The 127476-nt window shown below is 38.2% G+C and overlaps 6 protein-coding genes and 1 long non-coding RNA gene across 7 annotated transcripts; 4 read left to right on the forward strand and 3 right to left on the reverse strand.

Annotated features, from left to right (window-relative positions):
- Positions 1–357: 357 nt before the first annotated feature.
- LOC122645785 (RNA-binding KH domain-containing protein RCF3-like) lies at positions 358–31446 on the forward strand. Its single transcript, XM_043839150.1, has 8 exons — positions 358–453; positions 11987–12669; positions 17590–18039; positions 18188–18433; positions 18579–18812; positions 30309–30364; positions 30453–30552; positions 31126–31446. The coding sequence occupies exons 2-8, from the start codon at positions 12031–12033 to the stop codon at positions 31294–31296; spliced, it is 1896 nt and encodes a 631-aa protein (XP_043695085.1). The 5' UTR covers positions 358–453; positions 11987–12030; the 3' UTR covers positions 31297–31446.
- Positions 31447–32046: 600 nt separating this feature from the next.
- Positions 32047–32269, reverse strand: LOC122645787. The gene is made up of 2 exons (XR_006330520.1): positions 32234–32269; positions 32047–32089 (listed from the first exon to the last, which is right to left on the reverse strand). It is a non-coding gene; the product is annotated as an uncharacterized LOC122645787 (long non-coding RNA).
- Positions 32270–38502: 6233 nt separating this feature from the next.
- LOC122645786 (zinc finger protein CONSTANS-LIKE 16-like) lies at positions 38503–40251 on the forward strand. The gene is made up of 2 exons (XM_043839151.1): positions 38503–39617; positions 39860–40251. Exons 1-2 carry the CDS (start codon positions 38562–38564, stop codon positions 40085–40087), a joined length of 1284 nt encoding a protein of 427 aa, XP_043695086.1. The 5' UTR covers positions 38503–38561; the 3' UTR covers positions 40088–40251.
- Positions 40252–53465: 13214 nt separating this feature from the next.
- Positions 53466–69193, reverse strand: LOC122646865 (LOB domain-containing protein 41-like). Its single transcript, XM_043840487.1, has 3 exons — positions 69189–69193; positions 54199–54405; positions 53466–54110 (listed from the first exon to the last, which is right to left on the reverse strand). Exons 2-3 carry the CDS (start codon positions 54386–54388, stop codon positions 53467–53469), a joined length of 834 nt encoding a protein of 277 aa, XP_043696422.1. The 5' UTR covers positions 54389–54405; positions 69189–69193; the 3' UTR covers position 53466.
- A 3996-nt stretch (positions 69194–73189) lies between these two features.
- Positions 73190–86856, forward strand: LOC122646864 (probable jasmonic acid carboxyl methyltransferase 2). Its single transcript, XM_043840486.1, has 5 exons — positions 73190–73194; positions 85088–85169; positions 85271–85675; positions 86146–86397; positions 86476–86856. The coding sequence occupies exons 2-5, from the start codon at positions 85095–85097 to the stop codon at positions 86833–86835; spliced, it is 1092 nt and encodes a 363-aa protein (XP_043696421.1). The 5' UTR covers positions 73190–73194; positions 85088–85094; the 3' UTR covers positions 86836–86856.
- LOC122645090 (S-adenosyl-L-methionine:benzoic acid/salicylic acid carboxyl methyltransferase 3-like) lies at positions 75881–79307 on the forward strand. The gene is made up of 4 exons (XM_043838436.1): positions 75881–75964; positions 78021–78380; positions 78864–79115; positions 79191–79307. Exons 1-4 carry the CDS (start codon positions 75881–75883, stop codon positions 79305–79307), a joined length of 813 nt encoding a protein of 270 aa, XP_043694371.1.
- A 6942-nt stretch (positions 86857–93798) lies between the features above and the next one.
- LOC122646590 lies at positions 93799–106182 on the reverse strand. Its single transcript, XM_043840171.1, has 3 exons — positions 106007–106182; positions 94557–94771; positions 93799–94219 (listed from the first exon to the last, which is right to left on the reverse strand). Exons 1-3 carry the CDS (start codon positions 106106–106108, stop codon positions 93955–93957), a joined length of 582 nt encoding a protein of 193 aa, XP_043696106.1. The 5' UTR covers positions 106109–106182; the 3' UTR covers positions 93799–93954.
- Between the last annotated feature and the right edge of the window lie 21294 nt (positions 106183–127476).

A 127476-nucleotide genomic window follows, 5' to 3' on the forward strand; every position in this document is an offset into this window, starting at 1 on the left:
GTCCACTCCTATTAGATGAATTGGAGGAATTAGAGGGAGCAACGAATTGGAGGTGATAATTATTCCTACTTTTTTTTTTTAAATATATTTAAAAAAGTATAGATGTTGAATTGTTTCCTTCTTTGAGATTTATTTATCTATTTTTCTTCAACCCAAAAAAAAAAAATCTATTTTTTCTTTAATTCAATTTTTTTTCCCGTTTTTTCTCTTTCATTTCATTTGAGATCCAAACATAGCCTTAGGGCCTCTACCTACGCGGCAGGCGGCATTCACATTAGTCGTGCGTGAGATGCACACGAGTTGAACACACGTATAAACGAAGCGTGTAGGAAGAAATCAATATTGGAAGCCCTAAATGTCTTCTTCACAGAGACGGAGAAGAGCGGAGCGACTGTGAGTGTTCGTTTTGTGCCCATTTTCACCGGCGACGAAATCTTCTCCGAAATCATTCTGGTATGCTTCTTCACTTCTTTTGTTTTCTTTCTTTTTCGTGAGCTTCTCATGTGTGGAAACAGTTCATCGCATTTCTCATTCTCCATTCTCAGATGCTAAAATCTACATTTTTAGAACTTCTTCGATTGCTTATGATGGAAAATTAGATAACAGATGAGATTTTCCATGCAAGTTTCAGAAACAGATGATATTTTAAGTGTTCTAGAATGTACCAGATGTAGTAAGAGCTGGGTCTTTTTGGGTTTCTTTGAAAACGCATATACGCCCAGAAGGAAATGACTCTGTTAGTGATTTTGACGGTATTATGACACTGTAATATTGTTGTCTATGCTGCTTTACTAACAGTGAACCGTGGAAAATTGTGATTGGTTAACTTGAATAATTTCATCTATTCTGAAAGTTTGAGTTCTTTACCACTGGTAGTTATCATTAGAATTCTAGGGCGTGTTCCTGAACTTAACCCTGGGGTGGAATTTTAGCAGAAACTTGCTTTGCTTCTAATGTTGTTTAGGTTGATGGCTTTATCTGCATTCTTATAGGTTAAATGCTCTAGCATTGAGTTTGCTAGGTTTTGGCTTTATGCTTCTAGGATCGAAAGGGAATTTCTTTATCTTTCCCTTGTTTGAGGCTTGTATTGCATATTTGCATTAGAAGTGTCAACTTGGTCTCTTGTTGGTGAGCCGGTGAATCCCATGGTGGGAATTGACTAGTGTATGAGTTGTGTGGGAACTTGCTACTCCTGGGGTGCAAATTGGACAGGGAAACCCATAATTACTGTACAACTTTAAGATTGCTTTCAGGTTTGTGATAGTTTCAGAATATCATGTGAGCCAACAGTTTGGTAAAGTAATCTCAAATGGGTTAAAATCATCCCTTAGTCGACATGAGCATGTAGAAATATCTCAAAATCCCAAAATTAATTTTAAAAGATTGTTTGAAAGGTGAGATCTTAGTCCTATGAGTATAATGTTCTAGGGACACTGTTAGGAGCTCATGTCCATTAATGTCAGAACCCATTCTAGCCAGTGAAGAGATTGTTCAAGATGAAACCTTTTCTGATAATATGATCGGAACTGTTGTTTTTTGGGTCAATGTGATCAGAACTTTTTTTTTTTAGTCTGATAATGTGATCAGAACTGTTGTTTTTTTAGGGTCTATTGAACAATATTTATTAATTAGTAATCCGGCTTTAGTAGAAATTCAAAAAGGGTGTATGGATGAGATGGTAGAGAATAGTTTAATCTTATTGATGACTCAATCAGATTTATCAATCTCCTGATTATGACCCAATTGGAAAATTGTTGATTCCCTGCTTCTTTACCCGAAAGATAAGGCCTATGAGATTTTTGGGGAGGGGTGGTTTATGAATTTGGAGATGCTTCTACAGGTAATCATTACCTAACCGTGGATACTTATTTGAGATTGTTGCGGAACTATTAAATTACTTGAGACTTTAAATTTACCACAGACGAATGTGTATAAGTGATAAACATATAACATTAAATTCTACCACAAGATGTGTTTCAAAGTAGTGAAGTCAAGAGCCCCCAGTTTTTAAACCCTCAGAAGTCATCAACTAGTTGCACCTTGTGGCTCAACTCAAGCTGTTGAGTTGTCATTCCTAGGTGATTGACTGGCTGGTAGCACTAGTGTTATGCACTTATGCATGAGTCAGTCAGTTCAACCATCAAAATGCCTGTGTTGTCACGTAGAGGATGCTTTGATGATATTTACCTTAACCGTATGATGATTTTAATCTTAAAAATAATGCATTAATAGTAGCCACCCCCCAAGGTGAACAATGAATTTATTAGAATCAAGCAAACAGAAGAAGATTACAACAGCAAAACCAAAGGCCAATCCAAAACATGAATGGCAAAACAATGAAATGCTGCAAGGAATGTAGATTTATCAGAATGTGACAAGGGGCAGAGTACAATCCCTTAACACAACTCTTGCTCATCTCATCAACAAGCACATTGTGAAGCAGGACCTCCATGAAAATGAGGTGTTCATAGTATCTATCAAGGCCTCCAAATTCCTTAGTACGATACACAGTATACGTTGGTTGGAATTTTATCTGGCCATCGTCATGATCAATCTGGCTCTTATTGTATTGAACTATGTGTTTGTGATAATGTCCTCTCTTATTGAAGACAATTACAGATGTCAAACACTGTAAATAGGTTTTATTTCTTGAAAAAGAAGGGGGATAATGAAAAGAATTTGGAGAAAGATATCACTCAGAAAATCAGTGATGCACAATTGAGCAATATGCTCCATGCTAGTCCTCAAATACATGTGTCTGAAGTCTTGCTGCTTCCTCACTATCGTGTAACACTTTGGATCCTCATACACAAATGTTTATGGAATTATAAATACTGTGCAAGAAACTAAACAAGTTGAAAATGAGAAGGAAGTACTTGAGGGATTTAATGTAGATGTGATTTATGTAAAACCAGATAGGGAATCATAAGGATGAGGGGAAGGGAGAAGTCTTGGGGAAGAGAGAGAGAGAGAGAGGATAGAGAAGGGATAGAGAGAGGGAGGCAACAATCTCAATATTAACTAAATCAATCTAATTTTCTATTTCAAAATGCTATAAATTCGTGTAGGATTACAACCCTATTTATGAAGACCAAATAAACCGACTTTAGGACTCCTAAATCAAATAAACAACTATCCCTTCAAGTTTCCCAAACAAAAACTAACTTAAACTGATCAAATACTTGCTATAGAAGACTCCAAACGACATAAACTATTGACTAGCAATAAGACATAGAATACTTATCTTAAAAGGACTCTTTATGGACTAAACTAACTTAACAACATATTGTACCTACACAATTTTATGTATATACTTATTCCCGTATACATATTTAAGACTCTCAAACATGGGCTATAGAAGATTAATGTAGTCCTAGGTTTGAATAGTCAAACTAGGAACTAAACCAGGTCTTTTATCAAAAGGTGAATCAGCTTTAGGGTAAAACCAAGAGAATTATGGGAAATAAATCACATATGAGGAAACCAAGAGAACAATGGGAACCCAAATATATTAGGTTAGAGATGGAAATAATAAATCATAGATTTTGTTAGCAGAAGAATTACCATCAACCTCAACCATAGAGTCAATTTCATCATCAGTCCACTCATCCGATGTCACAGACAAAACCTTTGAAATATGTGTTCTGATAGTTGATGAAGAGAACCTTGAGATCAGATTGCTTGACTGTAGAACCGTAATGGAGATGCAAAGAGAACCAAAACAAACCAAACCTTAGCTTCCCACCGCAAGGTACTAATCGGATCGAACACCAATTCCTTCAAATGAACCACCCGGGCTTCCCACCGCAAGGTGTCGATCGGATCAAACACCGATTCCACCAGCCTTGATCAAACACAAGAAAAAAAATCTTCAATGGAGAAGAAGAGCAGCAAAAAGCTTTTCATTAATATCAAAATTCGAGTCCAATACTCCCCCGCCTTACAACCTTATATAAAAGACAAAAATAGACTCCTACACTAAAAAGGGAAGTCCTAACCCAATCCTTAACCTATTAGATAACCTAAACTGACTAGGAAACTGAAATAGACTCAAAACAAAGTCCTTATCCAGCCCAACTAAACACTTAAAAGAAAAACTACTAAAGTCACTTAAATTGAACCATTGGTTGAACCGGTTCAATTTAAGAACAAAAACAGCAAAATAAAATTAAGTATGAAACTAAAACATCTAATCCCGTATGCAACCCTATTACCCATACTGTAGGTCCATAACAGTGACCCATTACATTGAAAACCCATGGGATCGAAGGCCCAACATGTATATAACCGAACCCTAGACTTATTCCTAATAAAACAAGCTTATTTCAGTGATGAATCTGCATCAACTCTCTCCAACTTGAAAAAATTCATCCTCGAATTTTGCAGTGATGAGAGGGAAACAACATTTGAATAACAAATTTGACCATTCCCAAACAAAACTCTGGTGATGGTGCAGTCGAGAAAGGTTGCTGCCAGTGTCGAGATCTGGTTTAATGGAAAGTAAAGAAAAGGCCACTGTTAGAGGGTTTATGAAGAGGAAGGCTGCAAATAAAAGGGTAATGAAAGGAAAAGATTGTGATGAAGTTGTGATTGATGGTGGGTATGGTAGGGATGATGGTTGAAGTTGAAGAGAAGATTAACAAAAATTAAAAGATAGTTTTGGCTACTAGAGATCCACTAGAGCCCACCTTAGGAGTCCACCTAGGTCCACCAAAAGAGATCCATAGCCCACTTGAGTTCCACAGGATGTAATCTTCAAGAGAAGTTTTTTTTTTTTTTCTAAAAAAAAATAAAAATCTGGAATGGCTTTACAGCCTATATGATTTTGATATTTATAGGGGAGGAAGAAGTGAAACTACCTCTTGGATACATGCACTAAATATTAAATGGACTGTTGGAATTCCAAAGCTGAGTGGGATTCCAACACCTAGAAACTAACCCCAATACATAGAAAATAACTCCAAGAAAAATAAAAACTTGTTCCAAGACTTTGGAACTACAAACAAGGAAAATAATAAATCTACCTAGTAATACGAAAAAACACTTAACTAGAAACTAGGAAAATTAAAAGACGTTTTGTTGGAACTGAGGAGTCACTGCTGGGATTGAAAAGTCACTAGACTGTTGTTTACTTGTGGGGCCAGACTTGTTAGTCCCAAGGGTCCACGAATTTGTTGTGAGGGGCAGAACTGAAATCAGTCCAGGTTAGACAGATTTGGGCTGGTCATTAACTCGGGCTGGGCCTTAGACTTGGACTTGGCCTTCTTTGATGGGCCAGCTGCTGGTTTCATGAACTTGGGCTGAGTCTGGTAGGCTAGGTCTAGCGGGCTGGCTGAATGCCCTGCATCAGGTGATGCAAGAACATTAGGAATAAAGTCTTCAAGGCGTGGAGCTTTCTGTTCAGTGAACCATGATGGCATAACAAACTCTATGTGCTCGATCTCTGAATCAATATCAACTGTGAATGTCATATTCATAGAGTCCTCAACATTGGTACATATTTGTCAAGGCGGCAAGGTGACCTAAGGCGGTGGAGGGGTGCCTAAGCGCTTAGACGACAAGGCGGCCGCCTAGGCGTTGCCTAGATGCCCAAGTGTTATTTTTTATTTCACTTCTTTTCTAAAACTATTAAGTATGCTACAATATGTACCTTATATCATAAAAAATCAACATTAAGCCACATCAAGCCATAAAAAATCAATATTAAACAACATCAAGTCATAAAAAATCAACATTAAGTCACATTAAATAATCAAAAATCAATATTAAGCCACATAATGTCATAAAAAATTAACATAGAATTAGAAGACTGCAGAACTGAAGAAGCTAGCTATTGGAAGTTTGAAACAGTCAAAACATACATTTGGTTTATACTATTCTTAGAAAATATGTTCTTATCAATAAGTAATTATACTGCTCTCGATTTAGAGAAATGTTCTTGTTCTCTTAAAAGTTTGATTGATCAAATGATTTTATTTTTACATGAGACTTTTTGTATTAGGTAGGATACAAAACCAACTTTCCAACAATTCCAAGATTGCTTAAATCTGATTTATATTGAAGGAGTTATGTTCCGATCAAATCTTATTTGGTGTGTGCAGATGCTGTCAAAATCGCTCTAAATGAAAATATATTTTAAATAGCAAAACAAATGAATATTTTACCGCACTTTGGCTTTTTAGCAATGTTTTACCATATTAAGATTTATGGAATTTTTAGATTTGAGAAAAAACTTAGCATTTGAAAGTTGAGAATTTCGTCTACCGCCAAAAATCCACTTTTTGTTCTTGAATTAAGGGGTTGACTTTTTATCATTTTGGAATTTTTTTAAACTATTTTTATTGGATTCAAATAGAGGGTATTTGCTTATTTATGAATAATATCTCAAGTAAATGAAATACAAATATAAACCAGTACAAGGCGCCCTACACTATGGCGGCAGTCACCTAGGCTCCTATAGATCCGCATGGACGCCTAGGCGACGCCTTGACAATTATGCATTGGCAAGCTTCTCATTGAAGACTTGAGGCACAACCTCCATCTCTTCAAGAACAACATCTTGAATGTCAATGATTTCTTGTGGAGTGTTCTCGACCAACATTTTACCTTCCACTGTTTCGGCTTGGTCTACAGTCTACTTTGATCTCTTCAACGTAGACCTCTTTAGTAGAATCTTCCACATGTTGACCTTCCGTCTTTGAAGCTTCAAGCACCGTCTCTTCTTTATTATCAAAGTTCATTGTGATAACTTCAACTTCAAGCTCTTTTTCCTTGAATGCTTTATTCGTTTCTTCCTTTGATGGTGCAAAATTGAGTTGAGTCTATGCTCTAACATTAGTGATGCTTGACTTCCAACAATCCTCAATTTGCGAACTGAATTTCATTGATGGTTGCTTCAAGTTGTCTTCAATTTTGAAAGCCTTTTGGTAGTTACCTAGTCGAAGGGCGAGTCTCCTTGGGATATGTTTTGGTAGGTACTTGTTCTTCAACTCGTGCTTCATCTCTTCCTAAGTCCTAGGTTCATGCCTTCTAACTTTAAGCCTCTCTGATACTACTTAATGTAGTCGTAGGTTTGAATGGTCAAACTAGGAACCAAACTAAGATCTTTTATCAAAAGGTGAATCAGTTGTAGGGTAAAAGTAAAACCAAGAGAACAATGGGAAATAAATCGTATGAGGAAACCAAGAGAATAATGGGAAATAAATCATATGAGGAAACCAAGAGAACAATGGGAAATAAATCATATGAGGAAACCAAAAGAAAAAAGGGCGTACCCAGTGCACGAGGCTTTTGCCATTGCGGGGTCTTGGGAGGGTCATAATGTACACAGCCTTACCCTTGCTTTCACAGAGAGGCTGTTTCTAGGCTCAAACCTGTGACCACTTGGTCACAATGGAGCAACCTTTACCGTTGCACCAAGGAAACCAAGAGAACAATGGGAACCCAAAAATTAGGTTAGGGATGGGAGTAATAAATCATAGATTTTGTTAGCAGAAAAATTACCGCCAACCTCAACCATAGAGTCAATTTCATCTTCAGTCCACTCCTCCAATGTCACAGACAAAACCTTTGAAATATGTGTTCCGATAGTTGATGAAGAGAACCTTGAGATCAGATTGTTGACTGTAGAACAGTTTTGGAGATGCAAAGAGAACCAAAACACCCGGGCTTCCCACCGCAAGGTGTCAATTGGATCGAACACTGATTCTTTCAAACAAACCACTTAGGCTTCCCACCACAAGGTGTCGATCGGATCAAACACCGATCCCACCAACCTTGATCAAACACAAGAAAAAAATCTTCAATGGAGAAGGAGAGTAGCAAAAAGCTTTTCATTAGTATCAAAATTCGTGTCCAATACGTACCCCCCTTGCAACCTTGTAGAAAAGACTAAAAAATAGACTCCTACACTAAAAAGGAAAGGCCTAACCTAATCCTTAACCTATTAGGTAACCGAAACTGACTAGGAAACTGAAAGAGACTCAAAACAGAGTCCTAATTCAGCCCAACTAAACACTTAAAAGAAAATCCTATTATCCATACTTTAGGTCTATCCGTCCATTAAAGTGACCTATTACATTGAAAACCCATGGGATCAAAGGCCCAACATGTACAGAACTCAACCCTAGATTTATTCCTAATAAAATAAGCTTATTACGGTGATGAATCTGCATCAAAGAGGCTCATTTCATCCATAAATCCAAAAATAAGAAGTCCAAGGTTCATAAATCCAAAAATAAGAAGTCTTTCGTGGCCTGTTTGGCCCAATTGAACAATCCTACTTGCATCACTTGCCCTTCCAAACTCCCTTGTCTCAACGGATGTCAGATTTAACTATTTAAGGAACTTGGGATGACTTACACTTGTCCCAAACAAATTGGAGTACTAAGATAAGAACTCTATATGTGCTGATGAAACCCAACAGAACCTAAATATTTGTTGATGAATAGTTCCAAACATCATGAATTGGAGTACAATACTTAAGTGGCGCATAGTTCTAAACATTACAGAGGACAGTGCTTAAGTGGTCCACGTTCTCTTCTTGCTGCTTGCACATAATGCATTTGTTAGCGATCCTTTGACCTCTAGAATTCTGCTCAACAACAGTAAGGATTTTGCGGAGTATAGTTGTCAAAGCGTTGCCTAGGTGCCACTTAGGCATCTGGGTGGAAAATCTGGGCCAAGGGAAGTATCGCCTTATTGCTCAAGGCGCTTTGGTGTTGGCAGCACATGCTCACCCTTGCGACTCGACTCCCTATAGCTATCAAGGCGGCAGAGCGACCATGGTGTTGGAGAGGGGCTAAAAGCAAGGCGACATCACTTAGGCGGCAAGGGGCCCACCTAGGTGACCAAGGCGGCCAAGGAGCCTGGACGCCTTGATAACTATCCGACTCCCGCACCCCCGATAAAAAGGAAACAACAACAGAAACACTGCCGCTGCCACCGCCACTGCCAGCGCCATAGCAGCAGCATAATAAGTAGAAGAAGATGAAGATGGAATGAGGGGGAGGAGGATGAATAAGAAGATTGAAAAAGCAGTAGTAGTGGCAGCCACACAATTGCCGCCAATGAAGAGAAGTTGCAGCGGCCACCCCCATGCCATTATTGCTATCATAAAAGGAAACAAAAGAACAAAGTGGAGGGAGGGAGCGTAACCGTTTGAGTTCCAGCGCCGCTGCCACTCCCTTCAACTCTGTCGCAGCTTTGTTGAGAACAAGTAGCCACAGAGTCGCGATTCTTTGGACGTTGTGCATAGAACATGTTTCCGGGAGGATGAGTGTTTTTTTTTCTTCTTTTTTCCGCTATTCCCTCTTGCCCTCCAGTCTTGACTTCTAGAATCCATCGACATCTAGAATCCCCTCAACTCTCTCCTTCTTTAATATGATATTTGTTTATCTTATTTTTTAAGACGAGGATGTTAAGATGGATGTGCTGCAAAATTAGGAAGGGTAAATTAAGGAATGAACGTATTAAGGCACAAGCTCCGGGAATGTCGTTTGAGGTAGTATGACTGTGTTCAATGGAGGCCTAGGGATGCCCAAGTAAGGAGCTAAAAGGGCTAGGAGCAGGCCTAAAAATGACCATAGGAGAGATTGTGAGGAATGATATGCATAGTTTGGGTCTTGTGCCAAGTATGACCTCAGATAGAGCCTATTGAAGGGCAAGGATCCATTTTGTCGACACCATTTAGCTGAGATTTTCCTGACCTTTTGGGTTTTCATCTTTCCTCTTACTTCCATTTCCCATTTCTCACTTCTCTTCTCTCAGTTCTTCCTTTTTATTCTGCATTCCTCTTACTTTCATTTCCCTTTTGAGTGGACCTCAATTTTCCCTACTTTTTTTTTCTACGATCCGTGCAGCGGACCCCATTTAGTTGGGGGATGAGGCTGAGTTGTCATTGTTGTTGTTGTGTTGTTTGTCTTATTTTATATATTTAGTCCCTCAACCCCCCCTTCTTTAATTAGTATTTGTCGCAGAATCCATCGAGAATGCCCTCAATCCGCCCTTTCTTTAATAAGATATTTGTTTATCTTATTTTAGTATATTACTATTCTATTTTATTATAACCAAAAGGATCAGTAGTAAAAAATTAATGTACAAGTAAGGCTTCCAAAATCTTTTTGGACATTTTCAGATTGAGATGATGACAAATCCTACGAGAATACATTAAATAATGCTAAAGCGCCTAGGGCACCTAGGTGACGCCTAGGTGGGCGCCATTTTACCTAAGTGCTTAGCTGGCCCTCGAATGCCTTGGATTGCCTATCGCTTTGACAACTTTTGCTAACTACCACAGTGCACTTGAAAGGCCCTATGCATGGTTGCACCATGTTGTTTACATGCTCAAGAATTTGGTCCTCTTCTCATTTGTTAAGATGCATCTGTTAAATCATTTACATTGAATATCCCTTGGAATTCACATTCCAGATTCTTGAATTATATGATATTCTCAATAGATATGCATTACCTTATTTACCAATCTTATGAAAAAAAAAGGCTGTACCCAGTGCACAAGGCTCCCGCGTTTAGCAGGGTCTGGGGAAGGTCAAATGTACACAGCCTTACCCCTGTTTCCAGAGAGGCTGTTTCCAGGACTTGAACCAATCTTATGGTTCTTCTATTTTTTTTTTTCAATTTATATAAATAACATGTAAACTCCATATAATGGCTTGTTCTCAGGTTGCAAAATTTTTCGAGCTCCATGCCAATTGCCCTTGCAAATCCTTAAAAACTTTTTTCTGTATCCACGCCAACTTAAAGCTACAAAACTGCTGTAAATTCTCATGAATCTCACCAGTTTCAGTTGGATTTATCTAAGAGGGCATTAGCCTGGATCTGTGTAAGCATTTGGGCCATTTGGGCCTGGCATACTTGCCTTGGGCACTTGTTTCATTTAGTTGTTACCATTGATTTAGTTGATTGTGCTATTATTTAGTCAAGTCCTCACCATACTGTGGATAAACTCACCAAGGCATCAAACTACCATGCATTGAAGTTGAGAACAATGCTTGGTGGGCCTGTGAGGATGATGTGATGCATACTTGTGTTAATCAGATACTGGTTGCATGCATGGTTGTCAAGGCGTCCAGGCTCCTTGGGCGTCATGGTGGGCGCCTTGCCGCCATGACTGTGTCACCTTGCAGCCATGGCTGTGTCGCCTTGCCGCCATGGCGGTGTCGCCTTGAATTTTGACCCTCTGAAATGCCTTGGTTGCCTTCCTGCCTTGATAACTATGGTTGCATCCTTGCTTCCCATTTTGTGAATGGCTTAAACTTTCAACTATATGATATACAACAGAAGATTCCTTTGACTCCTTTTTTCTGGATAGAGAACAGTTTACTGCTGGTAATTAATGTTTTCTAGAACCCCCCAAAAAGGAGGAAAATCTCATTTTGTATATACATGTACTATATATCTATGCTAATCTAATTATACTTTTCCTAATTAAAAACAATTACAAAGGAACCCGATCCTAGTCTAATTAGTTAATAAAGAATCCTAGCAAATGTAACTACTAATAACCTATAAGAAGAAACTAATTTCTTGTTAATAAACCTCCCACCCAAGATATAAAAAAACTTTCTAAAATTTAGGACTAATAAGACTGTCAATCCTCCTCCTGCATGGTCAATTAATCTTCAATCTTTATCTCCAAGCTAGCTGGCCATGGGGCCTTGGTGCAACGGTATGGTTGCTCCATTGTGACCAAGTGGTCATGGGTTCGAGTCTGGAAACAGCCTCTCTGCGTAAGCAGGGGTAAGGCTGCGTACATTATGACCCTCCCCAGACCCCACTGGCCCACAGTGGCGGGAGCCTCGTGCACTGGGGTATGGTTTTATTTTTTAATGTACTGTAATAATCTATGTGATAGATACACAGAATATGGTTGAATTCTTTGTTTCAAGATTTTCAGTTATCAAAATCATTTTTGTTTTATGGATTTTTTTTGTACACTGATGACCATCTCTCCCGAAAAAATTCTCAGGCTTTGATCGTGCTCCAATTTTGCAAGATCTCTATTTTGTCATTATGGATAAGAACAAGCCAGGTTCTTTCAAGAAACGATTCCAATTTAAGAAAAAAAAGAGTAACAAAAAAGGTCCAAGGCCAAATTTTAGTCATGAACTGAATGCTGGACCTCCTAGTGCTTCTGACACAGTCTATCGTATTCTCTGTCCAAGTAGCAAGATTGGTAGTGTTATTGGAAAAGGTGGTAGCATAATCAATGCCTTGAGAGATGAGACCCGTGCCAAGATCAGAGTCGCTGAATCTGTTCCTGGCTCAGATGAAAGAGTAATCATTATCTCTAGTTCTGCTACAAGAAAGCCTAGGAGATACAATCCCAATGAAGATGATGAGGATGATGATTTCACTGAGAATGAACATGAGCCCATGCAGCCACATTGTCCTGCCCAGGATGCTCTGTTAAAAGTTCATGAACGAATTGCTGAGGAAGATGATCTCTTTGGTGGCATAACATGTGAAGATAATAATGAAACCAATGTAGTCACTGCACGCCTTCTTGTTCCAAACAATCAAGTGGGGTGTCTTCTAGGCAAAGGTGGAAACATCATCCAGAAATTGCGGACTGAAACTAATGCAAACATTCGTATCCTGCCCACAGAGCACCTGCCTGCTTGCGCAATGAGCACTGATGAGTTAGTGCAGGTAATGTACTGTTGTGCCTGTTCGCTGGTTTTCTTGAGTATTCTCGTTGAATTTTGAAAGGTACAATCTGGTGTAGTAAATTTTATGTTTTGTTGTACTTTTTAATTATTTTGTTACATTTTCTTATTAAATGAATGCATCAAGTTGCAAATTTGCGTAAAATATCTATAATTTTTCTGTCATCATGTGATCTTTCTTCTCTAGGATAAGTGATTATTCTGCCAGTTGAAACGTCATCATGATGGTAGAGTTTTTTCTTTCTGGTTAGAGTGCTTCTGCTCCATGTATTCAAGGAATTATTGACAGTCTTTAGACAATCATAATTGACACGGCTAGAGTTGAGTGCATTTATAATTTTCTGGTTTTTATGTTCTGGATCATTTTTTTAGTTTACTTCTGCATTTGGAATTCTGCTTCATACCTTGAAAAGCTGGCAGAATTGTTTTGCAAATTTTCAAATAAAATTGGCATTTCATGCTTTTTATTACCTGGTATTTCCAATCATTGCTATATTTTCCCCTCCATTCTCTTTTTTTTTTTGGGTTGGGGGAGGTACGCTTTATGCCCTTTGCATGTGTGTCCACATTGCCTTCCTACTTGTTATTTGTTTCTCATCTGATTTAAGTTCAGAACTTCTCTTTCTAGTTTGAATTATAATGTGGTGTTAGCTTTATGTTGTCAGTTGATAGCAGTCTGATAGAATTCTTGAGAAATCCAGAAGCCATGACTACTTGTCAAAATAAAAAGAAAGAAAACTAAAAGCAGCGGCTCAGCTATCTATTATTGCAGATCTCTTGGTACTTGTTTTTAGTAACATATGGTTTAAGGTTTTATACCACTTGCTAGGACCTATTTGTAGGTTGAGGACAATTTAAAACTTTGATACTGGTCTTTTAACTTAATACAATAATAAGTACATTACACGGACCTCCCCTGTAACTTTTATAACCTCAGAGAGCACCCCTGTATTTTAAAAAATTACAATCGACACCAGTATGTTAGACGCTGTTAAGTAGAAACATGAAATGACCCAACTACCCTTGCACCTAAAACGACTAATATCTTCATCTTCGTTACGATTTACGAATTCCAAGATCACAGGCCTGCTTGTCTGCAATGAACAACATTCCAACGTCATATCGTCAGTGACGTTGAAGAGCAACCTTCTTCTTGAGGAGATTCATCAGTGAGAAGATGGTATAAATTTCTGGATGTTCTGACGAGTATGTGGTATAAATTTCTGTCTAGGATCCTTATACCGGTTGGGACTATCACAAAAACCTTTTCTGCAGAATATTTTTTTTTTTTTTTTTTTTCTGTTAGTGTGGTATTACAACTAAGATAATATGATTAGGCAGCTAGAAAGGATTCTAGACTCTTGATTGTGGGTCTGCTGCAGAATCAGTTTCCATAGCTACCATTGAGATTCAAGTCAAAATGGAATTAAGGATGGTGCAGAGTTAGAATCCTCAGTTTGTTAACTGTTGGCAGTGCATCTTAACATTATCTCCATAATGTAACCCAGCCCCCCATACACCCAAAAAAAAGAAGTAAATCTCTGATAAGGGAGCATAACCTTATTAGGCAAAAGGTTCTTTGCATGGCCCATTGAGGTAAGGCCCACTAGTGGTACCACATGGAAGGGTGATGTGGCAATTAACGAAGCAGGAGCCAATTTCAACCAACCATATACCCCCCCCCATGCATTGGTAGTTCCCTTGTGTTTTCAGCCACCCATTTTTTAGCCAAGTTTCAAAACTTTGACCTTATTGTCAATATTTTATTGCAGCATATAGCCAATTCTGTTTGTGCTGAACCTTGGCATGTGAGTAGGGGATCCTGGGTCCTACTTGTGCATGAAACTTGGGCTCCTCCTTATCTGCCACATGGTATTTTTTAGGGCTGGGCTCCACAGAAAACCATTTCTCTTTTATTCATAGGGGACTTCTGTTTCTAAATAATTCTTTTAATTTACTACAATTGGTAATTTGAATGTTCATGAATTTTTCAATTTACTCTATTGGGTAATTATTTCCAGCAATTTTTTTGATGCGGGCATGTTTGGGAAATATTTGTCCCTGTATGTTATAGGTCCAAGGAAATAAACCCTGTGAAACCAAGGAATGCTGAAATAATTAGGAGGTGAAGATTTTTGAGGCATAGGTTTTAGAGAAATTTTGTTAAATTTATGAGACACGAGGTTGGTGATGGTGGGGGGGGGGGACCTCAAAGAAACCACAAATCAAAAACATTGTGAGTAAAATTTGGAAGGAGCAGTAATAGGTCAAGAAACATGTGACAAAGAGGGCTTTGATTGTCTCAGCCTTAAAGTGGTGATGCAAGACTCATTGGGTGGTTCTTGAATTCAAGGTTTCTTCAATAAAGAAATGAATTGGCTTAGGATATATGGTAATGAAGGAAAATCACGAATCTGATTTAGAAATGAAAGATTATTGAATAACAGAATATGGCATGAACAATTATGAAGAAAGTAATTATTCATTTTGTCAACTCTTTCACCTGTTGGCTAAGAGGCAATTATGTTTGTATACACTGAGCAAGAATGGATAGAAAATTTTTTGAATTCCATTGAAACCAACCAGAATTCCTAAACTGACTTAAAGCTCTAAATATGGAGAAAAGTAACCCATATTTTGAAAGGAAGAGTAAATAATAGCAGCAGAATGTGAACCAGAATAGCTTGGCCATGGAGGAAAACATGTGTTTTAGGTATGTCTTAGGGTGATATTGAAGGGTTTTTGGACTCTCGTTGGAATTGGAATTGGACTTGGTCTTTTTTTTTTGATAGATTAAAAATTTATTGCGCCAACTGGTCGATAAAAGTATTGGATATACAAATGTACATCTATAACCTGTATTCTAATATAAGGGCCCATATAAGGGGCCATGTACAAAAGATGAGAAATAAATATCGAGTGTCACTACATACAATTTGATGAGTCTATTTACCCCACCCATGGCTAGAGAATCTGCTAAGGAGTTTGCTGATCTAGGCCTCCTTGAGCATGAGATATTTCCTTGGAAATGTTTACTGAGATTTGTAGACAAAGGATTAATGTATGGGAATGGGAAATTAGATTGGAAATTATGTGAATAGGGTTTGAACAAGCGAGAGAGGAGAAATTATCTGTACCTTAATAATTCCTCACCAGATCGCTCTATTTTGTCCATGATTATGAAGAGAACTCTTAGACAACCCTAGGAAATCCTTGCTTACCCAATAACAACCTAAGACATCCCAACTAATAGTACCATTTTATTCCTAAAGAAAGAAAAGAATCTAGGAAATACGAATCCCATCACAAGCATATAGGCTTCTCAATCGTATAGAATCGGCAGGATCTTGGGTTCCTTAGATTGGTTATTGAAAAATCTTTCTAATAAGGAAACAGTAATGCCAAAGTTTTGCTTTCAAGGGATTTTCAGAGATAACAGTTGCTTTTAAAAATTATTGCATCATAGTTCTTGTAATAAGAATTACAACACTCTAGATAGAAATTGAATCTGCTATTAAGGACTCAGACACATAATCGACATTTGACAAACCCCATTAACTATTGGTTGACCCTGCATTAATATTATTGTGTTACGCTGACTCCTTTACGATCCTTTCTTCTTTGGTTTGGACTCCTGAAGCCTAGTTTAAGAATTGGTGCTAACTCTTAAGTCTTGTTCTAGCATGAAGGTGTGATGTCTCTGTACCCGTTCCTAGTTTCCTACCCATTGCTCTTGTTGTTTAGTTGTTTATTTTTATCTTCTTGAATTCCTACACTAGTTCTATTGAATTTTTATATTCAAGTTATAGTTTAGATTCTTTAATTTCCTTCTCTTGCTTTTTCTCTCTTAAACTTGACCCATACTAACCAAATCCTAACTCACATTTCGGGATGCTCTAAAACATATCTCTTGGTAATCTGGACTCGACTAAAGGATTTTATTATTTATTTCTTGCGACCCCACTTTCTTCAAAAGTATATTACACCCTACTGCTTGACCAAAAAATATAAAATATTACACCCTACTGAAATGTTGGCATAGATCTCTTTGTATTTCAATCCTGATTTAAATATACCTCCTAGTTTTCCTACATTGTTTATGCTGTGAATGTGAAGAATGATGAAAAGGGAAATCCAGTAATGTTGTATGACATTGGTACTTAATCCATTTTGAAGGGTCGTGTGACCTAAGTTTTTATTTTGAATGATTATTTACTCTTTTCTGAGACTAAATTTTACTCAAGCAAGAGGCTGCGCGTGTTTGGGTATTTGTTCACAAGGAATCAGGGTTCCTGAAACTCTCCCGATGTATGATTGAAATGCACATATGTATCTAATTATTGGATATGGTATTATTGTTTCTTTGACTGTTTTAAATTAGTGATTTTGAACAGACTTGTTTACAAGGTTCGTGACCTTGGATCCTACGCTCCTTGGATAAAAGGACTTCAAAACCTAGACGGTGTAAAGGTTGCTGCACTACATCTGCAACTTAGTTATTTGTTGGATCAGTGGGTGCTTGTTCTCATATTCGTGATGCTGTCAAAAGTTGTTTTGTGTTATTTCTAGTGATTTATTTATACTTTTGAGCTTTTTGACAAAGCATGCTTTACACCTATTCCTGGAACTTCTAATCCAATTGGCTTCTATGTTGTGTTGGTTGATACTACGTTGCAGCTCTTCAGATCTATCTATCGAGGGTTGTGTTTCTTCTATGTGTCTGTACTCGCTTTGCTGGGTTTCATGTATTTGAGAAACTTCTCATATAGAATTCCTTTAGTCATTGCTGATGTTTGATTCTGCACACACACAACATGCACAGTCTACAGGAGATTGGTTCTGGAGAGTCTTGCATGGTCTTTGTCATCCAAGATAAACTCTAATTTTGGAGGGCACTTTTCAGATATCCGGACCATCAGCTGTGGGAAAGAGGGCTCTCTATGAAGTTTCTACTCTATTGCACCAGAATCCACGTAAAGATAATCAACCACTGAATTATCCTATGCCGTCTGGGGGCCCTGGTTTTTATCCTCCTGGCCCTCCTATTGGGAATATGTTGCCACAAAGAAATCCAATGTGGTCGCACCAGAACCCTGGTACCCACGGTACATCTCGAATGCCATGGATGGGGGGATATGGAAGTGGTTTCGATGGTGTTCCACCTGTAAATGCTGGGGACGCATCGGATGAGTTCTCTATGAAAATTTTGTGTCCAGCTGGAAAAATTGGTGGGGTAATTGGAAAGGGAGGTTCTACTGTTAGACAGTTCCAACAAGAAACGGGAGCTAGCATTCAAGTTGATGATACGATACCTGAAGCGGAGGAACGTTCAATTGTTGTCTCTTGTTTTGAAGTAAGTTTTTCTCCCCTTTAAATGACATCTTGACGACATTCTTCATTTCAGTTAATTAATAAGCATTTTTTGTAATTCCTTCTTCGGATTTAATTGTTATAATCCATGTGAAATTGAGATATGAACATGTGACTTTAACTGTTTTCAGGCTCTCTGGAACCCAATATCACCAACTATCGAGGCCATCCTTCAGCTTCAAAGCAAAGCAAGTGAACTGTCTGAGAAAGGCATGATCACAACAAGGCTTCTTGTTCCATCAAATAAGGTTGGTTGTCTCCTAGGACAGGGAGGTCATGTAATTACTGAAATGAGAAGACGAACGCAAGCAGACATACGTGTTATATCCAAGGATGGGAAGCCTAAGTGTGCTTCTGCAGATGAAGAGCTTGTGCAGGTGATGTGGTTAGCATCATACCTCATATAACAAAATATTTCGTGCACTGATATTTTAATTTTTCTGTTAATTAATTATGCTTTCCATATATCGATTGTTTGTAAGTTTATGATTCTGTCTACTGATCTTACTTTTCATGATATAGATATCCGGAAATTTTGCTGTTGCTAGAGAAGCCCTGTCAGAGATTGCATCAAGACTTAGAGTGAGAACTCTCCGAGGTTCAAATGCTTCACTCGAACCTCCTCCTGTGCCACCACCTTTTCAAGGATTTGGTCCTCCACGTCCTCTTGGTCCTCCAGGAAACTTCCCTGGAAGAGCACTACCACCAGCTGGCATTACTGGAGTTGGTGGCTCTGGTGGATATGAACACGTACAGGTATCTTTCTTGTTTGGGTTCTGTTCATAAGCCTAGTATTTGTACGAAGGGGATGCAGATGCGGTTGACAGTGTATTCACTGTTTGGTTGATTTTGAAGAATCTGATGCTAAAGAAAATTTCTGGCTATTGATGGGTGTTTATGTAACTTGGATTACTGGATTGTGTGTTGACCTCATTCAGTTTTATTTTCCCTTGGATTTACCAATTTTTGTTAAATATATGGAAGCTGATTTCTTGAATTTGGCGAGTGAAAGATGTATAATTTGTGTTGTAATGGAAACAAAAGAGTGAAGGAGGGAGGAGGGAGGGGGCAGAGAGGTAGAAATAGGTGAGGAAGGGAGGGAGGGAGGGAAAGATAGATGTACTAGGAACCATTTCTTCAATTTATCTGGTGGATGATTGAAAATCTTGAACTTCTATTGGAGTGTGGGGTGGGGGGAGGGAGATGTGAAGCCCATTCCTAAAATTTGAATGGAAGATATAAAAGCTGGGACTTCTGTTGTAAAGAGGAAAACAGGGCCCCTGGGGTAAGGAGTGAGGGAGAGGGAGAGACTCAATGATTGTTGTTGAACTAGGGTTCTACAATGTAGTCCTCAAAGAGTAGAATCAAGTCCTAATTGATCCAAGGTTTTGTGAAGTAGGAGGAGAGAACGCTTGCTGTTTTGGTTATTGCTAATGTAAATAGAAAAGGAAAAGAAAGTGTTTGGGATGAAATTAGGGTTATGGTTTAGAAGGGAGGGTGGTTTATGAGTGGAATAGGCTTAGGGTTTAAAGGAGTTGGAGTTTTATGAAGTTGGATGTGGGGATAAATCAATGGAATGGTTCTCATATGGTGGGACCATGGTTTAAAGTATCACACCGTATCATATCTGCCCATACATAACAGTATCGCAGGGTATCGATACAATACACTGAGATACATATCTTTATTTTTGAAAAAAATGGTGTCGATCAGTATCGCATTGTATCGGCCGATACGACACGATACGATTCAATGCGATATGTTATGATACTCTCGATACGTACCCATACTCTCGATACATTGCGATACACACATTAAAAGGCACATGTGACTTCAGAATCGTGATTGATGTTGAACTAGCTTTCTATTTTCTTAAAAGTACCCCACCAATACGGTACACGATATTGGTACTTTAAACTTTGGGTGGGACTCAGAATAGAAAGGATGGGATAAAGTTGCAACGCTTAGGGTTGAAGGGGGAAGGCTGGGACAGTGTTTTCCTGGTGGTTTGATGGAGATTGATGATGGGAAAAAAGCATTTTAGAGTTTGAAGCTGCTATAACATTAACAGAAAATAGAAAGTAGAAGAGAAAGGAGGAGAAAAAGAGAATTCACCTAAATATCTGCCTGCTGCCTAGTGTTGAAGGAATCCACCTCTGAAGGGGACTGTGAATCCATGAATAGCTCAAAACTTGAGAGGAAACTTCTGTCATTGATTCAGTTTCATGCAAGGGGTACAAGCCAGCTTATATGTAGCTGAATACTAAACTTCAAAATAGAAACTAGTTACTAAAACAACCAATGCACTAATTAGTAAAGCACTACTAGACACTTGAGAAACTACAAAATAACGCTGTAACCCACAGAAAGCCATAACATAAAAAGCATATAAAGAACAGAAAGTCATTCAGCTCAAGTCCTAATGATCCAATAACATCTAAATGTCTAATTACGATTAATGTAGTCCTAGATGGACAAAGGGGTCTACTAGGAGCCAAGTAACCAGGACCTTTCAAACTGCTGGCCGATTGGGCAGGTTTGAGGGGTTAGGTCAAATTTAGGGTTAGGTTTAGGGTAATGGAGTTGGATCTTATATGGTAAAGCTAGGCAAGTTTCTAGGAGTCTAATGAACTAGGTTTAGTGAAGTTTGAGTGAGAATTTAAAAACCAGAAAATTAGGGTTTCAGGTTTTGGGAAATAGGAAAATAGGTGAAACTAGGGTGTAGGATAGGAATTCTGGGATGGGCTTTCGATCGAGTGCTAGGGGCAGTGGGGGGGATGGTTCGATTGTAATATTGAATGGTTTTCATGGTTGGATTAGTCTAGGTGGAATTTTAGGGTTTTGGGGGTTTTGTGGAGATGAGGGGGATTAGGGTTTCAATGATGGAAGGGGTCTGAAACTTAGGTCGAGTGGAGGGATGATCTAGGAAGGTTGTGGTGTGAATTTGAAGTGATTCTAATGGTGGAATTAGGCTGGACAGGTTGAAGATGAGCTAGGGTTTGAAGGGTCGATTGGGTATTTGGGTTTAATGGGGGGGGGGATGATAATAGGGTTAGATGGAGCTTAGGTTAGAGGATTAGAAGAAGAAAGCTGATTGCTAAACAATAAACTACTTGTATAGCAGATCTTCAATTGCAGCAGCTTTGAAGATACAAGATAGGTTCTCCCAATCTACAAGATGCAAGGAGATGAGTAGCAGATCCTCCCGGTCTACCAGACGCAAGGAGTCAACTGGAGATTCACCAGTCCCTTCACCTTGATATTACTCACAAGGCATACTCAAGAGTAAGGCAGCAGCAACAATGGCATGCAAGTAGAAAGCTAAGTTTATTTTTGAAATCCGAATTGTGGAGGAGCCTCCCACGTTAAACTTTATTTGTAATATGAAGGCCAAAGGCCTAAAACCTATTCAGCTTAGGAATATGAATCCTAAAGCTGAAATCCTATTACAAAATAACTCACACCCCCTTTAGAAATTGTGGAGGGGTGGACAACTTAATTAAAAGCTAAAAATCTTAAAAGATTCCCTAACTACCAATAGGAAATAATCACCTAACAACCAATAGGAATTAATCACTTAAATTGGATCATGGTCTGAACCGATTCAATTTAAGTTTACAATCAACTGAAAAATAAAGTATGGAAAATTAAAATTAAACTAAGGCTCCTAACACTTGGCCCAAATCTTAGGGCTGCTTCTTCTTCTTGCGGATGCTTGGACCTGCATCAATGATAATGCTGTTGCTAATCAAATAACTTCGACTGAACATAACTTCTAACCTATTAAAATCCTTTTAACCACTTATGCTACTTATTAAACCCTACTTAATGACAATCATATACTCTTAAAAGGTGTGCCACAAGTGACCACAAGTAGAAAAGCCCAAATCTGGATTCAAGGTTCCAGGCTTTGGTCGAAATCTGTACACTTTTTTCTGCAAGTTTTGATGATGGATTTTAAGGGCCAAATGACCAAATTAGGTTCTGAAACTTCTAGGAAACACTATTTTAGGTCCTTCTAAACATAGTGGAACCCTTAGATTTTAAAAACAAATCACACCAGAAATGTTAGTTTGACTTCGGACCCTACGTTGGTAGTGCATGCTGTATACATTCTCTAATATGGCCTATTCTATACAATGTTTAGCATTTGAACACCTGTAATTCAAATAAAACAACTTAAATATGCATGAGGAATAAATAGACATAAAATTATTGTTAGAAGTATCCTGTAAAGGGTAAAATGGGAAGTATCCCATTCTCGAGAAACAGCATCAGCCTTATGGCGCTGGACTTGTCTTCTCTCTTTTTGTTTTCCTATTTTACCCCTGTAAAGGTTCCCCTATATTAATGATAATATCTGGCCTCTAAAATCATAATTGAGAGTCCAGCCTTTCTCTCACTCTTTTCTCTTCTCCTCTCCTCTCCTCTCCTCCTATTTCTTTTTCTATTTACATGGTATCAGAGCTGGTCTGATCAAGAAGGCAGGCTTCCACTTCCGCTTTCACCCCCTTTCTTATTTCCATAGCCTAAAGAAGCAGGTGGGATAACCTCCATCAGATTTTGAAGATCCTATAAGGATCCTCTCTGCCGTAGGGGGTAGTTTACCCCATTTTTGATGCCTTGAAAGTGTTCGACAGATTGCAGCAATGGTTTAGGGACATCATATCAGGTTCGATGTCCTTTATAGTGCTTTGTGGTTGATTGGGTTATATTTCTGGGATATTTTGGTACTTTTTCATTGCTGTAAATCTACTCTTTTGGGATGAATGTGCTGCTGGATACAGCTTGACATAGATATCGATTTCTTAATCGATTTTATGGTCTGTTTTTGGTCATTTTGCTTGTGTTGAGCTGCTGTTATGATGTTTGAGCTATTGTTATGATATCAGTTGTTTGTGTTGGTTGCTGTTATGCTATTGAACTGTTCTTTGAACTACTGCTGTACTATCGGATTACTCCTATTGGACTGGTCTACTGTTTGAAGGCCTTTATGTGTTGATAAGCTACTGTTTGTTGGTTGCTCTGTTATGCACTTTCGGGTGCTTCTTTGAAGATTGAGTGTTGTTTGTATTGGCTTGAGAGCTATTATTGTTGGATTCCTCTTTGGTGGTAATTATGGGAGAGACATCGAAGGACACCAAGGCTGTGCCTGAGGTTGTATCCTCATCCCCAAATTTTATGACATCAAAAAAGCTAGAAGGGAGTCAGAATTTTCAGCAATTGCACAAGATTGTGACCTTGGTTCTCGTAGGAAGGGGTGAGAAACATCACTTGACTGGAAAGAAACCTGCTACCGTGGATAATGATGCTTGGGAGGTTGCCGATGCTCATATCTTGGGTCAGATGTTAAACTCCATGGATAGTAATATTGTAGACCTTGTGACCCATATTGACACTGTTAAGGATCTATTGGATTATCTGGCTGTTTTATACTCTGGACACAATAACCTCTCCAGGATTTATGAACTCTCCCAAGAGTTTTATCGGGTTGATAGGAAGGGTCGACTCTTGACCCAACACTTTGTTGATTTCAAGAGGATGTATGAGGAGTTGAATGCTCTGTTGCCCATTAGCTCTGATGTTACCTAGATGCAGCAACAACGTGAGCAACTAGTAGTTATGAGGTTCTTGGGCAGTTTAGGCCCTAATTTGACCCCGTACGGTCTCAGATTCTTGGAGGTGTTACAGTTCCTTCTCTTGCAAACACTTTTTCTCGAGTTCTTCGTGTGTCTCGTGACACTACTCGAGTCTCTTTTGGTGATAGCATTGCTCTTGTGAGTGGTGCCCGCAGTGGGGGTCGTCAGCCTACCAAGTTCCCCCCAGCTGCACCTTCTGCTAGTACTCCTGACATATCTGAGAGATTTGGTCCTCCAAGGACTTGGCACCATTGTGGTAAATCTGGTCATATTTAGCGTTATTGTTGGAAGCTATATGGCAAACCTCCATAGTCCAAGGTAGCTAACACTGCCAGTATTGATCCTGCACCCCCCACTTGTACTTGTTGAGGATCGTCATGTGACTGTGACTATGACAGAGGAGGAATATGCTCGCTACAGCCAGAGCAAGGCTGCTAAGGACCTTTCTTCCATTGCTAACTTTGTCCAGAAAGGTAATGCCACTACGCGTCTCTCCATTTCTAGGCCCTGGATTATTGATTCAAGGGCCTCGGACCATATGTCTGGCACCTCACGTATCTTTTCCTCTTTACAACATTCTCGTTCCAGTGTTACTTTAGCTGATGGTTCTTGTGCTACAGTCAGAGGCACTGGTACTGTTCGGCCCACTTCTTCCTTGTCCCTATCATTTGTATTGTTTTTGCCTAAGTTCCCTTTTAACCTTTTGTCTGTTAGCCAACTTACCACTGCTTACAACTGCTCAATAACCTTTTACCCTGATTCTTGTGTCTTTCAGGATTTGCAGACGAAGAGGATGATTGGTTGAGGTCAGGTATCTGGGGGACTGTATCTTCTTGAGGATTCCTCTTCCGTTGCTTGTTCGAGCCCAACTTCCCCTCATCAGGGTCACTGTCGACTTGGTCATCCGTCCTTACAGAGTTTGCAGAAATTGTTTCCTAGTTTGCGTTCTCTTTTAGTTTTAAATTCTGAGTCGTGTCAGTTTGGGAAACTCCATCGTGTGAGTTATCCCCCTCGTGTCAACAAACTGGCCTTACATCCCTTTTCTTTGGTTCACTCTGATGTATGGGGTCGTTGTCGTGTGTCTATAAAGTTGGGTTTTGTTTATTTTGTTACTTTTGTTGATGACTACTCTCGTGTTACTTGGTTGTACTTAATGAAATTTCGATCTGAATTGTTCTCTATCTTTTCTTCCTTTGTTGCTGAAATTAAAAATCAATTTGGATCTTACATTAAAGTTTTGCGTAGTGACAACGCACAAGAGTACTTTTCTATACCTTTTTCTGATTTTATGACCACTTGTGGAATCATTCATCAGTATTCTTGTTCTAACACACCCCAACAAAATGGTGTGGCAGAATGGAAGAATCGTCACTTGATGGAAGTGACTCGGTCCCTTCTCTTTGAAATGAAGGTGGCCAAGTCTTTCTGGGCTGGTGCGGTGTTGACCACCTGTTACCTTATCAATCGTATACCCTCCTCTGTCATTAGTGGTGGCATTCCTCATGCTTTACTCTTTCCTTCTGAGCCCTTTTTCCCTTTGCCACCACGTGTCTTTGGGTATGTCTGTTTCATTCGAGACCATACTCCAGGGTTATCGAAGTTAGACCCCAAAGCCATCAAATGCATTTTTGTGGGATACTCTCGTGTTCAGAAGGGGTATCGATGTTATTCTCCTATTCTTCGCAAGTATTTTGTTACTGCTGATGTTTCTTTCTTTGAGTCTCAACCTTATGTGCATGAGTCTGTTATAGATCCTTCTTTGGATGAGGACCTTTCTCTTTGTGTTATTCAACCTTCTTTGTAGATGCCTGTTGCACCAGCTCCTGCGAAGCCTCCAATTATTCATGTTTATCACCATGAACCACTGAGAGAGGCTGCTGTCCCCAATGTTGCCTCGCCTGTGTCATCTGCGGATCCTATTCTTGGTCCTATAGTTTCTGACTTGGATATATCCATTGCTCATCAGAAAGGTACTAGTTAGTGTGTTAAACACTCAATCTCTTCTCATGTTTCTTATTCTGGTTCATCCTCTACTTTTCACACTTGCCTTTCCACTGTTGCATCTCATCCTATTCCTAAGACCACTGTAGAGGCATTATCTATTTCTGGTTGGAGGACAACTATGGAAGAAGAATTACAGGCTTTGGAGCATAACCGCACTTGGGATCTTGTTCCTCTGCCACCTGGAAAGTCTGCTATTGGTTGTCGTTGGGTTTATGTGGTTAAAGTTAATGCTGATGGCTCTCTTGCTCGTTTGAAAGCTCGATTGGTGGCCAAGGGCCATGCCCAGGTGTATGGTGTCGATTAATTGGATACGTTTTCTCCGGTTGCCAAACTCTCTTCTGTTCGTGTCTTGATCTCCCTTGCTGCTTTGCATCACTGGCCTTTGCATCAGCTCGATGTCAAGAATGCTTTCCTCCATGGCGACCTTCATGAGGAGGTGTATATGGAGCAACCTCCAGGGTTTGTTGCTTAGGGAGAGTCTGGGCTAGTTTTTTAAATTGAAGAAATCTTTGTATGGATTGAAACAGTCTCCAAGGGCTTGGTTTGGCCGATTTACAGAGGTGGTCCTTGAGTTTGGTTTGTCACGATGCAATAGTGACTATTCTCTTTTCTATCGCCAAACAAATGTTGGAAGAATCTTTCTGATTGTATATGTTGATGACATTGTGATTACTGGTGATGACTCTACAGGCATTATTAGTTTGAAATTTCATCTACAACAGAGATTTCAAACTAAAGATTTGAAAAAGTTGAACTATTTCCTAGGAGTTGAAGTGGCTCAATCTCGGAAGGGAATATCTCTTTCATAGCGAAAGTATACTCTTGACTTACTTACAGAGACTGGGATGCTAGGTTGCAAACCCCTTGACAGTCCAATGGATCCAAATATCAAGCTTATTGCAGATGAGGGAGATGTCTTTGATGATCCAGAAAGATACAGAAGGCTGGTTGGAAAGCTGTGCATTACTTGAAATTTACTCAACCTGATATTTCGTTTCCGGTGAGTATTGTAAGTCAATTCATGTCATCTCCTAGGACACCTCATTGGGATGCTGTCATTCGGATTTTGAGGTATCTCAAGAAGGCTCGTGGACGAGGATTAGTATACATTGATCATGACCATACACGAGTTGAGAGATTTTCTGATGCAGATTGGGCTGGATCACCGATGGATCGAAGGTTAACTATAGGCTATTGTATATTTGTTGGAGGTAACCTTGTCTCATGGAAGAGTAAGAAACAAAGTGTAGTGGCTAGATCAAGTGCAGAATCCGAGTACCGAGCCATGACTCATGCTACTTGTGAGCTGGTTTGGTTGAAGATGTTGTTGACTGAGCTTGGGTTTGAGAGTTCTACACCAATGCAATTGTGGTGTGACAACCAGGTAGCAATACATAGTGTCTCAAATCCTGTATTCCATGATAGAACTAAACATATTGAGATGGGTTGTCACTTTGTAAGAGAAAAACTCTAACAGGGCGTCCTACAAAGTATGTCAAGACTGGAGAACAACTTGCTGATTTGCTTATCAAGTCTTTAGTAAGTGGGAGGGTTGACTATACATGCTGGGCATGATTGATATATATGCTCCAGCTTGAGGGGGAGTGTTAGAAGTATCCTGTAAAGGGTAAAATGGGAAGTATCCCATTCTTGAGAAACAGCGTCAGCCTTATGGCGTTGGACTTGTCTTCTCTCTTTTTGTTTTCCTATTTTACCCCTGTAAAGGTTACTCTATATTAATGATAATATCTGACCTCTCAAATCATAATTGAGAGTCCAGCCTTTCTCTTATTCTTTTCTCTTCTCCTCTCCTCTCCTTCTATTTCGTTTTCTATTTACAATTATAAACCATTTCATAAATTGTATATCATTCATGGTTCATTACATCGAGTCAAATATATCGGAATCAACAATACAAGCAAGTCGTGCCACATCGAGTTCCAGGTAAGTTCAAAACCACTAGAATATTGCTGCTGCTGTCGAATTAAGTTATCCTCTGATTGTATCAGAAAAGCTGGCCATGTCATAGTATACCTCCAACTTTGAATTTTGCGCAAATCTTCCAACAACGCAGCAAATCATCGCTTCCACTGCGTTTCTCTACTGCCTAAGAACTTGTTCCAACCTTGTATAGTAGTGATTCGGCCAAGAAGGCACAAAAATTGAGTTTTCCAAGCTTCACAGCAAAACCAGATGAAATGAGTGAAATGGGTTGGAATTTCAGCCCATTTAGTTCGAATTTATGTATTTATAGTATAGTCAAAGTAACGTTTTGGCCAAAATTTTGGTGAAATGAAGCTTTGCACTGAAATATGATTGAAACCTCAAAATTTTTGTCGAAATGTGTAAAATTTTGAGTATCGCATTGGGTTTCGTTTTGAGCTTTTGTGAAACCGAAATATTTCGCTAGGTTTTGAGAGAGAAAAAACATTTCTCTAAATCGAGAGCAGCTAAATTACTTATGGATAAGATCATATTTTCTAAGAACAGTATAAACCAAATGTGAGACTAGGTATACCAGGACAATGACCAATTCAAAAGACAGTATAAACCAAATGTATGTTTTGATTGTTTCAAATGTCCAATTGCTTGCTTCTTCAGTTTTGCTGTCTTATAGTTCTATGTTGATTTTTGATGACTTTTAATGTGGCTTAATATTGATTTTTGATGCCTTGATGTGACTTATAGTGAGAGAGAGAGAGAGAGAGAAAACATTTCTCTAAATCGAGAGCAGTTAAATTACTTATGGATAACATCATATTTTAAAGAACAGTATAAACCAAATGTGAGACTAGGTATACTACGACAATGACCAAATTCAAAAGACAGTATAAACCAAATGTATGTTTTGATTGTTTCAAACGTCCAATAGCTTGCTTCTTCAGTTCTGCTGTTTATAGTTCTATGTTGATTTTTGATGACTTTTAATGTGGCTTAATATTGATTTTTGATGACTTGATGTGACTGAATGTTGATTTTTGATGACTTGATGTGACTTAATGTTGATTTTTTATGACTTATGTGGCTTAATGTTGAATTTTGATGACTTAATGTGGCTTACTATTGATTTTTTATGATCTAAGGTATATATTGTAGCATACTAAATAATATTAGAAAAAAGGGAAAATAAAAAACAACACTTGGGCGCCTAAGCTCTTAGGCACCCCTCCACCGCCTTGACAACTATGATCAGTGAACAAAATTCATGGTGCATATTGGAGGCCTTAGAATGGCAAAGCAAAGGCTAGAAATTGCTCATATTTCAAGTGATGAATAAAGGTAAATGATTGGGGCTTCAACTGTGGATGGTGATCTAGATAGAGTGGAGTGGATGGGCATGAGTTGTACAACTAACCCCATGAAGTTAGGATAAGGCTCGTTGAAATGAGTTACAAGTACTTGTGGTAACAAGGTGTATTGGAGCTTTAAAACCTTGGTTTGGAGTTCGATGCAAGAAAATACAAATTTTTAACCCATCTATGAAGGGACAAGTTTAATGAATAGGGTTGTTTGAACTTTGTGTTGAAGGTCACAAGCATCAATGTTATTGTACAGTTGTACTTGAATTGTGTGCTTCAATGCATTAAACAACCTCTTTTGTTGCATTGTCAGTCTTTCGATCAGAAGCGAAATACTACATTGTTAGAAGATGAAGTTCGATGCAAGAAAATACAATTTTTTTAACCCATCTATGAAGAGACAAGTTTAATGAATAGGGTTGTTTGAACTTTGTGTTGAAGGTCACAAGCATCAATGTTATTGTACGGTTGTACTTGAATTGTGTGCTTCAATGCATTAAACAATCTCTTTTGTTGCATTGTTTAATAGTCTTTCGATCAGAAGAGAAATACTACATTGTTTGAAGATGAAGCTGTTGCTACCAATGGAAATGAATCTGAAAAAAGGATTCTAGGAAAAAACTCATATTCCTAGGTTACTAACCGTGCAAGGAGCTCAAGAGTATCCACTTCATATTCCGACTCCATTGGCTTCTATAATTGTAGCTTGTAGGTGATAGATTTGATTTACAGTTTAAATTCTAGGATCATTACACGTTTATTGTGAAATCATAGAAAAAAATAATAAAAATAAATTCAAAAAAATATCAAGTATATTGTCTGCTTTATTTCATTCATACCCATTTATAAGCAACCTAATAATGATAATTTGTTTGCCAAAAAAAAAAAAGAATATATATTATTATAATGATGATAATGATGCATTTGCTGTGGATCTGTTTAATCTCAGTAAATTACCTATACTTTTCAATGCTGCTTTTGAAGTGAGGCTCCAAATAATTTTGAAATTTTGGGTCTATGTATTCCAATTAGATACAGTGCCATCCTGTCTACTTGTCATGCACCTTCCATTTTAGCTTTGGATCAATCTCTGTTTTCAAAATATCAGTGGTAAAGCTAGAGATCCTAATATTCACTGCCTTGATCAAAGTCCCACTGTCTATGGTTTTTTACATGTTAATGCTGAACTAGTTTTCATGTTGATGAATTCTTGTGGTTCTGTTATGGCTTCCTCTTAAAATAATGATTGAAATGGTTTTGGTAATCTATCCTATCTGATTTCTAAAATTTTGTTTTTGTGTTATTTCAAGGCTCCGGGACATGAATATGAAGGTCAGAGTTATCATGTTCAGCCATCTGCTACTGGGTACAGTAACTACACCGCCTCTACTGCATTTGATTTTTTTTTATTTTTTGAGATTTAAAATTGTGATGTTCTCTTTCTTGTTCTGCAGATACCCAAATGTTAGCAGTTCTATGGAGGTTAAGGTTCCGAACAGTGCAGTAGGATCTTTTCATGGAATAAGTGGAAGTGGTGTCTCCAATTTCCGTGAAGTAAGCCTTTAACCTTGTTCAAAGTGTTAAAATAGGGGACACGTTCCTACAACTGCTGTCAGATATCTAGATGTGTGATGGACCCTGCTAGGATGTAGTTCCATACTAAATATAGGCCAAATGTTCTCTGTGCCGGGGGCGCAGGCTGCGCCCAGACACATGGAGGTTGGTGAAATGACCACCCTGCCCCCTTGAATGACAGGCCCATGTGTTTGAGCGCAGGCTGCGCTGCGGCAGAGAACATCAGCCCCTAAATATATTATGGGCTTATTCTATGAATAATTTTGATGAATGAAAATTTCAAGGACTATATTTGTGATTTTATCAAAGGAAAAAATAGCTTGTCTGGGAGTGGCTCTTGCATCCAGACACAGGCCCTGTAAAATGATCACCCTGCCCCCATGAAAGGTAGAAATCCCACCCCTATTGATGCTTCTGCATGCGCACCCATTGGTTCCCGCGCTGGTACAAGGGACTCTCCCTGTTTTTAATTAGAATGAAAACCCTTTTCTGGAGAAAAATGTTGCTTAAATCTCTTCATGCCTCTCACATTCCCCTCTTTTGAAAATGCAGGTTTCTGGAGCAAGAGTGAAACTGCAAGATCCTCAGTCTGGGGGTTCAGAATGTGTTGTTGAGATCCATGGGTCTAATGAGCAAATGAATGCAACTCAGAATTTTCTTCAGGCCTACATGGGTTCGGCAGTACATAACTACAACTCGCAGCAGCATGCTTCTTATCAATAGTAACTGTTCGTTTTTCATTTTTTTTTTTTTAGGTTTTGGATATTTTTGTACCATAATTAACCTTTATTTATGGACAAGAGTGAGTGATATATTAGGCTATTTGTGAACATATCAACATCAGTTAAAATTAATTGTTTCTTGGCTGGTGAATTCAGGACACTACAAAATCTCTCCCAAATTGGCAATTACCTCGTGGTTGTTTGTTTTTTTTTTTTTTTAAATAATTATTTAGAATGGCCCAATTGTTTATATGAGTTGGATTCAAATCATGTCTAATTGATTAGGTGTATACATCTCAATAAACTTTTAAATTCTTCAAATTGACTCATAAAAAGATAGTTCTTAATTGGTATCTATAAGCCTCTACTTCGGTTTGATAGCTTGACAAGGCTATATAATTGTTTTACCGGGGGGAAGGAGAAAGCAATATAAATTGTGGGAACAGAGTACAATGAGGTGAAAGTAAGAAACGAAATTACTGACATGATGGTGGATGGTAATGTTCAAAGCGTTGGCCCTCATTAAATCGGCTCTGAACGAAATATTTGTTCGACAGATGGAGAAGGGATTATAGGTGAGGGCCACAGTCAAGAAAAAAGGAAAAAAAATTGGGGTTTATAGGAAAAAAAAACCTTCTCCATCTGATATACCAAATGAGTAGGATTCTTCCATCCGACTGTGGTCTTTTTCAGTTCATTTTGTATTCTTCATACTTTTTCATCATTGTTAATAGGAATCGCTTTTGCTTTCTTTTCCTCTGGCTACTAAGATGTTTCAGTTCGTAAGGTTGTCTCTTTCCTGCCCATGGATTTAGCAACTTGGAAAGACTTACGGTGGGTACCTAGACACCCAGAGATGAGGAAGGGCGTAGTAAGCGACGAAATGTTTCGGGGAATTGAAAATAAGCATAGATGCGGAGATTCCCGAATAGGTCAACCTTTCGAACTGCTGCTGAATCCATGGGCAGGCAAAATTGTTTGGAAAATGTTTTTAAATTATAAGTGTTTAAGTTAGACTCGGATACTACTCACCAAAAAAAAAAAAAGTTTGATTAGAATACTTATTAGCATAGTATAGAGTTCTCAATTGAATCTACTTAGTCTAAAGGGTGAATTATAGATCACGCCTTGGTTTTCAATCGAAACTCAGATCACCCCCTGGTTTTTGAAAAAAACTCAAATCACCCCCTGGTTTAGACCCCAAAATGACAAATTAGTCCCTAACGTTAGTTTTATGTTGTTAAGTGATGATGTCAGCCAGTTAAATAAATTTAAATCCCTAAACTACCCTTGACCAATTTTGAAGATGAAGGAAGGGTAGCATTGTAAATTTAATTCTAATGTTTTAGTACAAGGGTAAAATAGTCCTTTCACACCAATAACTAAGAACAGACTAATTGTTACTGTAGAGGAGGACATTTGAGTTTTTTCAAAAACCAAGGGGTGATATAAGTTTTGATTGAAAACCAGGGGGTGATCCGTAATTTATCCAACTATTTTTGTCTTTACCTTATCCTACCTTATCAGTTTATAATTTATGCCCGTTATAAATTAGAACTGTCCCTACTTAAACCCAAACCTCCATATTGCTTGGGGTAGCAGATTGTGTTCCAAGAGATTAAATATATTTTCTTTGAACTTTCTTTATAACCTTTTCAAAAACGTAAACAAACAAAATCCATACTACGACAAATTTTAGTTGGAAAAGCAAAATAGAATGGCCGCAAGTATAGATTGGGTAAATTTGTTATTTTTTGGTTAAAGATTGGGTAAGAATCTTATGATCTTAATAAGAGAGCATGTTAGCCTTCCAAATAGAAAGCTGATTCTTCATTCGATTCACAATTTGTTGCAAACTTGAAACTTTGGATCTGGGATGAAAGAGATTAGTTCCTAAAAACACAGCATCGCAGGACATTTCTTTGATATCCAGAATTGTCAAGAGATGCCGTCTGACATTCGTCGGGACATTACGACTAAAGAAAGCTCCACTCTTGTAAGAATTAATATGTTGATCAGAAAGATCCAAGAAATGATCCAAGATGGGGATTTGATGGTTAGAATATAATCAACATTAGTTTGACAAAAAATAAAGGTATCATCAGCGAATAACAAATGAGAAATCTTAGGAGCATGTCAAGCTACCTTTATACCTTTGAGCATATTCAAATCCCTATATGCTAACATCAAACGGGATAACAACTCCATGGTTGTAATAAAAATGTATGGGCTTAAGGGACAACTCTGTCTGATCCCCCTACAAGGTTCAATATTGTTAAAAGAACTCCCTTCCAAGTTAGTGGAAAATGAGACAAAGGAGATGAGATGGCTAATTAGATCACACCAGGCATCCCAAACCCCAAAAATTCGAAAATGGCTCTAATGAATTCCCTTTCAAGTTATCATAGGCTTTTGACATATCCAGTTTTAAGACCACAATCCCCTTTTCCCTTTTTTGTGTTGCAAGAAATAGAATATTTCCTGAGCCAATATAATATCGTCAGTTATTTGCCTACTTGGGATGAAGGCCTCTTGGAAAGGAGATATAAAAGATGGTAAAAGGCCTTTTGTTTGCAAGAATTCTTGCAACTATTTTATAGGAAATATTGCAAAGACTTATGGATCTGTAGTCTCCTACCTTAGTAGCATCATCTTTTTTAGGTATAAGGCAATTGAGAGAGCTTATTGAAAAAACTGGGAAACAAGATGACATACATCCGGAGCAACAAGGTCTCAAAATATTTTATTTAAGCAGACTTGGAAATCATCACTTCTTGGAGCTTTATAAGGGCCAAAAATAAAAACACCACCTTTTTAATTTCATCTTCCACTGGTGGTCAACATAGAGCTTATAACTCAAAATGTGACACAATAGGATCAAATAGACATTCTACAAAGAGGGATCAAGAGGGTTTGAAGTAATATACAAATCATTGATGAATATAGCAAAAGATCTGCCAATATTTCTAGTTCTCATAATATGATTGCCATCATCATCAATTAAAAAATTAAATTTTCTTTTCCTAAGGTGATGTTTGGAAATGGCATGATAGTATTTGGTGTTGCTTCACCATCCAAAATATGGAAATGCCTTGATTTTTGAAACCATAAGATTTCCCCTGCTTCAAAAGTCCAATTAGTTAGATTAAGATGAAGAAATATTGGTTTGGGTCATGGGATGATTAGAATTTTGATTAGGGATAGTGGCTGCCAACAGTTATCCTTCTACTTTTTATTTTTTATTTTTTTATAATTTAGACTAATAAATCCATAACTATCAGAATTAAAATGTCAACAAATATTTATACTTCCTTATTTGAGTTGAAAGAATTGGATTGGGACAGCGTTCCAAGCTGATACATGATATAATGTTTTCATTAAAAAAAAAAAAAAAAAAAAAAAAAGAAAAAAAAAGAAAAGAAAGCAATAGGGCAGCATGGATTTATGTTGTTGGATATTGTGTCAATCAAATCTAAATAAATTATTTAATTTTAATTAATTTATATTTATATTTTTACGGGTGATTATGTTTCCAGAGGTATAACCTCAACGGCTTGAAGTGTTCGCAACTAGGTATGGAATTAGATTCTCTATTGGCATGGTTGCCATACGGTGTGTTTTTGAGAATAGAGATTCTAGACAAATGTAGGTACATATTTGTGTGTATATCAAACTCGATCATACGAGAGAACCTTGCATGGTCTACTGTTGGATATTTTATGTAACGTGGTTCATGTGATAGTTGTGTAACCCCCAAACCTGAGATGTCTTTATTGTTCTAGACCAACACTGTATTCTTTTGTGTATATATGGATGATGCATACATCTGACTAACTATACATAATACATCACTACATTCGCTGCGCTATGTTTGCCTGTCAACAAAGCTTAATAAGGATTCCACTTCTCATACATAGAGAATTTCCTGTGAGAGAATCCTAAAGTTGATTGAACAAAATTCCGAACCTCATGGTTTAATTATAAATTGTTTGCAAAGTTATAAAATTATTTGTGATAATTATATTTAGTAAAAGTTTTACCCCTTTCTCTTGTTGTCCAGTCAATGGTCAGTCAATGGTCAGTCAATGGTCAGGATGCTCTGATGTATCTGTCAGTTGACTAAGGTGATAATATTAATTTAATTAAGATATTTTAAAGTGGATGGATTTACGCGTAATGTTTTATATCATTATTGGTTAATTTTATGGTTATAACGTTTTAAGATGTCCTTATGGGCAATTATGTTAATTAGCTTATTGACTACAATTCTAATTAAGCTGCATTGTTGTACGTTCCAATAGGAACACATCGCTTGGCATATAGAATCCAAAGAAATAAGGAATTTTATTCGTTATTTTATAGCCTAAAGAGGAGAGAAAGGGATACACAATTCAAATCATACTCTCAAAATCGCAAGTTCTCTCTCTCTCTCTCTCTCTCCAAATGTTGGGTTTTGCCATTGTCGAGGGAGGATTCCATGTTGTTCTTGCTCCATCAAGCAATGAGGAGTATGATTCCTATTTCTAAGGGTTTGGTGTTCAAGTGTTGTGAAGTATTTGAGGTCCTTCACTGGTTGCACTAAGAGGTAAGTCTAAACCTTATTGAGATGTTAGATTTGAATACCCCCAAAACAGTCAAATTTGAAATGTCAACAAATTTTTATATATAATTTTTTGAAATGAAAGAATTGGATTGGGTCAAAGTATTCCAAACTGATAATGATACAATATTTTCCCTAAGAAACAAAAAAAGAAGAGAGAGAAAAACATGATTTTAGTGTATGGTATCAGATCGGGTATCGATTATCTACAAAATTGATACGGTATCGACACAAATCAGCTCTCTCAAACAAGTTTATTCTTGATTTTTCTTAAGAAATGGATTTTATTTTTTTACTTTTTTACTCCTTGTTCGTACCATTTCACTGATACAATATCGGGATTGGTGACTAACAATACTGATACGTATCGATTGTTAGCGTGTCCCTCTCTCAACAGGAGCTGAGTGAAAAAGCTTAATTTTCTTCTACCAAAAAAAATAAAAATTAAAGGTCTGCCTGGTTAATATAATGGACCAGAACAGTGTGAATTGAACCGACCCATCCAACAAGTAGACACTGACCGGTCTACCAAGATCCAAAACATCACTAGTTACATGACAAGGAAATATGGCTTGACAGGGAACAGATTAAACCTAGAGATTTCCACAAGTGTCAAGCAACTACTAGACTCTAACCAACCGAAAGAGAGATGAATGAGTAGACTTAGATAAAACCCACAATCCTTATCAATGGGAGGGAAAACTCCGTACCAAGAATCCAAGATTCCAAGATTGTTGTTGTTGTTAATCATATCCATATACAGAAATTAGAGATGAGTAGATAAAACCACAATCCTTATCTCCTTAATATGACCATTTGAATTGATGCCGGCCGTCTCCATTTTAATCCACCACATCCAAGTCAGATCATTGGCTGTCTTTTTCAATGTCAAGGTAGGCTTTGTACGGTAACGTTTCTGAGGAGAGGGGGGCACGACTACATGAGGGGTGTGAATGTTCACGTATGTGAACGACTCACAGCCGTTCAGATGGAACATTCTCACAAATTGGATTCCATTTGAACGACTATGAAAAATAAACTGTTTCTATTGTTATAGAAAAACAGAAACATGTATGAAATGCATATTCACAGAAGTATAAGGTGGTGGTGATGATGGTAGTGGAGGTGGTTGTGGCAGTGGCAGTGGAGGTGGTGGCGGCATTGTGGTAGAGGTTGAAATTGCATAATGATAAGAGGTGATGGCGGTGATGGTGGTGGTCATGGTGGTTGTTTCATGCAAACTTTTGTCACAACTTCTTGTTTTTGTTTTCTTGGTACAATTTTTTTTTTATGTTTTTCAAATTGCATCAAAAATGTTTTTTTTCTATCAATTTAATCAAAAAGAACAAAAAAATGAACCAGATGACACATACACGTTTTGTTCCATTTCTTTTACACACCCACACACAAAAAAAAACCATAAGCAAATTTTTTTTAAACATATTACTGTACAGAGACTTATGAGCGTTAAAACATCTATAGAAAAATAAGTAAAAGAATTGATTTGGTTTGATTAACCATTTCAATTTCAAGTGGCGATTTCTATTTCGGAAATTATTTGGTTTGATTTTTACATCTTATTTAGTGAAATGGAAATCAAATGGAATAGAAATTCTGAAATAGTGGAGGAATTGTTTCAATTTAAAAATTGAAATTGATTTCACTTTTGCTCTTTAATGAGCACATGGTTAATTTGACGGGTAAAACAATAATTTCATGTTAAAAACTAAAACACCACCATTCTTCTTCTCTTGATGGTCTCACCACCACCACCACTACTACTACCGCCACCTTTGTCACCACCCCCACTACCATTGTCGCCACCAACACCTTCCCGAACCTACCCTGCCCCGCTAGTACACCCTCTCATAAAGAAATATAAAGAAACTATTCCTAAAAATTAAACTATCAAATGGATTTATTATTCTTGAAATATTTCAGATTGATGCAAACAAAATAATTTCAAATTCTTAACCAAAACTCTATTTATTTTACATTTTTATAAAATCAATTCTAAATTAAAATAGAAACCATACCAAATCTTGCCACAAGACATAGAAGAAGAAAGCCTGTTTGTGTATGAGAGAGAGAGAAAGAGAGAGGGACCGCAGCACAACTGAAGGTTTAAACAAGAATAATTGAACTCTATAGACAAACTCATTCAATTGTGGGGGTGTGAGAGACAAACCAAGAAAAAGAGAGAGAGAGAGAGAGAGAGAGGTGGGTGTCATGGACCCACTAGAGAGGGGAGGGTTGTGTCATGGACCCACTTACTTCAGTGTGGTTGGGTCCAGAAGAAATCCCTTTACTAAACAGGTAGCCAATAAGAAGAGAAGAGCAGGATGGGCATTAGAAGCTCAGCCAATGGACGACGAGATAAGGCATTCCATTGGGCCCCAAAAGCGCATCCTTCTCTGTAAATATTTGAAAAAGTCCCAAAAAGCGCATACCCCAGAGAGAGAGAGAGAGAATTTATTTGAGAGACTTGTATCGGCCCTATATAGATTCAGTGTAGAAGCTCCTCTTGTGGGTCACTTCTCACTCCCTCCTTCCTCTCAACCCAAATAGTTGCAATCTTTCCTTCCACCCTCTAAATAAGACCTTCCCCTAATTTCAATCTCTCTGTTTCATCAAACCCTTCAATAATCCTCTCAAACCATCAAACCATGACCTCCGACTGTAAAATAGCCAGCGCCGTCGGTGGCAAAACAGCTAGAGCCTGCGACAGTTGTCTACTCAAACGCGCCCGTTGGTACTGCGCCGCCGACGACGCTTTCCTTTGTCAAATTTGTGACGGTTCAGTCCACTCTGCAAACCCATTAGCTCGTCGCCATGAAAGGGTTCGACTTAAAACCTCATCATCACTTAAACCCACTATTGAGAATTCTCTCCCATCTTGGCATCAGGGTTTTACCCGAAAAGCTCGAACCACTCGACATGGCAAATCAACCAGGAAGCTACCAAAAATTGAAGAACCCATACTCTTAAACCCACTTCCATTAGTCCCTGAAATGGGTAGTGATGAAGCTTCACCGAATGAGAATGAAGAACAGCTTCTCTATCGTGTTCCCATCTTCGATCCATTGGTTGCAGAGCTTTGTACTTCTTCAATATCCAATGAAGGAACAGAGACTACTACTACTACTAGTGCGATGACTGCAGCTCTAGAAAGGGAATCTAAGATTTTGTTGCCATTAGATGTGGAAAACTTACCTGGGTTTCTACCGTCTGATATGGATCTTGAGGAATTTGCAGCTGATGTGGAGAGCTTACTTGGAAGAGGGCTTGATGAGGACACGTTTGGTATGGAAGGGTTGGGATTGTTAGGTGCTAAAGAGGAAGACACAACCATGGAAACCATGGAGTGTGGGTTTGGGGATGGTAAGGTGAAGGTGGAGGAAGAAGAGGGAGATGATGTGGATGGTGTTATTGGATGCCACGTGGATCTAGAAGTTGAGATGGGGAGAGAAACACTAGACTTGAATTTTGATTGTGATTCTCCGACCACCGCTGAGGAGGAAGAGGAGGAGAAAGTTGGTGGTGGTGGAGGTGGTGTAGCAACTCATGATGCAGGGTCAGCCATGATGGTGAAAATCAACGGTGGATATAAATTGAAGCTCGATTACGAGGCGGTCATCACCGCCTGGGCGGGCCAAGGTCCGGCTTGGACCACCGGTGACCGGTTCCAACTCAACCCAGACGACTGGTGGCCCGATTACTCGGTAAGCTTCTTTTTATGGATTTGGCTCTCCTCCAGCCGTGGCGGAAGCTGGTTGAGGGTTTGGTCATTTCATAGGACCCCGCTTGTGAAATGATCTAAACACCCCTGTTTTTACTGGGTTGGAAGAGACCCGAATACTCTTTATATATAAATCCAACTGTGACAATATAGTCCAATGAACTAAATTTAATTGTTCATTATCTCTGCACTCTTTTAAAATTTTTTGCTTTTAAGTTTTTGCAGACTACATGTTCGATGGGAGTACCATATGGAGATATGAGAGGAGGAGGGGCGATAGGAGATGGAGGGAGAGAGGCAAGAGTGTCGAGATACAGAGAGAAGAGAAGGACGAGGTTGTTTTCTAAGAAGATTAGGTATGAGGTGAGGAAACTCAATGCAGAGAAGAGACCTAGAATGAAAGGTCGATTTGTTAAGAGGGCTTCATTTGGTGGATCTGGTTTTCCCTTCTGAGTCACTGTAATTATTCATGGACTATTCAAAGTGTTTTCTCTGTTCCAGGGAATGTAGAAACTCAAAATCCCTGGTTGAGTGAGTTAGGGCAATTGGAAATTTCTTACTTGAGTTGCCTTTACTTACACTAATGTTCAGCTAAATAAATGCATAAGCTTTTAGCTTTAACTCTCTCTCTCTCTCTCTCTCTCTCCCACACCGACTTTCTGGATTTCTAACTGAAACATGACTTCATGAGTAAGGTTTGGATAAGATTTTCAAATCCTCTAAAGATATCCTAATCTAAAATATCCATCTATCTAGACAATTCAAATGACAGTAAAAAAAGTTTGATGGGGTGTGATGTCTTGTATTCCGTGGTTTGCGATTGTCGACTAATTTGGAAGGGTCAATAAAAGGCCGTAGGCCCGGATGAATTGGCCTACTTTGTTTGTTATCTTCGTTACTGTGACTTTGATGAATTGGTAGTTTATGATGGAGGTTCAAGGGCGATAAGTTAGATTTCTATTTTTATAGGATTATATGGGTATTCTCGGTAAAATTTGTTGGGATTGGATATGTCTTGTATTCTATAATAGTCCACATAATTATTATTGGGTTTATATTTGTAATTGAATCGGGTTTTGAGTCCATTAAATGTACAGGTTAGAATTGTAATTATGTGGGGATTAGGGTTTTTGTGTTCCTTGTGTATTGTCTTTGTAATGAAAAACCTAAACACAAGCAAAAGAAAGATCGATCACTTTGTGAGATAGAGAATGGTGTAGAAAATTTTCAGATTTAATGAAAAGTCTTTGGTTCTCGAAGATGGATGTAGGCATTGATGCCAAACCATATTAAATTTCTCATGTTCTATAATTATTTGTTTAATTTCTTCGTCATGGATGTGCATATGTATGTATGTTTTGTACTTTCAAAATTGATTTTCTTGGAAACTAACTGAAGCAAAGGAAAAGTTTGGATTAGATTTTGAAGTCTACATTATATCCTTATCTTGAAGGACTATGAGTCTATGTTAGGATAACAAAGACAATTCAAATGATAGTGAACTCAATCCACATGCCACATCAATTCTCCTCTTGCCAAGATAATCTTCAACAAGAGAAAAGTATTGGGAACAGCCCTCTTTTGTTGACTTTCTCACATTAGTATCTTTCAGGGGATTGAATCCAAGAAGTTTGGAATCCTTCCCAAAAAGGGTTTTGTGAATCTCTGTCTCCTATGTAAAAGGAGGGTATATTCTACCTTATATAAATTAAGTTTGTTCTCTTCACTAGCCTCCCATAAGCAAGGAAGAAGAAGAAGAACCTATTAATGTGAATTGGCATGGTAAAGTGGATTAATCACAATTTGGGGAATTGCATGTCAAGTCATATTCTCATGAAAATGAGTTAAACAAGGATGGAAGGAATACATCATATAGTGATCATAATTTTCCAAAATTTTCTAACAAGGACAAAAATTGAGAAAGAAAATAAGGTGATGAAGATGGTGACAAAAGGATGAAACTCAGCCTTTTACTTAGTTAGACATGACAATTAATTGAGTTACAAAAGTAATAATCCACACAACCACTACCCCCTCCCTTGACAAAAGAAGAGATTAGTAATCTAGCTAATCCTCATCTACATGGAACATATATTGACAAGCTCTTACATTCTAACCATGCAAATAGGTTTTCTCTCAAATTTAATTAAAAACAAGGATGTGTATGGAATTATGATCCATCTTTTTGTCACAACCATTCACTCTAGCCATCTATTAAGCATGTAATAAGTTGGGATTTTTCAAGTCTCAAAACCAATTCTTTTTCTACGATGGAATCGTCGGAGAATATTTTTATCAGAAATTACCATGAAGCTTTGAACCATGAACATTGAACATGAAAATATGATTCCCTGTTTTATTTGTTTTTTTTTATTTTTTGGCAAAAATGTTTCTAGTATCTTAATTTATCTAAAAGTAGTAATCTTACAAGTTCAGGTGTTTTCAAATAGAAAGATATAATAGAGGATAGATGAAACCGATTATTGATGTTCACTTACAAGTGGAAAATGCGAAGAAATGCGACGAATTGTTAAATCTTCGAGTTTGCATATTTTAATGTGGTTGATTTTGCAATCAATTTTCTCATCTTCCTATTCTTAGAGAGTACAAAACTTTGGTAGGGTTATTCAATATCTTTAAGTTACTATTTGATGAACATGTGATATTTGTAAGAACAGGTTTTACTAAACGCCATAGTTGTGAGAACAGTTCTGGAACGGATTTGCCAAATGGTCAATTACTTACAAAGAAAACTGTTCCAGACCAAAAACAGCAAAAAAACGTTTATGGGAAAAACCACACGCTCTTCACGAAGAACGTTACCAAACGCAGTCCAAAAGACTTAAGAGAAGCCACTGCATTAGTGGGTTTCTCAACAGGCCCAACCCATCAAATATATATAAATAATCTCACTAATAATTACTTAAATAAGATCCATGACTTAAGCCCAAATCATAATAGGATCAAGGCCCAAAACAGTAATTAAACAATACCCATGTCAAAAACAGTAATGAATAAGCTTATTTTCAATTGGGTCTTCCTCCCATTAAGGTAGGCACCATATAAGATAGGATCAAAATTCTCATATTTACAACCTCTATTATGAAATGGGCTAATATTGAATCCAAACCATATTGTGAAATCAAATCAAATCATATGAGATGATAGGAAGATCTTCTTAGTCATGTGGGGACACCCAAATAGGTAGGAAATCCCTACGTTATGGCTGTGTTTGCTATGTATTCTAAGTCGATTTCACATTTTTAGATGATAAAAAACAACTATTTTCATCAAACACAACCTATATATTATCACTAAAAAAAGATTATGGTGAGCAAATAACACTATGTTCCTTACTCGGGAAACTTCAAGAAATCAAAGACCAAAAATATATAAGTATTGTATGGGTTTCAGAGTTGATTGATAATACCAAGAATTGGAATGTTGATTAGGGAAAAGGAATTGCACGATGCCAGTGTGTGGAGTCTTTTATATCCTCACCATAACCCTCTCCTGTTTGTTTATATGGAAAATTGAACATCCAAAACCCCGGCGTAAGCTAGTGAAAAATAAGCACTTTTCGCAAGGGGGTTGGGTCTTAAGATAATAGGGGAAAAGAAGGCTGCTTGGTCCTGCCCGTTATGCCTAGGCACATGGGTGGCAAAATGATCACCCCGCCCCTCATATTGGATGCTTGGGTGTGTGCTTCCATTGGTCCTCGTGTTGGCACAGAGGCAACCGGACCAAGTAGCGTTCTCTCTCCCAAGATAATATTATTAGAAAGTTGTGTTCATTGTGACTGAAAAAGAAAACCAAAGAGGTAGTCATCAATTAGGTTGCCAATTCCAGGCCCGCACTGGCAAGCCTGACCGAGCACGACTAGGAAAACCCGAAACGGCCTGGCCCATTTGTTATGGATGTCGGGCTCAAGCCCAGACTGAATACCATTCAGTTGTTTCGTGTGCGCAGGTCTAGTTGGACCATCGCTCAAACGATCAAGAACCTGACTCTGCCCAACACATTTAAATGCTTTTTAGAGATGAGAGGCTCAATAGCTCGTTTAAAGCCCATCCAAGACTTGTTTAGCTCGATTAAAGACTGGTATCCGATTGACCGTTAATAAATGAGACCATACTAGCCACCCATACTAGCCATATGCAAGCCCAACTACCTATTCGAGTGGTCACAGTCAAGGAGATCTAGAATCAGTATCGTATTGCCTATACCGGGCGATACGTATCGGTTTTGCATGTAGCCGATCCCGATACTGTGTCGATACCATATCGATGACACGGTATGGACATGGGGTAAAATGGTTAGAGAACTCATTTTTAAGGAGATCCAGGGGTAATTTTGTCTGATATAGACGATCCGTTCAAAATATCGTATCGATTTTGCAAGTGACTGATACCCGATCTGACACCGTGCACTAGAACTATGGTCAAAGAGAAAAAATGGTGAGGCCCAACCAAGCCCGACCAATTGACACCCGCTGAATTGACCATTGGAAATAGAAGCTATAACCATGATTTCAAAACCTCAATCCAAGATTTTGGCAACCTTATTTGGAGTTTATACTAAAACCCTATTGGGGTTTGTGATCCTAGGATGGTAGGTGAACCGACTTACTTCAAAACCTCAATTCAAGACTTTGCCAACCCTATTTGGAGTTTATTCTAAAACCCTATTGAGACCTAAGATGGTGGGTGCTATGGGTGGGGGAAAACTTTGTCTCTTCTAATTTCCCATATTCATGGGACACCTAGAATTTTTTTATGGTCCTCTTGTTTTGGGACACCTTTCCCCTGCACAAAAAGGTAGGTTGGTGGAAACACTTTACACTACAATGTAATCCCAAAAAATCTTTTCTTGACCTGTCAAATTTTCAAAACTTTAGAACATTATATTGGTAAATCTAGGGAGAAGAGAAATCACCTAATAAACAAGGAACCCAAAGCCTGAATCATCACAGGCAAGAAGAATCCAAGCAGGTTAATGGCGACATATACTAGTCTACATAACCGTACCTATAATCTATGACCCTTAATGATGAAAGGTAGAGTCCTTTCTCTCCCTCTCCTACAACCCTGATGATCTCACCAAAATTGTTACCTTCCCCAAGTAAAGAAAAAGGCTATATCTTTCATTACATAAGAAAGGAAGATTTTCATTGTGAGGTGTCAAATTCTGAATGAATGATATTTGTAGGCAGGTAGAGACAATCTTGATGATATGAGCAGTGTTTTTATTATGAATCTCATGTTTTGTAAGCCATGATGGTAAAGAGAAAAAGTAAAGGGCTGGATAGGGCTTCCTACTATGGTGGTACCTTCAATCTCCTTCCAAGATTTCATCAGCAATATTGATCCTTATGGATGTACTACCAATTTTAGGATTGGTTTTGTGTTCTTTATTATAAAATAATAGAGCAAAAAGTTTTGTGCATGGCCGTGCATGGTACATGATTACACACAACATCTTCGATGGGAACAAATTGTTATGTCGAAATACCATAATCCCTCGTTGACGGAGTGTCTGATCGTGTTTAAAGTTCGATCCCTAATAATAGAGCTAGGTAATGCAAGATAGGTCGTCTAATAAGCTTGTTATGATAGATTAAGTTTCTACTATGTAATTAATTAGATGTAGTTAAATTTTGTGGACAAGTAGACCTTAAGCGGTCACCAATTGGCAAACTAAAGTTTTGAAAATGTAAGGACTACAAAAGGTGCATTGGAATACGAGAATGACTAAAAATACAAAGATACATACTAATACATGGGAATGACTAAATATACAAGGATACATGCTTATACACGGGAATGTATTTTTTGAATTAGTACCTGAATTTTGACTTATAGTTAGATTTATCTATGCAATGATTCCACATCATTCCACCACATGACTAAAATTTGATGAACCTCTCTGATATGTTTATTAGAACCTGCCATTAAAATAAGGGAGCGGAGGCTCAACATCATGGTTCGTAATCTAGGTATCAGACTCGGGATCAGTCATGGCTGATATCAATCCAGATCGGTCAAAATGGGTTTGGATTGGTCTAAAATATTAATAAAATACAAAATCGGTACATATTGATTAATTTTTTTTTAAAGAAGGTCAAAATCCCCAAAATATGGATCAAAAAGCAGGCAAGAGAACGCTACCAGAGTTATGGCTAACAATTAGGGCTTGTATTGCCGGATTGGTCTAATATTAGATTCATTGCACCAACAAAGTAGCCAATGAAAGTGTACACAAAGGCATTGGTTTGGATGCAACTTTTTATTTCACTGGGAGTTTAACGGTCATTTCGTGCACAAAGACATTGATTTATATATGGGCGTAGGAGCCACACTAACCATGCGACCGATCCGTTTGAGTTTTTTTTTCCTAAAAAAAAATAATTGTAATATGGGTTTGAAAATTAAATTAAATTCAACAAATTTAGATAGATATCATTGGGTGAATAAATATTGGATCCCACAAGCTTTATTTCATCGGCTAGCTGGAATAGTGCAATGCTATCCAGCAGAGTACACTACTTACCTTTGGATAATTTAACAACTCAATGGGAAAAGGAGAAGGAAAAGAAGAAGGGAAATTTGTGGTCCACCAGAAATGAATGAGAGCTAGACCAGTTTAGGTCTCATTTGATAGAGAAGAGAAGGTGACACTACCAGCCAAAATCAGAATAAGAACAAGACTCATTATTTCCAAGATTAAAAATCTAAAAAGAGAGTCAAGGAGAGATTTTTATAGCTAGCTAGGTACCATTTTCTGTAGGTTCAACTGTTCAAGTACCTGAGGCAACACTATCCACTCCATCATTTCAGCAAGAGAAAATCAGTATTTAAGGAAGGAGAAGGGAGAGAGGGAGGGACCATGACTCCATTTAAATTTCTCCAAGAGGGAAAACACATTTAGTCATCTCTATTTCTTTCCTTTGCTTTTTGTGTTATGTTTAAAGGGTTTAGTTGTTTTGCCTCTTTATAGGGGGGGTTTTTGGGGGTAGTGGGGCTTGAGGAGCTCCATTCAGTCCAATAGAGAGGACAGAAGAGTGGTTAGAGCTGCTGCTTCATGCATTTGGTCATGCTTATCATTTAACAACTCAAGGCCAATGATGATGAAGAAGAAGAAGAAGAAGCAGAGACATGTAAATATAAGTTTAGCCTGATGCATGGGGTGGGAGCAACTCCTCCCACTTTGCTTTGGCCACTCATTGGACTGAAGGGAGCTCCCAGTGAATCACTCTTCCAACATATCCCTCCATTACTATCTTTTCTTCTTATTCTTCTTCTTGGTTTTTTTTTTTTTTTTTTTTTTTTTTTCCTTGTTGGGTTGAAAGCTAACAAAGATTTTTTGATTTTTTCTTACCTCATGTAGGGATATCTGAAGAAGATAGAAGAAGATGGTTGCAGTGTGGATGCTTGATCAACTAGAAGCTTTTTAGGGTTTTTTTTCGACCTTTTCAAGTTTAGGGTCAAAGAAGTCCCTGAAGGCTGAGGTCCTAACTTCATAGATTGATATATTTACAGGAAATTTGAATACTAAAGCCCAGTAAATCTATTATTTTTTGTCCATCACTCTTTGTATCTATTATTTAAATGTGCATCTTCTTGTTACGGAAGGAAACAGTGAAATAAGAAATTGTAACGTTCTTTTAATTGTCTCTTGTCTTACTATTTACTAGCGAAAAGTTCATTGTGTGGGAATATACTCCCACACTACCACACCAAGAGTGGGTAGGAGGTGGGGGGGGGGGGGGAGAGGGGTGGATGACCCCATGAAAGGCCAAAATCTCACCCACCCCACTCGATCCTATCAATCCGAGCAGCAGTGCTGTATGTGCAGCACCAGAGATGAGGTGGTGCGCATTGACCACCTTACCCCTATTTGGACAAAGTGTTTGGGCAGGGGTAAGAAGATAAATACGCACCACCTCATCTCTACTGCTGCCCGGATTGACAGGAGCCGAGTTCCCCCCATGATGCTCATAAGATAGGAATAGGGTTTTAATGACTTTTCTATAAATTACAGCATCAACAAAAATTGTTTCTTAGTCCAAAAAAAATTAACACTTATTGGCCCACTAGTCAAAACCCTAGGAAATGACCCTAACATTAAACACTTTATTGTTAGAATAATTAAAAATTAATGTTGTCAACTTGGTTCAATATGGGCAGGGTTAATTCTTAAAACAGTTTTCTTATATAAGAAAACAAATTCTGGATTCAAATCAAGCCTGAAACTGTCTTAAAAACCAAACCCAAAAATTGTTTTAAATGTGGGCCTGATAATAAAAATCAAACATGGCCTGGTTCGCCTTGGCTAGGCTACCTAGCTCGGGTTGGATACATAAACCCAAACATAAAGCCCAAGAAAAATATCTGTAAAAGAACAATGGGTTGAAGCCCACAAATTAAATAACAACCCATAAAATATAGGACCAAAAACTAACCTACTATGCCGGTATGCCCCTTTAGGGTTCAAAACCTTAATTAGTTCTTTTCTTCTTCCCAATACCACCGCTGGCTATCATGATGTTTTTTTTTTTTTGGGTCATCATGACACAATGATTGATTGTGTCTATCTCTCTCCTCAAATTGAAAAGAATTTGAATTTTTTTCTTTTCTTTTCTATCTATTTCTTTTCATCCAAACATAGCCTAAAGAAAATCTTACAAGGAAAACCCTGGCTGCCCAGTAAACCCCATTAACATCTCAAAACTTAAAGGATTTAGAGGTGTGTCATCTCCACCAATACAAAGGGGAAACCCTAAAACTTACGAGAGTGGCTCTAATACCAATTGTTATTAGAATTTAGCTCGTCTTCAGGGTGCTGCCAGTTGTTGGGCTGTATCGCACACAACCCTAGGCATGCGCCAAGATGTGTCCGGCACAACTCAACTGCTGGATGCCCCTGGCAGCACCCTGGGTGTTGGGCTCCCTGGAGACTATCCTGATCCAAATTGTTATGGGATGGAAGTATGCCAAATCAAAATGTAGCCGTGGGGAATGTATCCTTGCATGCATTAGGGTAATTGCTAAAAACAAAAGACAAGTTTCGAATTACCTCTTAAATGTGACAAGCACAACACCTCTTAACGGACTCAGCACTTGTGCAGGTCTCTCCTCCCCTTAGCCTCATTATAAAGAGGAAGGAAACCCTAATCTTAGTAGGACCCACTAGACAAGTGATGAGACCTTATAAGTTGATCTAGCTATTGTTGTTGTAGTCTACCTTTGATTTACTAAAATGTACTACAACTTGAGTGATAGGTAAACTATTTACCAATCACTCTATCCTAAGTTGATAGTAATTTAAAACCCACAGATTGTCTAAAATATTTATTTCTCACTCTCTCGGTCTCTCCACTTAAAAATATCACCTGACATGCAAATGAGCTTGGAAAACTAACACCGTTAACCCTAATCTGTCAGATGCATTTAATCAAGGAATTCGACCATTGTTTGGTTGTAAAATTTTCACAAAATATGTTTAAATATAATTATTTAAGTAAGGCATTTTCTTAAATAAATATTTAAGTACGTGAAAAAAACCCATAAGAAAATGCCTTATTAAGTATCTCTCTTATTCCCAGATGAGTGCTATGAATCCAATAAATTGTTAAATAGCTAGTGTTGACATTAATTAACATTCAGTACACCAAAACGCATAACCTCCAACTGCAATGTTGAGTAGCTCTTAGGTCTGGAGATCAAAATACCAATGATGAGTCTGGTGGAATTTTTATTGTATGCGGTTTTCTAACCGGTGTGGTTGCCTAGTGCCTCTTATAAGAGGAGGGTGGACCCCACCCGGGTAGAGTGTTTGGTCAGGTGCCCCAAGTGGATTCCACCCCCCTCCTGTGAGAGGCACTAGGAAACCACACCGATCAGGGAATCGTAGACGATAACGATTCGAGTCTGGTGGTCAAGATGCAATAGAAGACATTTCATGTAAGATCCTTGTAATGATTTGGCTCAATAGACATATGAGTATTTACACTTATATTTTGAGAATTTCATTACAAAAAAAAAATTTCTACCAAAAAAAGGTACAAAAAAATTTGCAGTACGAAAGGCCTAGTTTAGTCCCCATTTGTGAATAGTTTTGACAATCTAATTTGAAGGCACAATCAATCACGCATAAGATAATGAAAACTAAATGAATTTAAACTATTCAAATTGGGTTTGATGGACACACATATCCAACGTAGGTGTTTTAAATCCATGATTTCAAAAGTTGAAATAAAATCAAATGAATCGGTTGATTTGAATTGAAATTGACCAACCCCAATTCCTATTAATATTGATTAATCCAACCAATTTTGGAATTGGGCAATGATTGTACTTTGATCTCCATTTTTTTTAAAACTTTTTTGGTTCTTTTAATCACTAAAATAGTAGAAAAATCAATGATACCTTCCTCTTGTAGCAAGATCTACAAATAATTTGAATAAAAAAAACTAAAAAACAAAAATGTTTTGGTGTAGGTATTTTCTTAACATTATGTGGTGGGTCCGGTTCCTTCTTGCAAAGATATCCATATATCTCAATGATGGAGCTGAAATCTGAACCTACAAACAAGAATAGTTTGTCATATCAACAATTAACAGTTTACAATATGGTTATCGATGGGATCCATTCAACCGATGGTATATGGGTGGCAATGGATCGGGTTGTATCATGTTGAATCTATGTTCTGTTATTGGTGAAGGCTGATCTCGGTCCAAAAAGTGATGTGGTGATTCTTTGGCGGGCCATTTCGCCTTCGAAACGCGTCAGAATGGCCAAAAAGTGCATTCGTCAGTTGTACTCCTGTAGAACTCGTTGAGAGTTTCGATTTGATATGTATTGTGACTTATTTCGGTTTAGGTCCGAACCAGGAGGATTACAAGCGAAGGGGGCGATTTTGTACTTTCTGGGGTTAGGGTTTTTTTATATATTGTTGCTATCTCTTTGAGAGAGATGTGAGAGGGTTTTGTATCTTTGCTTCACAAATTAGTGGATTTGTACTATCACTCGGCCGTGGACATAGCCTTCTTTCTTGGGAGTGAATCACGTAAATCTTGCCTTGTGCGTGTGTGTTTCTCTTTCTCTTTCTCTTTGCATTCTCTTCTGCAAATCATCATTTTGGATGTTGTTTTCTTAACATGTTCAAGAGTCATGACATAACTAAAATAATAATTGAACCGACTTACTATGGACCTCCAAGTCTCAATCGAAACAAAGTTCCCTGAAGTATGCAATTAAGGGTGTCAATTGGGACGATTCCTGGTATTTGGGATGGGTTCGTACTAATTAAGATACCAAAGGTGCTGATCCTAGAACTGTCCCATATAGTTAATGGGACCAAAACCTAGATCCCAATTATTAATGGGACAAGATAGTGCTGGTTCCTAAACGATTCTAGGCACCGTAGAAAAAAGAAATGAACTTTAATGGTTCTCAATGAGATAGCTCTATTATTAGTGTTGTGGATCTTTACTATTTAGAAATCTAAGGTCTCCTTTAATTTAGAAAGTAGCATAGAATATAAAACTATGATTTTATGGTTTTACTTCTTCAAACTCTTTAAGATCACATGTAAGCTTTTTAAAATGACAATTAAGAATTAATGAAAACCACATAAAAAAACGCATGTATGACTTTAGTGCCATCACTAAACAAGTTTATAAAAACAATACTAAAATACCATCAACGAAAACCGTCATAAGAGAAAATACCACCCAAATACATCAAACAACAGTCATAAAACTTGAACACGGGAACATAAAATATACCCTTTGCAATGGTACTAGCAGTTTTGGTTCCACCCGATACCTAATATGGATTTTGGGGTTAAAAATCCCATCCCAAAACCATCCTGTCTCACTTATTGTTTGATATCAAAATCAGATCGTATTACGATCTTGTTTTCATTCCAATTTTGGTTCCAAATTGACACCGTTACTTATATGAAGGGATCACCCCCTTACACTTTAACCTATATTTATTAATACTTCCATATCTTAAATATTCTCTGATTCCCCCCCCCCCCAAAAAAAAAAAAACTTTTATCTCTACTTTTCCCTTGGTATTTTAAATTCCTAAATTGCCCATCAATCCATGTAAACCCATGATCTAGATCTTTTTATGGCTTAGGCTGCCCATCCTGCCGTGCTATGCAGACACAAGGCGGCGTGCATTGACCACCTTACCCCTGCCCGAACACCTTGCCCGATCGAAAGTAAGGTGATCAATGCGCACTGCCTTGTATCTACGCAACACAGGCAGGATAGGGCAGTGTAGAAGATCTGTGTTGTGTAAACCCATCACCCCAAACCGACTGCCCCCATCACCTTCTTATTCTGCTTCGCCCAAAGCTTTTGAATCAAATATGCTCCCTTGAAGTCTTGTTCAGTTCCTTCATCTGGGTCACCCGGGTTGCTAAGACACATCTTCGAGATGCTTCTCGAAATTTGCAGTGTAGTACTCGGTCTAATCCAGTAAAATAGTGTGGCCATCCATGACTTGTATCCGGAACTTGCTTCCCCCCCCCCCTAAATAGGAAATGGATTTCCTACAGCCGTGGCGGGAGCCGGAGGATCCAGCCCCACAAAACGATAGAAAAAACAAAATTGGGCTGGTCATTTCACAGGTGGGGCCTAGGTAATTTTCGAGCGCAGGACCCTCCAACTCCTGCCACAACTAGAGGACAACTAGATCCTCATAAATATGATTCGCTCTCAATCCATATCTTTTAATTATCTTGCTCCCTAAAACCTATCGAATCTTCAAGAACCCTCGAAATCATTAGTTACTTAATCTTTTATGGGAAAAAAAACGGTAATCGGTGTTGTAGCATGACGTATGCTTGCACCCAAGCACAAAATGACAAACACACCCCTGGTCCTTTCGGCCTTTCCAAGGGTGCAACAATCATTTCACGTGGGACTGTGCCTAAGGATGTAAATGGATCGGATTCGACTCTGATAGTGATATATTCACATCCGCATCCGATTAGCTTTCGAATGGATTCGAATAGTACCCCTTATCTATTTACATGTAAATATAACTTTTCGAATAGCATCTACATCCGTTTAGCTTTCGAAAGAATTCAGATAATACTAAACGGATATGGATACGAATACAAAAACGAATTTCAATTACTCATTTACACCCCTAACTGTGCCTTAGGCCCTGATGCAGGTAATTTGTATCCTCTCAAATAAACTGCACTGCACTGTTAAAGTACATCAGACGATGCACCATAGGTGAACGTCGAGGCACACCATCGGGTAACGTTCTTTCTCCTATTTATTAAATTATATTCTGAATTATTTGAATTCGAATCCAATTTTCGACTGTCCGTATGCTATGATCTCATCATGGCCCTGATGCCATCACCGAAGTGTGATACCAACCTTGGAAAGCTCCAAGCATATAGCTAGCAAAGCATGCATGATGCACCAGGTGACGATTCACTAAACGTCTCCTCTCCCCTCCCCTCCCGTTTTCCTTGCTTTCTTTAGAAAAGCTATCACCGGTAAAAGAAGAGTTATTACCAACAAAAAATAAGGAAAAGAAGAGTTAGTTATGATATGGAACGACATGTTCTACTGGATTAAATTGCAAAATCCGATTTCCAACTAGTAAAAAACCCAAAGCCATAATAACTTTGAAGTTGATTACATCTCTTGTATAAAAAAAATAAGTCAAGAAAATCCTATTCTATCCCTTTATAATATTAAATTTACATTTATGCACAGAAAACCACAGGAGGAACAAAAGTTAACAAAAGTAAGAACCCTATTGGAAAATCCGCCAAAATTGGTGTATCACCACTCATGCAGGATAATTAAGGCTCAGCTCCATCGAACATGTGTCATCACTCTGACCATTGCTATTGCCACGTCCCTTATTCGGGCCCACTACGTTGGTACCAGTGCGATGAACTGGCTCGAAGCCCAAGGTGAGTTCCAACGCCGCCTCGCTCTCATCGGTGGATTTAACCGCTCGGCTCAGGAGCGACGGCTCCACCGTCTCAACCGAGAACATGCTCTCGCTCTCTCTACTGTCTCCGTCTCCTTCGCCATTCAACTCCGTCTGATGGCTCCCAGACGACTCGTGATCATGGCTAGTCAAACCATCTTCAGCCGATTCGGAGATAAACTTAGCGGTTAAACCGGTTTTGGATTTGGGCTTGACGACAGAACGCTTGAACCGGTTCCGGGACTTGACCTTGTGAAGCTCTTGAGAAGCAGCAGAGTTCTCATCCTTAGAGACATGCCGTATGTCGGAAGCTTTCAAGGGAGGGCATGGGTTTACCGCTGCTTCAGACGAGATTTGAACCACCGGAGCACCTTTCAGAACCGCTTCAACGGCGGATTGACAGAGTTGCCAGCTTCCAGACCAGAGCAACCCAACTGAACCATAGATTGGATTCACTATTCTCCCACAAGCTTCGTACAGAAGAGACCTGAATATCGCTGCAATTAATTAATGGCAAAACAGTTTAGCAAATCAAAATCAAAATCAAAATCTGATTTTGAGAGAAAAACAGAGAGGGGTAGTTACCAGGACGGAGATGTTCAGGTCCGGCATTAATGAGATTCATGAGCCCAGCACGGCCATAGAACTTGGCAAGGAAGACAGTGGCATGTGCTTGGGATTCTGGGTTTTTGATCCATTGCAAACAAGGTCTGATGCTGCAGTTCTCGCTGCAACCTTTGCGGAGAACTCGACATCCATTACAGCTCATCCTCATCTTTGTTGCTTCTGCTTCTGTTTCTGCAACTATTGCTAGAACTTATCTTTGCTGACTTCGATCGATTGAGAAATGGAGAAGAAAGAAAGAGATTTGAATGAGAAAGAAGAAGAGGGGATTTGTATTTATGTGGGAGGGAGAGATGAAAGCGGTGGGTTTTGTAAGTGGGGAGCCGCAGCGGTTTCCTATATAGCGGTAGAGTGGGAACCTGGTTTTGTAAATTGGGAAAGTAAGTGGTCCTCTAATCTAACCTCCCACTTGTCCTTTAATTACATCTACATGCCACGATTTCTTAAACAAGAAGTTACTAGTGAAGGGTGTTTTGGTAAATTCAAGAGAAGAGGGAAAATGATGAGAAATTGAGTTGGAACTTGGAAGAAAGAATCTGAAGTGGAAAAGAAATTGTGGGGACCAGTGAAGGTAAAGTAACCACCGTGCATGCAAGAGGGTACAAAACCAGGAAGATAGGGAAGGCAGCACGTGTCAACCATGTTCAGATCTTAGACTGCGGGCGGATCGCCACATATCGTGGAAAACGCCACCCCTCCCACTTCCAGTCTTTTCCATTCCTGATTTTCTGGAAATGGTACGAAAACTACGTTTCTCTTTTCCCAAACACCAAAACCACTGTCTTCCGTTTCCTGGTTTTATTTAGGACTGTGGGCGCCCGAGGTGGGATGGGCCAGTAGTTTTGCCTGTTTCTTATAGACTTTTTTAATGTTTATCCTATGAAGAATTGAAGATTCCTTTTTCTCACATATTATTCGCTTCTTAAACATCTAACCAAGATTCACCTTCTTTCCCTCCTCCCACTTTATTTTAGGGGAGAATATTTTGGATAATAAATTAAGGACACCTACTCCCATGCAGTGTATGGGGTCTTAATTCACCCGATTTGTTTAGATGGAAAAAAATGATTGTAAAAGTTTGTATCGGTCATAACTCCAATAGATTTGTTAATTTATTTATGGAAGTGGATTCTCCAAGCAAATAGCATAGGGACCAGTGCACTAAGTCATTTCCTAGGTGCAGAAAGTCTACCTCGGCAACTGGCAAGGCTGGAGGAATATTATGGTTTGAGGAATTGGTATCGGATCGGTCATATCGGTTGATTCATATCGATGTCGGTGGAGATCGATACTGATTCCATTTCAATGGATGCATATGGACAGTGATAAAAATATAAAATTTTTTTATTTTATTAAAAAAGATGGGGTAAACTTGACCGATTCAAATTGGTATTGATCGAAATCGATACCGATTACTAAAACCCTATTGGAGATCAGGCGTATGATAATGAGAACCTGAACCATTCCCTACCTGGGCAAGCTCACTCAAAAAACTATTTATTTATTGGGAGACCGTTCTCTCAAAGGGAGTGTGGTCCTTACGTGCAAAAGGCCTGGAGTGCAGGCATCTAGCAGTGCATTGCTATGCGGTACTGAGAGCTCGACATGAGGAAGAAACTTCATCCAACGGTGTACGCTTGATGTAAGGCAGGTTTTTTTCTTTCTTTACTTTCTTCTCAAGCTCGGCATCATTGGATGTCACATCTTCCACATTTCGAGTTCTCTAACTCGCACTGCAATGCAGCGCAAGATTAAGACACTGCAAAGGATTGTTTTTTTTTCCAATGTAAAGGGTGTAGAACTGTAGAAGCATCCTGGGGTGGGGTGGTCATTTCATCCTCCAGTGTGTGCCCTCTACGAGGAAAACTTTTCTCCTTATATTTATTTGGGAAAAGTTTTCATACACGGCTGTGTAAGCCGTGTATGTGAGAGGGTCTCTCACAAAGAGTTGGAAAAGTCATAAATCCCCACCCATTAATTAATGCCTTGAAACTCTGACCCTCTCACATACACGGTTTACACAACCATGTATAAAAACTTTTCCCTATTTATTTTAAAAGACAGCTATAATTTAAACAGTTTGGGAAAAGATCTCTGTTCGGAAGTGTAGCCTACGCCAGCACTCCCATGAGTCTATCTCTCTCCTCCCTGTGTGAAAAGACACCTCTGCCACCTTGTTTTAAGGAGGAGAGATAGACTCATGGGAGTGCTGGCGTAGACCACACTCCCGTACAGAAAACTGCTTCCCTTCAAGTTTTTGTGGATAGTAAGATGGGAATTTGGACGAGAATGACCCTACCATACCTTATTTAGTTGATATTTTATTATTTTCTCCATCTTGTTTGGATGTATTGACTACTATAATGGAGTCATGGAAAATGCTATTTTGACTATTTTATCCTTATCAAATTCGGTCTACATGAGAAGCTTACCCTACCTTAGCCTCGTTGATAATATTTTATTATTTTTCTCTATTTTATTTGGATCTTTTGACTATTATAATGGAGTCATGGAAAATGTTATTTTGACCATTCTATCCTTATCCAATTTGGTCTTCAGTCTACACGATAAGCTTGCATTATAATCTACAGGCCACAAATTGTTGCCTGGTCGTGTAGCCCTTGCACTTATGCAGAGGGCCAATAAAAGCACGAAGGGACATTAACATAGATAGAATTTTTATTCAAAAGGATTGGACAGTAATTTTGCACGCTTATATGTATGGTGAAGAAGCCATGCGATAAATCGGTGTTCTTCTACCCATAATTTATATTTTTAATCTATAGAAGAAAATATTATTTGCAACCATTAATTCTCGCTTTCTGTTAACAAAACTCTCTTTAACTTTAAGGGGATCTAAAAGAATAGTCGATGAGAGGGCGGGCCTTGGTGCAAGAGTAAGGTTGCTCCATTGTAATCAAGTGGTCATGGGTTCTAGTCTCGAAACAATCTCTCTGCAAAAGTTAGGATAAGGTTGCGTACATTAGGAACCTCCCCAGACCCCTTAGTGCCTTTTGAAAGAATAGTCCATGCTTCTTTCTTTCTTTGCACCAAAGTATCATGAGTAGGATCAAGAGACAAATATCTTTGAATTGAATGGGTATATCTTCTTGTTTGAGTGAAAGCCATGTCACACACATATTGCTCCTGACTAATGAGAGGATGCAACATGTAGCATACAATTGTCCCATTCGTGAAATATTTCAATCACATCTTAAATAATTTAATTGGATTTTTGGTTAAACACATGATTGTGAGTAAAGTTTCTGCACCCAAACATAGGAGCATGCAAAAGTACTGCTTTACCCCCTCATGAAATAAAATAAAATTATATCTATGTTGATGTTCCTATAGGCACTCTCAGTAGCCCCACGTTGGTGTAAACATTTTGAGACTAGACAACGATTTGGAAAAAAGAAGACTGCCAAGTTATGTGGCCCTTATGCTAGAACAAATATCAATAAGATTGTGTGCACAAGCATTCAACAGGGTTAGCTTCATGGGGCTGAGTTGGTCATTTCACCATCCTTGTTTCTGGACATAAAGGTCATGCGACCTGACAGCAATCCCCTGGGACTGCCCAAATAATTATAGGTCAATTTTAAGAAGGAAAGGGTATTCATGAAATTTCATTAATATCATTATTTCAAAAAATTGGTCCATGTAGCACCTTTATATATGGAATTTATTTATTTATTAAAGATAAAGGAAAAAGGTTGGTTGGCACACCGCTGATGTACTGTAAATTAGCGTCAATTGCATAAGTCTCTTTTATCTCCCTCTTGAAATGACCCCACCCCCCTTCTATATGATATCCCATCTTGCACCCCTATTGAAGTCATGCGCTAATTTACTGCACACACAGGCCCATGGTTTGAGGTATCGGTACCATATCGCCCGTATCAGAGGATACATATTGATTTTGCTAGTGACCCATCTCAATATTGTGCCGATACCAAATCAGTGAAACAAAATAGATAAGGGGTAAAATTATTAAGTATCCATTTTTAAAAGAGAATTTGGGGCAAATTAATCTATTAAGACTGATTTATACTTATATCATATCATCGTATTGATTTTGTAGGTGACTAATATCCGATCTGATATTATGCACAAAAATCATGCACGGGCCATGTGTCTATCCTCTTCAAAAAATAAAGGGCTTATGTTCTCTGTACCGTAATATAGGCTGCGCCTAGACACATGGGACTGTCACTCAGGGAGACAAGATGATCATTACACCCACCCCATGTGTTTGGACGCCCCCGCGCAGACAACATTCTCCCAAAAATAAAATACTCCATTGCGAAGGAACGTAGGATACGCTGTGAAAGTTCAGAGAACGCTATCCAGAGAGAAAAGAATCATTTGAGGAGGGAGAAGTGGATAGAAAAAAGGAGTCATGGTGGGTCGGTGTGGTCCATGAAAGTCTTGTAGATATATATATTATTATTATTCCCTACAACTTGGGGCTACAGTTGACTCGATGATTCACTTAATTAAATACTTGTTGTGCCGTAGATTAAGCTTTTCAGCTTTTCAGCTTTTGAGTAAGGTTTCCAACAAGTTTTAACTCTCTTTCCACTTTGGATTTGACTCATGCTTACGTGTTCTCTTTCTTACGCTATCCAACTTCCTAGAATTGTAGAGCCACTCCTCATAGGCGTCTCCTCCTCGGATACACAAAGGCATGTCATGTCGGGGAACTAAGCAAATATGCTATGATTCTTGGAAAAGGAATTTGGATCCTATGTATCAGTTTCCACCTTCTAATCTTGTATCAGTTCTTCATATTTATTGACACCTGGCAGATATGTTGGACCGGATTATATCCATGGTGTAGGCTAAAAGTGAAGACAATTAATCCAGCTAGCTGGGAGTTGGCATGATTCACGCATCATCATCGATGATATTATATTATTCAATTTGATAGACGGATTTTACGATTTTAAAATGTGTCATACCAAGTAAAAGAAGTTATATAATATATTCGTATTTCATGGTACGTTTTTAGACAATATGGGATTTCTGTGATTCTATATTCTATACACATGGTTAGATCCCACACCCGGTTTAGGAATCTGTGTCGAATATAGAACCAATCTTGGCTGATACTGATTCAAATCAATTGTATAAAGTAATAGGTGCCTTTTGCTTTCAATCTTTTTTAACTTTTTTATCCTTGGTCCACACCAATTCATCAATACGGGATCACCCTAGAATTGATATGGCCCTCTGTCGATTCCAACGATCAGATTCCTTGATCTGTAGTCTCATATGGCTGATGGCCTTGAGATTAAGCAATTTAAGTTGTAAATTGTATCAGAGAAAAAGCAGTGGGGGTCTTGGGTTTGAATCCGGTTGCCGTCAAAAAGTCTTCTGATGACGTGTGTGATCTACACAAATGGAACAGACACATAAGAGACTTGGAGCAAACTTCGAGGGAGGACTCTTCGATGCCTAAGTTAGTCTGATGAACAGATGAATTGTCAGAAAAGGATACCGAGCCAGCAGTAAGTCCAAAAGTCCTTTTACCTATGTCCCCCTTGGGTTGGTTACACTTACGTGGTTATTGAGGCGGTTGAGGGCTTTGCCCATTCCTGCTGTCGGCACGTGGTAGTGATGGGATGGTTCCCTCTCCTGGTTTAGGGGGTATGTCCCTTAGTGGTGAATGGATTCCACTAACTGACACTGGTTGGTACCCGGAATCAGTTCCGTGGTCCTCAAGGCACGGGTTGCTCTTGGCATGTCAATCTTCCTTTGCGATTTCTCCACGTGTTGTTCTTTCTTTGGTTGACTATTTTTAGTTGTGTCAAATTCCATTACGGAAATATTTTTTAGCATTGAACCATCTAAGGATTTTTTGTGCACACTTTAACCCCACTAAACTTCTACCCAAAAATAATAATATTGGAGACTAAAATACTTGAAAAATATAAAATTTAATATAAGATGGGAAAGCCTGTCTAGATTCAACATTTTTATTTTGCTTGTAAGTCAGGTCAAATTGTTTAAAAAAAGAAACAAACTGTGAGTCAAGTCAAATCGTTTTTATATATTTTTCAATTGAGTATTGCCTTGTTCATGAGACTTGGTATATTTGTAGTATGGTTTGTTGTATTAAATAAATTTAATAAATAAGTTTCAAAATATTTATTCTTTCTTTTGAAAATTTGGTTTCCCTCTCACGAAGCTTGTACTTTTGAATTCTTATGTTTTTGGTTTTTGGGTAATGTACTCTAGTGTGGAATATTTAAACTCACATTGAAAGTGGATTAAAATACTCTACAATGCATAATCCGGCGGAGCACTGGCGGAGCGCCCTTCACTGATCGACACCTGGAAAAAAAAAATCTAACGGTTCTAATTGTTTTCTCAACTCTCACCCCATATTAAGACCCGGTTTGAGGAATACCCGCCCCAGCTGAAAAGAAATGGGTACCAACACGTTGCCTAAAATCAGGATTTAAAATGGAAAAAAAGATTTCCCTCCCTCTTTCCTCTCTCTCTCTCTCTCTAAGAGTCCTAGCATTCGGTTATTTCCTCTCTCGACACAGAAGTACAGAACCTTGCTCTCCAGAGAAGCTCGCTGAACCTCACTATCAATACAGTTGGTGGGCCTCTGCAACAAGGTAATTTCTACTTCTTCTTTTTGCTGCAAATAGGAGTTTATTCTCTTTAGTCCTTGACACATCTACAAAGGGTTAATGCTTCTACAAAGATTTTTCTCCCTCTTTCCTCTCTTTCTATCGAAAAATCCCAGGCATTCGGTTATTTCCTCTCTCTCTCTCGACTCATAACATCCAGTGATGTTTATTATATGTTTCCCAACCGAAAAAACAGAGTTTGGTGGATAGTGGACACTCCATAAGAATTAATTCAAAGAGTATCTACAAAGAGAAAGCTCCTCGATTTGTTCCATTATTTTTTCTCTCTGTTATAAGCTGATTTCATTCATTAATACCGAAAAAATATAACAAAGTGCTATTACATGTAAATAGTTTATTTTTTTTCCTGGATATGAACCTGGCCATGTTGGTGTTCCCAGCTCCCCTTGATTGATTTCAAGAAACAGTCAGTAGACAGATAAGCCACCACATTTTCTCCCCCTAAAACGTTTTTTACTATTACAAATTCAGAAAGATAGGCCTCCATTGCAAATTCAAAAAGACAGAGTAAATTACCATCAGTGAAAGCCAAACACGCATTGATGCCTTGGAACCCCATTACCTTTTTATGAAACCGATAGATTTATTAATAAGATGTTGAGAATTTAGGCTTTTGATTCTCTGCATCAGATCACAAATCATTTCTTGTATAGAGAAGAGAAGAGAAGACTATATGTTTGCAGTAGGGCTGAAGAAGAAAGAAAAACGTCCAAGTGGTAGACGGAAGAAGAGCAGGATAGAAAAACAAGGAAAAAAAAAGAAAAGAACTGAGACAAGAAACACTCAAGTGTCACAAGAAATTCATTCAGCTCCTGCCAGAACTAGTGGTACATTTTCAATGTCGAATGTACCAGATTACCTTCAACAGATGGATGACAATATTAGCTTCACTTCACTGTTAACGGTATTTCGTTTAATGATTCACATTTTCCTATTTTTTTAATGTACTGGATTAACTTTCAATGATTCAGACATTGAATTTAATATTTTTTTTTCCATTCTTGTATTTGTGGAGGGAGGAACCTCTATGTATGATCTTTCCTTAGCTGTATCATCTCAACCATCAACAAACCTAAACCTGCACAATTTCCAAGAACAAGATTAAACAGCTTATGGGTTCCTCTTAGATGTGGATAGATTATAGAGGATAATGGTGAAGTTGTAGTCTTGAGTTGGGTTGGGTTTTTTTGTCTATGGTTGAATTGCATAGTATTTTTCTTTTCTTTCCTTTGCAGAAATTCTGAAAATACATTACTCCTGTCCATCTTACACCCCCTCCCCCCTCTTAAAATACATTACTTTTGGTATATCTTTTGTCTCATCCACCAAAACAATATCTAAATTATTTTTACCTGTGTGTTATTTGTGGAAATCAGATACCATGGTTAGTTTTTTCATATGTTTTATTTTCTTTGTATCTCAGTCTCTCTTTTTCAGAACATAGGTTAGAGTGGAATGCTCTTTCATCATAATGTAGAGGTATGTTTATTTATCTGTATCTCGGTCTCTCTTTTTTGTTTGTATGTTCAGATCTAACATTTTTTTTTTACAGGTTGAGGCCTTAGCTCAAAATGGAAGAGCACCTGGGAATTATTTCCTAGGTTATGATGGTTCGAATCCATCAGGTCTCAAGGATTGTAGCTTGTGAAGTTGGGTTTTGTTCAATCTTTCTTTAATTATGTCCTCTTTTTTTTTCCCTTACTTTAGGTGGGGGTGTATATGCTCTTAATAGTTGTTGTCTCTGTACTTGTTATGTCCTCAAATAGAGCTAATTGGAGGGAAATGATTCATGTAGCTGGCCCCATTTAGTTGGGATATTGCTGAAATGTTGTTGCTGTCAGATTTTTTGGTGGTGGGACTTATTGAGTTGGAATTTGTTGTTTAGTTTGGAAGCATTTTATTTTTCACATTAGAGAAGCAGAACTACTGAGCTGTTGGACTGTTTATTATTATTGCTATGCATTCTGCATTGATTTTGAGTGATAGTTAATCTCAACAGTTGTAGGAAATCTATGAGTAGAGAAGATTCGAAAATTATAAATTTAATCTGATATAGAACATAGATGGTAGGTCAGCGCACAAGACAGAAGAAAAGGACATACCTTCTGCTACCCTTGGAATTTGATTGCATTTCTATATATGGGGTTGTGGAAAAAGGAAGTGGCTAAGCTGTTGACAGTTTCAAAGTACTGGCATCACAGAGTGTTTAAACACATTTGCATGCTACTTTACATTTTTGAGATAAGATTTGATTTAAAGGACACTTTGTGAAGGGTAGTATTTCAGTTGTCTATTTGCTAAGTTAACTAATTTTTTTCTTTCTTTCTTATTTCTAACTTCCTAGTGGTTGGATGTTTCAAATATGTTTTTTTCCTTCTCCTCTGACTTGAAACAACTAAAATGTGGCATGTGAATAGGGTTTAAGCCCATGCCCATCTCTGCAAAATCAGGGATGTGTGTGTGTGTGTGAGAAAGAGAGAGAGAGTCATAAGTTTTCCAGATCTTTAACCACTGTCATCTATATAAAGAACAAATATCCGCTACCATTCCCATCTCTATGTGAATGAAGAATCCTCCCTCCCCAACAGTGTACTCTTTTTTTTCTCCCCCCCCCCCCTCAGGGCAGCTTGCCATGTCCTTCTCTTTTCCTCATATGAAGAAAGGTTTCTCCCTTCCAAGAATGCAGATCAGTTTCTTCTGTGTGATGGGTTTTGATTCTACTCCTGCCCCCTTTTCTTTAGTCTCATTCTCTTGTTCTTGGGAAGCAAAATATATGTTCATGTGTGGAGGTGTTTGTGGCTGTATTTACATTCAAGCAAGGCATTTGAAATTTAATGTTCCACTTTTTCTGAATATGTTTGCATGAATCTATTTTTGGGTATATTTATTAAGGGTCTTCTATTCTATATTTTAATTCAAATTTGAACCTCAATGGCTGAATTTTCAGCCATGTTTTTCAATTGAGGTTCTGTACTCGATTTGGAACTTCTTCCAGTATTTTCTGCTGCCAAACTCCAAACCACAATGCTCAGATTAGCTAAAATCTGTGGTGTGTGCTCTGGTGTTGTTTGTAGTGATGTAAATATCATTTGAATCTCCTTTAGTAGTAACCTGATTCATTTATTTTCATTTTCCAGTTTGGCTGCACTTTGTTGCTGTTGTGTGTTGGAAATGTGGAAACTTATATGTTGGGAACAATGTATGAATCCTGATGGATTCGAACCATCGTACCCCGGGTAATTCCCAGGTGCTCTACCATTTTGAGCTAAGGATTCACCTAAAAAAAAAATACATGTTAAAACAATGCTGATGAAGTAATTTAAACACATTTGCAAGGCATAACATTTGCTACTGCCTAAGTTCCCAAATCAATGAATTTGAAAGGAGACTAGCTCCTTCAGCTTCTTGTGTAGATAAGAAGACTAGTGATCCAAAGTTTCAGAGTGAGAGACCAAAGAGGATATTGCATAGCCAACCCTCTGTTCCCTAAAACTAGATTCATCTTCATTTGAAGAATCAAATGTGCTGATGTCCTTCCTCCTCAATTCCCACTGTTGCTGAAACTTCTGCTTGTGACCCATTGTGGGAAGGCAAATTCTCATCAATCTTACAGCTTTTCTATCTTAAATTACTGAAAAATGAACCAAAACCCAGATGTCCTGAAATACAAGTACACGATACATTCAACCTCCAGGAGACTCTGACAGGAGATAATTAGATCGCTTGACAGAGGGGAACCAGTGGATCAAGAAAGTAGAATATGAACAGTTCCTTGAACACATTGTGATAGGAAAGGTGAACTATAAATTGCAATGGATTTTCTTCTTCCTACAAACTATTTGTGAACATAAGAATTAGGCTAAAATTCAATCAATTCACAACCAATTTGTTCAGCAAAAAGAATCAATTTGAAGAGTCAAAACATTTGGAAGGAAAATTTTAGCCAGACAAAAATCAAGTTTTGCAATAACTATTTACAACATACAAAACCCCTCCCTCCTCCAGCGCCAATCCATCATCCCCAAAAAGGAAAAAAAAACAAAAAAACAAAGAACAAGAAGGGGAAAAAACTTACAGATTTCAATTTCTAAATCAGATAAAGAAGCTAATATATTAAGGCTACCCACTCATCAATATCAAAGACATAAAGGAGAAAAACTGATAAAACACAGTTTTCTACAAAGAAAGATTATCATAGAACACAAAAGAACCATACAAACAAAGAAACAAATACCATATAGGCTCATATTAATTCTAATGGAGTGTCCACATACTAAACTCTGTTTTTTCGGTTGGGAAACATATAATAAACATCACTGGGTATTATGAGTCGAGAGAGAGAGAGAGGAAATAACTGAATGCCTGGGATTTTTCGATAGAGAGAGAGAGAAAAGAGGGAGGGAAATCTTTGTAGAAACATTCACCCTTTGTAGATGAGAATAAACTCTTATTTGCAGCAAAAAGAAGAAGTAGAAATTACCTTGTTGCAGAGTCGCACCAACTGTATTGATAAAGAGGTTCAGCGAGCTTCTCTTGAGAGCGACGTTCTGTACTTCTGTGTCGAGAGAGGAAATAACCGAATGCTGGGACTCTTAGAGAGAGAGAGAGAGAGAGAAAGAGAGGAAAGAGGGAGGAAAATCTTTTTTTTTTTCATTTTAAATCCTGATTTTAGGCAACGTGTTGGCACCCATTTCTTTTCAGTTGGGGCGGGTATTCCTCAAACCGGGTCTTAATATGGGGTGAGAGTTGAGAAAACAATTAGAACCGTTAGATTTTTTTTTTTCCAGGTGTCGATCAGTGAAGGGCGCTCCGCCAATGCTCCGCCGGATTATGCATTGTAGAGGATTTTAATCCATTGAAAGTAGGGGTGTAAATGAATAGCCGAAATCCTTTTATGTATCTGTATCTGTATCCGTTTAACACTATCCGAATCCGTCCGAAAGCTAAACGGATGCGGATATGGATAGGCAATAGCTATCCAAAAAGTTATATTTACATGTAAACGGATAAAATATTCGATCCGTATCTGTGTTCGTATCCGTTTAGCACTATCCGAATCCGTCCGATAGCTAATCGGATGCGGATGCGGATATAGCACTATCCGAGCCGAATCCGATCCGTTTACAACCCTAATTGAAAGTGGATGAGAAATAAGAGGTATATACATAGTTATGGGAATTATTAGGGACAAGAGGTCTTGGAAGGTAATGTCCCTCCTCACGTGTCTGGATGGGTTTGGATACTTTTTTCACACATGCGCACAGATCGGGCCAGGTCGGGTCGAGCCGTGGCGAGGTGTGGTGTAGTGGCCTAACTCATATACTATCTTTTTGGTTCACTGTTGGGACGGTTTTTTGGATTTTATCACATATTAATTTTGCACTTCAGTGGGCTTGGAATCAGGCCCATAGCCCATACGCACGATTGGATCACTTTACAAAAACATATCCATTTTAGAGGGTGCAATCATCTCTTTTAATCCAATCCATCTGAATCAATGGACACACCACTCTCTCTCTCTCTCTCTCTCTGGTTACACATTGTTATGCTGCCCAATTAAAATCAGAATAGGGTTTTGCCGATTGAACTTTCATTTGTATCTAGTGTGGGTTGAGCACAACTCCGACGTGGTTTATTAATGAGCGAGAGACAAAATCTCCGAATAAAACCATTCCTTCCTCGGTTAGTTTTGGCACCAGAATTTGGTGTTCATCAATTTGGGCAAATAGACTCTTGTCATCCCTTATTGAAAAGTCAAGAAAGTTTGTCACAATATATTTCCTATTCCCCCACATCCTCTAATGCATATTTCTTATATAATGCATTCAAAATTAAAAGCATAGACTCCATAGAGTTCATTAGAGAGGGAGTTGAGAATCTAGTTCTTGAATTCATATGAGACGACTTATCTGTTGTGTTACTGTGGTAGGAGAGTGTATCGAATTATAATGTTCCATAATGTTGATGTAGGCTGAGACGTGTCACTTGACATCCTCTTAAAGTCAGTCAGCAATTGCTATTGGCTGAAAACAACTTAGAGAGAGATCAGCCAATTCAGCAATTGCTATTGGCTGAAAACAACTTCTAAACCAAATACACAATTGGGGGCAATTGGGAAAAACTTGGGATCAGAGGTGCAGCACCAAGTTGAGTGAAAGAACCATTCCCTATGCTCTCTAACACCAATGGACATCATTAGCAGTAGAGAGTAGAGACAAGAAATGTCAACTCTATAGGTCAGTGGTCCACCACCACCAACTTGTCTGTAGTAATCAATCAGTAAATCTATTTCATCTCTCTCCAAAATCTAAATCCTAAAGCCAAAAAACCAAAATGAAGAAGAAAATCAATAGAGAGAGAAATTAGGTCTGTGACATAAACACGTGAAGAAGAAGAAGAAGAAGAAGAAGAAGAAGAAGAAGAAGAAGATTAGAAGTCAATTTGATTCCAATCCAAACCACTACTAGACAAACCCTACTCCTAGATTGCACAAAACCACAAACCCAATTCTTCAAACAATCTTTACCCTCTTATCACAATATCCTAAAGGGTCCAATCAAATAGATAAATAGTTATGTAGAAGAAGAACTATGATGCATATAAAGAAGATGGAAAGGAACTAAAAAGAGATGAAAAGGTACTGACTTTCCATTCATCACTTTTAACCCAAAATCCACTTAATGCTCTTCCACAATCAAAGTATAGAAAGCTGAGGAAAACAAAAGTGGATTTCTGGGAATTAATGGTGGCAAAAGGGAACAAAATTTAAAAAAAAAAAAATTGCTTTCTTTTAGCTTTTTTCTTCTTCTTGTTCTTCTCATGAAAGCCAAAAAAAAAAATATGTTACAGAGATTCTAGCAATAAAAAGTTCTACACCATGACCACGGTTGTCCACAGCTTCATCTTCTGTACATAAAAGACCAAAGAAAATATAAAAAATACCCACTATTTCCCCACTTAATTATGAAGAAATATCAATCAAAATAATGGAGAAAACGAGGGTATTTTTGGATAAGCCTTAAGAAAAAAAAGAAAAAAGAAAAGAAAGGGACTTGTTCTTCTTCTAGTTGTGGAGAGGATCTGGGCAACTGGGTATTTCTCTCTTGCTTTCTTCAAAAACATTTTTGGTTTTGTTGAAATCTGTTACAGTGAAGAATTTATTGAACAAAACCTCATTCTTGCTCTTCATCTTCTTCTTCTTCTCATTCATGTTGTTCTGTTTTGTCCAGCTACTCCCATGAGATACCCGAATTGCCCTTACCTTGCAATCAGAACAAACCCATATCTGTAAAAGGGAGATGATAAGTAGAACCAGCAAAAAGAAAATGAATCTTCCCTTGCCGCCGGCCGATGACATCACCGGAAAATCCACATATAAATTACTCAAGAATCTAGCCCACCTTGATCTCCCAAAGAGAAGTAACTGCTCTGTTCTGAATTCTGAGCTTTTCCAGCAAAAGATTAACTAGAGATTTTCAGTATGGAACGAGAGATTTCAAGTATGGCCGTTCTCTCTCTCTCTCTGTGTATGCAGGACTGGGCAGGGCAGGGCACAGTCGATTTACTCAGACTCAGAGGAGGGAGTGAGGAGGAATGACGGCTATTTTGGAATTTGGTATCAAGAGAGAGAGAGAGAGAGAGAGAGAGACAGAGAGACTAGACTAGCTTAGTATTGCCTGTTTTTTAACGGTTATTTACGGATGTACCCTTTGGTTTGCCTATCCAGTGACGACAGTCCAGTACTCCAGTGGTCCAGCACGCCATTGACTGTGTTCATTGAAAATTGAACGTCGTCGGTGACAATAAATCCACAAATATTTAAATTTCAATGAATGGACTGATTGGGAAACATCAGATAGCTCGAGACCGTAGATCCCGCTGAGTAGTTGGACATTCATTCTTTGCTGAAATAAATACAAATTTCTATGACATCCAAGGTTTGTATCGGTATCGTATTGCTCATATCGAACGATACATACCCATTTTGTATGTGTATATCGGTGACACAGTGACCACAAGGGGTAAAATGACTAAAAAATTATTTTTAAAAGAGAATCAGGGACAAATTTATCTGATATGACCGATCCATATTGATACCAGTCCAATAATGTATCGGTTTCGAGTTGATCAATACTTGTTTCTATACCATGCAGTAAAACCCATGATGACATCATCTATTTAGAAACCAACGGTCCTTAAACTGTACTGTAGTGAAATTTTTTTTCTCTTAGGTTTCTTGGGTGGTACAGTTGTCCAATTCCTCTCATAATGAATGAAAATGACGACTTAATTTCACTTGGGTAGTGTGTTGGATAAGGGTTAGGTCATCATTTTCGCGTCCTATGAGAGTAACCAAACAAATATACCGGATAGGGAACTTGAGAGGATTATGATTCGTACTGTGGTAGCCAACCTAACATCAACATTTTGATCATTTTAGTTGTGTTGGTTTGTCAAGAAATGGATAGAAAATAAAACCGGTTCTAAAAATTTGGTTTTTAAAAAGGAAAAAAAAGGTTAAAAGGTAAAATGTTTTTATGTGGAGGAGTGTTGCCTATCTCATTCCTTTCATATGTCTCTCAGTATCAAATTTTATCCTCTCAAGTGTGGTGCATCGTCTAATACATCTTTAAAGTGTATCCAATGGTAACCAAGTACATGTTTTTGGATTGTTATCCTTTCAAGTGTAGTGGTTACCGTCGAATGCACTTTAAATGTGTTTACTGAGTAGTGCACCACACCCGAGAGGATGAAAATTGCTCGCTATCTTCTTCTATGAAATGACATACCTTCCCTTTATTGGAGGATGAGAGAGATATAGGGAGCGCTGATGTAGGCCATGCTCTCAAATAGAGGAGATTTTCCCTAAGATAAAGCTAGGATCGATAAGCAATCAAGCTAAGGCTAGTGGGGTGGAAGAACCACTACAATGATCTTGCAATTCTACCCCAAAAAAAAGGGTTTTTAAACAAATGCCCCCTTGAAAATGCTCATTTGTTCAAATGCCTTTCTACAATTTTTCTAATTGCAAACTCTCCCTTACTTTCAAAACAATGTTGCACTTTGATCTTTGCCGTTAATTTGTGGGACGTTACGTTAGTTTTAAGGAATCTAATAACCAAAATGACCCTCTGATTAAAATCCATCAAAATTAAAAAATAAAATGACCAAATTGCCCTCATCTTCCCCAAACGTTTAAGGTTTGAAACAGAAATTTTTTTTCCCAAATCGATCGGGTTTTGAATCCATCTGAAAAGCAAAAATATGAATAAGGGGAGGTGCAGATGAAAGATTGTGATGTGGTTTATTACACAGTGGAGGGCCATGGCTTGATTCCTTCGATGCAAGCAAGGAAAATATTGATTTTGAAGGATCTTGTTTGGGGTTGTTTCCATTAGAGATGGAAGATATTGCTGTTGTTTATTTGTTTCTCCTTGAAGTTTTAATTAATTTCTTGAGGGGTTTTACTTTGATCAGGTTGCACGGCTCTTTGGGCTAGCGATCTTTGAAGCATTGAAGGTGAAGGTACTGTTCTTAGGAGTAGATGAAAAAAAACCACCCAGGAAATCTTCCGAGGACTTATACGCTCACCCACAGTGACATTACCTCTAAAATCATCCTCGCTATCTCTCAATCGATCAACAGTGCTCATGTATCTCTCAATTCCATTTATGGTTATTGGGTATTCTTCAGAATGATTTAATTAATTTCATGGGGAAAAACAGGGGATCTTCAAAAAAGAAAAAAAATTCGGTGCTCTGTTTGCAGCTACAAGGTTGGTATAACAGGTTACAGAGGGATTAAGTGGTTGCAGAGTGGAAAAAAGTTAAGGGAAAGATGTCTCTCCATGTTCACTGCCATATAAGTGGAGGTCATTTCCTTCTAAATCTTATTGCCAAGCTCAGATACTTCATCTTCTCTGTTTTGTCAGATCTTCAAAAAGCAGCTGCAGTTGCAGCCGAGGAGATATCTCGAAATGTATTTCATTCTCAACTTTCTCCTTATCTAAGGAGTTTTATTTTCAAAATCGATGTAATTACTTTTATATGATTTTCAATTTTCGATTATTGATAATAGCGTTGAAACAATGCTAATTTGTGAAATTCGTTTTCTGTCTATGTATCACAAACTTCCCCCTCTTTTGGCCGCATTTGGTATTTGACTTGTGAATTCATTTTTGCTACTGAGTAAATGTTGCGTAATGTTGCCTGATTCGTTCCCTCCCTCCCTCCCTCCAGATGGGTTCAAATCCTAACCGATTTGGAGAAAACTATTTCAGTTTCAAACCCTAAACGTTTGGGGAAGACGAGGGCAATTTAATCATTTTATTTTTTAATTTTGATGGGTTTTAATCAGAGGGACATTTTGGTCATTAGATTCCTTAAAATTAATGTCAAATGTCTCAAATTAACGGCAAAGACCAAAATGCTACAGTATTTTGAAAATAAGGGGGAGTTCGCAATTAGAAAAATTGTAGGAGGGCATTTAAATAAATGAGCATTTTCAAGGTGGCATCTGTTAAAAACCCAAAAAATAAAAAAATAAAAAAATAAAAAATCTGGCAATGTCACCATGCCACCACGGAACGTTGGCAAAATGAACCCATTCCTAATCCTATTCTTACTGGCGGGAGTGAATTGTTCCCCATCGCTAAGATTATTTTTATCACCTCCCATTCACTGTCCGCTTCAATTCCTTCCAATTCCTCACATAAGAGCAGAAATGACCACCCTACCCCACCTTGGGCAGTGTGTTCGGACAGGGGGTAGGGTGGTCATTTTCGCTCTTATGTGAGGAATTGGAGGGAATTGGAGCGGACAGCTAATTGGAGGTGATAACGATTCCCACTAAGATCTCAGATGGAGGTAGTAGAACCACTGTCTACTCAAACAAACCGAAGAAAGAGAGATTTTTCCAGTATGGTCGTTCTCCATCGATATGCTACCCATGTTAGATCAAAGGATTCATGCATCTATGTTTGGTGATGAAACAACTTAGGTCACAATATTGGAATTAATAACATGTGTATTGATTATGAAAAGTCTAATCAATCCATACTATAATGACATCAAAGAAGATTACATGTTAAAGAGCATACAAGCATTGCGGAGCAAAAGAGAATATTTGTCTCATGCACATGAACTAGAGAGCCTTCAAGTCTAGATCGCAATGAAAACTTGTCTTTGAAGCGTCATGAACAAGAAAAAGACACTATTAGCATAGGTTTTTGTAAGGGTTTTAAACAGTTCGGTTTCGGTTAAACGGTGTGATTCAGTTTAAATCATTTAATTAAACGGTCTTAATTTTGAAACCATAATCAAACCATTTATTAAATGATTTCACGATTTCGTTTTAAATGGTTTAGTTCAGTTTCTATAAACGGCTTTTGTTTGATTTTGGCACATTTATATATGTACTTTTTACAGTGTTAAACGGTCCGGTTTGTTTAAACGTTTAATAAAGCGGTCTCAATTTTAAAACCATAATCGAACCATTTATTAGTCGGTTTCATGGTTTCGATTTACACTATTTGGTTCGGTTTGATTCGATTACAAAAAAATCTAAATAGTAAGCTCGACAAATCTAGTGAACGTAAAAATAGTAAGCTTGACTCTCAAACATGTCTTAAGTTCTCAGCCAGTCAAAAGTGGAAGATGTTGATGGGCTTACCTGACATCCGCACAACTGCACGGATGCACCTACATAACTTGAATCTCAATGGTTAGAAATTTAACCATCAGAGTGTCAACGACTAGATTTTTTGCCATTGAAGTTTAGCAAACATCCGCTACTTATCATCGTCGTTCACTTGGTGTTTCGCTCGAACAAAATTTTGCTGCTACACCTGTAGCAGTAATGTTCCTACTATAAGGCTGGCAGCCAAGGAAATGGGATCTTAAAAGGGTATGTTAGAAAATACTATAACTTAAGAGGGTATTTATGAACCCAAAGGGAAAGTGAATTATTCTATTTCCTTGATTGTTAGCCTTGTAACAGGAACATCCCTGATACAAGTGTAGCAACAAAATTTTTTTCGTTTCACTCACACATAAAGACTAAATAGAGAGGAACTGTTAGACTATCTAAATAATTTTGAAAACAACATTGTTTATTGAGCTTTAATTCAGTTATATATTACCCTTGGGCTTTATTGTTTTGTGAGATATTCGAACTTTAAATCGCTATCTACCTTTCCTAGAGGTTTATCTTTTCTTCTTCACTTTGTTGAAATTGTTGTACGTTCATTGTGAGCAGTTGTCTCGCATGAAGAGTTATGAATGTGACATTTGTCGAGTTTTGGTATGAGCCTAAGAAAACTGTTATTGGGTTTGTAGTGAGCCATGTAAATACTACAATGTGGAGTTTGATTGCTACTTTGGAAAGCAATCGAGGTAGTGAAAATCCAAAAGCTCAAGGAGCCTTGATAGTGAACGTAGGGAGTTATCTGAACCACTCTAAAATTATCATGTACTCTCTCTTCCTTTTTCTCCCTCCCCCACTAATTGTTTTCTTAAGTGTGGGGGTGAGTGTTTTCTTTTCTGATCAATGGAGAATCTTTCTATTTAAAAAAACGAAAGAAAGTGTGGGAGTGAGTGTTTAAAAACTATCTTGCTTCGACATTTATCATTATGCAAGTTTTGAACTTTGTACTTTTATTCTTCAAATTTTTTATATCCCAATTCACTCCCTCTTGGGATCTATTGATCCTAACAAACTATATCTCCATTGCTTGCTTTTTCTCTCTCTCTACCAATTTTTTCATTCTCATGGTAGTGATAGAAAATTGGGAGAAAGTTTTTTGTCCGGCAGTGTGGCCTAGGCGAGCACTCCCATGGGTCTATCTCTCTTCTCCCCATTTGAAAAGACATGTCTGCCCTCTTATTTTAAGGAGGGGAGAGATAGACAGATGGGAATGCTGGAGTAGGCCACACTCCTGGACAGAAAACTGCTACCTATCACTCTTGATGTCGTTTCAAATTTTAAAATTGGACTTTCCTATGTATTGGGAGGAGGAGGGGGGGGGGGGGGGGCGCATTCCAAACAGCTAGAAAAGACGATATGAAAATGATAGAAGAATCTTCTGAATTCTCTTTTTTTTTTTTTTATTATTGACAAACAAACATAACCTTAAGAGTGACAGATCAACTGTCTTTGCTTCGCTAGGATAAGAGTAATTAATGGTGGGTTCCACCACTTATTACAATCCAACGACTGTCGGGTAAGGGGGCACACTGAATTTAATATACACTGAAATGAAATTGGAATGTAGCAACAAAAAATGCAAAATTAGAGAACCTTATACTTAGCAGATACATAAAATGGCTGACATTTTTAAGGACTTGTCTTTCGTGGGACCCACACACCACACCAGAATCCCCATACAAATCCATCCAAATCTATACGGAAATTGAAATCAATGATGGGTCCCAAGGACTTGAGGACGACGAGTTTATATGGAATACTAAAATAAAAAAATTAAAAAAAAGACTACAAAGGGCTGTTTTGTAATATTTGTTTACTATTGATTTTAGGCCTTTGAGGTAGGTTCTTATGAGGTACAAAGGGGTGTAGGGTCCGACACACCCAGTGATGCCAATATAGTTATGCTGGTATGCCAGACTTTAAACTTTGGGTCAGTATTTAATATAACGATCAATAATTAAGGTCCCATTTGTTTAGAGGAGAAGGTGGGGTGGGATTGTTGGGAAGATGAAATCCACGTATTGGTGGAATTTTGTTGAGGTGAAAATGTTGAAGTAAAGTTGAGATAAAGTTATTTTTCTTATGAAAAGTAACCAAAGTCCTAGATAGCTAAGGAGTGATATTTTGAAGTGTTACATCAGTAGACAAACCAATTAATGATGTTCCCTGAGCATTTGTAAGTTTACCACCTCAAACTAACCAAACAAGATTGAGGTAGATTTTGAAATATCACATCAGTATTTTTTTACTCTAATTCTCCCACCTCACCTAAGTCCCCTCTAAATAAACGGGGCCAAGGGAAACCTATATGGTCCTGTGCGATGCATAACTTCTCCGCCCAGACACATTTGTCAAATGACCACCGTGTCTTCAGGTTTTTCTGCCTTTCCATGGGTGTGTGGTGGTCACTTCTTGTGGTCCTAGGGCGTAGGGGCACACACATGTGACTTGTAGCATTCTTTCTCCCAATAATTAATTAAACGATTCTTTAAATAGTTTTTTTTTTTTTTTGGGTAAAGGATTCTTTAAATAATTAAGAATCAAATGAATACAACATTGATTAAAAAAAAAGTTTTGTTTGAACGTATATGGTGCATGATAGTACTTGAAACCCTTAGATAGAAACAAAGCCATCTTGAAATATCAAAACCACCCTCCCCTTAATCCCTTCCCTTGAGAAAGAACGCTAATTGGGCTCACAGGGGCATACAAAATGACCGTCATGCCCTTATAAAAAGACGACAATTTTAAGAGAATATGGTGATCATTTCATGCGTCTATGTGTAAGGACACAAGGGTAGCGCACCGCATCTGCCCAAGTAATGTTGTCTTAAAAATAAAAAATAAAAATGTCAAATGTTCTCTGTGCCTAGACACATGGGGGTGGGCGAAATGACCACCTTGCCTCCTTAAATGGAAAGCCCATGTGTTTTAGGCATGCATAGGCTGTGCCAGCACAGAGAACATATGCCCAATAAAAAAAATAGAGAAGAAGGCTGACATTTCAGCCCCCAAAAAAAGGAAAAGTAAGAAATCAAATGACTTTTCAAGGCATGAAACTAGAACCACTATCCATGATAAAGAATATTCAACGATGGGAAAATGAACTGAAAATATTCAATTGTCTAAGGGAAGACATGTCCGAATTAGATCAGCTTGAAAAACCATCTTCCCTGGGTTACTATCATCAGCTTCAAACCTCAGACAAATGTCTAATCATTACAGATGGCAGGTTTGACCACAGTACATCAATTAGGGGGTGGGCCTCGACAATGGTCTTTGGATGGATAAGTACAACGCAGGAAGCAGAAGCCAGAGGACTCGAACAGAGAATCTATTTGCTAATGGTCTGCAAGGTTTGTATTAATAAAAAGAAAATATGATACAATCAAGAACCTTCTAGGTGGGCTTGCCTTTCATTACATTCACAAAAGACCAGTTCCACAGTTAGTCAACCGTTGAAGGTGATTAACCTCTAGGTGAATCCGTAGTAAGGACAATTCATTGTTTCCCACGCTATTTTACTTGCAATGAAAGAGGGGGTGTCGCTCCACTTGTTTGTTCTTTTTTTCTTCGCTGCATGGTTGGCTAATGCATATGCAATCGAGTTTCCTTCCCGATAGCAATGTGTGATCTGCTAGTGAATGGTGTCTAAGTATTTCAATGTTGCCCACCATTGTTGTCGAAAAATCCACGATGTATTTCCTGTGAGTACTGCGTTTACTACAGCTGTAGAGTCCGACTCAATCCATAATTTCTGTATTTGCAGCTCTTAAGCTTCCTTAAGGCCTGTGAAGAATGCAGATAATTCTGCAAAGTAATTTGTTCCTACACCCTCATATGATGCGTAACACCTTACCGCAGCTCCGAGATGGTTTTGGATGACTCCACCTGCGTCAGAATGTCCAGGATTTCCCAACAATGAGCCATCGATGTTGAGCTTCCACCATTCTGGTGGTGGTTTTCTCTATGAAACTTCCAATATTCTTTGCACTGGGGGTGGTCTGGTGTTAATCTGGAATCTTCTCGCCAACATAGAGATATGGACGGACTCTCTAAATTTGATTCATTGGTTAAACAACCACTCAGATCACCCATTTTATTTGATATAAAGACACTATACTACTTAAGTTTTGCTAATGTTTGTATCATTAGAAAACCAAGACATGACATTCAATTAGCACAACGTATACACTGCAACCAGACCAGGGTGATGTAATTCTTTCTTTAATGGAAGTTTTTTTACTTTTCATCAAAGAAAAAAAAAACAAAAAGAAGTGGGATCTGTCTCTATCTCTATCTCATTGGAAAGGAAAGAAAAAGAAAAAGAAAAAGACAAAGAAAAAGAAAAAGAAAAAGCTGTCAAATCCTCTTCCACTCTCCGGTCGAATACTGGGATCTCATCATAAAGTCGATACCCTGTGAGCTTCTATTTGGATCTTTGCACCCTTTGGTGTCTTTCACTCTGTCTCTATACACGCGCACGCAGGGAACATGGTTTGTACCATCAGTTTTCACCGTTGGATCATGTATTATGAAAAACATGCAGTGGGGGTACACACAAGAGTTTTTATTGGTAAATAAGGTGGTAAGCCAGAGCACATGGAATAGGAATACTATCGAAGCATGGATGAGTACTTTCTTTTTAGTTTCCACTTTAGTCTTCCCCTTTACTTTCTACTGCATCGAGAATAAAAAATTATACTTGATCAGAGCAGAGCAGAGCAGAGCAGGATACATACATAGGGATCTTCTTCCTTTTCACCATTGTTTTTTGGGAAAAGAATTGAAAGATGTGGGAATTCTCGATTTCTGACGCCAACTTTGATGGATAATATGGGGCTATCGATTTGATTGAACGTTTATCACCAAAAGTTGTGTGGTCACTCTCACTTCTACCATATTACAAAGCCTTCTTTAGTGCTGGACAGTGGTGCTCCAACCTGGATAAAAGAAAATAAAAATTATTTTCACAATACAAAGACCAATGCATGTGTTCTCTTTGACATTGCACTCGTGGCTTCTTATTTGACAAATTGTCAACTCCCCTCAATTGGTGGGGTTGTGCAGATATCATGAGCAGCGTACCAATTCCTTGGCTATATATACAAGCACGATTCACAATTCCCACCACACTATTTGCAAAGTGGATGCTTTAAGAGTCCTAAAACTTAGAGAAGCCATGGAAGTTCAATAAGTTCTCCACATGAATGGAGGAGATGGAGAAACTAGCTATACTAGTAACTCCAAATTTCAAGTACTCTCTCTCTCTCTCTCTCTCTTTCTCTCTCTCTCCCTTCTCTCTAAATTCTTTCATTTTAATTTCATCTAAGAGATTCAACATGGTTTTTATTTTCTTCCAAAAACTAGGGATAACCAAGGCAAAACCACTGGTGAATCGGATAATTTTAGACTGGTATTCCACCAACTTACTTACCTCGATGTTTAAGGATAGCAGATTTGGGTTGCTCATCAGGGCCCAACACCTTAATGGTGATCACAGAGATCATTGAGGCTATCGACGAAACATGTAATCAGTTAAATTGTAATATGCCTGAATTCCAAGTGTTTCCCAACCATCTTCCAAGTAATGACTTCAACACCGTTTTCAAGACCTTACCTGCCTTCTATGAACAACTAAAGAAGGAGAAGGGTGAAAAGTTTGGGCCATGTTCCATCTCAGGGTTACCTGGTTCTTTCTATGAGAGGCTCTTTCCAACCACTACTATAGACTTCTTTCATTCCTCTTTTAGCCTTCATTGGCTCTCTCAGGTTTTAAACTTAAATGATTTCTCCACCTCCTCTACCACATACGTACTTAATAATATCCTTACTATCATATGCCTATTCATACAAGTGCTGACTTTTTTTATTTTTTTTGTGTTACAGGTTTGATGTTTTGTATTCTGTCACTTGGGTTTGTGAGTTGATTCGGAAGGGTCTTTAAGGAAATTTTTTTGAGGTCTATATGGGTATTTCAGCAAATTTCCTACATAGGGTATTGTTATAAATTTGTAGCGGGGGTTCTTTTCCTGTAATGCAATCTGAGAGATGTATGAGGCAGATCGATTATAACCCTATTCTCCATTGATAGTGAAGCAGATCTCATCTCTCCGTGGACATAGACAATCTTGCCGAACCACGTAAATTCTTATGTTTGATTGTGTGATTGTTGTTTGCGATTTTCTTTCTTTTCTGCATCGTTATAGGTTTCTTTTTTCAACATTTTTTTAACCATAATGCATATTGTAGCTGGTTCCTCCAATAGTTGAGAGTAACAAGGGGAATGTTTACTTGGCAAACACGACTCCTCCTAGTGTACTCAAAGCATACTTAGTGCAATTTCAAAAGGATTTCTCCCTATTTCTTAGTTTGCGCTCTAAGGAAATAACATCTGGAGGGCGAATGGTTATAATAATGTTAGGCAGGAGAAGTGAAGATCCCTTTGGCAAAGAGGGTTACGTTTTGGAGCTCTTATCTAAGTCACTAAATGACTTGGTCTCAGAGGTATACATGCTTAGTGATTACAATTGATCTTTCTTAATATTCAAAATTATTAAAAACTTTCTAAATTTGTTTTAGGGTCTTATTGAAGAAGCTAAAGTGGATTCATTCAATTTGCCAATCTATATGCCTTCTAGTAAAGAAATAGAAGGTATAGTTTGTGCAGAAGGATCGTTTTATATTGATCAACTATAAATCTTTGCTAATTCAGGTTCTGGGATTATATGTATATATGCCATTGTTGAGGATTCTCCAGGAATTTCGTCTTGTCTCTGTTGAGGGCTTGAAGTCCAATCAGAGTCTCGTCTTTGATGAAATCTTCAAACAAGGTGATATTGTTGAAAATCCATCGGCAAGGGCTTCCAAGGTCTGGACTATTTCAAATTTATTGCTTCTTTAATGTTTCACAGAGAATACCAATGATCCATTTTTCTACATTTTGTTGAAGTTGGGATCAAAATGCATAATTTTCAGCGAGGTCCGATGACTCACAGTTCAAAGAGTCACAGGGCATTGGGTTCCATTGGAGTTGGAACAACACTTGAACATGTTCGTAATCTCGGATCGGATCAGCCGATATTCATCGGATCGGATCAGTATTGGTTGAGGCCGATCCCGATATTTGACAGACACGAAAAGGTTTGACTGGATCGTTTTTTTGATCGGTCAACTCGGTTGGATCGGCCGATCCGACTGATTATTTTTTTTTTTTATATTATCTAGACCGATATTGATCGATACTGACCGATATTGATCGATCCGATCCGGATAATATCGGCCGATCCAATCCCGATATCAAAACATCCACTAACTTTGGCCGATACATGACCCGATCCATAAAAACCGATTTTGGGGGCTTTTTGACCGATCTTGACCGATTTGTACAGATCCAATCCCGATCTGGAAAGATTTCGACAATGACCGATACCGAATCCGATACCTGGATTTTGAACCTTGATGGGGAGAACGAAGACGAATTAGCAAAAAGATGGTAATGAGGACATGTTCTTTGACATTGAAAGGCCCTGGGCCCCTGGATTGAGAGTGAACTCCCAGTGATTTTCATTGACGAAGACCTTGTCGGTAATCATGGATGCCATGAAATGGCCCAGGGGAACCATTGCGATCTGAGCAAATATGGCGGTGATGGTGAGTGGCTCTGTTCTGTACCAGAAGAACTAGTTCAAGAACGACACAAGCACACATGATATTGTACCCAACACCAGTGTAAAGGGTATTTTGGTCAAAGGAATTTTAAAGGTTAACATAGTTCAAAAATGGGTAACTGTTGATATTATGGTAGTTAGTGGGTGTGCTTTAAAATATAGACAAATGTCTGGGGTGGCACTGATAATTTCCTAATAAAATATCGACCGAGTTTCCCCGAGGGCGAAAATGGCTATCGGGAGGGTATTTTGGAACGTACAACCTTAGGATGGTGGTAGAACCGTCCTCCATGGGTGGAGGAAAACTGTCCTTAAAATATCATTGACCAATTCAATTATGCAAATTTACATTTTCCCTTCTTTTTAGTGGATAAACAGTCGGTCAATCTCTTTTAACCAAAAAAAAAAAAAACAAAAAACAAACGTTTGTTATTCTTTCCCGACCAAAACAACTAATCCAACTCCAAACCTTACACCCTAACCTTGCCGAGACACCCATTAATTCTATTAGGGCTTGTGTTTTTTGCTGGATAAATGGGGTGGGAAACTTGTGAGGGTGGGTCTCACATGTTGGGAGTCGGATTGACAAGAAAAGGAAAGGAAATAATGGAATGCATTTTATACTGGGGTGGGATTTAGTGGGAGAGAGAGAAAATGAACATGGGGTGAGATTCTTTGAAAAAGAAAGGAAATAGGAAGAGAAAGAGATAAACTTAAAAATAACTTTTTCATGAATAGTATCAAAGTCCTATCAAAATTGAAGTGAGAAAAAGAAGGGTGCCACCTAACCAGACAAGATAAATATATTTAATGAGTTTATCTGGAAGTTTTCCATCTCATGTATCCAAATACACACATCCTTTGTATTTTGTGGGAAAATAGTACACTTTTCCGATACCTATTTACCTATTCCACTTTTATCCAGCAAACAAACGGGCCCTTAGAGAAAGAAACCGAAAATCCACATAAAGAAAAAGATCTAAAATCCATCATCAAGGAAATAATATAAGCATATCAGATTCATCAAATAGATTGATAGCCAAACTTCAATAAGAGATACCAAAACACGAGATACATGTACAAAACAATGAATCCAATTGACCAGAAAAAAAGTTCTGAAGATTTAAGAAGGAAAAAAGATAGAGATATTACAATCATCAGTGAGGAAGAAGAACTTGTTTTCTTACATGACAACAAAAGAATGGTGAATTATCTTGTTGCTTAAACCAAAAAGCAAGGGAGGGAGACGGAGAGAGTGGTAGTGAAAAGGACAATGGAGGCGTTGGCATCTGAGGCAGGCTACCGTGCTAGTTCAGATGGAACATTTTCATAGAGTGGATTTCATCTGAATAGTTGTGAGTTATCCGTACATTCACGTACATGAACATTCCCTGCACTCACAATTGTGGTGGTACTTAAAGGTAGGGATGTAAATGAATATTCAAAAATCTGAATTCGATCTGCTTCCGTATCCGTTTAGGGACACTTGGAAAAATATCTAAATACTCCTATAATAATCTTTTCAGAAAAAATTCAAATACTTAATAATAAAAAATTAAATAAATAATGATTTTGAGGGCTTTTGAAGATTCAACAAGTTTTAGAATATGAGGAAAATAGAATCAAGATCTAACAATTATGGATAGAGAGTGAATTGTATCCGCTAGGGGGTGGAAGGTCCCGATTATCGTTACACAAGACAAAGATAGAAACGGATGGTCAAAAGTCCGAGTCTATGCATTTTGAATTCAACTGAGTTAGACTGAACGAGACAAGGTGATCTGACTAAGTCCAGCTGATTCTTAGCCAATTATTCCGATGTGATTGGAAAACCCATGTTCGAAAGGATTCTGAATAACAAAGAACGTGGGCAAGTGTTTACATGAATTAGATTATTGGGTTCATGGAGTGATCCTCATCTAAGTCCAGCTTTCCTTCACCATTTTTCTAAGATACCTAATCTACCATTGAATTTAATAGTCGCATTTGGAAGGACATGCTACTCACAATACATGTCGCTTACATAGGGGTGTCAATGTGTCGGTTCAATTCGGGTTTTTCGATTTTGATGTGGCTTTTAGAAAAATCGAGACCAATCCAATAAGAACTTTTTGGTTTCGGCTTGGTTTGGTTTCGTATCGATTTCGATTTATGATAACGGGTTGATATCAATTTGGATTCGATTCGGTACCGGGTTTTTTTAAACAAAGTTGGATTCGATTTGTGCCTATTTTCTTCTCTCTCTTTTCAAGTACATAAAATATTTCATTAGTCCCACACTTAAAAAGGAGATCAATGGAAGAAACATTGTTACAAATCAATTTCCCTATTTTCATAACTTCAGACTCATTGATTTGTAACAATTTCCCTTACAACCATAAATTTGTTCACTAATATTGGAATCAATTCAATGATTCATAACCTTATACTCATTATTTTCTTATCGGTTTCATTCGATTCGATTTTTGGTTTGTTATCGATCGATTCGGTACGGTTCGATTTTCAACCGATCCCATCATACCCCAATCCAAAACCAATCCAATAAGGATCGGTGTGGTTTGATCTCGAGTTTTTTCGATCGATTTCAATCGATCTTAACGGTTTGGGCTAGGTTTTGACACCCTTAGTCTTACACAATAATGACACTCTCTCCCTCTCTTCGATTGACACATCTCTCAATAATTGGTTTTGAAAACACAATTTTTTTTCTATCTTTCTATCATTGTCAATTATCGGTTTAGAAAATGCATTTGTATTTTTCTATCTTTTCATCATTGACTTGACGTTTAAGATACAACTATAGATAGCATGTTACCACTTTCTCTTATTTTATATTTTTTATAAACCTGCATTTATAGTTAAAATATAAATTCTAACCACATGAAAATTGACATCTAAAATATTCCAATCTTCTTAATTAAAAAAGAATGACTTGGTCTTTGTGCTTAAACAAACCAATAGTCTCCGCCTCCAGGTAATTAATTGTGAAAATAATTTTTACGGAAAAATACGTTGCCACCCCCTGAGGTTTGTATTAAATACAAGCAATCCCCTAGGTTTTCAAAATATACATGCAGCAACTTTAAGATGTAAATTTTTAAATGACAATTTTTCCCTTTAATTAAAATAATCTTATTTTAATTTTTTATTTTCTAACATAAAAAAATGAGACCCACCACTATTTGTTCCTCTTCTTCTTTCTTCTTCTTCAACCACCTCCCCACCACCGCTTCAACCACTGCCCCACCACTGCTACAACCTTCTTCCCCCACTTCTTGAAAATGGTTCAGAGGCTCACTTATCTGGCGGGAAGCTGTGGGAAAATAAAAATCAATCTCTCGTCAAACCCTCAAAAAATAAGAAAAAAAAATTGTCGATTCGCTTTTATAGCGAGAAAATCTCTCTGCTCTGCAATTCTGTTCAAAGTTAATGGATGTTGTTGTTGTTCTTTTCTTGTTAAAGTAAAAGAAAAGAAAAAGAAGAACCCATTTCCCCAAGTAAAGAACGAGTTGAAAAGAAAAAAAGAGAGGAAAAGATTTTAATGTCTTATTTTTTTTTTGTTTTTTGTTTTTTTTTTCCCCCATGACAAGAAGACCTCCATGCTTGCATTTTTTAAAGAATTGCAGACAGGGCAAAAGCTTTTAGCGCCTTTGAGACGATCAAAGGTTTAGACGACCTTGATATCCAAATCCTGAATCTGTTGGAGGACATGGATCCGTATGAGGTTATCTTCCTCAAAATTTAGTGGGTAGCCTTTGAACTCTCTGGCCTCTGCTATATTAAAGAAAGAAAGCTATAATAAAGTATCGCAAAGGAGATAAATTTGTAATAATGCCCGCCATTTCTGCTTCTAAATTTATCGGCCCCAACATCGCACCATTGCTTCACTCTCCAATTCCTGCATATGCCCTACAGTTTACAACTTTTGGCTCTTTCTGTTTCTTGAAATCCATTGCGTGTCCTCAAACCCTAGCTCCTTCCAAAAGGAAAGTTCGGTTTTCTCAAAATCCTCTGAGACAGAGTTGTCAGCCGCAGAAGAAGAATGGCTTAAAAAGCTTCCAGAGAAGAAGAAACCATTGTATTCTCACAGTCTTCCCTGCATAGAGGCTTGGTTGAAGAATTAGGATTTCATCAGAGCAGCGAAGATCGAGCTGTATGGTTTATTGAAAAGACTGATTGGCATGCTCAGTTATCTCTTGGCTGAAGAAATTAGGATTTCAACGGAAGCCATTATCCGTAAGCCATCGTCTGAGTTCGTCGCAGGTCGTCGGTGATGGCCTCAGCAGATCGCCACAACAGGAACCCGAGGCAGGTCGTCGATGATGGGCTGGAAGATGGCCTGAGGCTCATTTTAAAGCATCAATGGTCAGCACGTCAGCAACTAACAGGGATGTTCTAACGGAGTGTAACAAATACCCAAAACTCAGGGGTTATGATGTATATTTTAAAATCACAAGGGGTGGCAGTGTAATTTTTTTTAATTTTTATTTTCTTTTATCTTATCTAACAAGATCCGCGATGTACGCATTTCTTTTCCATTATGATCAATTTTTTAATTTAAGGAAAAAAAGAACGCTCTTGCACTTATCTTCATTAAATAAAAAATTACATCTATGTTGATACTCATGCATTTGTTCCCTTTGACATTGTATTTGTGGCCTCTTATTTGACAAATTGTTAAAGTCCCCACAATTAGTGGGGGTGTGCAGATATCATGAGCAGCGTAGCAATCCCTTGGATATACAAGCATGATTTACAATTCCCACCACATTATTTGCAAAGTTGATGTTTAAGAGTCCTAAAACTCAGAGAAGCCATGGAAGTTCAACAAGGTCTCCACATGAATGGAGGGAATGGAGAAACTAGCTATACTAATAACTCCAAATTTCAAGTACTCTCTCTCTCTCTCTCTCGCTCTTTCCCTTGTCTCTAAATTCTTTCATTCTTATTTCATCTAAGAGATTGAATTTATGTTTTTTTTTTTTCCTCCAGGAACTAGGGATAACCAAGGCAAAACCACTGGTGAATCGGATAATTTCAGATTGGTATTCCACTAATTTACCTCGATGTTTAAGGATAGCAGATTTGGGTAGCTCATCAGGGCCCAACGCCTTACTGGTGATCACACAGATTATTGAGGCTATCGATGAAACATGTAATCAGGTGAATTGTAATATGCCAGAATTCCAAGTGTTCCTCAACGATCTTCCAAGTAATGACTTCAACACCATTTTCAAGACCTTACCTGCCTTCTATGAACAACTAAAGAAGGAGAAGGGTGAAAAGTTTGGGCCATGTTCCATCTCAGGGTTACCTGGTTCTTTCTATGAGAGGCTCTTTCCAAGCACTACTATAGACTTCTTTCATTCCTCTAACAGCCTTCATTGGCTCTCTCAGGTTTGAAACTTAAATGATTTCTCCACCTCCTCTACCACATATTTAATAATATCCCTACTATCATGCCCATTCATGCAAGTGTTGATTTTTTGTTTTTTTGTTACAATTATAATGTTTTGTATTCTGTCACATGGGTTTGTGAGTTGATTTGGAAGGGGACTTTAAGGAAATTTTTTTGAAGGCTATATGGGTATTTCAGAAAATTTCCTATATAGGGTTTTGTTATAAATTTGTAGCAGGGGTTCTTACCCTGTAATGCAATCTGAGAGATGTGTGTGGTAGATCGACTATAACCCTATTCTCTATTGATAGTGAAGCAGATCTCATCTCACCGTGGACGAAGACAATATTGTCAAACCACGTAAATTCTTATGTTCGATTGTATGATTATTGTTTGCGATTTTCTTTCTTTTCTGCATTGTTATAGGTTTCTTTTTTCAATATTTTTTTAACCATAATGCATATTGTAGGTTCCTCCAATAGTTGAGAGTAACAAGGGGAATGTTTACTTGGCAAAGATGACTCCTCCTAGTGTACTCAAAGCATACTTAGTGCAATTTCAGAAGGATTTCTCCCTATTTCTTAGTTTGCGCTCTAAGGAAATAACATCAGGAGGGCGAATGGTCATAATAATGTTAGGCAGGAGAAGTGAAGATCCCTTTGGCAAAGAGGGTTACGTTTTGGAGCTCTTATCTAAGTCACTAAATGACTTGGTCTCTGAGGTATACATGCTTAGTGATTACAATTGATCTTTCTTAATATTCAAAATTATTAAAAACTTTTTTAATTTTTTTTTTTAGGGTCTTATTGAAGAAGCTAAAGTAGATTCATTCAATTTGCCAATCTATATGCCTTCTAGTAAAGAAATAGAAGGTATAGTTTGTGTAGAAGGATCATTTTATATTGATCAACTAGAAATCTTTGATGTCAATTGGGGTGCAAGTGATGATGATGACAACAAAGAGTTTGTGTTCGATAGATTTATAAGTGGGCAGAGAGTGGCAAAGTGTATAAGAGCAGTGTCAGAATCCTTGCTCGCTAGTCACTTTGGTGATGCTATAATTGATACTTTATTCAGTAGGTTCATGGAGTATGTCAGCGAACACCTCTTAAAGGAGGGTAAGTTTGTTAATTTTGTCATTTCCTTGAGAGGGAAGTGATGTTTTGGGACTTTGAGGAGTGTAAGAATGTTAATCTGGGTCATTTCCACCATTAATAAGTAATACCCAAAATGTATTTATGGCTTTGACTGGCACTAGCTATCCAACTCTCTTGTGCTAACAGAAAGAAAAAGTTGATGGTCTGCATCTTCAATAAATTATAATGTCATTTAGAATCACGTACTTTTTCTTTTATTCCAAGGGAAGGAAGCAGTTTGGTTGGTTCCCTTGCTCAGAGGGCTTGGCACTTGACTTATAAGAATATTTAGCCTAATTCCATTCCGTGATTTCTTGTAATTTGTAATTCGGAATCGATGTGTAATATACGTAATTCTAAATAAAGTTTTGTTTATCAAAAAATATTATGAAGGCAAATCATTAATGGCACATTATTTTATCTCCAATACATGTATTTGGTTAGTTTACTCTATACCATAGTTAGAAAATCAGGTTTTTCGACTCCACTCGTCATTTTCAAAACCTAATGCATTAGGCGAGTCAAACTTGATTAGGGCAAGTCAAAAGTTTTCTAATTTTTCAATATATTCTATTTTCTCCTTCTCCAAGTGAGGAGGGAGTTATAATCTATGATTGCTTGAAAGTGAGAAGAAAAATGGGGTCAACATTAAAGATAACAAACAAAAAATTTTCGGATTTTGTTTAGTTGAAGACAACTTATGGTGTATCAATAGTATATGACCCGAGAAAAGAAAAACTAGACTCGGTGAATTTTAGATGACTCGGGCAAAAACACAGAGTCAATAGAAACTTGGACTGACTGGACCTAGTTCGGTCATTTCTAAAACCTATGCGAGTCTTCATGACTCCTAATCAAGTTTCGTGTTTTTTGACTGAACTTGAGCCTAAATCAATACCTGGTTTTCCAACTACCTGGTTTTCTGTTCTATTTCATTTTTTTTTAGGGGAGGGGGGTTGGTGGTAGAAAAATACTTTCATGAAAGCAAGGAAACAAAGAGACACTTCAAGGAGGTTTTTCAGAGATATCAATCAATCAAACAAGAAGGAAGCAATCATTCCTACATAGTGAGTCCTGTTACGTTTTCTTGATGGTGCATGATAACAAGGTGTTGCATCAAGAAATCTCCTCTGAACTATCTCCTTGCGTTGTAGCCTGCATATAGGAGCAGAATAAGCACAAGAGAGCCGGTTTGTACCAATGGGGGGTTTTCCAATGCCTAAGTCAGATCTCTCTAAGCAACAATTGTTAATAATCCAGATCCATCTATGAGGGGTTATACCTGAGTACATATAATGTTTTTGGCAAGTAGAGGTGGCGAAGGAGTATCCCAATCTGCCAATCTTCTATTCATGGTAGGAGTATCAGTGGTAGAGTTCTTTTAGGAGAGTGATCCCTGACTGATAGGAATCGTGGATGCAATTCTTATAGTTTCCTTGTAAGAGTGGATTAGTATAATTGCGAATTGACTCGTTCTCATATGGCATGTTATTGGTGTACATATGAAAGGAATCCTTGTTAGAGCTAGTATGGGTCCATTAGACCCTTGATCATCAATGATTCACAACGATCCAGCGACGTGGTGTGATGCCATTGGGTAGTTTTATTTGGGTATATCACGAGGTATACAATTTGAAACAGTGTGAAGAATACACCCACCCAAAAAAAACTTAATAAGAAGAGAAAGTTTGCACAAGTGAAGGATGCAATATTTGCAAAGAGCAGGGCAAGGTTGGGGTTCAGAGATGTCAATTAGGGTACCTCAAAGCCCTCAATGGTTTGGGCCTTAAGGTTAAGCTTAAAAATAAACGAACTGGGCCCTGAAATAATATTTTGTTAAACGTACTTTAGATTACGAGAATCCAAAAGCCAGGAATGAATGTAGGAGATACCTTGACATCATGGGATAGAGAGCTTCTTCTAAACTCTAAAATGGTGGTCTTATGTAGGGTGGGAATAGATCGAATAGGGTCAAGTAATGGCCTTAAGTACTTGATCGACACGTCAAAAGCTCTAAAGCTGATAAAACACGTTAAATCAAGCCCTTTAACCTATCTCATACTAGGCTGATCCAATCTTGCATCCATACACTAGATCGAACCCCATTGGACAAATAACACCTTACAGACCATTACCATCTATAAAGAGGATTTTACATGTATGAGTGTGGTATGATATGATGATTATTGTGGTGGATCAGAAGATAATTGTTCACATAAAAACGATTAACTCTCAGGTGATAATGACATATTGATAGATCACTTTCAAATAACTTTAAAAAAATTTCTGATTCTTCATGGTGGATTTGGTTTGTAGCCTTCCTCTTCCTGCCTATACATGCCTTTTTTTTTTCTTTTTTTTGTGCAATCCTGCCTATTTTACTTATTTTTTCACTAGGTCAACTAGTCATCATTAACCCATGAAGAATTCAAGAAACTGTTTTTTTTTTTTTGGTAATAAGAAATCAAGAAGCTTTGGTGAAGCAATGGATGTGAAAAAGGTGCAATAGTGACTCAGTAGCAGTTGTGCCAGCCATCCTAATAGTATTTTAGAGGATATAGATGGGATGTACGAGATGAGATGGACAATGAGAAAAGCCAAACTTATTAGAAACTAGTGCCGTGTCAATGTAGAAATTCTTTAAATTGTTCTTTTTACCGATCTTGGTTAGTGTATAAAATAACCTTATTGATCTTCCAAAGCTACAAATCCGATTTCTTTCCAATGGAATAACATTGAATGATTTCAATGAGTAGTTTGAGCGTTGAGAAGATGACAGCATTAATTAGATTTTCGATAAAGAAATCTCCCCTATCCTCTTGCAAACTCCCACAAGAAATCGATTTGCTAGCGTTCTTCTTCACAAGATTCTCCCTTATTCTCTGGCAATTGCATTAGGTATTTGATCGATACGTCAAAAGCTCCAGAGCTGATGGAACACATTAAATTAAGTCATTTTATCTATCCAATACTAGGTTGGCCCAATTTAACACTCATACACTGGATTGAGCCCCGTTAGGCACATAATAAAGTGTCATCTATATCCCAAAGCCTGGAAAAAAAACCAACAAAACCCGAAAACGAAAGAGTTTCTTTCCAATATGCACGGGAAAAGAAGTCATAACAACAAGTGGGGTGTGGTCTGACCCACAAGCAGGCTCATTAGTGACCCATGGATCCTGAAACAAGTTCCTCCATGATGGTGAACAGAAGGACTTGTCAATCCCTTCTCTGACTATCCTTGCACCGCTCCTTTTCCATCTTCTGTTGGGCCATGTAAACTAAGTGGTATTAGAGTCCATCTACATATGGGCATTGCTATTGGTGAAGCCTAATTACATTCCAAAAAGTGCAATTGAGATCTTTGGAGGGCCCTTTCGGCCTTGAAACGAGCTCGGATGACCTAAAATGGGGATACATCACTGCCTCTTGTGTTGGCCTCATCGAGACGTTCGAATCGATATGTTTTGGTTCGACCTTGTCCGATTTTGCATTGTTTTAGGTCTGACGACATTTTTGTACTTTCTCGGGTTAGGACTTTTCTGTAAAGTGCCCTTATCTTTTTGAGAAGTTTGTGAGTGGAATCTGAGGGTTTGTAATATTTCCAAAGACATAGTGAAACTCGTTCTGTTGCTCGGCCGTGAATGTAGCTTCCCATCTTAGGGGTGAACCACATAAATCTTGTGTGTTTGTGTGCTTGTATTCTTCTTTGTTTTTTGTATTTCTTCTGCAAATCGTCATTTCTGGGTGTTGTTTTCTTAACAAGCAAAAGCATCTCTTTAATGCCTCTATATCCTGCATTAAAGATTTAATTCTATGTTTTACCTTACCAAATACCTCCTTGTTCCACCTAATGTACTTTGCACTCATCTAATTTCTGATGCAAAACAGAAGAAGCCAAACCTAAATGAAAGGTAGACCATGCACCTGCTGCAATAGACTGACAGTCATGATGACAAAACCAGATAGATTCAAATCGAAACAGATGTCGTTCTTTAAAACATCTTCCATCAGTATCAATGAGTAAAGGGGAGTGATCTGATCCAATAATAGGTTTTGCAAATACTACAGCATTAGCAAAAGCCACCCTCTATGATTGATTAGAGAGTCCTCCATCTAATCTAATTCTAATATTTGTCGAACCCAATCTTCAGGTTGTCCAAGTAAATGTTGACCCATGACTTGTCTATAAATCCACAAGTATTTATCATGGATCGAAAATAAATCATGCCTCTACTATTAGAACAATAACTTCCTTGCTTCTCGTCATGTAAGGTGAGAATTAAAATCTCCAAAAAAAATAGCCAATTAGATTGTCTAGTGTTACCAAATGAAATCAATGTCTCATACCTTCTGTCTTCCAGATTTATTTGGATCCCTCTATACATAGCTCATATAGAAGGAATGATGTTGTCCATAAGTTAATTTGGTATCCAATATTCTGTCAGAGGAATGTTCCATTGTAAGTAAAGAATCCATGTGTAGCCGCCCACTCATCAATGACTCAATTCTTGAACTACTGTTCTTGTTTTTCATAAGAAAGATAATATCTTGATGAACCATGTGGGAGAGTTGAGACAGAAATCAAATTGTCAAAAATCTCTCAATTCCCAAACAATTCCAAGATAAAAGCTTCATATCTCGTCATCAGCCACCACAAGGGGTGCAATTCTAGAGTTCTTCTGTTGAGCCTAATGCCAGTGGACCAATAACCTTTGTGGATGATGTCCTGGTACGTTTATAGTTATAATAAATAGATGGCACCGGTACTGTTACCCTCACTGGAGTAAATTCAACCTCGCTGGTAGTAATTTGGACCAATACCCGTTGTAGGGGGAGTAACAGTGAAGGTAGAGTAGAGAGGCATGTGGGTTCGAAGTAAGGGGTGTCAGTTAGCGATTTTGTCTTTCACCACAAAAAAAAAAAAAAAGAGTTAGCGATTTTGTCAATTTCTATTTGGTTTTCATTATCCGATTTTACATGAGGGGTGTCAGTCCGACTCATTCAACGATTTTAACAATTTCTACTTGGTTTTCCTTATCCTGTTTAAATGCAGTTTGTACTCTGGCATCTTTGGAAAGCTAGGAATGAGTTGTTGTTTCAAGGGATTCATTCTCCTATGGAGGTTGTGCAGAAGGCTCAGAGGGCTTATCAAGAGTTTTGGGAGGTTACAAGCCCTATGCAAGGCCATTCAACCATACCAACTCAATCGAGAAGCCAGTCTACCACAGCTTGGGAATGCCCTCCAACGGATTCTATCAAAATTAACTGTGATGCGGCACTCCCCTTGGATTCGGAGCTCGGTGGATTGGGAGTGATAGCTCGTAACTCTAATGGTGCTCCAGTTTTTGCTTGCTCTTATCCTACAGACTTCTCTTCGCCGATGATGGGCGAGGCTCTAGCAGTTAGAGCTGGACTGCAATGGGCAGCGACGTATCAAAGTGATAGGGTGATAGTGGAATCGGACAACTTGCAGCTGATCAACATCCTCAATGGCACTACATCACTGTGTCCCCTTCAGCTACAGAATGTTGTCCAGGATATTAGTCTTCTATCCAATAGTTTTCGAAGTTGTCCTTTTCGTTTTATATCTAGGGAGGGTAATGGTGTTGCCCGCTCCCTAGCTGGGATGGCCCGATCCGTTGCAAGCCAGACCGTTTGGCCGTGTTCCAACCCTTGGCTCCTGAATTTATGTAATCAGGACTCCTTGGCTCCAGCTTGCCCGGCTCAATAAATTAATTTTCACCAAAAAAGAAAAAAAAAGTTTAAATGCAGTTTATTGTGTCGGTTAAGAAATGATAACAAAGATAACCCTAACTTTTCAAACCTAATATATTTGTGGTTCTTCATTCTCCAGAGAACAAACCCCCCCCCCCCCACCACGAATTTTTATCGTATGCGGTTCCCTGATCAGTGCGGTTCCCTAGTGCCTCTCACAAGAGGAGGATGGACCCCACCCTGGCACAGTGTTCGGTCAAATGCCCCGGGTGAATCCCACCCCCCTCTTGTGAGAAGCACTAGGAAACCAAACCGGTCAGGGATCCGTAGACAATAACAATTCCCCCCACCACTCATTCTGTTTCCCAGATCTATGTTTCCTTGTTTTTCCTTTTTTGTTTTTTCCCCTACTCTTACATGATAAACAAACTAGTTATTTCATGTCTGCCTTAATCTATTTTTATAGGACCCATCATTTTCAATCCGTACTTGAAAATATATATTATATAATTAATCCCAAAACAACATTTTCCTTATTTTTGGTTTCAAATATGATGCAAAATTTGAACCCCAAAAAAATTACTTGAAAATATATATTATATAATTAATCCCAAAACAACATTTTCCTTATTTTTGGTTTCAAATATGATGCAAAATTTGCACCCCAAAAAAATAAACTTATAATACAAAATATTGTTTATTAAAATAATCATTATTTTATTAATTAAACTAATTGATTTGTTGTCTAGTATTCAAGTGAGACATTCCAGTTTCTATTTGGTTTTCCGGTTCCTATTCAGTTTAGAACCATTGGTTTTACAATACAAATCAAAATCGAACCAAAAAAAAAACTTATGAAATCAAAACCGGATCATTTTCTGTATAACAGTCAGTTCCGGTTCAGATATTCGATTCCGTTCCATTTTGACACCTACTAACATGAGTTTGACTTCTCTCAGGCTATTCACCTTAGCTTTTAAATGCTGGCCCCAAACAGACAATTGGCCACAACTCTACATATTTGGGCATTCGAATTGCTAGGCTCAGCTGAAGGAATGAAAACAATACAAACCTCTATGATTGATGTGTCACATGCCAGTTGGCAAGGGACATGCCTGACGTCCCACTTACAGAGACTATATTCTTACATCAAGATTTATGGCTTCAATCAGCTGATGGTAAGTCCCTGGTCTTGGATCAAGCTTTTGTTATGTTGATAGTCTGTCAATTTGATTTGTTTGCTCCTGCGCACAGCCAGCAATATATGATTTCAAGGCAAAAAGAGGAATGCTACTTTCACTTATGGATACAAGACAATCACTAACAGTGGACTGTTACAATTTACAATCACAGTAATCACATTTTTAGCAACATAAGATGCACCAGTCAAGAAGAGTCGAGACCCAATTTAGTTTGGCTCTAGTTTATGCATAACCAGTCATCCCAACAGTTGAATTGGCACGATTTGCTTTTTTCGCAGTCTGAGCCGTTGCCTTGGTGAAGTGCATGTAGTAATACACATTAAGAATCATTGTGATGACCACAAACACAGCTCCTGCTATGAAAACCCCTTTCCGCAATGATTCACAGGAGAGGTTATGGGCATAAATCATGCCCCTATATTTGGTGTGATAGGCATTCTTTGCTGCACCACCAATCAGACATGCCTCAGCGATCAGAAAAGTTACCCTGCCAACAAGATCACATTAAATTGGAATGGAGTTTTTAACACCTAATACATTATTCACACCCCCAATAACTTAAACCACAACAGTGAACAGGTGATTAACCAGAGACAGGTACAAGGTGTTAAAGCACCGACTCAAAAAGTGATTACAAATGAGGCCCCCGAATTCCCAAATTCTAAAAAATATAATTTAGCTTATGGGATTCAAAAGGCACAATGCATTTAATTGGAAAAATACACATCAAAATCCTTACTGTACGAGTAACAGATAAGAGATGCAAATGGAGTATCCTTGTTCTTACATGACAATTGAAATCCAGAAATATAAAGAAATCTCACCATGATGAGCCAAAGTAAATGATTGACCAGGCTCGATTTCCACCAGGGGCTAAAGGCCTGCCAAAACACATGCACTTTGTGACACCCATAAGCAGTGATTCACTGGAGAGAAGAAACAAGAATGACCCGACACCATAACCGGTTGCCACATCTGAGTCGTAGGCACAGTATGTCATATTGACAGTGCCTTTATCGACAACTGGAAGCAAAGTCCACTGCAACAGAAAGAATTTCATTAAATAAGAGGATCAACAAACAAACTGACTAGCAAACAGGGTCCCCCAAAAAATAAAAAGATAAAAGGATCAAATTTCTGCACTAGACGACCCGCATGTCAAGTAGAATGCTTACTTAGGTTTTGGCATCATGCCTACCACAGTCCTACATCAAACTATCTTTTACAATGAGAACTAGACCATCTGGATGCCAGCATATTGATCCAGGGCAAAAGTAGAAGGATGGCATGGCTGTTTCATTAGCATGCTGAGCCATAAGAAAGTGCAACCTGGGGATATAAGAATGTGGGATGTGGCTTCTGGCTTCATAGCAGATTTTTTTTGGGGGATAAGTAACAAATCATTTATTGTTTATATAAGGGTATTCTTTAAACATTTTCTCAATGATTAAATATAGCGTATTCTTTAAACATTTTCTCATAGGAAAAATAAAAGCTTATCCACTATGAATTAACATCATAAAGATTTAGTTCCACAATTCAAACATCCTACCATTATTCTATACACAATAAAAATATTTAGAAAACCAGTCTGGACCGAGAGGTCGAACCCGTTGAACTATCACGCGGACAATTGAACCAACCTGAGGACATTTTCAGCCCTATGTTTGGGTCAGGTTTTAAAATATTGAAAATAAGCATCACCAATATACCTTAAGTTTTGGTGCAATTGCAATTCTATGAGATATATCCCATGCTTGCCTTAAACAGTATTACCTCTTTAGAAAGATTTATATGTTTAATACACGCAAGTTCTCCAACAACCAAAAACAAGGTTCCACAAACTCAACATATTCTACATCACCACAACTTGATTATCCCCAAGGCTCTATCTGTTTCCAAGGAAAACCGTGTAAAAGAAAATTTTCAAGTATAATCCTAAATTTTTGTACTGATTTTACCTGCATATTTTCCTCTTATATGGTCTTCACCTTGAAACAAATGGAGCCCAACTGGCTTTGGGACTTTGAAACCCAGCTATTTCTGATAACATTCCTGAGCTACAAAATGAGAATCGATCACATACTTCGAAACGATTTACTTTATGTCTTACACCAGCATCCTAATCACCAGAACCCAATTATCAATTAAAGGAGGATGAATAGACAGACTGACACACATTAATGGGACGGGAGATTTTCCTTTTATATGGTCTTTACATAAAAACAAACAGAGCCTAACTGGCTTTGGAACTTTGAAACCGAACTGTTTCTAATACCATCCCCGGGCTAGAAAATGAGTTTTGATCAGATACTTTGAAATGATTAACTTTATGACACTACGCCAAAATCCAATTGTCAGAAGCTCCTGCCAGTAACAGGAGAATGCATGGAGAGACTGACTGACACACATTAATGGGAATGGAAGAGGATGATGGACCATAAAAATGCAACCCCAAAAAAAAAAGATTTATGGCATCAGTAAAACTAGAATATGAGACTAAACACAATTACGTATATAACCAAGACACCAACATAAAGATGTAGGTCACTGCCAGGTTACCATTTCCTTCCAGGCCATTGAGGCATAACCACGGCTAACGAAATAGTAATTTTTTGGGTGTCAATATGTATAGAGTTCAATACAAAGACACCATTAACAATATACAATCTAGCAGGACTAACTTTTTCATAGAGGTTTTCTTGGAAGACCTTGTTTGTAAAACAAGGGCCATCGCACTTCTGCTCTTCCTCCTTTTTTTTCTTTTTTTTTTGAGAGGGGGGGGGGGGGAGAGGGAGGGGGTACCTCTTCCATGGGAAATTTTTCGTCCCCTTCCAATAAAATTGTCACTTATCAAAAAAAAGGAAAAAATTATACACGGGAACAGAGCAAGAGGATACAGTCTTTGCTTCTCGATATCCAAAACATATTTTCGTCTCCTTTCAATAAAATTGTCACTAATAAAAAAAAGGAACAAATTATGTACAGAGGAACAGAGCAAGAGGATACACTGTTTGCTTCTTGATATTCAAAACAGATACAGATACAGCTGGCACAGTTCATAGTCATGTAACAAATATAGGTGGGTGGGAGCACATTTGGAGCCTAAGATGATCAACCTTTAAGAGTGGGAATTCTCAGCGAGGATAGAACAGAAATGGAGCAAACCTCACCCAGTTCATGGGCATTTAACAAATATAGATCTGTGGGACCAAATATGGAGCCCAAAATGACCTTATTCTGAAGGGTGGTTTTTTCAACCCAGCACGCCTAATCATTTCAATGTGGCACTTGATATATGGGTTCTTAGTGGGTTTGGCCTGTTAGCTTTATTATAAAGTATCTAATTCCAATTGAAGTTTGAGGCTTTCAGCCAAAATCCTCTTGTTTCATCCAAATCTTGTCCAAAAAACGTAAACTCATATTAAAGATGTTATTTTAGATAAAAATATGTGAAATCAATTCACCTCTGCAGAAAATGTACTAGGATCAGCTTGATGAATATGGAAAAGAAATTTCTACCTCTATAGCCGATGTTTGGAAATTACTTATGAGCTTTGTTCAATTTGTGAATTCTTGTCCTTATCAGAATGTAGTTTGTGATAATCTCCCCTGTTAATTCATGTTTAATTCAATTTGTACTACATATGCATTTTACGTTGATTTCCTGAACATAAGGTAATCTAAGCCAGTTTACTTCCGCATTTCTTAGTTATTTATCAATTTATTACTTCCTTTTATTTTGCACAGCATGCTCTACCAGTTGATTGAAATTAAAGCTTGTGGGTATGCTAAAGATTGGTTTCAAACCATGTGGAACTGGCGCCTAATGGCTTGCAATTTCATAACCTGATCACAATCCTGTCTAAAAGTAAAGATGTAAAGTTCTAAAAAAAATGCAAAATATTGAAAAGAAAAAGTTCAACCGAGAATTCGTTCTTTCGTTCTTTTTTTTTCTTCACAAAGTAAAGAAAATCTACAAGCATGAAGAGAGATAAGTACAAAGTATTCCTTTATGCGGCACATGGTTCAAGATTTCAACCCTGGTCAAAAACGAAATATTTCAGGTTTCGGTCAGATTTCAATTTTCAACCGAAATCTGTACCTTTCAGCTGCATGTTTCATTTAACCATTTCAGCGGTCAAATGACCATATTTTGGCCCGAAACTTCAGGGAAACCATAATTAAGCACCTCTAAACATATTGAAACCTTTTGATTGTAAAAAGTAAAAAACACACCCAAAATGGTTGTTTGGTTTCAAACTCTAGGTTGCTGTGTACGACATACCTTGTTATATACTCCTCTAATATTAGCCCTATTATACACATAATTTAGTACTAGGACACAAATTCAATTAAAACAACTAAAATATGCATTAAGAATGAAGAAAACCCATTTATTAGTACACTTACAAGTAGTCAAGTACAACTGTTGACACCCCTACAAAATCATTCATCCAACTCAAGCAAATCTTCACTGTATTGTAGTAGTCCCCATCACATTGTTCCACCAAGATATGTAGGTGATTTGGCCAAAAATCACCAAATCTGGGATTTATTTTTAATTTTCCCCCTCTTACTGTCGAAACATACGAATTTTCAATCCATTTCGTTCGAAATTATGCTCTTATAAGCACTTATATATCATTTTGTATAAGACGATACCAAAATCTGAAATTCACCGAAATCCTAGTCGAAATCTTGTAAGCATCGCGAGTTGTATAGCATTTTGTTTCGAATTCTGTTGACACCGAAAAAGTTCACAAGATTTTGATGGTTTCAACCGAAATCTCGTACAATGAAAGGGCAGAAACTAAGGTAGAAATCAATCTAGACAGATCCTACATAACATGTCAGGGCTAATGTAGAAAGATACCCTTCTAGCTCCCTACCTAAACCAACAACTGGATCTAAGCTTCCATTGCAATGTGATATTCCTTGACTCACATAAGGCCATGGTTTGAGGTATCGGTATCGGATCGGCCGATCAGACCGATACCGAGCCCTGACCGATCCCGTATCGATGGATCGGTACGGACGGGTAAAAATGGGGAGAAACTATTTTTTTTTATGAAAACAGAGTCAAACCAGACCGATATGGCCAATCCAGATCGGTCGAACCAGACCGATATGGCCGATCTGGATTGGTATTGGTCTCTACCGATACCGATTACTAAAACCCTGCATAAGGCTCTAAAATTATATCCTCTAATCCCCCACTCTGGCCTCAAAAAAAGTGCCTCCAATGACATCCAATGTCAGTTCCCAACTTTTTGCTGATGTAGCCCTAGATTGGTAGATAATCCAACTAGGAGCCAGTAAACAGGATCTGCTATGAATTGGTACATTGGGTAGGTCAAATTAGGGTTAGGGTTTAATGGAACCTAGGGTTAGGCTAAATTGATGTAGGTGAGTCTATCAGTGAAGGTTACGTAAAGTTTTAATGGGGGAACGTGTGCTGGAATTGAATTGCATCAATTTAGGGTTAGGTCTCTGGGTTTTTGGAAAGAGAATAATGATGGAATCTAGGGTTTAGGATTGTCTATTGGGGCTCTAACCAAGGTCAAGTTTCCCACTAGGTGTGAGGGAGATTCGGTCCAAGTTTGGGTGGATTTTGATGGTCTGATGTAAAGTTATGGTGAAATCACAGAATTAAAAAGTAGAAGAATGAAAATAGAAACTTAGGGTTTCAGACAAACCAGTCACCAATTGAATATCAGATCTGGAATGAGAAAAGAAGATAATGCTTGCAGGCTGTCCTCCAAACCAGATTCAATAAATTGAAGTAAAACTCAGAAGTTGCAGCAGCAGTACTTTGAAGAACAGGCAGATCGAGCTTCAATAGAGAAAACCCAAATTCCCAACAGAATTGTGATCTGAATCTTCTTCAAACAGTGATCGAGTAACCCTCTTGAATGGCATAAACTTACTATCAGATATGTTGTTGATGTTGTTGAACCAGCAGAGAATTAATAATGAGCAGTCTACCAAAGTAGAGAGAACAGTACCCGTAATGTCGTCCTAGCTAGATATCAGATCTACTAGAAACCAGGTCAAACAAAATTCTGTTAAGCTACTGGATTAGGGGGCAGATTTTGGGGAACTGGGTCAAGGCAAGGGTTAGACTTGGGGTATTGGGTTTGAATTTTATAGGGTAAAGCAGGGCAGGCTTAGGGGAGTCAAAAGAACCTGGTTTGGTGATTTTTGATTGAGAATTCAGGGCAGGGGTTCAGGTCGAGTTTCCCAAAGGCTGAGAACAGCACTCGGCCAAGGTTGGGTGATGTTTGGGTGGTTGGAAATGGCTGAATGGAAATCTAGGGTTTTGGGGTTGGAGAAGGTGGTGATTTTGGGGAAGGAGATGGTGGTGAATTTTGGGAAGGAGACGGTGGTGATTATGGGGAAGGAGATGGTGGTGAATTTTGGGAACGAGAAGGTGGTGATTTTGGGGAAGGAAATGGGACAGAACTTAGGATCGAATGGAAGGGTTGATATGAAGGAGCTGTGGTTGAAATATTAAAGGGGTTTAATAGTGGAAATGGTTCAGCTGAGGTTCTTAAGTTCTAGGGTTTAAGGGGAGATGAAAGGAGTTAGGGTTTCAGAAATTGGATGGGGCTGGAATTGGGATCGAGTGAGGGGAATGGTCTAGGGATGCTGTGACTGAAAGTTGGATGGATTCTAATGGAGGAATAAGATAGAAAGTAATTGCAGCAATTAGAAACACTTACTGGATTTGTAGATCAGCAACTAGAAGCAGTAGAAGAGAACCTCCCGATCTGAACAGATGCAGGGAGTCAACTGGAGCCTTACCAATCCCTCCCTTGAATCCACAAGGCAAGCTCACAAGGGAGCTGGGCAGCAGCAACTATGGCAGCAAACTTTGAAACAAATTTTAGCAAAATGAGTAGTGGGGAGCCTCCCACGATTTACTTAGCTATATAAGGCTGAAAGCCCAAAACATGATACAAGATCCTCTAGGTACCAATAGGAATACAAGGTCCTCCAAGGACAAATAGAAATAGGTTAACTCCTAGCCAATAGGAGTGAATCACTTAAATTGAACCAAAGGTTGAACCTGGTTCAAATTAAGTTTTACAAAAGAAGCTAAGCATAGAAAAAAAACTAAGGCTCCTCAATCGGCCCTATGCTTAGGGCTGTCTCTTCTTCTTGCAGCTGCTTGGACCTGCATCAGTTCTCTCCGGCTTAAAAACATTCATCTCCGATGAGAATGGGTAAAGGCCATGTAGTGGTCATACAACTCAGGGTCAAGCTTCTTGAAAAATGTCATCCTAACTAGATATTAGATCAACTAGGAACCAGGTCAAACAAAATTCTGTTAAGCTACTGGATTAGGGGGCAGATTTTGGGGAACTGGGTCAAGGCAAGGGTTAGACTTGGGGTATTGGGTTTGAATTTTATAGGGTAAAGCAGAGCAGGCTTAGGGGAGTCAAAAGAACCTGGTTTGGTGAGTTTTGATTGAGAATTCAGGGCAGGGGTTCAGGTCGAGTTTCCCAAAGGCTGAGAACAGCACTCGGCCAAGGTTGGGTGATGTTTGGGTGGTTGGAAATGGCTGAGTGGAAATCTAGGGTTTTGGGGTTGGAGAAGGTGGTGATTTTGGGGAAGGAAATGGGACAGAACTTAGGATCGAATGGAAGGGTTGATATGAAGGAGCTGTGGTTGAAATATTAAAGGGGTTTAATGGTGGAAATGGTTCAGCTGAGGTTCTTAAGTTTTAGGGTTTAAGGGGAGATGAAAGGAATTAGGGTTTCAGAAATTGGATAGGGCTGGAATTGGGATAGAGTGAGGGGAATGGTCTAGGGATGCTGTGACTGAAAGTTGGATGGATTCTAATGGAGGAATAAGATGGAAAGTAATTGCAGCAATTAGAAACACTTACTGGATTTGTAGAACAGCAACTAGAAGCTGTAGAAGAGAACCTCCCGATCTGAACAGATGCAGGGAGTCAACTGGAGTCTTACCAATCCCTACCTTGAATCCACAAGGCAAGCGCACAACGGAACTGAGCAGCAGCAACTATGGCAGCAAACTTTGAAACAAATTTTAGCAAAATGAGTAGTGGGGAGCCTCCCACGATTTACTTAGCTATATAAGGCTGAAAGCCCAAAACCTAATACAAGATCCTCTAGGGACTAATAGGAATACAAGGTCCTCTAAGGACCAATAGATATAGGTCAACTCCTAGCCAATAGGAGTGAATCACTTAAATTGAACCAAAGGTTGAACCTGGTTCAATTTAAGTTTACATAATAAACCTGGTTCAAATTAAGTTTTACAAAAGAAGCTAAGCATTGAATAAAAACTAAGGCTCCTCAATCGGCCCTATGCTTAGGGCTGTCTCTTCTTTTTGCGGCTGCTTGGACCTGCATCACGTGAACAGTACTTTGAAGAAGAATGGAGAAGAGATGGAATGGGAAAAGGGGGATAGGGGGAGGGCTCTCTCAGCCTCTCATCCTCTCACTAGAATTTCAATTACACAAAACAAATTCTAAATTCATTCAATCGTGGGGGCTCTCAAGAGCTCTTACATATTTATAGCCTCATAGCTGAATAGAAAAACAGACTAAAACTAGGACATAAAATAGCAAATAGGAAAATAGAAGTTAAATCCCAACTAGGATTAGGATTCACAACTAGGACTAGGATTCCCAAAAATAGAAACGGACTCAAACTAAAACTAGGATTCAAAGCTAAATCCCAATTAGGATTACAACTCCAAACAGAACTCAAATAAAGACTAAATAAAAATTAAATAAACTCTAAACCTAATTCCCATGATTTAGTGCTGGTGTAGGAAAGAATCCCTACACCTGTGGCTGGTTTTAGACAGCCGATTTACATCAGTTGCTCTCAACTTTATAAGATAACATGCATCTGAAGAGAATCTCAAGAAACCTCTGACAATATTCTTTTATTTAGTCCATATGCACTGAGGCCTGCTAATGCTATCTAATTACCCAAAGCTGGGAACCAATAGCCTACAAATATCTAGAGCAGTAGGTCTCTCAGTAACCCTCCAAAAGAGCAATATCAGCAACCTGGTCAAAGGATGATCAGATCTGGTTGCAACTCTAATCACAAAGCTTAACGTGTGAGGAACGGGTTGCTAAAATTAGAAGTGAATTTCTACAGTTAGATTGGGAGAAATCAAGAGGTCATGAAAATAGAAAGTGGCTAAAATTAGAAACTTAATGTTAGAAACAGCAGAAAACAGCAATAAAAGTGAAAAAATAGCAAGTGCAAACAAAATTGAAAGTAGTAGAATGAAAATAGCAACTAAAGGAAAAATTACTAAGTGGGAATTGAAACCAAGCCAATAACAGTGCTGCTGCAGGACTTTTAAAAGGTAGTGAACTACCAGCAGTTTCAGGGATCAATTGGATGTCATAGAATCAACTACAACACCAAAAATCTGTCCAAAACTTTAGAAGGAACTCAGACAACAGTTAGTGGACAGAATAATACTCAAGAGAGCAAACAAAATATAAATAGCATGTGTAAGACAGAAGAACAGAATCTGATCTTTCAATGAAAGAAAAAAAAGATAGAAGAATAGAAGAAAAGATACATTAGGCTTCTCACCCAACTGCGGAGAAGGAATCTCATCATTCTTGGCCTGGTTTGCTGCTGGCCTTATCGTTCTTCTGAACTACATCACCTGTTGATATGGAGATTCTCTATAGGGTTTCGCTCTCTTATTAAGAGTAGAGTGCCAAGCCCAAAAAGTGTAATGGATATTTGTTAAGAGAATCCTAGAGAACTCCAAAAAAGATAATAGAGACACAACTGAAACTTCCTTTCTTAAAATGCATCACATGAAAAGATGAGGGAACAATCCATACATCAGAAAAATACATTTGATCAAGCTAAGGAAGAAGGAATTAGATCTTCCTTCTCATTTGCCGCATCTCATCAGTGTTAACTGATTCCTGATCTACTTCTTATGCCAGAGCCATGTAATAAAAATGGACAGGGATCTCTCCAATTAGTTAATATGGGTACGGGCACTAGGTGTGCACCACTAGAGTTATAATCATTAACTTCGTACAATTCCATAAGGAAGGATTGGAGAGCTTTCCATTAGCTGATAGGCTCAAAATCCTTCTGTCCTGTTCCAATGAAGAGAAATAAATTATGGAAATGGACATTAAGTACAGTGATCTCCAAAATTTCAACCCCACCATACTCAAATATTCAATCACTCTGTATGACTTCGCCTCTGATAGTTAGGGCATAAAAATGAAGAGACCTACTCTCTAGGGGCCTCGACACTAATTACGAATCCTCTCACAAACTCACTTGATCTCCTCTATAGACACCATACCCTCAAGAACTTTGTGGACATCATCTCATATCTGAATTTTGAAAGACACATAATTTAAAATCTATTTCATGTTTTCTGCATCCAATATGCCAAACATTGACCTATCTCTGCATGCCCTCCTACCAGGATTAGTTGAAGGAGTAGACAAACAAAATAAGAAACTAATAGATATAAAAAAAAAATGGATAAAAACTGGAATAGTGAAACTAACTAATACATAAATATATACTATCAAAAAAACTAACACATAAATATAATATTCATAGATTAGCCTAAACCATATGGCATTGGGCATAGAAGTTGTCAAAAATTTTCCTTTTTCTTTAAGTACTAAAACATCTAGTAGACAAACAAAATATTTCCAACTAGGCAAATGCAAAAACATCTGGCTGAAGTTACTTGATTCACCTCAATGTCTTCCTGATAAATCAATTGTGCAGTATAAAATATATTGATGGACAAATATATTGGATTGGGTTCATCATAGCCATATGCATAGTATATCTTAGAGAAGGGGAAATCCAGCACCACAATCACAGATCCAACCACGGATATAAGCAGATTGCAACAGCAGCAATGAAAAACTTGTGATGATCCACAGTGCTTCACTATGGATGCAACACAGGCAATTCCTGCTGAACTGCAGAGGCTTTGACATACAAGACATGGAATATCAGTTCGTGGAACTTACTATTAGAAAATGTTTATCAGGACCAATGGAAACTAAAGTGTCCCCCCCCCCCCCACACACACACACACTAAATAATGAGACAGTTGTATTTCGGACACCAAGCAACATGTTCTACAAGCTTCTTCATAGCAGATTTCAGAACAGTAAACCAGCCGTGGTTCCAAATTCTTTTGTGAAATCAGGAAGTATGAAAAATGTATGTGACCAGGAAATATGAAAAATCCAACAATGTCTAGGCACACTATCAAAACCTTTACAATGAAACAATTTTTGTACATATCTCCTATAGTATCGTCGAGTAAGGAGTTAACAAGGATGAAAACTAATCCGAAGAGATCTTGGGCAAACATGATTTGGTACTTTTAGAAGGAATATTGATCACCATATATGATAACAAGAGATCTAAAGTAGCATGAACTGCAACTGCTGAAACTACAGCTTAAGCAACTTCCCTGACATTATCAAAGGTTAACAACTAGGTGAAGACAAATTCATCTGTCCCAAAACTCCTTTATTACACAACTAAATCCGTCACATTAAGCTCGACTATTATGGATACTGAGAACAACAGACTAAAACTAAAAAGGTATAAGCCATGTGTCATTGGCACACACATCAAAAACAAGAATTCAACGAAAGGGGAAAATCAAGATCTCACACTCATGTCAGAGAATCATCATATACAACAAGACAACTCGAACTATGAAACACTACAAACTCATCTAACTGAAGTCTACCCAAACACACTAAAAAGACACAGCATTTCGGCTAATCAGAGGAGATTTTCTTCGGGATATAGAACTAATGAGAACAAACATTGAATCTTCAAAGGCGTAAGAAGCAGATCTTAAACCCTAAAGTTCACAACAAACAGAAACCCATCTAACTGAAGTCGTTCCCAAACACACTAAAAAGACACAACATTTCGGCTAATCAGAGGAGATTTCCTTTGGTATATAGAGCTAATTAGAACAATCATTGAATCTTCAAAGATGTAAGAAGCAGATCTTAAACCCTAAAGTTCACAACAAACAAACAATCTCACATCTGATGTTACTAAGAGAAACATGAAGAGCTTAAAAAGGCATAATCGTTCTTCTTATGAGTAAGATATCAAGAACGGTAAACATCAGAGCTCCATGTGTACGACCACCAAAAACCCTAACTTAGCACTCTCAGTAGCAGTAGAGGAAAAGAAGTAGAAAGATAATAAGCTCAAAAGTAAAGCTATAAGTGAGGCTCACTTTGCTTCTTCGGCGTTCAGCAGCAATGGCGAAGCCAAAAGCGACTAAGCTCAGAACCACCACCAGCAGGTACACTAAGGTAGAGCCTCTCCCCTCTCCCATATTCTCTGCTCTCTTTCCTCTCGATTCCCTTTTGCTCTCCGCTTCTCCTTTTTCTGCTTCGATGTATTTATCTTTGCCTTCTAGAGACGGACTGTTTCTACTGTGTCAGTGTGAACCGTTGAAGAGGGTTAAAAAACAAGGGACATATCAGAGATGCGATGGTGTGTTTTTTTTGGCTGTTGGTGCACGCTGCCAGCGTGCGGCAGGTGGGAAGTGTACTGTGTATCCAACCCTTGAAAGAAGGGTTTTTTTCACGTACCCCGTGAGATTTGACGTAATTACAAAAAAATTTCTTAATTTGAAAAAATTCTGCATGCCCCCTGAGGTTCTTAACAGTTAACAGATATCTCCATTCCGTTTAGGGGTGTCAATACCCAATCCGAACCGATGAAACCGGCCCGAACCAGCCCGAACGAGTCCGTACCACACCGGACCAAACTCTTAATGGTTCGGGTTCGGTTTGTGGATCCAGAGAAGCAAACGGTTTGGTTTGATTTGGGCTAGCCCGACGGTGCACCGTTAGGCCCGAACCGACCTAACCCGATAAATAAGTAAATCAATAAATGCCTAATGCCCCATTTGCCCCCTAAATGTGTTGTGATAGTTTCTCACTTTATCCCATATCCTTTGTTAGTGATTATCCAACCAATTGTATCCATAGGACATAGGACATAGGATACAAAGATGCATTGTATTTGAAATATTTTATGTAATAAAGAGAAAGAGAAGAAAAATTAGCACTAACCGGACCTTACTAGTTATATAAAACCGGTACCAAACCGAATCCAAACCGATATCAACCTGTTATCATAAACTGAAAATCAACACGAAACCAAACCGCACCGAAACCAAAACCGCACCGAAACCGAACATTTCTTAATGGTTTGGTTTCGGTTTCTATAAAAGTCACACCGAAACTGAAAAGCCCGAACCGGCCCATTGACACCCCTAATTCCGTTAGTCTAGGTCTAATAGTGTTAAAATCAGGGGGTACACTGACAAAAATGCCCTCATCTTCCCCAAATCATTTTCCCAAAACCTGCAACTCATTTTCCTTAAACCTGCACATAACTTCCCTTTCTCCTTCCATTTCTGAAACCTAATCTAATTAAAAGTCTCAACTCATTTTCTCCATCTAATCCCAAATCCAAATCCATCTTCTATTTCTGAAACTTGGACCCTCTCTCAAAACCCATCTCTGCCAAAACTGAGTCCACAGTGATTTCCATTAATGGTTTGTTTAATTGATACCCTTAGCTTTTAATTTATGTTCAGATATTAATTTTGAGTGATTATGATGAAGGCAGCAATGCAAAGATTCACATCTAAGATTGTGGATATGATGGAAGTAGAAAGATTAATTGAATCTCAGGGTGGCCCTATAATTATGTCTCAGGTAAATGAATATTAAGATAGGCCCAAGTAGTCCTCTCCATTCTCACATTCTCACATTCTCATCTCTGTTATCACCCCATTTTGAATATGAGAACTGAAAGATCGTTACTTTCTTTCTTTTCTTTTTTTTTTCTTTTTTTTTGATTGATTATTAATAAAATCTAGGGGCTGAAAGATCGTTACTCTCCGAGTGCTTCTGTGCAGATAGAGAACGAATATGGACCTATAGAGTATGAAGTTGGTGATCCTGGTAAGGCTTATAGGAAATGGGCAGCAGAAAGGGTAAGCCCAATGAGTTGCAGAGATATGGGACATTGAGCAGAAACAGGGAGGCTTCAACGGTTCACATCCTGCAACACCACTACCATCCTCCAAATTATCCTTTGAATGAATAGAGGGCTCTTGTGCTTTACAAGCCAATAAACAAATCATTAATGGAAATCACTATGAACTCGGTTTTGGCAGAGATGGGCTTTGAGAGAGGGTTCATGTTTCAGAAATAGAACATGGATTTGGATTTGGGATTAGATGGAGAAAATGAATTGAGACTTTTAATTAGATTAAGTTTCAGAAATGGAAGGAGAAAGGGAAGTTATGTGCAGGTTTGGGGAAAATGAGTTACAAGTTTTGGGAAAATGATTTGGGGAAGATGAAGGCATTTTTGTCAGTTCACCCCTTGATTTTAATACTGTTAGACTTAGACTAACGGAATGAGGATATCTGTTAACTGTTAAGAACCTCAGGGGGGCACACGCAGAGGGATTTTTTCATAATTACGTCAAACCTCAGGGGGTACGTGAAAAAAACCCTTAAAAGAAAGAAAGGGTAAAAAACACTAATCGCTTGCGTGGTTTTCTGTGTCTAGCACAGGACCGCACACAATTATCGTCATCACCCAGTGAACTAAATCCTCTTGCATGCGCTCTTATTGACCCCAACGCTGGTGCAAACACTACATGACTAGTCCGCATTTTCTTGCCCAAAAAAAGAAAGGGGAAGTAGTTTTATATTTGGGAGTGTGCCTTACGTCAGCATTCCCATTAGTCTATCTCTCTCCTCATCAAAATAAGGGGGGCAGATATGTCTTTTCATATTAGATGGAGAGAGATAGACTCATGGGAATGTTGGCATACACCACACTCCAAGAGCTCTTTCTCCCTCCCCCCCCCCCCCTCCAAAAAAAAAAAAAAGGGCAAGAGAACGTTGTTTGAGCTTGTAAGCCTGCATGCCTGTTGTGGCCAATGGGAGCACGCACACAAGTATCGATCTAAGTAGGATTTCCACCTTTCCATGGGACTGACGGTACTTCCCATGGGAGCTGGGTGGAAGTGTGTCTAAATACAAGAGCCACATTGGCCACGTGACTAAATAGCGTTTTTTTTTCCCAAAAAATATTATGAAAATTTTTAAGCATAATAAAGGTTGTTGTACACAGCTCTCTCACATGCTGTGCCCCCCCCATGCTTTATGGCTTGATGTGAGAGTTTGCCATGGTAGCATGCCAAAATTCATGATTTTGAAAAACAAAGTGTGAAAAAAAAAAGTATATTTCATTTTAGGGGAAATGATGCACACATTACCCAGATATAATGGAATTTTACATGCTACCATTTTATTGTTCATCGCATCTCTTCTCTACATCTTAGACATTAAACTCGTCAATTGTTGCAACCTCATTCTTTCCATTGCTACTCTCTCTCTCTCTCTCTCTATTGCAACCCAACGATGCTAGTAGGGACGACCTGGCAGACGAGAGTAGTGAGCTTCTTCTTGAGATCTTTCTCTAAAAGGGTAGATCCACCGTCGATTAGGTCACCTTTGAGGACAAATGCCCTATCGTACAGACTCTCACAGAACAAAGGCAAGGGTTTGAGTCTAAGGGTACGAAATAAAAGATAAAAAGTAAGAAAAATTAAATAATGCAACCAATGTTTGAAGCAAGACAAAGATGGGGGTTTCCACTCACAAAACCATCGGAGAAGTAACCCAAAAAATCGCAGGGGAAGGACTAGCTAGGGTTTTGAAGAGCAACCCAGAAAATCTCAAGGGATGATCTACCAGTGAGGTGCAGTGGAGGAACCATCTAGAAGTAGTCGAAAGCAGCCGAAGATGGGGGTTTCCACTCACAAAACAGTTGGAAAAGTAACCCAAAAATCGCATATGAAGAACCAGCTAGGGTTTTGAAGAGCAACCAAAAAAACGTAGGGGATGATTATACTAATGAGGAGCAATGGAGATTTCTAGGTCAAAGAAGGTATCAAAACCACCGGAGATGTAGCCGAAAGCAGCCAGACTTCCACCGTGAGAGTTTCCTTCTACTCAATCTTGAATCGCAAGGAGGGAAGAAAATTCAAATGGGGTTTTTCTGAGAGAGAATTGAAAGAGGGGTGGTATGATCCTCAATCCAGACGGGTCCTTCTCCTACCACTCCTACCTCACAAGATGTGTGGGTCTTAATTGCAGAAATTGAGCAAATCAATCTCCACCATTGGATTTTAAAATGACATGTGGCATCCAACAAAGCCTCACTAGTAGATGAGGGCGTTGGAGAGGATTTTTATCCCATTCTCGTATGCCTAAAGGGTGTATGTATAGATAAAATTCACTCACTCTCTTAAATTCCATTCGTGCATTTGAAAATGGTTATCATACGGAACCTGAGCCAACCTTTTTTTTTTGTCCGGGACCTTATGTTTTTTTTGTTTTTTTGGGTAAAAAAAAGTTTATTCAATAAGAAACCAGTTACAAGCCAAGGCTTCAGTTGCACATAACTGAGAGAGCCAAGGAGTAGATGGAGGCCAAACTATCCTACACCCGATGGACAAGCCACTCCTAGCAAGGGAATCGGCTATGCCATTAATAACCCTTGGAACATAAGAGAAGGAGCATTCAATAGGGGAAGCAGTGATGAACCAGATGTCTTCAATGAGAGAAGTTATCTCCAAAGGGGCTTTGCTGGAGGAGTTTGAAAGGATTTGAATCACCTCCAAGTTATCAGATTCCACCATAATTTGGTAGTAACCTTCCAATATCGTACTTAAAATCCCTTCTCTAATCGCTTCAGCTTCTACTATAATGGAAAGCATCAAAGACCACTCAAAAACAACATACATAAATCCACTAGCATGCTCTCTTAAGATAAATCCCAAGCCACTAAATAGTTCATCTTTCTGAAACGATGCATCAGAATTGATCTTTAAAAATTTGATTAGAGGAGGAGACCAAGTAGAAGAAATGGTGTTAGAAGGATGACTAATGAGGTCGTAACGATCTTCATTATCAAGACTTTGAGCACTACTGAATTCTTTGAAATAAGCTTCAGCCTTAATTATAACTTCATTAGGAGAGTTAGCCTTGGATCCGGCTCCTCTTCAGGGAGCTCAACACTCAGCACCTAGGGAGTGCCTAGGGGACATCCAAGGGTTGGCCTGTGCCGCACACATCTTGGTGCGGCACAGCCCAACGGCTGGTGCGACACAGCCCAATGGCTGGATGCTCCCTACCATGCTGGGCTTCAGTCCGCCAGGCTTTCTTATTCATTACTTTACATTGACTGCCCGAGAATTAAAGAACGTCAGAGATCTATCTGCGCAAACTTTACCAAAAAAATAAAATAAAGTATAACCTAAAAAGCATCTAAAATTATAAGGTAAGGACCGCAGATTTAATGTGGGGGCTCTCACATGAGGAAGTAGTTATTACAATCAGATTGATGTATAAAAAGTGCAATCGAACTCTGTACTGTTAGATTGGAATCTAAATGCAAGTATGTCCATGTGACGCTGTTGGCGATCGTTCTTGTAAACTCGCACTTTTGCGCAAAACTCTTGAATCTGAGTCGAAAGGGCAGTTTGACTTTCACTAACGGGAAAGAAAACAACACACAGCTCACATCCATATTAATACAATGGGAAAAAGATCTCTATCTAGGAGTGTGGTCTACGCCAGCACTCCCATGAGTCTATCTCTCTCTTCCCCATGTGAAAAGACACCTCTGCCCCCTTGTTTTAAGGAGGAGAGAGATAGACAAATGGGAGTGTTGGCGTAGGCCACACTCTCAGACAGAAAACTGCTTCCCTAATACAATTTAGGGGAGCACTAAGCAGTTCTCTTTGTGGGAGCGCAGGGTCCACGCATGCATGGGCAACCGTTGAGAGCATATCGGACGGCATCTCGAGGGCAGGATTTCTGTCTTTTATGTAAGGGTATCAAACAGTGCAATTTTGATTATACAGCTCACATCCATATTAATACAATTTAGGGGAGCACTGAGCAGTTCTATTTGTGGGAGCGCAGGGTCCACACATGCATGGGCAGCCGATGAGAGCATATCAGACGGCATCTTGAGGGCAGGATTTCTGTCTTTTATGTAAGGGTGTCAAACAGTGCGGTTTTGATTATACGGTGCGGTTCCGGTTCAGTGCACATTTTGCAAGGTAGAAATCAAAACCGCACCGAATAAAAATCACCCAAAATCAGAATCATTTTAAATGCGGTGCAGTTTTAGCAGTTTCTATTCGATTTTCATTATCCAGTTTACATGCGGTTTTTAATACCGGTTTCACCTTTGTACCCGTTAATTTTATTTTCTATATCCTTGTTATGTGGAAGAAATTATATTGTTTCATACACATCTAACTCTAGGCAAAGTTCACTTAGACATGCTAGTTGCAATGATAATTTTAAGTAATTACTCAAGACCGCAAAGTATCGCAAGGGAAACCAACCTGAGGACATCACCAAGTCATACCCCCATTCAATTCATTAACAAAGTCCACTAAGACATGCTCGTACTAAAACCTTCCATCTCTGCATGAATTTGGCACTCAAACTGAAATTCAAAAAATTCTCAGTAAGGAGCTCTAATATTTTAGAGTGCTTAACCCCTAAACAAATAAGAATATTCCTAATCTCGATTTTGTACCAGTTTTCTATTCGGTTAACCGACGGTTTTTCGGTTTTGAATCGAACCGAACCGATAATAGAACCTATGAAACCAGAATCGCGTCTTTTTTATACGATGCAGTTCAGTTCAATCGTAAACGGTCGATTTCGGTTCCGACAATCGGCTTCGGTTCCATTTTGACACCCTTACTTTTATGGGGATGGTGCGATGATGGTTTTAAGTATCAGTATCGCATCGGACGATACGTATCGATTTTGCTAGTCACTGATACTGTATCGGTAGCATGGTACGGACAACGAGTAAAATGGTCAGAAAACTCATTTTTTAAAGGAATTTTAGGGGTAATTTTGTTCGATACAATCGATCCAGGCTAATACCATATCGGTATCGTATCAGTTTTACATGTTGCCGATACCCGTTTCAATACCGTGCACTAAAACCATGGGTGCGATCATTTTGACCCCTTGTCTGGGCGTGGCTTGCGCCACCCACAGAGAACATTTTCTCTACAATCTAATGGGGAAAAAAAAATCTTGATCCATGAAGAGAACAATTGTAAGACGGACGATGACCTGGATCTTTTCTCTGACCTCTCTGGTCAACAAATTAATCTTTCCAAAAGTAGTATTCATTTCAGTAAAAATGTTCCCCCATGGTACTAGACAATCCCTTTGCTCCCTCATTGGTGTAAAAGAAATGGCTAAGGACTCCATTTATCTGGGTACTAATTTGTTTCATGGCAGGTCAAAAGATAAGGAGTTGGAGGGGGTGATTCTTCGAATGTAAAGAAAGCTGGCTTCCTGGAAACTTAATCACTTATCTTATGCAGGACGCTGTGTTCTTATTAAATCTGTGCTTGCCTCAACCCCGGCATACCTTACTAACTGTTTTAAATTTCCGATTAAAACTTGTCGTAAAATTGACTCAATCTGCCTTAACTTCTGGCTGGGTAACAGTAGTAGGCATAGGAAAAAAACCTCTCTTATCTCCTGGGATAAATTGTGCACACCTAAATCTAACGGGGGACTGGGATTCCGTTAAGGCTGAAATTCATAACAATGCTCTTCTTTTAAAACTCAGCTGGAGATTGATTACCGAACCTTGCTCCTTATGAGCTGGTGCTCAAAACTAAATACTTTCCCAAGCTCTCTTTCTTCGATCCCTCTACTAGAAACAGGAAAGGATCGTGGACCTGGAATAGCATCTCTAAGGTCATCCCTGACCTGGAAAAACTGATGATAAAAAAGATTGGTAATGGTAACTCCACTTTTTTCTGGTTTGATAGGTGGATCTCATCCTTATCAGGTAACCTTTCTATCTCTAACACCTCCCTGATTAAACCCTCTGACAGAACACAGGTTGTTAGTTCCTTCTTACAAGGATATAATTGGAATTCTGATCTGCTTAATAACCGTCTTCCTCCATTATTGTCTTCCCATGTTCAATCTTTGATTATCTCTGATTCTGAGGATAGGTGGTGGTGTTTAAAGGCCAAAAATGGCATCCTCACCACTAAATTTGCTGCTCGTTATCTTAGCTCAAATTCTAGTAATTATTCTACAATTGAACTTGATTGGTGGAAGTTCTTTTGGAAAATTCCAATTCACCTAAAATTTAAAATTTTCTTCTGGCGTTTGCTAAATGCAGGAATTCCTACCAAGGCTACTTTATCGAAATGAATCCAAATTGACTCCTCATGTGCTCTTTGTGGAATTGGTGTTGAACCATCCTGGCACCTTTTCATATCTTGTGATTGTGTCAAACGCATATGGGCGGCAGGACCTTTGGGATTAAGAACCGATTCATTGGCGTTTGATAGTCTTAAAGCTTTTTGTTTGTTTTTTTACTCTCTTCTCAGGTCGGATAAACAATTGGTCTTTTGGGTATTTGGGGTGATTTTCATCACTTGTTATTTTATTTGGACAGAAACAGAGGATCACACAAGGTTGATCCATTGTGGGTGATCCATTGTACTAAAAAATGGATCGTTGATCAGAATTTACTCCCCCCTTCATTTTCTTCCCCGGTTGTAATGGATGATATTGAACCTATCTACCTTAGTACCTACTGCTTTAAATTACCTATGCTCAATTTCCCTGTTTTGATGTGCAGGGTACTGTCTTACAGGACTAAATCTCACAGGATGGTCTTATTTCTTTTTGATAGATGGCAGAATTAAGTTTTTTGATACAGGAACTCTGCATTCCGTGGACGACTTAACAACTCTCCTTTTTGCGATTCGTAGAGGTATCGACCATGCAGCCTGCATTGGGTTGAAGATTAAAGAAGTTTGGAGTGACAACCAGTTCGTTGCTGATACTCTTCCATCTCCTACCAAATGCTTATGGCCGTGGACTTTATTTAGGGACTTTTTATATATATCTGACCACACACAGAATGTGAATTTTGTAAAGGACGGTAACCGGTTTTGTATTACTCTAGCTAAGAATATGGCTAAGAATGCTACCTATGTACACTCTGGTAACCTCTAACTTTTTAATATATTTTTATTCTCATTAAAAAAAAAAAAAAATCTTGATTCATAACCTTCTCAAAGACTCAAACAGTGAAAACAGTTGAGTAAACATTTCAATTATGATAGTTGTGTTGACTATTGAGTATTGACGCATATTCTGCAGTCCCACTGCTAATTTGTTTACCATTGACTTGTGTTCTATAGTATCTTACCAAAAAAAAAAAGACTCATGTTCTACTGTGCATCTTGTTGTCTTCAAAACGGTGAAATGAAATGTAATTGTGATTGTTTACCCCCCCCTTTAAAAAATAAAGTAATTGTGATTTTCTTCTTTTCATGGGGGCATTATGGTACTTTTGCATAATTCTGTATCTAAGCGTGGGAGCCACACGAGCCACGCAGTGAGATAACGTTTTTTCCCTTTCTTTTTTTTTTGAGAAAAGTTCTCTATGGGAGAGTGTACCACCCACATTCAAACACAAAGGAAAAGGGTGAGGGGGAGGGGGAGGGGGAAGGGGAGGGGAGGGGAGGGGCCGGGCAAAATGACCATCCCACCCCCATGAAAGACAAAAATCCCATCCCCATGATGCTAATGCACATGCTAGCATTGGCCCTTTTTTTTTTGTTAGGAAAAGGGCTCTGTGAGCCTAAAGGACATACATTGCACCTTCTCACATACATTATTTTATTGATTTTTTTTAAGAGAGATAAACAATGATTTAAAAAATCAAATGTGAGATGGTGCGGAGTACTTGTTTGCTTAGAACCCTCTCCCTTTTTTTTTAACACAATTTGTTGTCTAAAGTGATGATGAATTAAGAAATTGTAACTTTCTTTTATGATGCGTTCAAGCAAGTTTCAAAAAAATTCTACTTTAAGAAAAGAAAAGAAAAACGTTATAAGACAATAAATAGGATGACATAATTAATGATTTATGTATCTATCTCTCTCTTTAAATTTAAAAAATTTTGAATTTCTCTTTTCTTGGCAATAAAACATAGTCTTAAGGAAAAAGCTAGGCACCTGACCAAGGTGCTTAACATGGGTCATCCTCTCTCCCTCCCCTTTTGGAAACGACTCTATTTTCTCAAGAAAAAATTTTGCTACTACACTTGTAAGTGTGGTATGTTCCTGCTACCCTGATGGCAACCAAGGAAATGGAATAATTCACTTCCCCTTTGGATTCATAAATACCCCCCTAGGTTTTAGGATTTTTTATTTCACTTCCCCTTTGAATTCATAAATACCCTCCTAGTTTTAGTATTTTTTATAATACATTCTATGATCCCATTTCTTTGGCTGCCAGCAGGGTAGCAGAACATCCCTGCTACAAGTGTAACAACAAAATTTTGTTCCTTAATTTTCTCATGTGTTTAGCCAGCAGTCCTGTGATTAATGTATGCCACTAATTGACCGAAAGGTGATGACATATCACATACCCAACCTTCTCCCATTTACTATAGAAAAGTTTATAGGTTCATCACTTGAGTAAGCAATTGTTTTAAGGGGAAATTACTCAGATCCCAAAGGTAGTTATTGCTCATGAGTCTCAAGAAAAAATAAAACTGATCTTCTGAAAATACCCACAACATCAATTCTCCCAACCGTTTCATTATGGGAAAAAAAAAAAAAGAGACTAAAAAACAAATGAATTTACCTCCATATTTGCGCCGGAGTAAGGAAATGCAAAGAATTGGGAAAGTGGGATGAAGGGTAAGGGTGCACAACTTTCTCTTATCTAACTTCTTTTTTTTATTGTTTCTTATGTCCGGTCCATTATGAAAAAATAAAATAAAAAACAAATTATTAAGTACAGGCATTTTGGATATTTTATCTAATCCCCTTGGGCATATTTTTTGATTGGAAGAAAGTTCTTTGTGGAGGGGAGTATACCATCTACACCCAAATACAAGGGGCGAAATGACTGCCCCGCTCTCCATAAAGGTGGAAATCCCACCCCCATATAGAACATTGACCCTTTTTTATTTTAAAGTTTTCTTGCTATAATCAATGTTCTTACCCTTTTGCTTTCGCTGAACATTTTCTTCAGTTCTTCTTTGTAGAATATATCGTCACATTGTATTTAATTTGCCTAAATTCTTTTTAATTGATTTTTTATTTGGAATAATATAATGAAAAATTAAAAAGATAGTGTAATTTGAATCTACTGTAGTGCCTACAATGATTTAAAGATGCAAGATTCTTCTTTGTAGAATATATACTATATTTCGTGATTAATTTTCACAATTGATATAGGGGGTATCTGAATGACTTCTATAGGTGTATTTAAAACTTGGCCCCTTCTTTAAACTGCCCCTTATCTTCTTCCTAAATGTTTTTTAAGATAGGGGTATATAAGGGTTTGCAAAAATAATTTAAATACGACACATAGCTAAGTCATTATCAAAAGGTGTCATTGTCATGCACATTTTTTTTTCCAAGCTAGTATGCATGTTAAATGACACTATTATTCTCATTTGTAAAAAAATTGTGTACCATACTAGAAAGGTAAAAGAAGTAAGGCTACAAATTATTTGACACCTTGAAATAAGAGTGCAAGTTTGGCCCTGTCAACCCGAGCCTGCCTTTAGCCCTAACAAGGTTTGGGCTGAAATACCCTAACCTTGAGGACAGTTCAGGGCCAGGATAGTCCAGGGTTGAGGCTTTGGACTGAGCCCAGACCAGCCCAACCCAACCCTATCTTCTTCTTCTTCTCCCCGGCCTGGCTCAACCCCTGCATCTCCCTTCCTCCTTTCCTAAAAGAGTTGGACCAACAACTCATATTTCATGTATATATCCTCCACTCGTGCTATATCATAGGTGTTCATTGTCTAGTGCCTTTTAATTTCAATTTCAATTGTTCTTGTTGAATTTTAATTAATATCTCAATGCTTATGATGTTTTATACATATTTCTAGTCCCAAGGTGGGCATGAGATGCGTACATTTTTTTAGCAGATGTTTGAGTGTCAATATTTTTTTTATTTGTAATTGATAAATCCTTTATTTGAGTTATTGAGTTTTAATCAACCAACCAATTTGGAGCTTAGCCACTTTAGGAGGCCAGGATCAGTACTCCCCGAGCCTAAGATTGTTCACTGCCAGGTCCAATAAAGGTTAGCCTGGCCCAACCCGACCCTATTGTAGCCCTACCTTATCCTAAGTAACTCCCTACCAACAAGGGAGTTACCATCATGATAGGAAACTACCACTAGTTGCAACTACCTTATGTTGGTGTGGCAATTGTACCACATCAGGCAACATAAATGTTTTAAACTTTTTATTTCAAAATTAAATAATAAAATCATCATCAAAACAAAGTAGGTTCTATTGTTGAGTGCTTTAATGACTTTTATGATAGAAAATAAATATTATAAAATAGAAATTCCATTGCATTCATAAGATGCAGATCATGTAACAAACAAATAAAAAAAGGGAAATTTTCGGTGACACCCCCTCTGATGGACCGTGGAATTAATGCCATCCCACTAAAGGCCAATATATCAATTTTGACCAAAAAACTAACGGAAAAAGTCTTTTAACGGTTAATTAGTGATGTCAGCATGTTAATTTTTTTTAAAAGACAATTTTACCCTTGTTATTTTTTTATTCATTTTCTTGCTTTCTTCTTCTCCTTCTGTTGTATATTCCGACGCAATACATTGCCTCGCCGCCGCCGGTACCACCCTCCAGCCCTCCTTCTCTTGCTCCCCTGCAACCCCACCACCACCCTCTCCAGTCTCTCCCACCCCACCATGCTCTAAAGGATGTTAACTCAGAAAAACCCTAACCCTCTCAGAGCTCCTGGTGGTAGATCGCGGTTACAATGGCGGTGGATCGCGGAAGAAACCAGAGCCACTGGAATTTCAGATGTGGGATGGATCTGCAACCACCGGTGAAACTGACATTTGACAGTTCAGTTTAATTCTTCGTCCCGCATCTTCCTCCACATTCATAACCAAGTAAAAACCCAAGAAAAAATACGACCACAAAATTAACACACAAAAAATAGAAAGAAAAAGAAGAAGATCTGCAACAAAGATAGTAATGAAATAAACTAACAAAAAAAAGGGAAGACACATCAAGAGAGAAAGAGAGGGTGTAAAACATAGAAATTTGTGACTAAGAAGTATAAACACCTCTTTCACCTTAAATACAGCACAGATTACAGTTCACAGATATGCTCAAATCTCTCTCTCTCTCTCTCTCTCTCTCTCTCTGCAACTCTCTTGGCCCAAGCCCTCAAAACCCCCCAAAGAGCCACGCCAAGACCTTATTTACCTCATCACTTTTTAGAGAAATCCCCCTTAAGCCTCTTACAATCAATCAAATAAGCAAACCCATAAGCCATATTCTTAAGCGTAGCCACATGCAACTCCCTTGCCAAAGTCGCAATCGCATCCATCGAAAAGAAAACCCTAAACCCTCTCACAAACGCCTCCCTCACTGTCGTTTCACAGCACAAATTCGTCATAACCCCTGTAATTATAACCTCCTTTATCCCTCTCTCCTCCAATCCAGTTCCTATGAAGGCACTGTAAGTGTTCTTTATCACTTTTACGATTGACCTCCGGCATCAGCTCTGTCTCAGGTGTTTCGTCCATGATCAAATCGTTGTTCCACCATTCTCCAAGCATTCCGTCATCGGAGGGGGACTTGTGGTTGTGGCATGTGAATATTATTGGGATCAAAAGGTTTCGGCAGAGATCGATTACAAGCTCTGTTCTAACAGGCCAGGGGAAGAAGTAGGGGATGGTGGCGGTTGCCAAAGCCTGTTCTCCACTCAGTTGCAGGCTTGCAGCAGGTGGGCACAAGGGTGGGTAGGTTGAGAGAGAGAGACTAGGAGTGGCGGCGAAGGGAGGGAGATACACTTGCAGATTGATTGAATGGTTGTGATGCCTTCCATTTCATCCAACGGCCTAAAAGATGTTAGTAGGTAAAGGGTAGTTTAGTCATTTGCATTTAATTCAGTTAACCCTGTTAGATTTTGGGCCAAAATTGATATATTGACCCTTAATGCGGTGGCATTAATTTCACGGTCCATCGGAGGGGGTGTCGCCAAAAATTTCCCATAAAAAAAACATGCATTGGTTATGAACAATAGATTCACAAAATCACCATGCATTGTAGGCATAAAATATGTTTGAAACAACTTCTTGCCTAGATATATAATTTTTCATTTTGTCTCTCTCAAGCCGGATGTGCATTTTTAGAATAAAAATAAATAAATATAATAAGAAAACATCAAATGACAAGAATGAAGCATTGGAGGAAACCAATCACAGAATTTTATCACTTTCGATGGAGATGGTAGAACTACGTCTTACACTCTTAGCTTCAACAGTCAACAAAGCTATCAAAAGAGGATAGTTCAGGTATTATCACTTGTACTTTGAAGGAAAAAAAATTCCCAACATCTCATTAGTTGTCATTGATGAATTGAAATCATAGAAAAACCTAAAAGGAGAATGACCCAAATAGAGAGAGAGAGTAGTGATTCAGGATAAAAAAAAAATAGATGAATTGGGATAAATCACTTTAAAGAGAGAGACAATTTCTAGGTGGAGCTATACTTTATTCCTATGTTATGTGGGTGTTACTTTAACCAGAGGAGAATTTTTTTTTTTCAGGTTTTTTAAAACTTATTACAAATTTATTTAGATGGTGATTTAAGCAAAAATAATTAATTTATCAATTTCTGTTGGGGACTGTTTGTGCACACTTAGGATAGTATAAATGTATAAAATTATATTGAAATTGTGAAATGTAAAGTCTAACTTAACAACTTATAAATCTTATTATAGAACTAATTAGGTACCAACAAATTCCTTTATTGAATGGATACCTACATCCTAATTAAGACTTAGAGTTGAATTCAGGTATTAACTTACTAATTGTGCAATAGAAAATATCTTTTTATAAATGTAGACTATAGGAGAGTAATTGAAATTTCCTGAAAATTTAGATTCCGAAGTTATTTTTGCAGAAAATTTACAAAATAGCTATGTTAATCCTAAGTTTTGAAATTGATTAATCATTTTATTTAAACTATGTTAAATATTTATACAATGCTTTTAACATAATGGATTCTTTAGATATTGGATGTGGAAACTGGAATTGGTAGGGAGAGCGACAGATATCCTTAGATCTCTTATTTTTCACGTGTTTGATTTAATAATGTTACAGATTTAGTCACAAGAGGTGAGTTTCAAAAATTACCAAAGCAAAACCATTCTTATTTGGGTTTCACTCGCATCGTTATATTTCTACTAAATCCTGCTCATTGTCTACAAAAGCTATTGAACTGCATTTTCATTAAAAGGGGAAAAACCTAGCGGAGAAGAAGTTGAAACTCGATCCAACGAAGATGTTGATGCTAAAGAGATCTGGTATTTTTGGTCGCATTTCCCCCCTACTGGGATGTAGGCGCATGAGTGCTTGTGCTCCAACAATTCTACATAGGTGAGTACATTGTAATGTATCCAATTTTAAGAATTTAAGGTTTTTGAGAAATGATAATTAGCTCTTTGCAGTATTCGAAGAAAATCTTGGATTTTCTAATAGTTTCTAATTGTAGATTACTAGTTGCCTTTTCTACCCAATTTTTAGGATGTAAAACTTTTGAGATGTGGTAATTAGATCTTCATAGTATTCATTTGGTGATAATTGTAAAATAGAAAGAGTTCCAACATATGCCTAATGTCAAGTTCTGGATTTTTTTTTTCCTACTATGATTCATATAACCTACCCCATTAAGTGGAGTGGAATTTCCCCAACAATTATTAAAGGAAATACCTACTTGATGCGAAGCTTGAAGCAAGCAGAATAGGGAATGGGATCAGTCTGTCAATTTCGATTCAATCAGAATCAGTTTGAACCCTAGAAATCCAATATGAATTGACCGATTCAGATCAGCAAAAATGAATCCAATTCATCGATGGATGTAGTCATTTAGAGAACCACGGAGAGAAAAAAGAGAATGTGGTTGATAACCATACATGTGAATGATGAAATGGATAACGAAGAGAACGGCAATGATATGATGGACCCCCCGTGATCTATCCAAAGCAATAAAAGAATCCCTCAATATGATGAAAATATTAACATACGAACCCTTAAGTTTCAAAATTGTACGGAAAAGCCTACTGTGAAGAATGCGTCGACTGTTGAAGATAAGGTGTTGGATACTTTGTCAAGTTGAGCATATGCGCTCTTGATCTCTTGCTGCTGCTTTGCTTGTTTTGCTCTACCTATGAATTAAAGGTTCGGGCGTCGACTGGTTTCTTGAATGAAACCTCTTTTGATTGTTGTCATCAGTCGAGTTTCTTGTTTCTTGTCTGAAACCCTTTCTTAGTTTTACACAGTTTGCATCATCTGGTTTCTTGACAGAAACCTTTCTCCGCTGTTTGTGCGTGCCATTTCTCTGCCGTTTGGGCTTGTCTCTCCTCTGCGGTTTGTGCGTGTACTACTTCTCTTCTCCTTTTTGCTCCATTCACCATGATCCTTGGAATCGTTGGTGACGATACCGACGATGACGATGAACCCACCCCTTTTTTCACGGTTCATCACCGCCCCGCCTTTTCCGTTTTCTTTGTTTGTCTGTTTGTAGGTGTTGCTGACCCAGGTGCTGGTGGCACTGAGTTTATCGTTGACTCAGAAATTTCAGCCGCTGTTCAACCTTCACCATACCTCTCCTATCGCCGAACGAATCTCCACTCGCCGATCTAGCAGATCCTTGCAGATCTGTTCGAAAGTAGGCTGTGGCAACGTTTTAGATGGTTTTTTAACTATCTATCGAAGCTCCACTCGTCGATCCAGCAGAACTTTGTCTCTCTAGCAAGTCTGTTTGAAAGTAGATTGTGGCAGCGTAGCGACACGCATGGGAAGTCTGGTGTTTTTGGTCTGTTTGGCACGTATGGGCCCCCCTCTATTGGCACTTGTGTGCATGCGCTTATCTTTGGCTGTGTCTACAGTTTTTTCTCTAGGGATATGGTTGTAATCCATCGCCTACTCTAGATGATCTAGTCAATGGCATGTGAGACTGGGTCAATTTCCACTCCTTGGTTTTGGATACCGTATATCCATACCTTGTGTTTATCATGCTCTCTATCTATCTTATGTATTTTGTTTTCCTTTGTTTGGCGTTGGGCGCGCATGAATGAATAGCCTTCTTTTCTACCCAAAAACAAAGAAGGTGAGTTTCAATGTTTTTATGTATGCCCTTTCCTAATGGGAAAAAGATCTCTACTTGGTGGTGTTTGCTACGCCCTCTCACAGGGCACCGTGAGATGACGCCTCTGACCTCCTGGGTATATGCCCAAGTGTGCTCTCCCATCTCTTGCCTTTTGGAAATAATTTTAAGCGCCGAGTTGGACCTAGGGTGCAAATTTAGCTCGGCAAGCCCGAGCCCACCCAAGCGACATGAGATTTTTCAGCTCATAGGCTGTTCTAGGGTTGAGAATTTTTTGTCCAAGGTCGGGCCAGGCCTAGACTAAGGCCTTGGTCTAATCCCAACCAGGCCCAGATCTATTATATATATATATGAGAGTGGCTGATTGTGAGCTTGGCTTAACATAAATTTGACCGTTCAATGGGGGCATGGAAAAATAAAATTTACAAAGAAGATTAGTACTACCTAAATTCCATATTTTTCCTGTTATGCAGTTTTTACCAGGAAACAAAAACAAAATGGAGCCTAACAAACCATTGATAAGAAATCAAGGAGTGCTACCCACATGGCCGAAACAGTGGAGTTATGGATGAGACGAAATTGCAGGCCTTGGAACCCTTTGTATGTGTCAAGAACCTTCTTCATGAAGAACTCAAACATTGAGTTTCTGAAAACCTCACTTAGTTCAGGGTTCTTCCCAAGGTAGTCCACAACATTATCTCCATGGGCTTTATAAAATGGAATCTCACCCCCGTTCCAGAAGTGCATCTTTTATGTGGTAGGTATAAACAGTGAATTGATGTAATATATAGTTGTTATTGATGATTGAACAGTAATCGCCTAACAAGAAAAATTTCTTTCACGAAATCATAAATCTAATATGAAATAAACAGAACCGTAACATATGTAGGGATAATCCCACCTTCCATAAGTGTATCTTTGAAATGCTGGTACTGAATACTTCATGGAGGAATTTGAGTACTGGATGAAATGCCTAGTATCAGCTCCTTCCCTGTACATGGAGAGTAATTACTCTTTACAAGCAGTAACAACTTTCTCCCCATATGGAATCAGGAAAGAGGCCCCCTCCCAATCCCCATATATCCTTGCTTCCATCATCTTCTGATTTTTACTCTCTCTGTTTCCAAAACTGCCTGATTCATCTTCTCACAAACAAGAGGACATCTCTCTCTCACTGATCTGTGATCTTTGCCAGACATGGAACCAGAAACTCAACGTGAATTGGAGGAGACAGTGTTGGAGATTTTAAGAATCGCAGATATGAACGAGATGACTGAGTCCAAGGTCAGGACCATGGCGGCGTAGAAGCTTGGGATTGGTCTTTCAAGTCTGGCTCCCAAGCGTTTTGTCAGAAAGGTAGTCGAATCGTTCCTACTTTCTAAGGAGCAGGACGACCAACAGGCGACAGGCACTGGGGCAGATGAAGAAAGCAAGGAGATTGATGGAGAAGAAGAAGACAAATAAAAATTATGAAGAAAATGACTAACACTCGGTTTAGGAATTGGGATTAATATTTGACTTAAATTTGCTGCTTATTTTATTAGATATACTCGTTGACTAAAAGAGGAACATTATTTGTTTGATTCTCTTTGTGTTTAAGATCATAGTTTAATCCTCTTAATCATATTAGAATAAGTATTTAATGATTTTTAACAATAGGTTCAAGGGTAAACTCTAAGTCATTTTCTTCATAAACCATTTTGAATCGGACTGATTCCCAATTCCTAAATTGATTCGAATTTTACCATAAAATATCTTAAAGTGCATTTGGTAACGGTCTAAAGAACGTTCAAAGAATGAAAAAACGCAAAATCGTGTTTGGCATTTTGATTTATTTTTTTGATGTTTAAAAACGAATCAAGGAAAATCTTGATGAAAAGAACGTTCTTTACAGACCGCCTCAGACACGGTCTATAAAGAACGAGATCGAGGAAAACCTAGGATTTCTTGTAACTTGAGTTGAAGTTCAGAGGGCTCTCATCTCTCTTGCGCGCGCTCTCTCTCTCGCTATCTCTTTCTCTCTGTCTCTCTCTGTGTCTCGCTCTCTCTCTCGGTCCTCTCTGTTTTGTGAAGTTTTTTCTATTATAAAAAGCTTAATCTTGGTTTGCAAAAATCAAAATTTGATATTTCGAAACGCAGCCAGAAGGGCATGGCTAGATCGCTGAGTAGCACTAGGGTATTGGATTCTTCCAGCGCCACTGCAACCACTACCATTACCATAGAAGAGCCCTCTCCTTCAGATTCATCTCAGCGACTGCAACAGCAAACCCTAGTTCTTCGCCTCTCCCGGCGACCAACAACGAAGAAAAAGAAGAAGAAGGTCACATGGAAGGGAGGTACCGTCGATAAAGAGTTTAGAAGAACATAACAGAATATATGCTTAGATCAACTATTGGAGCCTATAACCCTCTAAGACCAACCCTGCAAATCGGAAAAACTAAAAAAGCAATTCTATACTTCTATTTGGATGAATAAGCAATCTTATACTTAGTACTACTAGACACGAGAATTTAATATTTCACCAACTATTTAATCACTAAATAGTGAATTTAAGTCCATACATGAGGTATTTTGCAAATTAAACACAACCAAATTTCGATCAGTGTTGCCGACAACCATCAGAGGAGGATTAACTGTTAGTGCATAGCAACGTTCAAGGAACTGTTGAATATGCATTGGATTCTGTTGTCAAATACCCCAGTATCTGAGTAGATTGACAAACAATTAATAGAATATCCACATTCACTTAATTCACAATAATTACTTATTCTGATAAACTCGACCACTCAACTACCTAGACTAGAAAGAAATCTATTGTTATAAAGAAAGTAAATGAAGAAATCAAAACTCATTACAGAGTCTTATCCTAGTGATAAAAGATATCGGCATGCAAAAACACGAGTTAGAGAGAGAAAGACCATACTTCTTGAACCTTTCCCATTAAAAAAAAATCTCCACATCAGTAATCAAGATCATATTCCTCCTCTTCCCATTCAAGACAATGACTCATAATAAAATATAAATTTACCTGTAAGTGATCTCTCCAAATAGATTTAGTAATCAAGATCATATTCCTCCTCTTCCCATTCAAGACAATGACTCATAATAAAATATAAATTTACCTGTAAGTGATCTCTCCAAATAGATTCATCATCAACTATGCATGTTTGGGCAAAACTGTTCCATCCAAAACCAATTGTCTCCAACAAATTTAAAGTTATTGTAATCCTACCTCAGTTCATTAATCTTGTTCATCAATTGACTAGTATTATAAGACAGATGAATTTGATGTTGATTTCTTTTTTACCTTCGAACCAAGAATAATAGAAATACATCCACACGATTACTCTAATCCAATTGACTTAACATATTCAGAAAGGGGATGAAAAAAAAATTATAAGGTAAACATCTCATACTCAGAACCACCATCACGTTAGAAAGACAAAACGAATGCCCAAGTAATAACCAGTAATAATACAAGCTCAAAAATCGATCAACCAATAAAAAAAATAAGCAGAAAACAAAGAGGATGCCAAATTTAAGCTGAAGAACCAAAAATGGAGGTAATAGGGTACCTCTAAACTTGTTATAGTAGAGAAAGATTTATTCCTAGAATCAACCGTATATTTGCTTGGGCTCTCAATTTCTTCCCATGATAAGTTTGATTTGATAAGGCCTACTTAGTTTTGGGTGGGATTCAATTCTCATCTGGTAGATCCATGATGGTTTCATGTCATGGCAGATTATGAATTTCTATTCTTTTAATTAAAGATACCAAATCATCAATTTCTTAAAGAGTATTAAGCATCCATAGCACATCATGTGTACCATTTTATTCTATTTAACTATTGACTGCATTCCCATGTACAAGGCCACGACTATCATCCGGTCTGGTCCAACCGGAAAACTCGCCTACAGTCTGCCCACCCCATCTGCAGATCAAGTTCAGGTTATGAGAAGTCTTCAGAGCATTTGGTTCATAACATTACGACCTAAAGTGTACTCGTCTGTTGTCAATCAATAGTTAAAATAGCATTGTAAGTTTCAGCCAAACAGATACCTCAATTGACAGGTTGAATAGGACATCTGTTTCAGTGTTTTTTTATCACTCAAACCCCTGAATGCCTCAGATGTACATAGCACACTCACTATCCACTTCTTCCTTCAGGAAAATGGGTCTCACATTCTGATTTGAGACACGCATACTCTCATATAACTTGACTCCTCAGATTCATCATCTAGTTTCTCTTTTCTATGCAATTATCAATAGTAACACAGTAAGACTGCAGCTCACTTCCGATTTAGTAAGATGAAAGACTAGGGAAAGAAACAGTACTCAATTCCGACAAATTAATAAGCCTGCCTCACACTTGAGAAAAATCTATTTGCTTAGCCACCACT

This window comes from Telopea speciosissima, chromosome 11 (genome assembly GCF_018873765.1).
Source record: "Telopea speciosissima isolate NSW1024214 ecotype Mountain lineage chromosome 11, Tspe_v1, whole genome shotgun sequence".
NCBI classification, from domain to species: Eukaryota; Viridiplantae; Streptophyta; class Magnoliopsida; order Proteales; family Proteaceae; genus Telopea; species Telopea speciosissima.

Bases quoted from the DNA above. Each gene is read 5' to 3' on its own strand.
- LOC122645785 (XM_043839150.1), top strand. From the start codon at position 12,031: ATGGATAAGAACAAGCCAGGTTCTTTCAAGAAACGATTCCAATTTAAG. The intron at 12,670-17,589 runs GTAATGTACTGT...GGCACTTTTCAG, and splicing joins GCACTGATGAGTTAGTGCAG to ATATCCGGACCATCAGCTGT. The intron at 30,553-31,125 runs GTAAGCCTTTAA...TTGAAAATGCAG, and splicing joins GTGTCTCCAATTTCCGTGAA to GTTTCTGGAGCAAGAGTGAA.
- LOC122645786 (XM_043839151.1), top strand. From the start codon at position 38,562: ATGACCTCCGACTGTAAAATAGCCAGCGCCGTCGGTGGCAAAACAGCT. The intron at 39,618-39,859 runs GTAAGCTTCTTT...AAGTTTTTGCAG, and splicing joins ACTGGTGGCCCGATTACTCG to ACTACATGTTCGATGGGAGT.
- LOC122646864 (XM_043840486.1), top strand. From the start codon at position 85,095: ATGGAAGTTCAACAAGGTCTCCACATGAATGGAGGGAATGGAGAAACT. The intron at 85,676-86,145 runs GTTTGAAACTTA...TGCATATTGTAG, and splicing joins GCCTTCATTGGCTCTCTCAG to GTTCCTCCAATAGTTGAGAG. The intron at 86,398-86,475 runs GTATACATGCTT...TTTTTTTTTTAG, and splicing joins TAAATGACTTGGTCTCTGAG to GGTCTTATTGAAGAAGCTAA.
- LOC122646865 (XM_043840487.1), bottom strand. From the start codon at position 54,388: ATGAGGATGAGCTGTAATGGATGTCGAGTTCTCCGCAAAGGTTGCAGC. The intron at 54,111-54,198 runs GTAACTACCCCT...AATTAATTGCAG, and splicing joins ACCTGAACATCTCCGTCCTG to CGATATTCAGGTCTCTTCTG.
- LOC122645090 (XM_043838436.1), top strand. From the start codon at position 75,881: ATGGTCTTTGGATGGATAAGTACAACGCAGGAAGCAGAAGCCAGAGGA. The intron at 75,965-78,020 runs GTTTGTATTAAT...GGATAATTTTAG, and splicing joins ATTTGCTAATGGTCTGCAAG to ACTGGTATTCCACCAACTTA. The intron at 78,381-78,863 runs GTTTTAAACTTA...ATATTGTAGCTG, and splicing joins GCCTTCATTGGCTCTCTCAG to GTTCCTCCAATAGTTGAGAG.
- LOC122646590 (XM_043840171.1), bottom strand. From the start codon at position 106,108: ATGGGAGAGGGGAGAGGCTCTACCTTAGTGTACCTGCTGGTGGTGGTT. The intron at 94,772-106,006 runs GTGAGCCTCACT...TTTCTGTTGCAG, and splicing joins CTGAACGCCGAAGAAGCAAA to TGGACTTTGCTTCCAGTTGT. The intron at 94,220-94,556 runs GTGAGATTTCTT...TCTTGTTGGCAG, and splicing joins ATTTACTTTGGCTCATCATG to GGTAACTTTTCTGATCGCTG.